At 33.3% G+C, this 117154-nt stretch overlaps 2 protein-coding genes and 1 long non-coding RNA gene across 3 annotated transcripts; 1 reads left to right on the forward strand and 2 right to left on the reverse strand.

Annotated features, from left to right (window-relative positions):
* Positions 1-7890: 7890 nt before the first annotated feature.
* LOC123653451 (adenosine receptor A3) lies at positions 7891-110559 on the reverse strand. The gene is made up of 3 exons (XM_045589448.1): positions 110136-110559; positions 25703-25914; positions 7891-8855 (listed from the first exon to the last, which is right to left on the reverse strand). Exons 1-3 carry the CDS (start codon positions 110557-110559, stop codon positions 8172-8174), a joined length of 1320 nt encoding a protein of 439 aa, XP_045445404.1. The 3' UTR covers positions 7891-8171.
* LOC123653453 lies at positions 12047-26015 on the forward strand. The gene is made up of 2 exons (XR_006743103.1): positions 12047-12080; positions 25725-26015. It is a non-coding gene; the product is annotated as an uncharacterized LOC123653453 (long non-coding RNA).
* On the reverse strand, positions 32057-33574 carry LOC123653452 (dermokine-like). Its single transcript, XM_045589449.1, has one exon. The coding sequence runs from the start codon at positions 33501-33503 to the stop codon at positions 32238-32240; it is 1266 nt and encodes a 421-aa protein (XP_045445405.1). The 5' UTR covers positions 33504-33574; the 3' UTR covers positions 32057-32237.
* Positions 110560-117154: the final 6595 nt, after the last annotated feature.

Consider the following 117154-nt stretch of genomic DNA (forward strand, 5'->3'; position numbering starts at 1 on the left):
TTATTTTATCTTAACCAACAATTAATTAAAGAGTTCAAATATGACAGACAGACGAACGGATATACTTATGATATGATTACTAATGATTGCGTTGACTCGTAAATGGAAAAAAAGTTCATCATAAAATAACTAATTAAATACGCAATATTAGGGAAAACTCAAAAAGTAACTTATCAGATTTTGATCAAAATTAAATGGGACAACATACCAGGACACGCAGTAAAAGTCATGAGGCAACTCACATTAAAAATCAGTCGAATTGAGAACCTCCTTCTTTTTTTGAAGTCGGTTTAAACGAAATTAGATTATCGTGAAATATCTTGAATTAGTAATCTCGTCTTAGGATCACTGCATAAGCTCTTTGAAAGTAATTAAGAATTTTAGCCATCAATTAAAAGTATATATATGATACATATAATATATTACTCGACATCGCCGAAATTTTTTTGCCCGTTGAGAACTTTTTTTAAATCACTTAATCAATGTTCATAATTACCAAACTAGGCCAACATAACCAAATAAATCGCATACAACGAGTATACCGTACTTTTGTATCTATGCACATCGATCTCGTCGAAGTTCTTCTATAATTTTTTTTACCGACTTCATAAAAGGAGGTGGATACTCAATTCGACCATATATGTTTTTTTTATGTATGTTCGGGGATAACTTCGTCGTTTATTAACCGATTTTGATAATTCTTTTTTTGTTGTAAAGGAGATATCCCAAAAATAGGACCATGATAAGGAAGCCAGGATCTGATGATGGAATCCCAGATAAATCTAAGGGAACCCTCGAAAATCATAGTGACGACACTAGTGCGTTTGTTAATATTTTTCGTCCACTTACGTTGTATTACTTGTCGATGTAATTGAAGTCGGTTTTTTTCGTTTGCTAGCAAACACAATTATTGTTTTAAAACTTACGCAATATCATTCATCATCATCATTACAGCCTATACAGTCCACTGCTGGACATAGGCCTCCACAAGTTTACACCAAAAATAACGTGAACTCGTGTGTTTTGCCCATAGTCACCACGCTGAGCAGGCGGGTTGGTGACCGCAGTACTTTACGCAGGCTTTGTCGCACTGAAGACGCTGCTGCCCGTCTTCGGCCTGTGTATTTCAAAGCCAGCAGTTGGATGGTTATCCCGCCATCGGTCGGCTTTTTAAGTTCCAAGGTGGTAGCGGAACTGTGTTATCCCTTAGTCGCCTCTTACGACACCCACGGGAAGAGAGGAGGTACGCAATACCTTAATGATAATATAGAATTTCGGTGATGATCTGATGATGAACTCTGAAGATATTCGACAGATTTCCTAAAAAGCAGTTATTAGAATGTGTTACAAAATGATGATGCTGGTTAGTGTTATTCATCATCACTGTAGCAAAATATACATTTTTATATAGTGACTTCAAAACCCCCTAAAAAGTCCAACTGATATTTTTGTTTACCTACATTCAAACACTACAAACACGATTCGTGAGTTACAAAAAGAGTTGTTATTTGTAGATAAATATTAAAGGGATGATGCTATCCCAAAAAAATTAGAGATTCGCGGTATTTATCATTCGCTTTCTATAATTATAACACACATGACACAAAAGAAAGACATTAAAAAGTGTTAATATTTCGCATCGACTTGTAATATTCAACTGCTGGGCGTAGATAGGCCTATTTGCCCAAGTAGGAGAAGGATCAGAGCTTAATCCACCACGCTGTTCAATGTGGGTTGGCGGATATATTCTCTACTAATGATTAACTGCTGTGCTGTGTGGCTACGGCACTAAAGAATTTAGCCACCCCCTCTCTTCCCGTGGGTGTCGTAAGAGGCGACTAAGGGATAACAAGGTTCCACAACCACCTTAGAACTTAAAAAGCCGACTGATGGCGGGATAACCATCCAACTGCTGGCTTTGAAATAAACAGGCCGAAGACGGGCAGCAGCGTCTTTGGTGCGACAAAGCCAGTACTGCGGTCACCAACCCGCCTGCCCAGCGTGGTGACTATGGGCAAAACACATGAGTTCACGTTATTTTTGACGTAAACTTGTGGATGCCTATGTCCAGCAGTGGACTGTATAGGCTGTAATGATGATGATAATGATTAACGATCACTATCAGGTGTACATGACAACAACCAGGACCGACGGCCTAACGTACTCTCCGAAGCACGGTGGGGTGGACCCACAAGGACTGCACAAACACCCATACCACGGAAAACATCTACGGCCAATAAAAATGTTTGTCATGTGCGGGGATCGGGTGGGTCTGAGAATCAGTCAACATGTATTTTTCAAACTCCTAAGTTAAAAGGGGGGGGTTAAGGGGGATAATAATATATATGGCAAAATAACATTTGTGGGGTCAGCTAGTATATATATATATATATATATATATATACAGGGTGTGGCGTAAATAGTGGTCCACCGTTAAGGGTTCGATAAACCAGGTAATTTACTATAACATATTATAATTTTATCCATTTTTACCCAAAGGTTCCGGAAATATTTTTATTTTTTATTTTTTTACGATATTTGTACCCCTTGTTACAAATTTGGTTGTAGTTTTAACAAATACCATTATTTTTTCATTTTGATTACTGGTAATTACTGCGGAACACTAGAGCTATCGTTAAATAACATGTTTTTAATGTAAATTTAAGGCTTTTGAAGAAAAAAATTGGTTTTACTCAACTTTAAACCCAAATTTTTAACATATCATGCTAATTCAAGAGCGATTTTTGTAAAAAAAATGTACTAAGCTGTCAGTGCCCATTCATTTAAAAACATGCCTACTAAATACCAATTTCAAAATGGTATCACAATAGCAGATCCTTTTGTTTAACAGAAAGATATCCAATTTTAATTGAAGAAAGGAAGATTTTCATTGAAATACATTTTAAAATTTAGTTGCATTAATACTTATAATTTTTGTAAAAAAAAGTAACCACACTGTCAGTGCATATTCATTTTAAAATATTCCTACTAAACACAGATTTTAAAACGATTTGCCATCCCATTAATAAAAAAAATATTGCAACTTTAATTGAAAAAGACTTAAAATTAAAATAAAAAATTACTACTGTTACAGAGTGATCTTGGCCTAACTTGTAAATTAGAACAAGGCATTAAAAAATAATTGTGTTTGCTCACAAACGAAAAAAAAAACCGACTTCAATTACATCGACGAGTAATACAACGTAGATCGACGAAAAAATAGTCAAGTAACTATGCGTTATCAAAGATTACTCAAAAAGTAGTTATCAGATCTCAATAAAATTTATATGTGACCACATGATAAACATTAGCTTTCGATTAAATTAAAAATTATCAAAATCGGTACATCCAGTAAAAAGTTATTGCGGATTTTCGGGAGTTTCCCTCGATTTCTCTAGGATCCCATCATCAGATCCTAGTTTTCTTATCATGGTACCAAACTAGGGATATGCCCTTTCCAACAAAAAAATAATTATCAAAATCGGTACATCCAATAGAAAGTTATGCGGTATAATACACCGTAGGTCGACGAAAAAAGCGTCAAATAAAAACGCATTATTAGATATAATTCGAAAAGTAGTTGTTAGATCTCAAATAAATTTAAATGGGACCAGTTGACACACACCACCTTTCGATTAAAACAAAAATTCTCGAAATCAGTCCACACGGTCAAAAGTTCTGATGTAACATACATTTAAAAAAATACAGTCGAATTGAGAACCTCCTCCTTTTTTGGAAGTCGGTTAAAAACAAGTCATACTGTCATCGTTTATTATTATTCTTTGACATGATTACAAACACTGTATATTCGACGTTGCAGAGCATGTATAGCTGCGAATGGGGGCCATTTCGAGCATTTGGTGTAATTTTTAGAGTGTTTGTAATCATGTCAAAGAATAATAATAAACGATGACAGTATGACTTGTTTTTTTTTTAATACCTTGTCCTAATTTACAGGTTAGGCCACTCACTCATGTGCATGGCCATGGCCAGATCACTCTGTAACAGTAGTAATTTTTTATTTTAATTTTAAGTCTTTTTCAATTAAAGTTGCAATAATTTTTTTTTTAATGAGATGGCAAATCGTTTTAAAATCTGTGTTTAGTAGGAATATTTTAAAATGAATATGCACTGACAGTGTGGTTACTTTTTTTTACAAAAATCATAAGTATTAATGCAACTAAATTTTAAAATGTATTTCAATGAAAATCTTCCTTTCTTCAATTAAAATTGGATATCTTTCTGTTAAACAAAAGGATCTGCTATTGTGATACCATTTTGAAATTGGTATTTAGTAGGCATGTTTTTAAATGAATGGGCACTGACAGCTTAGTACATTTTTTTTACAAAAATCGCTCTTGAATTAGCATGATATGTTAAAAATTTGGGTTTAAAGTTGAGTAAAACCAATTTTTTTCTTCAAAAGCCTTAAATTTACATTAAAAACATGTTATTTAACGATAGCTCTAGTGTTCCGCAGTAATTACCAGTAATCAAAATGAAAAAATAATGGTATTTGTTAAAACTACAACCAAATTTGTAACAAGGGGTACAAATATCGTAAAAAAATAAAAAATAAAAATATTTCCGGAACCTTTGGGTAAAAATGGATAAAATTATAATATGTTATAGTAAATTACCTGGTTTATCGAACCCTTAACGGTGGACCACTATTTACGCCACACCCTGTATATATATATATATATATATATATATATATATATGTTCTACAGATATTCTCAAAACGCCATCTGACTATTATGTTTCCAACTACATTCCTGTGCCTACTATAAATAGCATATAACGTACCTAATAGTAACAAGAGTTTGCGTTAGATGTCGCCAGCACTTAATGTAGAAAAAGAAAAAATGTTCACAGAGAAAAATAAAAAATGATAATGATTTAAAGCTAAATAGGTATATAACCTACTTGTATATTTTAATTATGTTACTTTATGCACAACTAATTGTCGCTTTCTAAAATCAAAAGCAATGCGCTACTACGTATTATACGGATATTTGATTTCTGATAAAGTAAATGTATTTAATTACTTACTAAATTTAAACACAAAATATTAATACAATTATAAAATATTATTAATTATTTTCAAGCTTAAAAACATATTTATTATATTTCTTATGATTTCGCATTTAACAAATAGTGACCATAGATTAAAATTCGCAGCAGCTCTGCATGCATAAAGAGAAAGTTGTTTTGTTATGGTATGGAAACAAAAACAAAAATGGTAGTCACTAAAGATTAGTTATGTTCGCAAAAAAATATTTTTATTTCTAAGAAATACTTTAACGTACTATATAAGTCTAATACGCATTAGACTTTAAGATTATATACCCTTACATGGAACGATACTCTACTCTAGAATAATAGTCTCAACATAAGACCCACGTCTCGCAAACTAAGTCTCCGTATTACTTGAGTCCTATTCGTGAGAGAGAAAGTTGGTAATAGAATTAAGTAATGTCATATTTAACAAGATTTATGCGTATCGGCCATAATAGGTAATTTAAAAATGAATAATTAATTATTTAAAAAAAAAAGTTTTTAGTCACTTTGGTGTCAACACGAACTAGGAGGGGAACTAATAGGATACCTATTTGTTAATATTAACAAATGTCGTGGCGGATAATAATTAAAATGTCTGTACCGGTTGTTGAAAGGCGCATTTTTGAAAGTTACCTTGTCATTCTTCTTTTTTATTTACATGTGATTTTCAACTTTCATCAATAAGATAATATAATCTCAGGATGTTTGTAACACATCGTTAAACCAATAATACTCTCGTTGATAGCAAAAATTCCAAACAATCGTTAAAAATAAATAATTTACATAAGCGAAACAAAGAACATCTATGTAAACTAACCATTATTTATATTTTAAAACAACTTTTGTTTACATTTTTAGATTTGTTCTAGAATAATTCTAGTACCTAGGTACATTGATTTCTTTCGAGTCACGTGATTATTGCTTTAGCTCAATGTCACGCGTCATGGAGCAGTAAATATAAAACTTGTAAATTATGTTTAAGTTATTTATTTTCATCGAGAATACTTATTTATTTTAAAATAAATCAAAATTTTAAAAGTAAATTACCTAACAGTGATTTATGTAATGAAAAATCGGTCAAGGTCAAAACACACGGGTACACTAAAGGTTTCCGCACCTCTGAATAATACCTATCTAAGTATACCTATATACCTGTAATAAAAATGTAACTGGTTTGTCTGATTATAGAAGATATTTGAAAAAAAAAATGTATAAATGAGTCATGTCTTCATGACGTCAATAGAAGTGAAAATGGGAACTATCATTTTTAGAATTTTTGTCTGCTGTAAAAACTACCAACTAATTAGATTTGATTGATCTAACTGTGCATGTTTCATCTTAATACGCCGTAAAACCTGATTTGCATATTTTACATTTTAATTAAAAAATAGCTAAGTTAAAACAAACACCAATAAAACATAATAAAACTTGAAATTTCATCCTAATTTTTTCTACGTACCTAATATAATAGTTTTTGACCAAAATAAAACCATGTATAATATTTTCCATAGAAAGTTTAACTGTTATTTTTGTTTTTGGTTTGGTATGGTTATATAATAAATAAGACAGAAAAGCATGATATTTTAATTTATGACAAACACGGGGACTAATGTTTGGCGGTTTTCTAGCAGGACTTCATATTTTCATAAAACACTTTACGAAATTAATTTTACAAAAGGTAGTTTCGAATATTCTACCGAACATTATTAATTTTATATACCCTATTTCAAATTGGAATTTGATAAAATTCTGTGATACACTGAATGATGAATAGTGGAACCCAAGCAAACATACCATTATTGGGCACATCAAAAATGTCAGTGACAGACTACTTCGTGCGTGAAAAATAAAACGGGTTTGTCATTAATCATCAGGCTTACCATATCCTGTGTATGTTATCTATAGGTACAATTTGGCGTTTTAACTACATGCTAGATACATTTCCCGCAAACTTTTTGTATTCAAAATAAAAAACCTACAAAACAGCAGATTTTAGAAATACAAGCATTAATACAAAAAAAAATTAACAAAAACGTTTTTAATAATAAGTGACTCATGACATTTTACGAATCAAATAGCTAAATATTTTGAGCCTATCTTTTCTACTAAAATCATTTCCTTTTACATTATCTTGAAATCCCACTAGTAAATCTTAGTTTTCTGACAATTCATTTTTCTGCGACATGCCAAATAACGACCTCGTTACGCCCGTGTCAGTACGCGGATCATATTTTGTGGAACACTGGTCTATATTGATCTCCAGGGTCGATTTAGAACTGACGAATTGATCTAGATTTATGTCAATATCAAATAAAATAGGGTGTGCATAGGATATAAATGAAAGTAAGTATATGAATGTTCGACCTTTTCAAAACACTTCGTACTCATGGGCGTATTAACCCTAAGGCTAAAACTGTACGAGGGATGTGGAAAAATAACAAATTTTTCAAGAATCGTTAATTATTTGCTATAATCGATGATTAGTACCTAAAAAAAGGTCACCCGAAATATAATGAATATTCTTGTTTTAGTTTTGTTTTTTTTTTTTCTATTTTAGTTTCATCGGTTATTTTATGAAAATTATATGGAATAGATAAACAAAAAAAAGAAGTCAGCCGAAAAAAAATCTGTCTTTATAATCTAATTTTTAATATTTTTATTTCCCAAAATGTTACATCTCAAATGTATACACGCTGCTTTTACCTTTATCCCTTAATTTATGGGGCAGCAAAATAAAAATGATCCGGGGCGCTGAATCTTAAAATACGCCACTGTATCTATATCTTATTAATAATCTACCAGGAAGGGCACGAAGATACAAATATATTTTAATTATTAAAGCATTTATTCACATTTAACAAGCGTGTCGACAATAATCTCAAAATATTTGGTTTCAATAGTCACAGTAAAATACCTTATCTAAAAATATTACCAATCATCTAACATATCTAACATCAGAAGTATAGGTACACTACGACAACAAGAATAAAATATTTACCTTATATAATTGATGATATTAATTGAAATAAATAAAGTCCTTTATTATTAAAATAAATTAAAGCTGATTATGCCACACTATAAGCCGAGGGCACACGGCTTGCTTCGTGTCAGCTATGTTCCGAACTAACACTTCGTACTCTCCTAATAAATTCTTCTACTTTCTTGTAAGGACTATGGCATCCTTGACTAGTCTGTATAAGATAGGGTCCGTTATTATCGTCGCGACCCTCAGGAGTATGCCTTCCACTGGAACCGTCAGTAACTACTTTATTCAAAAATGGCTCTAATTCTGGATTTACTAGTGCCTTGTTCCTTTCTTCGCTCGCTGCCACTTCTGCTTCTCTTTGTTTCAACCAAACTGGTGAATTTACGTATATCTTAGGACGTTCTCTTAAAGCGTTACATCTTTCTAAAACCGGCCTTCTCATAGGAACTGGTGGCCTATACGCAGCCGGTAGCGGTACCCCTCTTCCAAACATTGTACATATCAGACCTTTTAACGCCGCTCGAAAGTCTTTCAAATGATATGCATACAACAACGGATTAATCGCAGAGTTTACGTGGGAAAATATAATACAGAAATAGGTTAATGGATTAGGAATGTCTAGTTCTGGCATGAATGCCTTAATCGCATTAATTGTGTAAAGTGGTATCCAACAAACTATAAAGAAGAATACGATGATGGCCAGGTTTTGAGTCGCCTTGACTTCTCGTTTTTGAGCTGCTCCGAGAACTCGCAACATTGTCCCGCCTCGGCCTTGTCCACCTTCCACAGTTACAACAGCGCTCATCTGTAAATTGATTTAATGTATTTTTATATTTTATTTATTTTTATTTTATTTTATTAATATAGAAAACAGTAACAAAAAAATTATAGATACGAGAACGAATATAACAAATCACCAGAGTATAAACTCTCACATGTAAACATTAGGATTTAATATGAAAAAAATCCGTCCGATTGAAACGTATACTAACTAAAACCTTTTAAATAATTGTAATTGTATCGAATAGTTCTAAAACGTTTTAAATTTTTTATTATGTTACTCATATCGAAAGAAGGAAATAAATATATAAAATCAGTGTTCCTCATATGGTATTAAGTGATTACCGATTTTGATTGTTAAAATTATTTGAAATAAGGATAAGTATACAAAACCTATATTACGAGTATTAGTATTAAACTACATAAATATTAATGTATGTAACATATTTATGTTTATAATTAAATAACTTATACAACGTTCTAAAAAGGCTAATGAATAAAATAATAATTGAAACTTAGCAAAAGATCAAAAGTAATGAGTCGGTTGCTTTTTAGTTCAAAGTAGAAAACCGTAAATTACAATTATATACTAATTAATAGTGAATTTTATTTATATTGTTATATGTTGACCTAAAAGTAGTCAAAAACTGTTTAACACGAATTGGGCAGTAAGATCAGATAAGGGCTGAGTCATTTCTTTTACAACCTTATCAGTCATTCACTTCGTAACTTATTGTATCGTGTATACTTGTTATAGTCGTCGGAACTTTGTTCTTGGAATTTAAATTAAAACACAAGACTTTCAAGAATGAATTTCAAGTACTTTCTTTTGTTTTTTGCCTGTAAACTTTTAACACCTATCCTATTTTATTTTTTGCAATAGCCTAAGTTACTCAACGATGGTTCATTTTGTCAATTGATGGTTCGTTTTTCAAAGGATGCGTCATTTTGTGGTTTACAAGATTCTTGGTAGTAAAGGGCTTACAATCAGAAGTCGTCGAAAACGACACTCTGACGATAAAGTCAAGTTCTATAGAACGACGTATGCTTGGAGTCTTTCTTAATGATAAAATCAGAAATGAGACTCACACCTTACAGGAATCCCACTACTCAGCATACGCCTCTTTTCCCGTGTATGAGAAGGATCCTAGCTTAATCCACCACGTAGCTCTACTGCGGATTGGCAGATATAAATAAGATTATCCGGAAGAAAACGGAAGTAATCAAAATAGCCCCTACAATCCGCAAGTTGAAGTGACAGTGGACCGGTAGCGTATGGCGTACTACCGATAATCGCTGTAGCAGACGTATCCTGGATTAGAGACCAAGTGCTGGCTGTACAAAGGCAGTAAAAGGGATCCTGCCGCTCGCTGAAACGACTATCTGTGTAAGATTGCCGGCGGAGGCTAGGTGAGGAATGCAGACAACCGGAAAATTTAGATTGAACTTGGAGAAAAGCCTATATCCAGCTGTGGTCTATGATAAATGGAAGCGAAACGAAACGATTTAATAACTAATTGTCAGTGGTCGTCGATAAATCACAAATAAATATAACAATAAAAAATTCGAATACAAATCGAATGCGTAAAAGTGAACAAACGCTGCCGTTATCGCCAAAAGTATATCGAATAAATATTACGAAGTCTTTTAGGCATTTATAATTGTTTAGTACATTTTACCAAAGTTTAACGTACTCTATTTTTTCACTCAAATCAGTTTAGAATTTTGATTCGTCGAGCTGCGGGCTGCGCACAAAAACCACCTTTGACGACCAAAGGCCGCATTTGACAACCAAGGCTTTATATGCCACTAAAAGTTAGGCCAAAATTGGTCCCGATCCCCTTGAAAGCAACATTATTTACCTTTTATCTTCTGTAAGGTCGAGGTACTTCCCTAGTAACATATACGTATGTCGGATTTTATCCTTATGCCTTATCTATACAAATAAATAAAATTGAACTGTGTGTTTGTAATATTAAAATAACCTCTTTTTCTCGTCTTTCTCACGGTACATATACTAAAATAACATTTTTTACAATATATGACTAGCCAGTTGGCGCAATTTGTAGTGACAGTTGCTTTCTGCTCCGGGGGTTGTGAGTTTGATTCCCACCCCTAGTCTGGGTGTAATATGTATATGTATTTATATAATTAAATCTAAATAATAATAATCATAATAATCTCTCTAATTCCAAATTACATCTTTGTGCCGTTTGCAGTCGAAACACTTGGACCTTGGAGTAGCAGTGCTAAAATTTTTTTAAATGAGATAACACCTCGCCTTATTGCCTCCAATGGTGACAAGAGGGCTGGTGCATTTTTTGTCCAGAGAATCGGCATAGCGATTCAACGGGGAAATGCTGCCAGCATCCTTGGCACAATTCCACGCGGACATGATTTATATATATATACCAAAACTATCTGTAAATATTTAGTTCTTAAGTTGTGAATTGTAAATATGTATAATATTTTTTTTTATATATATATTATTAATATGTATGTTAATCGAAAAAAAATATATGTAAGTATACCAGTCGGCTGTTACCTATAACACAAGCATTAAGTTGCTTACTTTAGGGACAGATGACCGTGTGTGTGTTATAAATAATTATTTATTTATTTTTTACAATTTTTGTCTGTCTGTCCATCGTCTGTCCGTCGATTTTGATGGGAGTTTCACTGACAGATAACTGATGTAATACGAAGTAACTTATGCTACTTATATTTTAGAAATTTATTTATTTTGTAATTCTGTAAACTGGACAATAATTTTTTTTGAGTTCCACGCGGACGAAGTTGCGGCCGCAGCTGGTGTTTAAATATTATTATGTATACATTTCAATTAAAGTATTATTTTTATAAAATATACCTCTTTATTAAGAATAATTTTAGTAAGTACGTTTTAAATAATTATTAATTAAGTACAAAAAAAAAATTTAATTGGAACGAAAAGCTAATTAAATTTTATTTACACAATATTAGTGACCTAAATTTATTAAGGTTAATTATTTAGTTTAGAAAAGGTTTTTATATATTTTGATTGTAGTTACCTATATTTTATAAAACAAACGAAAATTTTACAAAAATGTAGAACGTATCTAAAAATGTCTCATCTCCAATAGAGATAAAAATACTGTGTACAAAGAGACATTCAAATACAGATTTTATCTTTGACTTTAACATAACATTTAATGACGACACACTTCCAAAACTGACATTAGTATCTAGCTGTCGATATTTTTAGACGTAAGTCATAACGACTTCAATATTATGAAATGTCTAAGTTACAAAATATTATAAAGCGGAAGAATAGATTTGCTTAAACACGCTCAGCACATCTACTTCTGAATTATTCGTATTTAATCGTGATTTTTAACATTATTTTATCATTGTACAATTTTTTTTTTTTATTAATTAGGGCTTTAGGCTATAATAGATTACGAATTTTGTCTGAACTGTACACGTAAGTACTTATCAAACACGACTAGTAATTAGTAAAATAAAAATATCATTCGACCTTTCTAAAAATTTCGCATTGCAATGACTGTTTGTTTAGACGAAATTCCAAGCGCGACTGCTCGACTGCTCGTTCAGACAATTTCCAAGCGTACTGTGACGTCACGCTCATCAACGATGAAACGAAACAGATGACGCACAAATTCTCCAGTTTGTAATATTTGTGTTTTACCCACTACAATTATTTTTTATTTATTTATTAAACTTTATTGCACACACAAAAAATAAGATACATTTTAGAACGATTAAATACAAAAACAAATAATGTATGCAAAGGCGGCCTTATCGCTTATAGCGATCTCTTCCAGGCAACCTTTAATAAAAGTAGTATAAGAAAAATATGTTGGTAATAGTGCGCAATCAACAACGCAAGTTTAGTACATATAATTAAATTAATTTACCTACATAAACATAAACACATGTTAATACATACAAAATATATTTATACAAACATACAAATAAAAACAATATATCAATAGAATACATATATACATATTTAAAACTATACAAGAGTTAAGTAGTATTTGTGCAAACGATTCTTAAAAATATTTATAGACTCTGCTTGGCGGATGTTATTGTTTGTTTAATTATATTATTTGAATTAACTAATGATTAAGATTCATTAAGAATCTCAATCTTTAGTAACCTAGTTTATTTTTATGAATTTTACAATTAGTAAATTAATTAATTTTATAGTAAATATAATTTAAGTGTGTAAATGAAAAACAAATATACATCTACTTATATGATAAATACGTCAATTTTTGGGGTTGGAAGTTTGGATGTTTAACATACTTTCTTTTTTCACGAATTAAACTACTGAACTGATTGTACTGAAACTTGGTACGCAGATAGCTTGGGATCCAGAATAACACAGGGTATTTCCTTGTTTATCCTCAACATTCCCACGGGAACAGAAATAACAGGAACAAAATCGCGAGCCGTAGCTAGGTATCTCAAAATAAAATATTATATTTTAGATGTATATTTAACAGTTCCTATTATAACATAACAAATCGATACCTCGGGGCTCAAAGGGCGTAAGCACTAAAACTCGATTTTACAGGAGAGCCAAAAAACTACTTAATTATTACCATTTATCGACTCAGATAACTAATTAATTATACAAATACCTAATTATTGATTTTATCTATACTTAATAGCCTAACCTATCTAAAACCTATTCCAAAACTCATTTATTATAAAAAAAATGATAACTAAAATTCACTTGTTATTGAAAATGTTGTTTATTAAACAAAGTAAGAAAAAGACTCTTATTTTTATATAATTTCAGTTGTAACGAAACATCTTATTAACGTAAAGCAGAATGAACGATTAAAACTAAATTGTACTGAAATGGCAAGTACTTAGGTATCGCTACAAAATTTTGCGCTAACGTCTAATCTTCTGTTTAAAATTTATAGAAAATACAAGGAACTCTTGAGATCAATTATATATTATTTATGAAGTCTTTTGGTAAAAGTTATTAGGTAATCTTAAGTATTCCTACCTACTAAAACAGCAGACTCATTAAAATTTGACCATCCTTGAATAACGAATGTTTGACAAACATATTGATTAAAAACAAATAATCTGTGAGGCTAATAAAACAACTGCTACTATTAAAAATCTATCTTACAATGAGAAAAATAAGTGCATAAACAAAATAAATTTCTGAATAGGATTCAGGGACAATGATAAATTCAATAATTTTTGCGTCACCTGCGTTACATATTATTTAAACAATTTTAGTCAATAATAGACTGTGGAACCATTAACATTACACATACATTTAATAAAATGACCAAAATTTAGGTACCTGCACTTACAAAACTAGAAATATTAAATTTGGTTAAAAATATTATCACACTATAACGTTTAACTTAAACATTAATGACCCTTAATCAAGAAATCACAATCACAAGCAAAGCTCTCGCAATCACATAATATATAGGTAGATATGGTTGACCAATTAAGGGATAATTGTTAGACGTATGTGTCATTTTATTTTAGAGTACATAAATGTTTAAGGGTCTATCTGGTAAGTTGATTCTTTAGAAATGGTTATGTTCGGGCTTAAGCACCACGTAAGAATATTCGTATCATCTACGGTGTCGTTTACTCCCATCACGTTTATGATTATTAACAATGATTGCTGTTACGACACAAAAACTGAAAAAATATGTTTTATTTTCTACAAAAAATAGGTCACTTTTTGGCAAATAGGAAGACTTTAAATATACAGATCGATAGAGGAGAAAAAAATAAGTAGGGCTGCATTAAAAAGTCAATTTCGCCAAAATGGCGATTACGCCCTTTGAGCCCCGAGGTATCGAAATATTATTTTTATGATGATGATATAACAGGTTCTCACTACGCCGTGGTTCAAATTGTTATGTGATATTCTACGTACCTAATGCGCGTTCTCAAAAACGGCAAAATAATGAGCCGCGCGTACCTACTGTCATGCTTCTTTTTAACCGACTTCCAAAAAAGGAGGAGGTTCTCAATTCGACTGTATTTTTTTTTTTTTTTTTTTTATGTATGTTACATCAGAACTTTTGACCGGGTAGACCGATTTCGACAAATTTTGTTTTAATCGAAAGGTGGTGTGTGCCAATTGGTCCCATTTAAATTTATTTGAGATCTAACAACTACTTTTCGAGTTATATCTAATAATGCGTTTTTACTTGACCCTTTTTTCGTCGATCTACGTTGTATTACTTGTCGATGTAATTGAAGTCGGTTTTTTTTTCGTTTGCGAGCAAACACAATTATGTTAAACTAGCTATCGTATATGATTTCTCTTACGATTACTCTTACGAAATTTTCAAAAAGGATGAAACATGATGATTTTTTTTTACTACTAATCAAAAAGTTAAAAAATAATATCTATTTTCAAAAATAACATATTTCTTATAACTGATACCTTTTTTCATAGAGAATGTTAAGGTTTTAAGCCGAGTTTTCTGTAAGAAGTTTACGTTAGTAGCTTCATTAATTTACGCCCGAAGATGACGAATAGGTGATTCTGTCTGATATTTTTTTGTTAATACTATTTCTTAAGACTATGTCGATACATACATACTACGTAATAAACGGAAGTGTAGTCGATAACGCGTGACGTATAGGTGTAACGTGCTACTCGTGCTAGTCTGTTTGTGCCTTAAAACTTTAAGGAAACTGAAGATCTCTCGAAGGTCAAGATATGACTTCACTATGTTTTATTCATAAACCGATATAATGCAGTTGGAAACTACCTTGTACATCGAACAATAAGCATTAAATTCTTATTTTGTTAAATTAATAAATTAAAAGATAAAAAAAAAAGTTGGAAGCAATCTTCATGAATAAAAATCAAAAATATACAAAGACTCAAACATAGCAATATACAATTATACATAAAACTATTAATAATAATAATAATAATATATAAGGCCCGTATGGCAATTATTACCTTCTCTTAACAAGAGAAGAGAAAAAGAAAAAAATAATAATAATATTCTTTATTGCACACCATTAAAAGATACAAGCAAAAGGAGTACAATTAGAGGAAGATGTACAAAGGCGGTCTTATCGCAAAAAGAGCGATTTCTACCAGACAACCTTTGGGTATAGGACAGGGCATAGAAAAGCGATATTGGCGTGTGCATTGTAATTATTGTTGTTATTGTTAATGATAATGAGATATTTAGTTAACTACTTACTTTCAAATTGAGTGAGTTAGTAATCTTGCCCAACTATTCCATTATGTTTGCAGCAAAAACTAAACAATCACTAATTAGGCAGCCACATACATTACTCTTACAGATTATCTGACCTTGTCTCTTATTTATTATTTGGAAGACGTTTAAACCAATTAAGTCTTCAGTCAGAAAAAGTCTAAGTTGAATTCAAAATTCAAATTGTTTTTCAAAATAAATTAGGTTTTTAAGCTTAGAAGTTTTTTAAGAGCTTTGATTCACCATCACTGTGTGCCAGACCTCTTTGCCCACAACCACATAAACGTTGTAGGACTAGTGGATATAACCATGGTGGCATAAAACCTTAACTAGTATTTTCTTTATATTTTTAACCGACTTCCAAAAAAGGAAAAGCTGCTCAATTCGATTCTATTTTTTTTCTAAGAATTATTACTAAAAGAAACCACGTAAATCGTCTAGATCGTGATTTATTTTAACATAATTATTACCAACAACTAAGAACCGGCATATACCTAGTCCAGCCGTAAGTTCTGTTACAAATGAAAATGCATTTTTTAAATGAAGTAATGTAATATTATTAAAATTTATAAATATATAATTTTATATTTAATATTTTATTAACGTCTCAGCAAAAAATAAAAAAAATATTCTATTCGAAATGGCCACCTTTAGCTTTTATATAGGCATTTAATCTGTTTGGCCACGAATCTATGGATTTACGCATTGTTTCTAAGGGAAATTTTGCCACTGCTTGCTCCATAGATTTTTTAAGAGACTCGATGTTGCCATGTCGTTTAGAGCAGGCCATGTCCTCTAAAACTGACCATAATTTGAAGTCTGGCTAGATGAAGATCTGGGCTAGATGAGGGCCAGTCTTCAACTCTTATAAAATCCGGAACGTTGGTTTCAAGCCAGGCTTGGGTAGTTCGTGCCTTGTGACCAGGTGCAGAGTCCTGCTGGAAAGTCCACTCTATATTTTTAAAAAGTGTATTGCTGAGAGGTTTCACAACATGATCCAAGACTTATCTTGATACACTTTAGCTGAAGTTTTCACTCCTTTTTCACAAAAATGTAGTTTTGTGACTCCTTGATAAGACACGCCCCACCAAACCATCACTGTCGCAGGATGATGACCACCAAGGTACAAACCTTTCCAACAACTTGAGCAGCTTCTTTAGAGCTGTGAGCGTACACTTTATCATTTTGCTTATTGTAGTGTTTTTCAATCGTTAAAATATTTTTATCGGTAAAGAGGATATTTTTGTGTCTTTCACCTGCGTATCGCGACAGAAGGTGTTTTGATCGATCCACTCTCTTTAATTGTAAGGATTGATTTAGGGCATGTCCTAGGCGATATGTCCTATCGGCGATAAGCACCAAGCTTCAGGTCTTGTTTTATTATACGCAACAGAGTCCTAGCGGGATTCTTTATTTCTCGCGATAAGATTTTTTCATTCCTAATGGGGTTTCGACGAATTCTGGCTTTAACAGTATTAACAGCCTCTGTAGTTCTAACAACACGCGGCCGCCCCGATCTTTTCTGGTCTTCGACAGACGAAGTGTTGCTGTATCTGTTGATAGTACGATATACGCACATACGGCTGATACCAAGCTTTTGAAGTGTCTGGAATATGGTAGACGGCTCCATACCCACTTTGTGCAAGGCGATCACTGCAATCCTATTTTCTTTAACACCCCATTCCATATTGTTATTTGATAATGAACATGAAAAAATATGTGAAATAGCGCAAAATCGAAATAAGTTTTTAAAATAATATACGTGTTAAAATTTAAAAATAATTAAAAAGTTAAAAAAAAGTTTTTATATAACAGTATTTATGGCCAGACTAGTTATATTTTTTTCAAACGTGTATAACGTCAATACTTCGCGTGAATTTTCTTATCAACGAGTAGGTATACAAACTGGTAACTGAGCAAATAAATACAACTTTTAGATTCACATGCTATGAATTAAAATATTTGATAGATAAATTGAAGAGTAATAGTAATATCATGCAGAACGATTCTATCAAAGTAGCTTGTCTGTCAATCCCATTTGAAGGAACGCAGTTAGGAGTTGAAAACACTGTATAATATAAATATATTAAAAAAAAAAAAAAAAAAAGGCGTCCTAACTAATAAACCTACTCAAATAATTCCCCGTGTGAGACCCTTAAAATTTCTATAAATAGATCAGTAACATATTGTATAGATTTTCGTCTAGTCATAGTTTAATAGAAAAAAATATATTTATAAGTAGTATCCAATGTTTATCGACTCGTGACAAAGTAATACATTTATTAAATTAAGACAACGCGTTCTTACTTCAAGATATATCTTATCTATTTCAATTTCCTTTGAAGCATTTCTATTTGATTTTACCAAGGACGTGTGAGCAGATGTGCATTAACCCGTGTCTCAGTAGTTTTATTACTTCTTTTCGTTTGCCATGTGCAAATAAAAATGGTAACGAACCGCGGTAATAAATAAGAATTTCCTTTATAGTTTTTTTTTCACTCATAGACCCCTAGGGGTCGATATAGACCGCTTTGGGAATCACTGCTCTAGAGCCTTAGAAAGGACATGGGCTATAATTTAAGCAAAGTCGCGGAAAAACAGTTAGTAAGTAATAAAAAAATTGCCATTCGGTATGCGGCCAAATGGTTAACCATATTCGGCCGAATACCGAATAGCGAAAAAAGAGGCCGAATAGTCGAATTCCGAATAATTGCCGAATATAAGAATATTCGGGATCTCTACTCTTTATCTCGCGATTTTTGTACTGACATTTATTTTAATTTTTAAATATATAAAATATAGAAGAATCTTTAAAGCGCATGATCGAGGTTTTGACAACGAAAATTTTTGACGTCTCAAAAACAGTCTCACTTAATTTGAGATACCGATAGCGCTTTGCTAAAAACGCCCAAACATTAATTGTACGCAATTAAGGATTATTTATAATAAAAAACAGATACCGATAACTGCTGATTTAACGATGATAAATCATACTTGATTTGAAGGGTTGGTCATCATTTTTATGGCTTTAGTTATCTGAAAAACTTTTTTACGTTATATTAAAAAAAAAAAAAACCTTTTCTTATAGATACATTTTCGAGCCTTCTTATCAAGATTGATTTTCCACTTTAGAAATAGATTTAATAAGAGGAAGTGTCTGCTATTATCAATTATTAATTGATTTAACGTCCCACTTCTGGACAAAAGCTTTTTTCTCCAGATAGGAGAAGAGTAAGAAATTAATCAACAATTATTATGACTACATTCGAATAATCTGCAACCAACTAGCAAAAAAAGCAACGAAAGAAAATCAACAAAAACACATCACATTCACGCTTTTTTTTGTAAATATATTGCGAAATCTTCACTGAATTTAAAGCTATTAAATGTTTCAGAAAACAACGACTTTATAAACACTACGTGTTCAGTGATGCATCAAAAACAACAATGTTTACAAAGAAAAAATTTCAATCAACATATAAATTGTTTTCACATCTTTTGATGTTTTATACTATAAACGGTAGACAAAATTTGTTGTTAATATGATAAGCAACGCAAACACGACTAGCGAGTAGGAAATATAACGTTTTAAACTCAGATTAATATTTTGTTTATTAATCTGAGGTTTTAAAGTTGTTATTTGCGTGTGTATCAGAGTAGTGTCAATTGGAATCGTTGATCTTTTAAGTGCGTCGGATGCGCTTGGAATACTTGCGTGGGAAAAATTACTAATTTTAAATGAGACGCCAAATTACATCCTTATAACAATAAAACGTAGCGGTGATAAACAGGGCCCTTCCTACATTTAGTTATCTGCAATATTTTATTATGATGATGAAAATGAAATAATTCTGGTCGTAATAGGTGTCAAAATTGGCTTTTGTGTTCGTTGAACTACAATTATAAGTCAGAACATAAATTAATGTTCTTGTAGTTAAATGGAATACTGAATGTTATACCGTGCTTTGAATTTTTCATGTGAATATTTTTATGTGCAAATAAGTCACGACCGTTTACTATTCTGGCTTCATTATATATTTGTCATAAATTTTTAGAGAAGTTAAAAAATGTTGTACAAGTTATAATCCTCCTCGGACAGTAGCTGACGCCGTATTGATTTACGTAATTATTGTAGCTATAAGAACTTATTGTCATGGACGAATTTTTACTAACAATATTAACACTATCGTGAAGACCACTTTTGACTGTCAAGCCATATAGAGAGGGACTTGTAGGAACGTTTGCGTTGCGGATACCTGACATAGTATTTTTTTTTTCTTGTGGTTAAACTCCTAAGTTTAGTTGCAAAAATTTCAAAGATCTTTAGCGCTATGTATTCAGGAGTGTATTTGTCTTGCTGTAACCCTCATGCTTATCTTCCCAGCTTTGATATGTAATGTGTTTTTAATAGTCATTTTCATTATTGTTATCTTTTAATAGGTGTTGACTATTTCATTTCCTTGCCTCGGAGTTTGTATACCCTGCTTAAAATTCCAAATAAAAAACGATTTGTATGGGAAATTATTGTAAACTATTGCGTGTTTGAAACAGGGATTCCAAAATTTTCATACATTTTTTATCTGTTTTTATCGGGGCTATCTGGATTCCAGATAGATCTATCTGGGCTATCTGGATCCAGATAAAAACATATAAAAATTATGTGAAAATTTTGGAATCCATGTTTCAAACACACAATAGCTTACAATAACTTCCTATACGAATCAGCATTTTTTATTTTTTATTTTCAAAGGGTAGAACAGTTAGGGATACGATGGACTAGGGAGTCGATTATACCTACGTAGGTACTATAACGTCTAGTAATAGAAACATTTGTTTTTGATAGTTGATATTAATTGACCGGTTAATTAGTTTGATGAAGTTTTATTATTCAACTAGCTTAATAGCTAACCACAGACATTTACGTTATTATGTTATAACGTCAGAATGGCTTCTTCGTAAAGTTGTATGTGATATTTAAATACATATTCCATTGGTTCGTATAATAATACAGAATATAATAAACGTAAAAAGATTGCATATTACGATTTATTGCGATTCTATTTGTTACGAGAATATTTTCTAAGATTGAATATAGATTTTTGCTACATGTGTGCGTCAGACTCGTTTTATAACGAAAATAACCTTGAAGCGTTATCATTATTCTTTTCAAATTTGTATTTAAAAATAACAATGCAATCTTATAATATACACGCACAGTCGTCTGTTCCTATGGGTTACGGCCGACTGTTATATGCAAAGTAAATGTTATATGTATTAAACAAATACTGTAATATGTCCAAATACACTAAACTCATATATTTATAGGTGGAGAAAAAACCTTCGCATTTTCTAGTAAAAAGTTGCAATAAAATCTTTTTTGGTTCTATTGTTTGTAATTAGCTGGTTTTGATACCATGAAAAGGTGACACTTTAAAAATGGAATCAAAAAGTAAAAAACAGTTTCGCGCCACTTTTCATTTATTTTTCTATCCGCCAAAATTGGTGAATCCAACGAAAAAATTTGCTACATTTTAAAGTATTACTTTAAAAATGAGAAAAATGCGACTGATGGCGCGAAAAAAAATTATAACGTTTATGGACCTAATGCAGTATCAGTAAGAGTAGCACACAATAGATTTAAGCGTTATCAGTCAGGAAATTTTGATGTCAAAGACGCGTTTCGCTCTAGTCGCCCAATTACGGATAAACATGACGACATTTTTGAAAAAATTGAGCTAAATCGACTTTTGAGTAGTTACGATATAACTGAAGATCTGAGAATTAACAATAAAACAGTTTTGACCCATTTGAAAAAGGCTGGCTATACAAAAACGCCCCATATACGTGTGCCACATGAACTCACTGAAATAAACCTGATGGACAGTCCATAAGAATTCTTTCAGTGAGTACTCATTTGCAATCCTCTCTTAAGACATAATGATATCGAACCATTTTTGGAGAGATCGCTCACTGGTGACAATAATTGTGTTTGCTCGCAAACGAAAAAAAAACCGACTTCAATTACATCGACGAGTAATACAACGCAGATCGCCGAAAAAATAGTCAAGTAACTACGCGTTATCAAAGATTACTCAAAAAGTAGTTATCAGATCTCGATAAAATTTATATGTGACCACATGATGAACATCAGCTTTCGATTTAATCAAAAATTATCAAAATCGGTATACCCAGTAAAAAGTTATTGCGGATTTTCGAGAGTTTCCCTCGATTTCTCTGGGATCCTATCATTAGATCCTGGTTTCCTTATTATGGTACCAAACTAGGGATATCCTCTTTCCAACAAAAAAAGAATTATCAAAATCGGTACATCTAGTAGAAAGTTATGCGGTATAATACAACGTAGGTCGACGAAAAAAGCGTCAAGTAAAAACGCATTATTAGATATAGCTCGAAAAGTAGTTGTTAGATCTCAAATAAATTTAAATGGGACCAATTGGCACACACCACCTTTCGATTAAAACAAAATTTGTCGGAATCGGTCTACCCGGTCAAAAGTTCTGATGTAACATACATAAAAAAAAAAAAAAAAAAAAAAATACAGTCGAATTGAGAACCTCCTCCTTTTTTGGAAGTCGGTTAAAAAATCACCAACGATAAGAATGTACGAAAGGGATCGTAGTCAAAGGTCGACTATCGCAAAACCCGAGTTGATGCGATGTTGAGTGTATTGTGGGATTGACAGAGCATCACTTATAGTGAGCTATAGCAGCCGGCATACTATTATACTTAATACACTGGGACATTACCGGCTGAAGCGTATAACAGTCGGGCAAAACCATCGATACGGATTTCTACTGTCAACAGAATTAGAGAATTAAGCAAGAAATTGGGAATAAGCGGCCAGAATTGATCAACAGAAAAAGTATGTTCTTTCATCACGACAACGCCCGACCACAAACCTCTTTAAACACTCAACAAAAATTGAGAGACTTTGACTGGGAAGTCTTATTCCATTCACCATACAATCCTAATGTTGCACCCTCAGATTTCTATCTGTTTCGGTCTTTCGGTATTTCTTTAGGTAGTGTAAAGTTAGCATGAAGAGAGGACTGTCAAATATACTTGTCGCGGTTTTTTAATGAGAAATTCCAAAATGACTACAGTAACGGAATCCTGTCACTACCTATACGAAATAGCGGCAAGTTATCGAACAAAATAGTGCATATATGTATATTATAAAAAAAATGTAAAATCTTGCCTAGAATATCTATATTAGATACTAAGAAGCTTTTCCTCGAACTAATATAATCATTATGCTAATTATTATAGATATTTACTCCGTCATATGTATTAGTATTTTAGCACAGCTGATAGACTTAGGTATAGTAGTTTGGTCAGAAATGTATTCAATTTTCATTATTTAATATTTATTATTATATTTTATGTGTGGCTACGGCACTAAAGAATTTAGCCACCCCCTCTCTTCCCGTGGGTGTCGTAAGAGGCGACCAAGGGATAACAAGGTTCCACTACCATCTTGGAACTTAAGAAGCCGACCGATGGCGGGATAACCATCCAACTGCTGGCTTTGAAATACACAGGCCGAAGACGGGCAGCAGCGTCTTCGGTGCGACAAAGCCAGTACTGCGGTCACCAACCCGCCTGCCCAGCGTGGTGACTATGGGCAAAACACATCAGTTTACGTTATTTTTGGCGTAAACTTGTGGAGGCCTATGTCCAGCAGTGGACTGTATAGGCTGTAATGATGATATTTATTCATTTTTGCTTTAATTCTTACCTAATGAAAAATGTTTATGACCAAATTTATGTGCAACATGTTGCTGTATAGCCCCAAATGAGTATACCCATCAGATCAGACTAAGCAACACACGCGACTTAAACTGCGATCTTACTCAGAAATTAAAAAATATATAAATTAGACAATTAAACGTTATCTTTATCAATAAGTCATAACAAATAAACCACAATTTATTGTTCTTCGTGAAACGATGTAAAAAAATGTCTATAGTTATATGAATCAACGTAACAAGGATAAAACTTAAGTGGGTAAGTTACCGCTATTAAATTACATATGAATAGCACATGGACTTTTTTATTAACTAATCTAAGTAACAGCAGGGCGCGGAGTATTGTTTTAACAAGGAAATTCTGAGATCATAAAAAGAACTAAATCATGAAACGTAATAAATACAATGGCTTTCTAATTATTGTAAGTGGTATAAATATTTATTAACTGCTATCACCAACTATTTCTTCTTACAAAATATAACATTTAAAAAAAACTTTATATTCCGAAAAAACTATTATATTTACTGACTGTTAGGGCCTGTGACACCGGTTGCGGATAACGCTGTTTGACAGATGACGGTATTCAACACAAAAAAAAATTATGATATATACCTAATTCTTTTTCACCATCGAGTTCTACTATATTTATCGTATATTACTATTCGCAATTATGAATTTGACGCCGCGTTGGCGCAACGGTCACAGCCATGGATTGTACCTGTTGCGCTGGCATTTGTATTGGCCATACAGGTGTTTGCCGTGGTCTGGGTGTTTGTGCAGTCCTTGTGTGGGTTTCCGCACAGTGCCTCGAAGAGCACGTTAAGCTGTCGGTCCCGGTTGTTATCATGTACACCTGATAGCGATCGTTACTCATAGTAGGGAATATATCCGCCAACCCGCATTGGAGCAGAGTGGTGGATTAAGCTCTGATCCTTCTCCTACATGGGGAAAGAGGCCTATGCCCAGCAGTGGGATATTACAGGCTGAAGCGTAATTATGAATTTAAAATTGTAGTTTCTTAATTGACGCGAAACACCTATTTCACCTCGTGCTATTAAAATCTATTCGTAACTTATTTGCAGGATAAAATTTATTTACAACCGTAGAAACAGTCCTTTGATGTGATGACCCAACATCTATTGTTTTACTTGTTTAAATTGCTTTAAACCGGTTTTCGGTCTTAGACTAAACAATTTCGACCAATGCTTCTGCCTGAAATAAGATTATCGATGAGGCACGCAATAGGCACGTTAAAGCCTGTAGGTATGAATAACAATACTACGGACTAAATATTTTTATTATTTATTTAATTTTTATAACGGTAACTGAATAATTGAATAAAATAAGTTAGGTAATATAATACAGTAAAGGGTAACTAAGTAAAGGGTACCTAATTGTTGATTTATCTTAAAATATGTTTCAAAAGCATGCAAAAATGTATTATCATTATTTGTCGGTCAGCGACTAAGCAAGTAGGTAACTGTCGTGTGTTCTTAATTCCATTTTTTATATTCATAATTTTTTAATTATAATTCTAAATTTTAGTAAAGCAAGCCCTATAGCTTATAACTTTGACAGATGGACAAACTTAATAAAGTCCTATCAACTGGATTGCAATAACACCTTAAGATACAAAATTCTAAATTTTTTTGACTTAGCATACCATATCCTTTAACAAGGACGGAAAACAATATGTTGAACGACCTTAATGAATGATGAAAGAAAATAATTTCCAATAAAGAATATAAATACACACATACATACTTCATCAAATATGTAAGCTGTATCGTTTTTATGTTTAGTTTACTTTTAGGAATACCTACCCACAATTTTCTAATACATATTAATTTTGAATTTCACAAACCTGTTTCACAACCACACGGTAGATGTGCGCGTAGAAGGCCGCTAGTAGAACGCTGGGGGTCACAATGGTTGCGAAGTACAGGAAAAGAAGGTAGTTGTAATCCATAACTTCGACGAAGTAGCAACCCGGTGAGCTGTCGACTGCTGCGTGCCAACCGAACAACGGAAGGAGTCCAACACCGGCGCCTGCTACCCAGCACGCAGAGATGATAACTAAAATAAAAATTTAAAAATAAGGAATCGCAATTGTCAAACAAATTTCACAATTAATAAATCATAATTATGTAGTGTGATGAATTGTCACAAACGAATTAGAAGGTTGTTTTATTTTATCACCTCTTAATTATAATAATTAAAGATCTTGGTGTTATCTTTGCTATTATGTATTTACAAGATCACTCGTATGCTATAATGAGATACTGAATATTGGCACGTCATATTACTGTATTGTGTGTTGTATTGTGCTACGCTCGTGGAACAACGACCGTCGGTCACTCTTTGTATCGTATTTCGTATTACAAGCTAGACAAATGTTTCTGTATTGTGTTTCCATTATCATCGCCCAATTTTTACCAAATATTTTACAATTGTGCAAATAAATATGGTTACATTATTGTTAATTTTTATAATTAATTTAATATTTCAGAACCTTTAGTAAAATTGGTAATTTTTAAGTTGATTAAATGTAATTTTTCTTAACATACGCGTATCAGTTGCAGCCGGATTTTTTTTTTATCATGCACGTCGTGCTATGCATGTAGATCACGAGATCTATCTAGGTATAAAAATTATAAAGCAACTAGCATTGGCTCGACGCGCCGTTTTTTTTTTTATAAATTCTCGTTATCTAGTGCATTTCGGGGCGAATAGGACCGTTTTATTTTCAATTTCAACACAATTGGTCCATCAAGAGTTTAGGCGTAAACGAGTTAAAAATCGTCTATCTGTCCGTATTCCTTGACAAATATTAAGTATTTGCAATACCTATTTATTATACGCAACAAAACCGGCTGTCGGAAAGAAGGAGGAGGTTTCAATTTGACTGTATTTTTATTGTATGTATGTTACTTCAAAACTTTTTACTGGGTAGTCCGATTTCGATTATTCTTTTTTAGGGTTCCGTACCTCAAAAGGAAAAAATGGAATGCTTCAAGGATCACTTTATTGTCAGTATGCCTGTTAAGACTCTTTCTCAGGAACACGTGGAGATATCAAGCTGAAATTCATATCAAACACTCAGGTCTACTGACCCTTGGAGCTGTGAAAAAATCAAACTTCTAAGCCAACACAATCAAAAGATATAGTCGTTTAAGCTGCAAATTTTCGACACTCGCACGGGAATAAAAACCTACAGAGTACTACTACTTCCCGTTAACTCAGAATCTTGAAATATGGTGCGAGGCAACGTCTTATTGCACAGATAAAGGAAAAATTGCGAAAATCAAAATTTTTGGAACGCAGTTCCTTACGGCAGGCTTGACATTTGGCTGGGCGACCGAACTGAAAAAAATGTGATACTAAAACCGTAAGAAAAATATATAACGGAAGTGACTTAATATCAGTCACACGACTGTATAATATGACGTTTGTAAAATATTACTAGTAAACTTTTTTAAATTATTTATGTAATTTTATACTGTCGACAAAAATAAATAAAAACATAATTTTTTTTATTTCACTTAATAGTTTGAATTATTATTATTATTATTGTTTTGTTTGATTTATTTTATTTGTTATTTTCTAAAATAATAAATTTCCTAAATACTTTAATGTACTTAATTATAAACCAATCAACAAAATTTAAAAAAAATCAAGAACTAGAAAATATATATAATATTCAACATTTTTTTTTCAAATTGTGTTCCTTCTATACTATCCGAAGGAACTTCGTTCCTACCTGGTGTCCCATGACACCAGATAATTTTTTTAATTACATCATATAATAAAAATATTTTTAATAATTTTTGTACGGAGCCACTCCGACTCGCACTTGGCCGATTTTTTTTTTAATGAAAGGTGGCTTCTCATGTGGTCCCATTTAAATTTAGTCGAGATCTGACAAGTATTTTCTGTGTTGTTTATTTAAATTACTAATAATGCGTATTTACTTAACAATTTTTTTGTCTAACTACATTTGTATTACTTGTCGATGTACCTGACGTTCACCGTTATTACGAATTTCGTCTCTAAAAGATGTCAGATAGATAATTTAAAAAAAGTAGGTATCCGTAGGTAGGAAGTCCGTCATTAATCTTTACGTAGAATCTAGGACTTTGTTATCTGAATCTAAAAAATAATCTCCAAGATATAGGCACAATGATTACTTCCGGACAGCAGCACAAAATTGGATTATCCTTTTTTGTGTTCATTATATTACAAGGTTTGTATAAAAGAAAATTGAAAAAAAAATCAATCTGTTCACGAAAACCTAAATAGCGGTACAATGATTGTCGGGCCTACTAACAGATAGGCAATAAAAACGTAGCAGCTAATTGCTAGCAGACTATTGCTAACTAGGATTATGCGGCCAGTATAAAATAATTTTCAATATAAGAATTTGTGAGTTATAAATGATACGAAAACAGAAAAATCTCATCTCTCTGCCGAAATGCCAGTTGGAATATTGCCAATATGTCCTTGTTATGAAAATGTATGCAACTTATACAAAACCGACCCACAAAATTGGTTTCACATAAAATTTGCGAAGCGTTTGTTTTTAAAAATATATAAAAGAAGACAGCTTTTATCCATTACATAAAAATTCTTCACGTAGTATATTATTGTATTTGTGAGATAGTTATGCCAATGAGTCTGGGTGTATTAAACAAATGTTACACCCAGACCTCATTCACCTATGTGTACCTATGTGTATCTATGGTTTTTGTTTTAAAACATTATAAATTATTATTTTTCACACATAATATATTAATTATTATGTAGCCGCTGGAACACTAACAAAGGAAGTATTATTTTTTTAATACCAAAATCTAAACATCGACTTCGTTATCCCCGGACCTCCAGACCAACTCCAAATCCAATTCGGCATATAACTCTTCTTACTACTGAAACATATTTTGGTAAAAATGCTGAGGTTACTGATCCATCATGTGACCAAAATTTACGATAAATATTTTAGTTTTGCATTACATGTGGTACTGTGTGGCTACGGTACTGTACTGTGTGGCTACGGTATTAAAGCATATAGCCACCCCCTCTCTTCCCGTGGGTGTCGTAAAAGGCGACTAAGGGATAACATAGTTCCGCTACCACCTCGGAACTTATAAAGCCGACCGGTGGCGGGATAACCATCCAACTGCTGGCTTTGAAATACACAGGCCGAAGACGGGCAGCAGCGTCTTCGGTGAGACAAAGCTAGCCCTGCGGTCACCAACCCGCCTGCCCAGCGTGGTGACTCTGGGCAAAAAACATGAGTTCACGCTATTTTTGGCGTAAGCTTGTGGAGGCCTATGTCCAGCAGTGGACTGTATAGGTTGTAATGATGATGATGATGATGATGATGATTACATATGACGTGAATGTGATTCACATTATTCTTTAACCGACTTAAAAAAAGGGGGAGGTTACTCAATTCGACCGTATATATATTTTTTGTATGTTCGGGGATAACTTCGTCGTTTATGAACCTATTTTAATAATTCTTTTTTTGTTGGAAAGGAGATATCATAGGTGTAGTACCATGATAAGGAAACCGGAATCCAACGATGGGATTCCAGAGAAATCGAGGGAAACCCTCGAAAATCCTCATAACTTTTTTTACTGAGTGTACTGATTTTGATGATTTTTAATTTAATTGAAAGCCGATGTTTATCATGTGGCCACATTTAAATTTCACCGAGATCTGATTACAACTTTTAGAGTAATTTTTGATAATGCGTATTTACTTGACTATTTTTTCGTCTACCTACGTTGTATTACTTGTCGATGTAATTGAAGTCGGTTTTTTTCGTTTGCCAGCAAACACAATTATACAATTTATTCGTTGTAGAGTTGAATCTTTATTAGTCATACCATAAACGTCATTATCGAATGGAGCAATAGGTAACTAAAATGAAAATATAGCGAAATTGATAAATCAGGCACATAACAGATTTTTGCTTTTTTTCAACAGTATTTAAATCAAGTTATAACTAATGTTTATTTTTGTAGTCGACTTGTTCATTTTGACGGCGATCGGCGGCAGATGAATGAAGTAGATTGAAATCAACTGTATCTTCACAAATTAGTAACATTAGTTTAATGCCGGCATTACTGTGAAAGAGAACATCTGCAACAGTCAATCTGAAAAAGATAAGTGTAACGTAGTTTGTAGTAAGTTGACGAATTGTTTGAATCTTTTTTTTTAATCTACCTTCATGTATCGAAAAATGTTATAGGTCACATGGCACAAGGCAGCGGAGCATTAAATAAGAGGACAAACCCTTGCCTTTTTGTATTGATTAAAACTGAGGTACTGTGCAATAATTTTATGCCACGCGTCCTTACTACAAGCAACACTTGTAAGACTTCTTGCACGACAGATTAACAGAAAAAAGGGCTTGTAATAAAATTACATGTAAACTGAAAATTTACTCACAACAAACAACAGCTTATATTTTAATGGAATATTTTTAATTACATATCAAAAACTCATCACCCAGCAATATGTGTCCATCAATTAAAGCACTTTTACATCAAATATACCTATTATTTCACAGCAAGTACCAAAGCAAAATCAATTGATAAATTATCAAAACTAACATTCCAAATATTCCAAGTTTCAAAGTTAGGATCGTAAAAAACGGGTAAATCTACAAAAACAAAATAAACAAGTATTAAATTAATGCAATATAATCTTCAAAAATAAAACGCATAATTTAGTTTTTAACAGTTTATTTAAGCAAAGTAAAGCAAGTAAAACTTCAATATAATAAACAAGTAACTATATAATATCACATTCAACACAATCTAGACAATACTTTTAACAGTAGTTTGAATTCATGAAAAAATTATACCAAATATAAAAAATATTGATCTGATATCACTATGTTATCACCACTGCTATGTTAGTAATAAGTTGAAAATAATGTTATATTTTCCTAACATTTTTACAAATATAAAATCCATCTTAAGAGTATGAATTATTTTATAAAGTGTAAAATTTAAAACATTATTTTACCTAGATCAGTCACATTGCAATTGACATAAATTTCGAACATGCATACTTTTATTTATATTTAAATCAGGGTTTATCAATTATGATAAACGTACAATACTGAATGCAGATCATGATTAGATTTATGAGAAATACATTTTTTTTAATTAAAATTAACCATAAAAAATAATTTTTTTACAATATTTCATACAGACATCTTTATATTAATAAAAAAAAAATAATAATCATAAACTTTAAAAATGTAAATCTGATGTAGGGATCCTGTTTGCCTGAACATTTGTCTTTCATAACTCTTTACTTATTAAGAAACTCATTTGTAAATTCGTACATAGATAGTTTGAAACTGTGAAATAATGTAGAGGTTGTCTAATTTTTCAGTTTGAAACATGGATTAGAAGAAACCATGTTTAATTTAGTGAAATTAAACTTCTTTAGAATCATTATGATTTGAAACTGAATGAAATCAAAATGCATTACGATAAAGAAACAAACACATAAATATATAAGATAAAGTTAGTATGAGAATGAGACATTACACAGTATTTATTTTTTTATTTATCTATAGATATTTTTTCATCACAAAAAATCTCTCTTAAGCTACTTATCAGAAGTTTCACTTCTGCCATGTGTGAATTGCACACACACTCTTTTATATTATGTATTGTTTTGCAAACAATTTCTTTTTTAATTATATACAATAAAAATCAGTGTTAACTATGGTCAAATTTTGTACAAAGACCGTATGTTAGGCTAATATAAAAAGATTAACAGGTAATCTTCATCAGCAATTATTGTTATTACTACCCATCATGTTCTTGTTTGTTTAATACATAGGCTGAAGGCAAATAATTAAATACCTTATTACATACACACAGTTATCTGTTCCTACGAAAAGCAACTCAATGCTTGTTATAGGTAACAGCCATCTTTTATAGCAAAAAATTTTTTTTATGATTAATTCACCCTGAATGAGACATATATAAATAAATACAAATATTACAGCCAGACTCAAGCCCGAGTAAGGAAAGCCCACGGCCCCCAGTGCAGAAAGCAGGGCCTCTACAAAATGCACCAACGGGTTAGTCATAGACAATAGCTAGTGATGATAAATTGTTTATATAGCAAGTAATTTAGCAATAAAATATTTTCTGAATACTCATTATTTACATTTAATACAAAGAGTGGAGGTATATAATTTTTTGTTACTATTCATATAAATATTACAAAGTCATTTTTTCAATTATAAAACTACACTTTCTCAAGCCCTGATTTGTAATAAGTACAATTGTCATATCAAGTGATTTACAAAAGCTTGAATGATCGGTATAATTATTACAATTAATTTAAAATTATAAACTTGTGTTCAGTTAACAAGCATTGCTACAATCACCCCAAATATTGAAATTATTGGTAAATTTCTCGTTGCAGAATTCTTTTTCAAAGATTGTTCAGCGTATGTTTGTAATAAGCCGCAAGGAATGGACCTCTTCATATTTCTCATCGGTGAGTGACTTATTACATAACAATGCATACCTGGGGTTACATCTACTGGTTTACCTTTTACATCCAAGGCATTTGTTAATGTAGTGGTATTTGTTGTTGTGACTATCACCGATGAGGTCACCGTACCGTTAGTGTTATTGTTCATATTGGCTGTTGTATTAACATTGGTGACATTAATGGGAACCAGTGTCCCATTCGGTAACATTTGATATAACGGGTTTGATAATGGTGGTGAATATGGAGCTGCCTCATTACCGTTCGTCATGTTAATTGTTGTTACATTTGTCACTGTTGTTACAACTGTTGTGTTTGTACCTCCAGTCTTAGTTTTGGCCTCCTCCTCATATATAAAGCTAGATATCAAGTTACAATCAATTCTTGTTTCCTCATAATCGCCATTGTCCTTCTTAATTGCGAACTTGCACACTTCGCCAGGCTTTGGTTGGTAATTAGAATGACTCTTACTAAGAGCATATGCACTTACACCAAGCGTCCCGAGGTTAAGAAGCGCTAGACCAGCCAATAATGTGCCATATTTACTTCCCGAATCCTTATACTGGTAGACGTACGTTGGAGGGGGTTGATGATAAACTGGATAAGTCCTAGCTGGTCCTCCATACGTAGGAGTGTAACGAATTTGTTGGGGAGGATTGTAGTTGTAGTGATAATGGACGTTGGTAGTATGCCCACCTCCCGTATTTGTATTGCCCGATAATCCCTTACCAGCTGGATATCCATGACTACCGGATTGAGAATTCGATGAAGGGTACGAATGACCACCGCCAGAAGACGGGTATCCGTGACTTCCTCCTCCTGATAAACCTCCATTTGATGGATAGGAATGACTTCCACCACCTCCAGACGACGGGTATCCGTGACTTCCTCCCCCTGACGAGGGATATTTATGTCCACCGCCCGAAAGACCCCCCGATGATGGATAGGAATGGCTACCACCGCCAGAAAGGCCCCCCGATGACGGATAGGAATGGCCACCACCGCCAGAAAGGCCACCGGATTTTGGATAAGAATGGCTACTTGAATAACGTTTCGAAGTTACTATATCATAATTGGAAAACACTAAAAGAAGGAGAACTAATATGGAAGAAAAGCGAAACATGATTATCATGGTATAGTCACTTTCACAAAATTAAACAAAACGGAAACGATCACAGCTCCTGCGCAATCCGTGACTTTTACAAAACTAAAGTTCGTTTCAACAATAGGGTAAACAGTGTTACCATATGAAAAAACACTGAGTAAAAATAGTATTCGATCATTCGATGTTTTACTCGATTCAAATATTTAAATATTATTGCTTGCGATGCAAAGAGCACCACGGAAGGGATTAGCCATTGCGTTTTTTACCTTGCACAATTTATCTAATTCCCACACAAAAATAATCGTCTGTCATTACGAAACTCACATATACTATATTATAAACACACTTACATTCTTCACACACACATAGATACATTCTGTGTCTTTATAGCATAAAGACATGCCGCAACTACACTGACAAGTTGCTTACAGCCGTGGTTGTAACAACTGTCGGTCAACAACGGTTAGGGAAATTGGGAGTTTAAAGTGATACAAAGGTAGGTGTTAGTATAGAGATGGACTTTATTTATTATGTACTACAATAATTATCATATCAAAAATAAACTAAATGCTTATTTCATTTTAAAAACCAGTGACAGTTGTATATATTACTGTTTTTTAAAATGGATTAGTTTTCTGTAAATATGACGAATACATTTTTTTGCGTTTTTTTTTTCATTAAGTAAGAAATGCTTGTGGCTGTATATTTTTCCGTTATTAATCTTGCCAGTTTCACACTTGATATTAAGAGGTATTGAAATGATTTGAGCAAATGACACTATTTCTTGTCCAGGTTGGGTTTGTCTGTTATTACAAAAAAAATCCGTATATGCCTTAAATTTGGATCTTTAGGGAACCTGTAAAAATTAATATAAAACATTATGGTCGAAGATCACACTATGTAATTCTAGTAAAATGTGTTAGTACTCGTAAGTATTGTACTATATTTAATTTAATGCAATTTTATTATAAAACTATGTATATTAAAATTAGGTTCGCAATACTATATTGTAAATAAATTAGAATCTCAAATATGTCTGTCTCCCCCTTTGCCTTTGCCGTTTTTATCGATAAATATCTACGAACAAATCGGTATCAACACTATGATTAAAAAATACTTATATATAAAAGGTAACGCCATCTTTTAGTAAGTTTGACGTGGCAGATCTCTTTCTGCAGCAAAAAACAGAACAATTCGGCAACTTTTGTAGGACGTTGATTCAATCGCACAACTAGATTTAGTCTAATGATCAGTATGGCTGCAAATAGTTTTGTTGTACGCGTAGGACCATTTGGACTTATACCTTGACAGAGGGGAACGCCTGTGCATGGCTACTCCTCTGATGTTCTATGTTGCGATTAGATAAAATAAATAAAATAATTTTGTCATTAATGTTTAAGAGAAGAAAAAGTTCTAAGAACACAAATTCACACAGCAAGAAATAAGTTTTTAATGGCGATTTTAAGCAATATTAAATTAAAATACCTATTTGTGGTAAAATATAGATTTTGTCACTACAATGTTGTGATTCTAACAAAAGTAATATTAATACCATCAGTATAAAATCCAAAATTATAATTTTAATTTTTAACCGATTTCAAAAAAAGGAGGAAGTTACTCAATCGACATATATTATGTATGTTCGGGGATAACTCCGTCACTTATGAACCGATTTTGATAATTCTTATTTCGTTGGAAAGGAGATATCCCTAGTTCGGTACCATGATAAGTAAACCAGGATCTGGTGATGGTATTCCAGAGAAATCGAGGGAAATTCGAAAATCCACATAACTTTTTACTGGGTGTACCGATTTTGATGATTTTTAATTTAATCGGATCTACCTACGTTGTATTACTTGTCGATATAATTGAAGGCGGTTTTTCTTCGTTTGCTGCAGGCAAAACACAATTATGGATTATAATTTTGGATTTTGTATTGATAATTGTTTATTCGGTAAATACTGGAACACTACAAAATATCGACACCATCTTCCGAATGGTTAATATTAATTTACGATTATTCAGTCGCCATCTTTATTATTTTCATCATCATCATTTCAGCCTATCGCAGTCCACTGCTGGACATGGCCTTCCACAAGTTCGCGCCAAAAATGGCGTGAACTTATGTGTGTTGCCCATAGTCACCACGCTGTACAGGTGGATTGGTGACCGCGACTGCTGCCCGTCTTCGACCTATGTATTTCAAAGCCAGCAGTTGGATAGTTATCCCGCTATCGATCGGCTTTTTAAGTTGCAAGGGGGTAGTGGAGCTGTGTAAGCTGTGTTACCCCTTAGACGCCTCTTAACGCCACGGGAAGAGAAGGGATGGCTATATTCTTTATTGCTGTAACCACACAGCTTAGTTTTACTTCACAAATATAATATTTTAATGCTGTTCATACTTCATAATTACTATTTTGTAATATATTTAGTAGTCAGTGGTTCATTCGTTCACTCTCACTCAAAACGTTTCATTAACAATTATATTATTAATGTTTACTGAGTCTAATTGGTTTTAATGAATAAAAAAATCGATTCTGGTTCAAACGAGCTAATTTTTGATATGGTAACATTTTATTACAGGTAGCAGTTTTCAAGGCACTTTTTTTGAAAAATTCTAAAGGCTTTATTAAGGCTAAGATAATTTGAAATGACTTAAAGACACGCAAATAACTCATTTATGTTACCAAGAATGGGCAAATTCCTTTTATGCGTAAAAACTATACCTAATAAAACTTGGGGTGTAGTGGGGCATGTCGTATCGTCTAAAACGCACACAGCCACGGGTTTGATTTCCAGTCGGGGGAGATATTTGTACGTAATTGTAGAATTATTTATTTCTGCTCTGCATGTATGTTCTTTTAGGCCTCACCCACCATGCCTCATAGAGCTAACGCGCCTATCATACAAATAAATGTCTTCGGTATAAATTTGTGTTTTCGACATTTAAAGTGTCAAAATATATTATATTTTTAAGCTGCCTATTTCCTATTATATATAGGAAACTATTTTAAGACTGGATTAATTCCCTAATCGACAACTATGTAGGAATATTCAACTTATTTTAGATTTATATCACTTGTAAAAAAAGAGTTGCTAAAATATTCTATTAGAACAATACTTATTACTTACATACCTACAATTTTTACGTTCTTTTTTAGCAGCTAATATCTAAGAATTGGTCATCGGCCTCAGCTATCGGGTATATATACCTATGTGTTCACTGTACCCACTAACCCTACTCTATTGTACACATTTTGTTCAACAATAAATAAGATAGGTATGATCTAACGTCCGTATCCATGCACATCCATTTGCCAAGCAAAAGAATGCACGAATCTTCTTAGAATATTTTTGACTATAGAGTATAATATACAATACATACAACAAACAAAAATAAGCTTTAGTATCGATATAAACTTATTATTTAGAACTGTAAAATAAATAACTAGAAACAGAGTCACGTGTTGAAATAGTTGTAAATCTATCTTCACACTTTGATATAATTAAATCTGTATATATATATAAAAAATTATGATCGTTATTGTCAGAAAAGAGTGACTTTAAAATAAAATAAACATACAAATATATATTCACAAAAAAAGAATATGGCGGTACAAAGTTCGCCGGGTCAGCTAGTTTTTTATACATTATTGTATAGGTACTCGTCACGTTTTATTAAAATTCTGAACTAGAATCTGTCATTCCCTACCTAAAAATTATATCATTGTGTGTCTTATAATTACGTGCACGTCCTTTCACCTTTCTGAATACTAAAATTTAATTCACTACTTCATTTTAAAATTTATATTTTATATAAATTTTGAATATTTTAAAGGCAAGAAGAATATATTGTATCTATATTTGTATAATCGTTTTGTTATAAGTTAAACTTTGACTTGTATCATATTCGATTCCCACTCGGGATGGAGTGTTGTATTATATGTATGGAAATATTTCTTGCCGGTTTGAATGTTTGCCCTTGTAGGTCTCCCAATCGTGCCTAGGAGAGCAAGTTAAGCAGTCGGGACCGTTTGTTATAATAAATTACTGATAACGATCGTTCCTCATAGTAGGGAATATATCCGCCAACCAGCAGTGGAACAGCGTAATGGATTAAGCTCCAATCTTTCTTCTAGACGGAAAAAAAGGCCTATGCCCAGCAGTGGGATGTTGCGAGATGAATCGAATTTCCTCTATCCGAGAAAGCCCAATGTGGACCTCATAATAAAACCGCAGCTTTGAATTCACAATAACTTGACTGCTCTTAAAATTTATAATACGTTCTATAGTTTAGGAAAACATCGTAAAAACATTAATGTTCGAGAGAAATTACTCAAATACCTTACTATATTCTAATAGACAAGATATGAAATGAGATGATTAAAGTAAATTCAGCCCAGGAGTGTGACATTTAAGTATATGCTGGTACATATTATATAGTACTCAGATTCATGGGCGTACCCAGGTTCTGGGCCAGGGGGGGGCAAATCAAATTTGACTCGTATAAGCACCTAGTCAAATAAATAAACATAAAGTAAAATAGGTAATTATTTATTTAAATTCTTTAATTATATGGCTATTTTAACAGTAACTTTCGAGGGTCTTCAGCAAATCGGTTTATGACGTCTTCCGTGAGAGAATCGCCCATAGCGTTAAAAAACTTTCTATGTAGGTACACTGAGCATACAAAGCCCATTTAATCTGTCTTCGATCATAGTCGATCTCAGCCACATTTTTACGTGTCTGAGTGTGCTGAATGACCTTTCAATTGTAGCAGTAGAATAAGGCATTTTGCCAGTAAAATTTCTAAGGCTGTCTTCACCTTCGGGTAAAAAGATTCTGCTACTTGTATTAACTCTGTTATTTAAATAGTTTGAAAGTCCTGCTTCTGCTTATTTATCCAAAAAGTGCGCCATAGTTCGGCTTCAGATGTGATCCCTTCTAATTCATGTAATTCGGATACTTCCTCCATACATTTTTGTAATTTTGGAGCTGCCATTTTAATTATATGAGCAGGGTGCAACAATGAAAGAGTAAACGCTGGTGAATGGTCTTTGCCAAACCTCGCCTCTAATGAAGATGATAACGAATCCAAACAAGGCACGTATAACGAGCGACGAAAGTATTCGCTAAGGGAAGCAGCTGGTTGATTTCCTCTATTTTGTTGACAGCTTGCTGTTTTAGGTAAACGCAGCTCAATGTTCAAAGCTGTAGCAATTTCTTCAGCTGATTTAATTAAATATTCACTCCCTTCTTCTGCGGAACGCCTGTGTTCTGCAACTGCAGTGGCTATGGTTTGTATATGTTCTGCATATCTTATTACGTCCAGCGTTTTAGACTGTAATATTTTTGCGACGGGTTGCAGCTGACAATTGTATTTATCTATAATACATAGAGCAAATATAAATGTGGTTTGGCTGATAGCGGATAATAACTGGAAAGCTACGGTTCTTGTCCCAGAATTACCTTCCCGAGAAAGCTTTTCTAAAGCTTCTGCAATTTCGACAAAATGCTTCTTAAACATCGAAATACTTTGGTATTTATGGGACCATCTTGTTACACACAGCAATGGTATTTTCGGTGCATAGTTTTGACGAAGAACCGATTCCCTGAAAAAAATTATCGTATCTTTTACGGTTCCAATACAGTTGCGGATCTCAGAAACATCATTTAAGTCATTTACAACAAGGTTTAATCTGTGGCAGGCGCAGTGAAAATATAAACCCTTTTTATAAGTTTCTCTCAATATTTTTGGACTCCGCCATCGTAGCACAACCGTCATAGCCCTGACTCACGCATTTATTTGCGTCAATATTTAGTGTATTGATAAATCCATTAATTTCAGCAGCTATCGTTTAGGCATCCATTTTTTGCAACTCCACAAAACCCATAAATTCCTCCTTAACATTTTTTTCCCTTTGGTCGTAATATCGAAGACCTATTGCTAGGTGTTCCTTATCAGATATATCTACTGATTCATCAGCTGAAATGCTGTAGGCACTTGCGGATCTAACGTTATCAACCAATTTTTCTCTTATTAAGACACCACATATGTTTAAAATCTCATTTTGTATTCTCGGGGATATATATTGAGCATTTTTTAGGTAGGGAGGTTAACGAAATCCAGGGGGGGGCAGTTGCCCCTCTTTGCCCCCCCCTGGGTACGTCCATGCTCAGATTATAGTAGATTCAGAACAATGCAAAGACAAAAACACTACCGAAAATTTTGTTATTGCAAAAAATCTTAGAAACACTAGGTATAATAAAGATTTGAAAACATCTGAGTAAACAACATTTCTAGAAATAAATATATTAAAACCGTCAGAAAATATTACGGAACATTTTACTAAATTCAAACACTGCGACCAAGAATCGTGAATTGTAACCTAGTCATCATTCCGTCCTATAATCACTGGCTGTGAAGGCGATTTACGACTGCTTCCACTTTTTGCCGCTACAGCACTCATGACAATCAGTCGTAATCATGACGTCGTGCTAAGCGAACATTTAAAATGTTATTCATACTATTACTCACAAGTATACCGTTTGTTATTGTCAGCTGTGTAGATTTGCCAAAGAACCACAAGCCTTACCTCATATTACCCTTTCCTTTGGAATTACCGAACCGCAACGATCGCGCAAACCAATGTTGGTTGAGAATCGAAGATGTCGAGTTAACGGAAACTGTCACAGTCTACTGTCACATAGCTCAAGCGTTTCTGTCGAATTTCATTCGTGACTACAATTCCAGGAAAATGACGGAGGATGACGTTGACGTAAGTCTCTGGAGCGAAGAACCGAGACCACCTGATGACAGTCCTATGCCCAGTGTCGTTGAAAATGGTGTTGTAGATTGGAAGCTGACCACAATTATGGACCCGACGACTCACCGACGTCTGTATGTAACGAAGAATGCTCTTTGCAAACTTATCATGTACAGCCGAGAAGGAATGACGAACTATGAAGTGAATTGTGAAAAAATTTTGTATTTTATTAATGTTCGTATTAACAGTTCTACGACTTGCGTCGGTAGTAAAATATCTGTGATAACGTTGATACTTATTCTACTTAACTTTTTATAAATATTTATTTTAGCGTCCATAAAAGATAAAATAATATTTAAATATACATATTTATTATACATAGCCATCAGCAGAATTTATAGTTTATCTATGAATTAACACAATGAAAAAATATAATCATTACTTAAGAAAAAATTTTTTTCATTCATTCAAATTCAGTCAATAAGAATTTTACTTTTTCCTCTTTGTATAAAAACCTTTATACTTATCTACTTATTTTTATTTTTTTATATATCATTATATACCTAACATAAAATGTTTTAGTGATAAAACTCCACATTTTAATGTCAAGTAAATACGCATTATTGTAGATGACTCATAAAGTATTTGTATACAGATATCGATTGAATTTAAAGTGGATCACAAGCACCCCCCTCGATTAAAAAAAGAATCATCGAAATCAGTCCACCCAGTAAAGAGTTATCGGGTAACACACGTTAAAAAAAGTCGAATTGAGAACCTCCTACTTTTTGAAGTCGGTTATAAAGGACATGAAAATACATTTGTGATACGTGATGTCTAGATACCTATAACTCAAAAAAAAAAATACAATCGAATTGAAACCCTCCTTTTTTGAAAGTTGCTTAAAAAATAATACGAATCAGACCAACTGAAATACTAAGAAACAATTTTCGTTCAAGACCTAATAAAAACATTGACAAGTTCTCTTTGTAGCATGTTAAGAAAGAATATTACAACCATGACAATTAAGAAAAAGACAAAGTATTTATAAGGACGTTGATAAATTTAAAACGTTTTAGCTTTGGCATTGAACTCGGTGAAGTGCGATAAATAAAAATTTAAACCATGAATTGTGAGTACAATTTGACTAGCCCGTGGCGCAGTTTGTAGTGACTCTGCTTTCTGTTCCACAGGTTGCGGGTTCTGAGTCTGGGTGTACTAATGTGTATTCGTATATTTATTATATATGTATTATTTCTATGTAATTTATAAAAAAAAATATTTGACTATAACAGTCGACTGTTACCTGTAACAAGAATTATTAACATAAGAACGAACGACCGTGTGTGCCTGTTATAAGATATTTATTATCTATTTATTGATTTACATATGTATTTGGAGAACGAAATTATATTTACGTAAAATGTATTCTTTTATTTTTAAATAACATGTAAAATACTGGTATAGGTTACATTTGTTACGGCTTTTCAAGTTTAAATTGATTTAAATAATAATAAATTTATTATTCTCGAGTTTTACTGACAGACTAAATCAAAGTGATTAAAATAAAATGAGCGTATTTATTACATTATTAATTTAATATCGCATTGCCTACTGAACGGACGTTACACGTGAAGGCCATTAACAACAATAGAATTAGTTTCCATTCATTCCTTCATAGCGTTTTGTTTATAAACAAATAAATTAACTTAGGTTTTTATGATCTTCTTTATAAATTGATTTAATTTTGCTGAAGATTTTATTTAAGCGCAATCATATAAATATCTATTATCTATTCTAGCTGTTCGATTAGAACATTTTTTGTTCATCGTGTAAGAAATCAGATACTCGCTTCAGCCTGTAGGAGTTAGCTGTTGGATATAGCCTTCCCCAAGTTAGTGCAAAATATTCAGATTGTCCTTAAACCTCAATCAGTCTCCCTTTCCACTGACAATCTTTCGCAGATCATCGGACCAGCGGTTTGGAAAGCTACCCCTATTGCTTTTCATTCTACTTAATAACAAAAATACTATACAAATATCTTTTTGTAACATTTAGCCGAAATTAGGCATTATTTTATTTATGTAAAAAAGTTCTATTTCTCATATGACCGGGATGAAACTGCTTCTATAGTCAAAGAAACTGAGAAATACCAAAATTGGGTTGCCTGGAAGAAATGGCTAATCTATAATCTATCTATAATATATATAAACGCGAAAGGTCATTCATCACGAAATCTCCGAACCTATAACACCTACAAACTTGAAATTTTGCAGGTAGGCTCCTTATAGGATGTAGACATCCGCTAAGAATGGATTTTACGAAACTCAACCCCTAAGGGGGTAAAATAGGGGTTGGAAGTTTGTATGAGAGTCCCATGTTTTTGAAGTAAGAGATTTGAAATTTAAAATGTATGCTCTATAGATGGTGAGGAGGCGTTCAAATAATGTATCGTTAGAAATCAACCCCCTTTTGGGGTTAAAACGGGGGATGGTAGGTTGACTTACTCATCACGAAATCTCCGAAACTATAACACCTACAAACTTAAAATTTGGCAGGTAGGTTCCTTATAGGACGTAGACATCCGTTAAGAACGGATGTTACGAAATTCGACCCCTAAGGGGATAAAACGGGGGTTGGAAGTTTGTATGAAAGTCCTATGTTTTTGAAGTAAGAGACTTGAAATTTAAAATGTATGCTCTATAGATGGTGAGAAGGTGTCTAAATTATGTGCCTTTAGAAATCAACCCCTTCTTGAGGTTAAAACGGGGGATGGTAGGTTGACTCGCTCATCACGAAATCTTCGAAACTGTAACAGATAAAACTTGAAATTTGACAGATAGTTTCTTTATAGGGTGTAGACATCTGTAAAGAACGGATTTTACGAAACTCGACCCCTGAGGGGGTAAAACGGGGGTTGGTAGTTTGTATGAAAGTCCTATGTTTTTGAAGTAAGATACTTGAAATTTAATATGTATGCTCTACAGATGGTGAGAAGGTGTCTAAATAATGTATCTTTAGAAACCAACTCCCTTTTGGGGTTAAAACGGGGGATGGTAGCTTGACTCACTCATCATGAAATCTCCGAAACTATAACAGTTACAAACTTGAAATTTGGCAGGTAGGTTCCTTATAGGGCGTAGACATCCGTTAATACCGAGTTTTATGAAACTCGGCCCCTAAGGGGGTAAAACGGGAGTTGGAAGTTTGTAGGAAAGTGCTATGTTTTTGAAGTAAGAGACTTTAAATTTAAAATGCATGCTCTATAGATAGCGAGAAGGTGTTCGAATAATGTATCTTTAAAAATGAACACCCTTTTGGGTTAAAACGGGGTTGGTAGGTTGAGTCACTCATCACGGAATCTCCGAAACTATAACAGCTATAAACTTGAAATTTGGCAGGTAGGTTCCTTATAGTGCTTAGACATTCGCTAAGAACGGATTTTACGAAACTCGACCCCTAAGGGGATAAAACGGGAGTTGGAAGTTTGTATGAAAGTCCTATATTTTTGAAGTAAGAGGCTTGAAATTTACAAGGTATGCTCTATAGATGGTGAGGAGTTGTCCAAATAATTCATCGTGATCTATATATATAAAAGAGAAAGGTCGCTAACTCACTCATCACGAGAACTCAAAAACCGCTGGATGGTCCCATCCACTCAGGATGGACAAAGATGAAATTTGGCAGGAGGGGTAGATTATAGTTAGTAGACTTCCGCTACGCTGCGCAGGCGCAGACGCCACGTTGGCACAACGGTCACAGCTATGGATTGTGCCGGTTGCGCTGGCGGTTGCGGGTTCGATCTCCGCACATGACATACATTTGTATTGGCCATACAGGTGTTTGCCATGGTCTGGGTGTTTGTGCAGTCCTTGTGGGTCTCCCCACCGTGCCTCGGAGAGCATGTTAAGCCGTCGGTCCCGGTTGTTATCATGTACACCTGATAGCGATCGTTAATCATAGTAGGGAATATATCCGCCAACCCGCATTGGAGCAGCGTGGTGGATTAAGCTCTGATCCTTCTCCTACACGGGGAAAGAGGCCCAACAGTGGGATATTACAGGCTGAAGCGAGACTTCCGCTAAGAACGGATTTTTTTGATATTCCACCGCTAAGGGGGTTTAATTGGGGATGATAGTTTGTATGAAACGTATACAGCAGCTATAAGTTCGCCTGATAGGTTATTTAAAAAAATAATTTGCATTAAAAATCTTAATAGTACATATCTCCATAACTATGCGAACGTAGTCGCGGGTAACAGTTGTAGTAACAGGTATTATAAAACAAAGTCCCCAAAAGTGTATGTGATCGATTCCCTCAAAATCTACTGAACGGATTTTTATGCGGTTTCACCAATGGAGAGAGGGCTTCAAGAGGAAGGCTTACGGAACGGCTAAGCCGATTTTGATGATAGTTTCACCGGCGGTTTACCGGGAAAACTTTGTGACACACTGATTTCAACGCGAGCGAAGCCGCGGGCACAGCTAGTAATATATATAAATGCGAAAGGTCATTCATCACGAAATCTCCAAAACTATAACACCTGAAAACTTGAAATTTTGCAGGTAGGCTCCTTATAAGACGTAGGCATCCGCTAAGAACGGATTTTATGAAAAACGACCCCTAAGGGGGTAAAACGGGGGTTGGAAATTTGTATGAAAGTCCTATGTTTTTGAAGTAAGAGAGTTGAAATTTAAAATGTAAGCTCTATAGATGGTGAAAAGGTGTCCAAATAATGTATCTTTAGAAATCAACCCCTTTTTGGGGTTAAAACGGGGGATAGTAGGTTGGCTCATTGATCACGAAATCTCCGAAACTATAACAGTTACAAACTTGAAATTTGGCAGAAAGGCTCCTTATAGGGCGTAAGACGTAGGCATCCGCTAAGAACGAATTTCACAAAATTCGACCCTTAAGGGGGTAAAACGGGGGTTGGAAGTTTGTGTGAAAGTCCCATGTTTTTGAAGTAAGAGACTTGAAATTTAAAACGTATACCTTATAGATGATGAGAAGATGTCCAAGTAATGTATCTTTAGAAACCAAATCCCTTTTGGGGTTAAAACGGGGGATGGTAGGTTGACTCACTCATCACGAAATCTCCGAAACTATAACACCTACATATTTGAAATTTGGCAAGTAGGTTTTGTATAGGATGTAAAAGATAAAACGGGTGTCAGAAGTTTGTATGAAAGGCCTATATTTTTAAAGTAAGAGACGAAATTTAAAATGTATGCTCTATAGATGGTGAAAAGGAGTCCAAATAATGCATCGTAATCTATATATATAGAAGAGAAAGGTCACTGACTCACTCATCACGAGAACTCAAAAACCGCTGGATGGTCCATCCATCCAGGGTGGACAAAGATGAAATTTAGCAGGGAGGTAGATTATAGTTAGTAAACGTCCGCTAAGAACGGATTTTTGATATTCCACTGCTAAGGGGGTTTGATTGGGGTTGATAGTTTGTATGAAACATATACAGCAGCTATAAGTTCGCCTGCTAGGTTATTTATACTGCAGCCTGAAAATAAAACTAAAAATGTGGTGTATAGAGAGGTTTTATAAAAATAACTAATAAATTATACTAAATTTTGCCTCTTAAAAAATTACTCATCGTGATAAGCATTTCAAGTGACTGAAATAAAAAAATAATTTGCTTAAACATCTTGATAGTAATGCATATCTTCATATCCACGCGAACGTAGTCGCGGGCAACAGTTAGTGTATTATAACGATAAGTCCCCAAAAGTGTATGTGATCGATTCCCTCAAAATTTACTGAACGGCTTTTCATGCAGGTGTACCAATGGAGAGAGGGCTTCAAGAGGAAGGTTTACGGAACGATTAAGCCGATTTTGATGAGATTTTGAGTTACACTGGAAGTTTGCCGGGAAAACTTTCTGACTCACTGATTTAAACGCGGGCGAAGCCGCGGGCACAGCTAGTAATATATATAAAAGCGAAAGGTCACTCACTCATCACGAAATCTCCGAAACTATAACACCTACAAACTTGAAATTTGGCAGGTAGGCTCCTTATAAGACGTAGGCATCCGCTAAGAACGGATTTTACGAAATTCGACCCCTAAGGGGGCAAAACGGGGGTTGGAAGTTTGTATGAAAGTCCTATGTTTTGAAGTAAGAGACTTGAAATTTAAAATTTAAGCTCTATAGATGGTGAAAAGGTGTCCAAATAATGTATCTTTAGAAATTAACTCCCTTTTGGGATTAAAACGGGGGATAGTAAGTTGACTCACTCATCACGAAATTTCCGAAACTATAACATCTATAAGCTTGAAATTTGGCAGGTAGACTCCTTATAAGGCGTCAACATCCGCTAAGAATGAATTTTACGAAACTTGATCCCTAAGGGGGTAAAACGGGGGTAGAAAGTTTGTATGAAAGTCCCATGTTTTTGAAGTAAGAGACTTGAAATTTAAAATGTATGCCTTATAGATGATGAGAAGGTGTCCAAATAATGTGTCTTTAGAAATCAACTCCCTTTTGGGGTTAAAACGGGGGATGGTAGGTTGACTCACTCATCACGAAATCTCCGAAACTATAACACCTACAAACTTGAAATTTGACAGATAGGCCCTTTTAGGGCGTAAACATTCACTAAGAACAGATTTTACGAAATTCGACCCCTAAGGGGGTAAAACGGGGGTTGGAAGTTTGTATGAAAGTCCTATGTTTTTGAAGTAGGAGACTTGAAATTTAAAATGTACGCTCTATAGATGATGAGGAGGTGTCCAAATAATGCATCGTAATCTATATATATAAAAGAGAAAGGTCACTGACTCACTCATCACGAGAACTCAGAAACCGCTGGATGGTCTATCCATCCAGGTTGGACAAAGATAAAGTTTGGCAGGGAGTAGATTATAGTTAGCAGACGTCCGCTAAGAACGGATTTTACGATATTCCATCGCTAAGGGGGTTTAATTGGGATTGGTAGTTTTTATGAAACATATACAGCCTGAAAATAAAACCAAAAATGTAGTGTATAGAGAGATTTTATAAAAATAACTATTAAATTATACTTAATTGTGCCTTCCGCAAAATTGATAAGCATTTCAAGTGACTGAAATAAAAAAATAATTTGCGTTAAATATCTTAATAGTAATGCATATCTTCATAACCACGAGGACGTAGTCGCGGGCAACAGTAAGTGTATTATAAACAAAGTCCCCAAAAGTGTATGTGATCGATTCGCTCAAAATTTACTGAACAGATTTTCATGCGGTTTCACCATTGGAGAGAGGGCTCCATCATTGGCAAGAGGAAGGTTTATGGAACGGCTAAGCCATTTTTGATGAGAGTTTCACTGGAAGTTTGCTGGGAAAATTTTGTGACACACTAATTTCAACGCGGGCGAAGCCGCGGGCGCAGCTAGTTAGCCATAAGTCCACCCATTGTACTTCACTGCCTGTAACTATATTTATGCTTTGTTTGTAATATATTTGTGGTGTACAATAAAGTATAAAATAAAAATAAATAAATAAAATTTAACATGAATGAAACCACGGGAGACGTCTAGTAACTTGGTAAGTAATAAAGAGTTATTATTTATTTTCATTTGTCATAAAACTTTTACATCACAATAGCTTGTAAATTTGAAATGCTTTGTCGATTTATTGGCATTATTCAGTTCTGGATGCTCCTATTACTTTCCTACTAAAAGGAACAATTATTTATATAATTGTGTTTGCTCGCAAACGAAAAAAAGCCGACTTCAATTACATCGACGAGTAATACAACGTAGATCGACGAAAAAATTGTTAAGTAACTACGCGTTATCAAAGATTACTCAAAAAGTAGTTATTAGATCTCAATAAAATTTATATGTGACCACACGACAAACATCAGCTTTCGAGTAAATTAAAAATTATTAAAATCAGTACACCCAGTAAAAAGTTATTGCGGATTTTCAGGAGTTTCCCTCGTTTTCTCTGGGATCCCATCATCAGATCCTGGTTTCCTTATCATGGTACTAAACTAGGGATATCTTCTTTCCAACAAAAGAATTATCAAAATCGGTACATCCAGTAGAAAGTTATGCGGTATAATACACCGTAGGTCGACGAAAAAAACGTCAAGTAAAAACGCATTATTAGATATAACTCGAAAAGTAGTTGTTAGATCTCAAATAAATTTAAATGGGACCAATTGACACGCACCACCTTTCGATTAAAAAAAATTGTCGAAATCGGTCCACACGGTCAAGAGTTCTGATGTAACATACATAAAAAAAATACAGTCGAATTGAGAACCTCCTCCTTTTTTGGAAGTCGGTTAAAAATATGATTTGATATTAATGTTTTAAAGATTGCAGTGAACAAAGTTTATCCATTTTATATCATTTAACAAGAAGTTAATTATATTTGAACAAGTATTGTAGTTAAAATGAGACTGATGCGAACAGACTGAAGAACTGTTAGGAAAATTTGTTTTTCTTGAATTGGCCTCGAGGCTGTAGCTCTGTAAAGTTTATAATCATTGATTATAAAGAACAGAAAACTGTTTGTAATCGAAAATCCTTAAAGTTTCTGCAGTTAACATAATTATTTTTACAACATTACAAAGTATTAATCAGAAAACAATACATAGTGTTAAAACAGCAGCCATAGATATATCAATACGGGGAAATATTATAATAGGTACGTTACTCATTCATTGGGTTAAACGGTTTTCAATAGTGCCGAGCGATCGTTGATCGATAGTGTCGCGTAAGGTGATGACAATGTGGAGATAAATTAGTGTAGTCAAGATAAAATAAATAATGGATAAAATAAAAATTTATGATGGTGGTTTAGTAACAAATCCTTTGCTTGCTTTTCTATTTTTATTATTTGCTAGCTGTGCCCACGACTTCGTCCGCGTGAAATTTAACAAAATGGTTGTTGTTCAGTTTGCAGAGTTAAAAAATAAAAATAAAATCTAAATTAAAATAGCCTAAGTTACTCCTTATAACGTCAGCAATCTGCCAGTGATAGTCCCGTTAAAATCAGTCCAGCCGTTTCAGAGATTAGCCAAAATAAGCCGACAAACAGACAGACAGACAAACAGACAGACAAAAATTATAAAAAAATGTTATCATTGTATATGAACCGTGTATCGATCCATATGAAAAGTAAAAAGCTAGTATGTTAATATTACAAACAGACACTCAAATTTTATTTATTTGTATAGATGTATAATAATGTAATATAATTACAATTTATTATTTTTGTACACTTTTAGTAGTTCTATTGTTTAAAATGTTTTTCAAAAAATAATAAAAAATCTCATAAAATTAAAGAATAATTATAATATAATTATATATATATGTATGAATATTTTAAAATATTTTCCTCAGCTATGTAATACGGCTTTGAGGTTTTGATATTTCTTTAAATTATTTGTATATTTTATCCTGTTCAAAACAAATTCTGCTTCTCGTGACTAATTTCGCCAAAATACAATAGTGACGTCATTATTTTCCTTAAGCCGACAGTAAACAGACTTTAGACAGATAATCTCAAATCCGAACTAAACATGATTTGTACCCAGCTGCTTAATGGATAAAAATTATTTTACATCTACTTTAGTATGTTAAAGATAAATCGCGAAAGGGTTGGCCTGGAAAATTCCTGGCCAGGCTATATTATATTCGCCAACCGCCATTCAAACCAGATTTTTAGCAGATAACCCATGACATATCATCGTAGTCGCAATAAAACAGCGCTCATTTCGATGTCATATTTATTTATAAAATATGTTGGTGAAAGTAACTAATGTAGTAGTTAAGCCAGGATAAAATTCAAACAACCCGACGTTTGCATTTTTTACAGGCTTTATACTTTCGGTAGGTATTAAATTTATATTTAAAGTCGTAGGTGCATTTACAAGGATTTTTTCAGCCAACCCTTCCGCGATTTTTTTTTCTAATAGAATGTTCGACTTCTATAACCTGTGTTCCTTCAAATGGGGGGCTCGTATGTGTATAGATCACGTTCGATCACACACACGATCACGAGCTACTTTGGCAGCGTACTTCTGCATCATCATCATCATCATCATCATCATCTTCATCATCACTTCAGTCTACCGCAATCCACTGTTGGACATAGGTCTACACAAGTTCGCGTCAAAATAGTTTGCTGCAACAAAGGGTATCCCGTAGTAGCGTAACATACAAGTATAAAAAGTGTAAATAATATAGTAGAAGACTAACTTTTATCAATAAGTAGGCTTTATAAAAGAAACCATACAAACAAAGAAAGAAACACTGCTTAACTTATTTTACCATGATTCTGTTCACTTGAATAATATAATGCTCAGATATATGTATATTTTGTGCAATTAACAAAAATAGATTGAAACATAATACGACGACGCGTTGAGCAGCGATCACAATACTGGCTTTTGAGCTGGCAGACGTGAATTCGATTCCCGTTCGTAGCTAACATTTGTATGGTCTATACGGGTGTGTGCCGTGGTCTGGGCGTTTTTGCTTTTTCAGACCCGCGACACAAGAGAATAATCCTTGTGGCGGCCGTTAGGTGTTAGGTTTTTATTTAATTAACTTATTATGTGTGTTATGTGTGTGACTTACAAAATGTGTACTCGCACCTCTCTCTCTTGCTCCGTTCACCTCACCCAGTCACACTTTTCGTAACGCCCTCGTCAGGCATTCACCAACTTACTCCCCAAGTCAAGCGTGCATAAAGAACTTTTACTTCAAATATATTAACTCTATTCCAGGTTCTAATAAATTAAAATAACGATCATAAATGTTTAACATAATCACCTATTATTTATAGTATCTTAAAACTCATGAACCTTTGTTTTTGGAAATAAAATGTATACAATTTAATACTTATGATAACTCGTATAATCCTTTGTGTTTCCAAAACATTTAACATAAACCGGTGATTAACATTATATCAACTCGACGTTTGGATTAATGGACGGCGCTCCTAAGAGCGTGACACAGTGGCGCTATCTTTGGTCAGTTGAAAATATATTAAATTATTAATATATACCTACTGGTCTACGATAAGAAGGGACATTTTGTTATAACTATGATGATTACTCATGAGTTTTTTTTTTTAAACTGGGGTGTATTTGATACGGAGCTAGTTAGAGATAATCTTATTTAAAAAATAAATCAGGTGCATTTTATTAGGCTCTCGTTCATTGAAATAGGCGTTTTACAAAAAATGGACATTGTGAAAGGTTCAAATATAAACAGCAAAGCCAAGCAAGCAAGCCAGCAAAGAATTATAAAATTAAGATATAAAATTGTTTTAAGAGAAATCACCAAGCAACCAATTATACCTTTAAGTGAATATCAGTCATCGTGAAGCTCAATTAGAGGTTAAAAATAACTCTAATCAGCTGCGAGAATTAAACGTCTGAGAATTGTAACCAACGTAATTGCAAGCAATGTTTTACCATTTTTTACAATAACCGCTTTGGAAGAATTTTCTAAAACCAGATCATATCAGCCCACTGACATCTAATTTCCGCCATATTATAGTTTTGCAAATTGGTCCACATAACGCCTTGTAAAAGTTTGTAGCAAATAACACTATTGAAACATTGCCCAACATTATTATCAGTCTTTTTTGAACTGCACATTGCACAATCTTGTCGAACTATTTCAAGATATCTTTAATGTACAGTAAAATCAAATATAAAATTATTGGTTCAATGCAATCCATAAATTGTCGATTTATTAATAAGCCCGGAGACAAGTTTCATTCACAAAATATAATTAGTGCCCTCTGCACCTTTGTTGCTCCTCAACCGCCAAACTTACAAAGTCCCTAATCCATATTACCATTATACTAAATACATAATTTTAAGTATGCAAGGATAAACAAACATATTTCTCTTATTAGAATAAAGTGTTTGCATGTACATGTAAAATAGGACATGTATCTCGTGTATTAGAACTATTACAACTGTTACTAGCTTTGCAATTTTAGATTTCACAGTAGATACTTTGGTTCACTAAATTTTCCACGCGAATATAAACAAACTAAATTCATAAAAATATATAAACATCCACTTAGCAAAATAATGTTAAGCAAAACAAAATCATAAATGCAAAACAAAATCATAAACGCAAAACAAAAATATAATGATAATAAACGACATTATAGCAAACTTCAAGTCACCAGAACACAAACAACTTGAAGAGATATCTTTTTAATACAGACAATTAATTACTATCACATGATGTGGGGCAATACTAATGAGTTATACGTTTTTCCATTTAAAACTTATTATATCTCAAACGATAGGGATATTTAAGTAATTGCGATGAATTAGATTATATGAGGTATTCATTTTGCTAGATACAGATTGGTAAAATAAATAAATTCTGTTAATGTTCATAGATGTAATATAATTCTTAATTGCTAATAAAATAATTATAATAATTGCTTATCATAAGTAGAAACACTGTTTAGTATTCTTTTTATTATAGAACAAAAAAGCACAGTTACAATCTAACATCAATTTCGTAAAATTTATAAAATGTAACATACATTTGTAAGTCATAATAATAATGATTTAAATCACTAAATTGTATAAAACAAAGTCGCTTCTCGCTGTCTGTTTTTCCCTATGTATGTAAGCATGCTTAGATTTTTAAAACTACGCAAAGGATTTTGATGCGGTTTTTAACCGACTTCCAAAAAAGGAGGAGGTTCTCAATTCGGCTGTATTTTTTTTTTTTTTTATGTATGTTACATCGGAACTTTTGACTGGTTGGAGCGATTTCGACAATTTTTTTTTTAATCGAAAGGTGATGTGTGCCAATTGGTCCCATTTAAATTTATTTGAGATCTAACAACTACTTTTCGAGCTATATCTAATAATGCGTTTTTACTTGACGCTTTTTTCGTCGACCTACGTTGTATTATACCACATAACTTTCTACTGGATGTACCGATTTTGATAATTCTTTTTTTGTTGGAAAGGAGATATCCCAAGTTTAGTACCATGATAAGGAAACCAGGATCTGATGATGGGATCCCAGAGAAATTGATGGAAATTCTTGAAAATCCGCAATAACTTATTACTGGGTGTACCGATTTTGATAATTCTTTTTTTGTTGGAAAGAGTATATCCCTAGTTTGGTACCATGATAAGTAAACTAGGTTCTGATGATGGGATCCCAGAGAAATCGAGGGAACTTCTTGAAAATCCGCAATAACTTTTTACTGGGTGTACCGATTTTAATAATTTTTAATTTAATCGAAAGCTGATGTTTGTCATGTGGTCACATAGAAATTTTATCGAGATCTGATAACTACTTTTTGAGTAATCTTTGATAACGCGTAGTTACTTGACTATTTTTTCGTCGATCTGCGTTGTATTACTCGTCGATGTAATTGAAGTCGGTTTTTTTTTCGTTTGCGAGCAAACACAATTATTTAATGTATGTTACATCAGAACTTTTGACCGGGTAGACCGATTTCGACAATTTTTTTTTAATCGCAAGGTGGTGTGCGTCAATTGGTCCCATTTAAATTTATTTGAGATCTAACAACTACTTTACGAGTTATATCTAATAATGCGTTTTTACTTGACGCTTTTTTCGTCGACCTACGTGGTATTATACCGCATAACTTTCTACTGGATGTACCGATTTTGATTATTCTTTTTTTGTTGATGGAATTTGATGATGGAATCCCAGAGAAATCGAGGGAAACTCTCGAAAATCGGCAATAACTTTTTACTGGGTGTACCGATTTTGATAATTTTTAATTTAATCGAAAGCCGATGTTTATCTTGTAGTTACATAAAAATATTATCGAGATCCGATAACTACTTTTTGAGTAATCTTTGATAACGCGTAGTTACTTGACTATTTTTTCGTCGTTGTATTACTCGTCGATGTAATTGAAGTCGGTTTTTTTTCGTTTGCGAGCAAACACAATTATCTTTAGTGAATAGAGTGATTCCAGAAGAAGGTTTAATGTATAATACATGCATAAAATAGTATAGGAACATTGATAGTTTTAGAGGTTTCTAATGAGATGTCGTAAATAAACACATTTTTTGCGCTTACATTGCAAATATTTATTTTATATTTTATATTGAGTATCAGCATTGCATCTGTGCGAAGCCGGAGCGGATCGCTAGTTTATACATACCTATATCTTTGTATTCAATTCTTGTCTGTAGTTAAAAAAGTAAACATTTACTTATCTTGATAAAGAAGAGACATTTTCAAGAATCTAATTAACTTTTATGTATACGTTCGAACACAATTTTTTTTTAATATATATACTCGAGTTATAAATTCTAAGCTTGAGCTAACATAATTATATACTATAGTAATAAAGATTAGCGAATAACTAAATATTTTTGTTTTCTTACATAGTTCAGAACATGTATAACTAAACAGTACTTGATACTACAGTACTATTGTATTATTTTCACGTGTAAAAAAATATAGCGTTTTATCGTCATAATCGTAATAGTTTACATTTTAGAAAATATACTACTTAGTACTACAGGAGTAAACAATAATGATATAGAAGCTTATAGCACCAAGTTTCTCGTTTGTTGTTAAAAAGACAAGTGGGCCTAATTAGCTTCTTGTGGAGTTTTATCACCGAAATGTGGTACCTAAACCCTAACTACTGTCATACTAAACTGAAAAAGTTACGATTATCTTCGTAAAACAAGGCCAAACAAAATATTTATCACGTGTGTGGTTCATTTATTTACACAATATTCAGTGTAGGTAAAAGATGCCCATCCATTGAATTATCGTTATTTTTTGTTATCGAAATTTAAAATAGATATGCATTAAAAATAATTGTACAGACAACATTATAGCAATGAACAAACAATATATAAATTTTGGACCTAAAATTAAGTGTTAATAATAGGTGAACAGAAAACGGTGTTTCGCTTAAATGCTACTGAACATGATGAAGAGCGTATAAAAACGTGGTAATTGTGAGGCCTAATCAAGCTTTAAAAATACGTCATGGGCAAATTCGATTATCATTATTATTTATAATGAGTTGGCACATTTAATAGTTACAATCTTAAGCTAATGTTTTTATTTGGTTACTAAGATTAAATTTAAGATTGTGATTTCTTCAGTTGTTGAATAATTAAGCATTATTTCTCTATTATTCATTTGATTTGTTTTTCTTTTTCACGAGAGGAACCAAATACTTGGATTTAAAATTAATTTACCAGTTTCGTACTTATTAATCAAGACTTAAACAGCTATAAATATTGACATCCACCACGGAGGATTAGAAAGCCACGACTTCAATTTACTTCTTGATGGTAAAATACTACTCTCCTTTTTAGGCGGTTCCGGCATTTTTGAGTACTCAGCTAAAACATTACAATCCACTTTCGTTCTATAGCGGGCTTCTCTAGTATTAATTTCAACCTCACACTCCATATTTGTCGGGTTCACTGGAGGACCTTTTACACTCAATGGATCTGTTGTTGTAACACATTTTGTCGAATTAGTTATAGTAACCTGGGATGGTACAGAATTCGATAAAGTAGCAACTGTAGTTTCATTTGCAGGTTTTATCGTCGAAGAAGATGTGACATCTTGTTGGGTTGTTTTCGGGGAAGGTGTAGTGGTAGACACGTTGCTATTTAATGTACTACTTGTTGTTGCTACGGAACTTACATTATTTGTCGTATTTAAAGGATTAACCGTTGAAGATGTAATGTTTAAAGGTATGACACTTGTTGTATTATTATAAGTTGTAGTATTCGTGGGAGATAATTCTGATACTGAAGTTTTATTACTTGAGGCTGCTGAAAACTCATTTATCAAAGTACCATTTGGCAGTAATATTGTATTAACAGTATTCGCAATTGGTTGAGTATTGTTTGACACTGGTTGAGTATTATTTACACTTAGTTGAGTATTATTTACTACTGTATAATTAGATACGCATACCGTTTGGGTTTCGGTTCCAGGTGACAATTTTTTGCTACCTTCTGTAAAGGTAGAAACAATCTCACAGGGAATTTTGAGCACCTCGAGTTTTTGATTTTCTTTAATTCTTAACGTACAGTGTGCTTCATCTTTTGGTCTTGCATTTGAGTAATAAGAGTTATCGTTTGAGTAATAAGAATTATCTCCTGAATAATATCTGCGTGCGTAATAATCATCGTTATAATAGTGGTGATCATAATGATTATGAGATCGACCTAAATTATACAATGTCAACCCAGTTAAGAGATCACTATATCGACTGTTGGAATTTCTGTATTCCGTTACGTACACATGTTGAGGTGCCGAAGCATAGTAGTTATGAGTGTTGTAATTATATCCTGATCCAAATCCACCGTGAGTGTTTGTATATGATGGACGATAGGAGGGGTTACTATTTCCATTATTTAATGGAGTATAATGTGAAGGCTTTTGAGATCCGGAAAAACTTGTTGAAAATGATCCGTAATTGTTGTTCCCGTAGACTCCAGGAGAAGGCGGATAGTAATGACTTCCAAATGATGTACCTGTACCAGAAAGTCCATTAGATGGAGGATATTTACTACTCCCTGATCCTGATCCTGATAGTCCAGTAGAAAATGGATATTTACTACTTGATCCCGAACCCGAAAATCCGTTTGAGGGAGGGTATAAACTACCTGATCCTGAACCTGATAGTCCAGTTGAAGGTGGATATTTGCTTCCTGATCCTGATCCTGATAGTCCAGTAGAAAATGGATATTTACTACTTGATCCCGAACCCGAAAATCCGTTTGAGGGAGGGTATAAACTACCTGATCCTGAACCTGATAGTCCAGATGAAGATGGATATTTGCTTCCTGATCCTGAGTTTGAGTAACTTGGTTTACTTCCAGTATTCCATGGCGACCAAGAATTACTAGAAGATCCTGATCCAGATAATCCAGATGACGATGATGGATAGTTGTGAGATCCTCTTGAGGACGAACCTGATAAACCGGAGAACGAGGAAGGGTAGTGATGTGACGAACTAGACGAGCTGTAACTTGAAGAAGGCTTGCTAGCAGAACTTGATCCCCAACTTGACCTCGAACTAGACCCTCCCCAACTTGACCGCGAACCTCCCGAACTTCTTGAACTCGAACTACTTCTACCTCCAGATCTTCCACATATTGTATAGTCTGTAACTAAACACAATATCACTAGACACAACAGTAATCTGTTGGTCATTTTTACGTTAGAACCGCTCCGTGTCTATACACAAACTGTTTTAAATTTTAATGAGACGAATATAACATCCCAATGATGTCACCGATTTATTCTGGGAACGTTATAACGTACTTTCCTGCTCAATTCTATGAAGTCCATCTTTCTTATCGATACAAAGGCCAAAGGTGACATAAATATAATGTTGTTTAAGTTAAACGGCAACGTTATCAGTAAAAAAATATGAATGCGTAATTCACAAGTAATTATATTCTCGCAAATTAATCTAACAGTAGCTATAGCTACGTAGTATAAAATATAAAATGTAAGAAATTACGTAACAAAGAAACAAGTATTTTTTACTTTGGTTCTTTATTATCAAATGAATGATACCGAAGTATACGAATAACAACCATAAATAATTAAATTCAATGTTAACTTATAAACAGGATATTATTTTTTTGTTTTATTTTTTGTTCTAGCTAAAGAATTTGTTAAAAAAATTAAATTAGTCTGGAGTCAAAATTAGACTTTTAATTAGTATTTATTATTGTGTAAAATCAACACAATTATATGCTTCAGCCTGTATTCCACTGCCATAGGCCTCTTTCCCCATGTAAGAGAAGGTACACTACGCTGCTGCAATGCGGGTTGGCGGATAATTATATTCTCTACTATGAGTAACGATCGTAATCAGGTGTACATGATAACAACCGGAACTGACGGCTTAACGTGCTCTCCGAGGCATGATGGGGAGACCCATAAGGACTGCATAAACATCCATACCACAGCAAACATCTGCATGGCCAATATATAAATGTTCGTCATGTGCGCTCTCATCACGCATTGAATATTCTGTGAATATTCAATTATCAGTTATTATTTTCCCCTAAAATTAATTATCGACTTTAGCTTAAAAGGTTTATCTTTTTCATTAACAAGACAAATGTTTGGAATTTATTATTTTATAATTCATCTTCAACATTTACCTACCCAAATGTTTAATTATGTTAAATGTAGGAAAGCTTGTTTATTTGAACGAATCTAAATTAAATCATAAGAATTCCTAGTAGGTCAGTTAAATAATTCTTTTATACTTGTAATAAAATCTTATCTACTAAGAAATATTGTAAGTTATAAATCACCATTTTACAACTAATAGAAGTGAACCAAGAATAAAAATAAAATTTGACCTTTTACCTCATTAAATTATATATCCATAATAGCTGACCCCGCAAACGTTGTTTTGCCATACATATAGGTACCTATATTATTATCCCCCTTAATACCCCACCCCCTTATAACTTAGGGGTATGAAAAATAGATGTTGGCCAATTCTCAGACCTACCCGATATGACACACACAAAATTTCATAAAATCTGTCCAGTCGTTTCGGAGGAGTATGTTAACTAGCATTATGACACGAGAATTTTATGTATAAGATTGAATTATTATTAAATATGATTATTATTATTAGAGGAAACCAAACAATGTTGTATCATTATCATTACATAGTATAAAACAAAGTCGATTTCCGCTTTCGCTTAAATCTTTAAAACTGCGCAACGGATTTTTGATACGTTTTTCTTTGGTAAATAAACTGATTCCAGAGAAAGGTTTAATTTATAACACATGCATAATATAGTAGAGGAACACTGATAATTTCAGAGGTTTCTAATGTGATGTCGTAAATAAACACATTTTTTGCGCTTACATTGCAAATATTTATTTTATACTTTATATTTACTATCAGCATTGCACTTCCTCGTTTATAAACCGATTTTGATAAACCAGGATCTGATGATGGGATCCCAGAGAAATCGAGGGAAACTCTCAAAAATCCGCATAACTTTTTACTGGGTGTACCGATTTTCATGATTTGATCATTTAATTTAATCGAAAGCCGATGTTTATCATATGGTCACATTTAAATTTCATCGAGATCTGATTACAACTTTTGGATTAATTTTTGATAATGCGTATTACTTGTCGATGTAATTGAAGTCGGTTTTTTTTTCAATTATTAATACTACTAGGGTGTAAAATAAACGTATTTACTGCAATATGGTAGCTCATCATCAAAAAAGTCGTTAAAAGCTTGGAATTTTTTATTAAACTAGGCAGTCGCTAGGTTTTATGAAAAAGAACCTAATAAAATATAATAAATAGATTCATAATCAGAGTAAAGCGAAAAATAAAAAGCTAACATATGTAAAGTTGATATTGAAAGCAGAAGTTCAAGGTCGAAAAGTAAGTAATTAATTCGCAACAGTGAAAGGAAAACAATACGCTTAGGTCGTTCTAATTAAGTGAAGATAACAGAACATTTTTCAAATGACTCCCATTGGTACTAAAATTTTTAAAGTAATTGCAACAACGCCATTTTGTATGCAGTTTAGTTATTTACTACATAAAAGTAAAGCCTCGGTCATACATGTGTACAACATTCTTTCCACAAGTCAAAAAGCCCTCGTGTTTTATTTTAAAACTAGCTGTGCCCGCGACTTTGTCCGCGTGGAATTTAACGAAAATAAGTTATTTTTCAGTTCGCAGAGTTATAAAATAAATAAATAACTAAAATGAAAGTAGTTAACTAGTACGTTACTCCTTATTACATCAGCTATCTTCCAGTGAGAGTCCCGTCAAAATCGGCCGAGTCGTTTTAGAGATTAGCCGGAATAAACATACAGACAGACAGACAAACAGACAAAAATTTTAAAAAATGTTATTTTGGTATATGCATAGTGTATTCATCCATATGCATTTAGTAAAAACCGGTTATTTTTATATTACAAACAGATATTCCAATTTTATTTATTTGTATAGATTAACTTGTAAATGTTAACACAAAACCAGACTATATACCTAAGTATGTTTATATCGTTATATGTTAAAACACGAGAGCGTAATAATTGTGTTTGCTCGCAAACGAAAAAAAACCGACTTCAATTACATCGACGAGTAATACAACGTAAATCGACGAAAAAGTAGTTATCAGATCTCAATGAAATTTATATGTGACCACATGACAAACATCAGCTTTCGATTGAATTAAAAATTATCAAAATCGGTATACCCAGTAAAAAGTTATTGCGGATTTTCAAGAAGTTCCCTCGATTTCTCTGGGATCCCATTATCAGATCCTGGTTTTCTTATCATGGTACTAAACTAAGGATATCTTCTTTCCAACAAAAAAAGAATTGTCAAAATCTGTACACCCAGTAAAAAGTTATTGCGGATTTTCAAGAATTTCCATCAATTTCTCTGGGATCCCATCATCAGATCCTGGTTTCCTTAACATGATACCAAACTAGAGATATCTCCTTTCCAACAAAAAAAGAATTATCAAAATCGGTACATCCAGTAGAAAGTAATGCGGTATAATACAACGTAGGTCGACGAAAAAAGCGTCAAGTAAAAACGCATTATTAGATATAGCTCGAAAAGTAGTTGTCAGATCTCAAATAAATTTAAATGGAACCAATTGGCATACACCACCTTTCGATTAAAAGAAAATTTGTCGAAATCGCTCCACCCAGTCAAAAGTTCTGATGTAACATATATAAAAAAAAATACAGTGGAATTGAGAACCTCCTCCTTTTTTGGAAGTCGGTTAAAAAGGAGGTTAAGGTTAAGGGTAAAAAAACAGTTTATATCAATTTCCGGCAATTCAAATTATAAGTCCTATGGAAAAAAGTTCAATGGCAAAGTTGTAGGTAATAAAAACATCTACAACTTTTGTGCTTATACTTTTTTTACATAGCCTCAAAATTTATGTGAAAAATTCAAAAAACCAAGTTTTAATTTTTTTTTTACGAAATTTGGTGAAAACTTATCTTTTTACGTCCTAAACACACTGTGATTTTTTTTATTATTTAAAGCCTTTATGTTTTCACCTAATTTAGACCGTAATCCAAAATTTTAACTGAGGTAGCACAGCAGGAATTTCCTACTCAAAATCTGGAGCTGCCCGACTGGGGTAGTACCTCGACCTTACAGAAGATCACAGCTAAATAATACTGTTTTCAAGCAGTGTTGTGTTCCTGTTGGTCAGTAAGGTGACCAGAGCTCCTGGGGGGGGTCGGGGATTGGGTCGGCAACGCGCTTGCGATGCTTCTGGTGTTGCAGGTGTCTATAAGCTACGGTAATCGCTTACCATCAGGTGAGCCGTACGCTTGTTTGCCGACCTAGTGACATAAAAAAAAAACACCCTAATTTTCAATCGAAAATTCTCACGTCAAAATATCAGTTTTTTTTTTTACACGTAGGTGGGGTTTTTGTTTTTTGAAAACTCCATTATCTGATGATGTGAAAAAATATTCACTACTATGGTTAATGTGTTTCGTTGATTAAGTGTGAATAGATAGGTACTGTTTATTTAGAAAAAATATCAGCTGTGATATGTCTCAATCACTTTCAATCAGCAAATAAAAGTAATAAATTATGATACATTTAATATGTACTAATGGTCGCCTGGTGGTTGAAATTCGACTATAATTAATTTAAATAATGAGTTTGAACAGTTATGTTTGACATTCAGTAAAGCCAAACAATGCTAATAAATAGTCTTTAATCTATTCTCAATTTGATTGACGCGCGTTTGTCAAATATATGGCAGTGTGTAATGTTTTTTTTTTAATGGATTTAATGTATTTTTTATGCATATTTAAAAAAATTGCATTCTGCACTCCTTCTCTATATAAACTATAAGTGTGCGAAGTTTCATACTCCTCCGTCCGCGCAGTTTTCGTAAAAAGCGGTAGAAAGTTTTTGATTCACGTATTAATACATATGTAGATCATTATTGTGCCTGAAGCTTTTGTAGGACAGTAGCCATCTTCTTATTTATTGCTAGTATTTTTATTTGAGGCGTTTTGTTTTGTGACAATAATATGTTAATATTAGTCTTCTCCGTTGTTTTCATGCTATGTCACATTGGCGAAATCATATGTGCTACTTTGAAACTGATAGAAACTATTAATCTGAAGAAATGAAATAACCTATAAGTTATTATCATTAAAATTATATTCTTTTATTTCTTCCGATAAAAGTGAGAAAATTTTCTATTATATTTCCTAGACTCATTTCTCTTTGGTTTAACATACTAACTTTTCACTTTCCAACTGTACATGACCTTGTAAGGTACACTAACTGACTTTTGTCAAGGAGTGTTCACAACACAATAATATTTACATTTGTTATACTTACGTTTTAGGTATACGATAATCCAATTCGCTTTGAGGAAAATAATCCGTTAAGTTTATCCAGAACTTGTTATTTAATAACGAAAATGTTTGTTGTTCTACCAATTTAATAAATGCTATACTTACAAAATGAATCGTAAAATACCGTAAATAAAGTAAAAACCCGTTAAATGTAACTTACATAATGTAATATTCTGATACAAAATCATAACACTTTTATTACTGTATAATACACTCTCCCCTATGATTTTTTGTTATCATTATTTAGCAACGCTAATATTATTATAATCATGACGTATACGTTAAACGAAATCAAAAACAGGTAAAAAAGGATTGAAAAGTACAGTTTTACATTTTTTATACGATGAGGCCGGAAAACAGCGTTACGGCCTACCCGGTGGTAGCTTATAGACCTTCAACATCAGAAACATTGCAAGCGCTTTGCTGACCCCGCCCCCTCCGGCCTACCCCAGGAGCTCTGGCCACCTTATTAGTAATTTTGTTGTAATTTTGTTACTGTAACAGTAATTTGTACTATTTGTTAAACTAGATAACCCGACACCATGTAGTCCAGTAAATTCTGAACAAAGACATTCTAACCACCTATTTGTTAAATATACTTTGTAACCTATTCTCATACCTATATGGAATCCTATATGTATTATAAAGCTACAAAGTTTTTTGTTGTTTGTTTGTTTGTTTAAAAAAGGTAATCCCAGGAACTACTGGTTTTTCAAGTTGCATCTATATTTACGCAAGTGTTATTGAAATGAATGTGTTTTTTTTTTCAATTTCTAGTAAGAATAAAAAAAATATTTTATTATTACTTTAAATTAACATCAAGTCCTTTTTACGGGCAAATAAAGAAAAATAAACAAACCTAATTCAAAATTCCAACAAACATTACTCATCTATATCTTCTATAATTATTATTATTAATATATATAAAAGCGAAAGGTCACTCACTCATCACGAAATCTCCGAAACTATAACACCTACAAACTTGAAATTTGGCAGATAGACTCCTTATAAGACGTAGACATCCGCTAAGAACGGATTTTACGAAACTCGACCCCTAAGGGGGTAAAACGGGGGTTGCAAGTTTGTATGAAAGTCCTATGTTTTTGAAGTAAGAGACTTGAAATTTAAAATGTATACTCTATAGATGGTGAAAAGGTGTCCAGATAATCTATTTTTAGAAATAAACTCCCTTTTGGGGTTAAAACGGGGGATGGTAAGTTAACTCACTCATCATGAAATCTCCGAAACTAGACCAACTACAAATTCGGAATTTGGCAGGTAGGTTTCTTATAGGGCGTAAACATCCGCTAAGAACGGATTTTACGAAACTCGACCCCTAAGGGGATGAAATGGGGGTTGCAAGTTTGTATGAAAGTCCTATATTTTTGAAGTAAGAGACTTGAAATTTAAAATGTATGCTCTATAGATGGTTAGGAGGTGTCCAAATAATGTATCTTTAGAAATCAACTCCCTTTTGGGGTTAAAACGGGGGATGGTAGGTTGACTCACCCATCATGAAATCTCCGAAAGTATAACAGTTACAAACTTGAAATTTGGCAGGTAGGTTCTTTATAGGACGTGGACATTTATTAAGAACTGATTTTACGAAACTCCACCCTCGAAGGGGTAAAACGGGGATTGGAAGGTTGTATGAAAGTCCTATGTTTTTTAAGTAAGAGACTTGAATTTAAAATGTATGAATGGATGTAAAAAAAGTTACTCAGTGTAATAAGCATTTCAAGTGATTCAAATAAAAAAAATGTGTTAAATATCTTAATAGTAATGCATATCTTCATAACCACGCGGATGTAGTCGCGGGCAACAGTTAGTGTATTATAAAACAATGCCCCCAAAAGTGTATGTGATAGATTTCCTCAAAATCTACTGAACGGATTTTCATGTGATTCAAGAGGAAGGTTTACGGAACGGCTAAGACGATTTTGATGAGAGTTTCACTGGAAGTTTGCCGGGAAAACTTTGTGACACACTGATTTCAACGCGGGCGAAGCCGCGGGCACAGCTAGTACATGCATATATGTACATAGACGCGGGTAAAAGCTGTGTTAGAACTATAAATATACTAGCTGTACCCGCGGCTTCGCCCGCATTTAAATCAGTGAGTCACAAAGTTTTCCCGGCAAACTTGCCACGATGTCCTTACATGGCGAAGTGGCTTCTTCCGGACCTGGACAGATATAATATCATAAATAACGGTTCGTTACTAAACAGGTTTGTTATTTTTGTTGGCGTCCTGTCGTGTTGGCACATTGGCGTGTTGGCGTGTTGGCGCATTGGCGTGTTGGCGTGTTGGCGTGTTGGCGCATTGGCGTATTGGCGTGTTGGCGTATTGGCGTGTTGGCGTATTGGCACATTGGGGTGTTGGCGCATTGGCGTATTGGCGTGTTGGCGTGTTGGCGTATTGGCGTGTTGGCGTATTGGCGTGTTGGCATGTTGGCGTGTTGGACTGTTGGCGTGTTGGCGTATTGGCACATTGACGTGTTGGCGCATTAGCGTATTGGCGTGTTGACCTGTTGGCTTGTTGGCGTGTTGGCGTATTGGCACATTGGCGTGTTGGCGTATTGGCACATTGGCGTGTTGGCGTATTGGCGTGTTGGCGTGTTGGCGTATTGGAGTGTTGGCGTGTTGGAGTGTTGACGTGTTGGCGCATTGGCGTGTTGGCGTGTTGGCTTTTGACATGTTGTCGTATTGGCACATTGGCGTGTTGGCATATTGGCACATTGGCATGTTGGCGCATTGGCGTATTGGCGTATTGGCGTGTTGGCGTGTTGGCGTGTTGGCATATTGGCGTGTTGGCGTGTTAGCGTGTTAGCATATTGGCGTGTTGGCATGTTGGCGTGTTGGACTGTTGGCGTGTTGGCGTTGGCACATTGGCGTGTTGGCGCATTGGTGTGTTGGAGTTTTGGCGTGTTGGCGTATTGGCGTGTTGGCGTGTTGGCGTATTGGTGTGTTGACACGTTGGCGTGTTGGACTGTTGGCGTGTTGGCGTATTGGCACAATGGCGTGTTGGCGCATTGGCGTATTGGCGTGTTGACGTATTGGCGTGTTGTTTTGACGTGTTGGTGTATTGACGTGTTGGCGTATTGGCGTGTTGGCGTATTAGCGTGTTGGTATGTTGGCGTGTTGGACTGTTAGCGTGTTGGCGCATTGGCGTGTTGGCGTGTTGGCATATTGGCGTGTTGGCATGTTGGCGTGTTGGACTGTTGGCGTGTTGGCGTGTTGGCATGTTAGGGTATTGGCACATTGGCGTATTGGCGTGTTGGCGCATTGGCGTGTTGGAGTGTTGGCGTGTTGGCGTATTGGCACATTGGCGTGTTGGCGTGTTGGCGCATTGGCGTATTGGCGTGTTGGCGTATTGGCGTGTTGGCGTATTGGCTTGTTGGCGTATTGGCGTGTTGGCATGTTGGCGTGTTGGACTGTTGGCGTGTTGGCGCATTAGCGTGGTGGCGTGTTGGCATATTGGCGTGTAGGCATGTTGGCGTGTTGGACTGTTGGCGTGTTGGCGTGTTGACGTATTGGCACATTGGCGTGTTGGCGTGTTGGCGCATTGGCGTATTGGAGTGTTGGTGTGTTGGAATTTTGGCATGTTGGCGTGTTGGCGTATTGGCGTGTTTAAGTTAAGTGGACAATAAAAAAAATATCGATGTTTCCGAATTTCAGTAATTTTCTAATATGCAATGAAACAAAACTAATGAATGAAAACTATTGCTAACGGGCGTCAGATGTAGCTCGGACGACGACCACTGACTACTGCGCTCAGTCAGGCGTTATACACATTATATAATTTATATGTAGAAAGCCTCTAGAGTTATCTCTATCGTCACCAATCCGCCTGCCCACCGTGGTGACTATGGCAAACACATATGAGGAGCTTGAACTTGCGGAGGCCTATGTCCAGCAGTAGACTATATCAAGCTAAAGTGAAGATGATGATGATGATGAACACGGAATCGACTATCTGTTTAAGCGTTATATCAAGTCAGTCAGTCAGTCCACTGCTGGACAAAGGCCTCACTGAGTTCGCGCAAGACATCCCGGTATTCCGCAATATAACAATATATTTATATATAATTACTAGCTGTGCCCGCGGCTTCGCCCGCGTTTAAATCAGTGAGTCACAAAGTTTTCCCGGCAAACTTCCAGTGTAACTCAAAATCTCATCAAAATCGGCTTAATCGTTCCGTAAACCTTCCTCTTGAAGCCCTCTCTGCATTGGTAAAACCGCATGAAAAGCCGTTCAGTAAATTTTGAGGGAATCGATCACATACACTTTTGGGGACTTATTGTTATAATACACTAACTGTTGCCCGCGACTACGTTCGCGTGGATATGAAGATATGCATTACTATCAAGATGTTTAAGCAAATTATTTTTTTATTTCAGTCACTTGAAATGCTTATCACGATGAGTAATTTTTTAAGAGGCAAAATTTAGTATAATTTATTAGTTATTTTTATAAAACCTCTCTATACACCACATTTTTAGTTTTATTTTCAGGCTGCAGTATAAATAACCTAGCAGGCGAACTTATAGCTGCTGTATATGTTTCATACAAACTATCAACCCCAATCAAACCCCCTTAGCAGTGGAATATCAAAAAATCCGTTCTTAGCGGACGTTTACTAACTATAACCTACCTCCCTGCTAAATTTCATCTTTGTCCATCCTGGATGGATGGACCATCCAGCGGTTTTTGAGTTCTCGTGATGAGTGAGTCAGTGACCTTTCTCTTTTATATATATATAGATTATGATGCATTATTTGGACTCCTTTTCACCATCTATAGAGCATACATTTTAAATTTCGTCTCTTACTTTAAAAACATAGGCCTTTCATACAAACTTCCGACCCCCGTTTTATCTTTTACGTCCTATACAAAACCTACTTGCCAAAGTACGAGTCAACCTACCATCCCTCGTTTTAACCCCAAAAGGGAGTTGGTTTCTAAAGATACATTATTTGGACATCTTCTCATCATCTATAAGGTATACGTTTTAAATTTCAAGTCTCTTACTTCAAAAACATGGGACTTTCACACAAACTTCCAACCCCCGTTTTACCCCCTTAAGGGTCGAATTTTGTGAAATTCTTAGCGGATGTCTACGCCCTATAATTTCCAACCCCCGTTTTACCCCCTTAGGGATCGTTTTTCATAAAATCCGTTCTTAGCGGATGCCTACGTCTTATAAAGAGCCTACCTGCAAAATTTCAAGTTTTCAGGTGTTATAGTTTTGGAGATTTCGTGATGAGTGACCTTTCGCATTTATATATATTATAGATATATCATAGATGAAGTAAAAAAAAGTAGATAATGCGCGCCCTTTGTTGTTAGTGAAGCCACAAAACTCGGCTCCTTCAAGTAAACACACGCGCTCACGCACACATATGCATCAAACTACGCTCATTTTCGTTAGTATCTCACGAGGCCTCGTACAGTAACTTTGCCTATAAAATGCCGTTCTTTTGTAATTAAATGGTGCAAAAACAATACCAAAGTGAACAAAAAGTCTGAAGAAATATCGTTTCACACGTAAATACATACAAAACTTTATATTTTTTGTTATTCCAAAATAATATTGAGGTTATTCGGAACTTATAATTTCTATGCCCCGAAATGACGTACTGAGGGAGTGTTACCAGTAATTTTTATTTCCATTACCCCAAAATGCGGGTAAGTAAATTGTAGGCAATCATAGAAAAATAATTAAGTAGAAAGTGGACATCATTATTGTGTTTTTTTTATTTTTATCGTGTGATTTTATGTTTTACCTAAATTGAAGTCAATATGAATTTTCAACTCGTTTTTGTCTGTTTAAATTTGTGAATTAACTACTCATATTTTACTATTAAATATCATGATTTTAGGTTTCCAACGAATATTTTAATAGGAGATAGATAGAATAGGTAGCTGCTGTGCGACTGAGCTGAAATGAACTACAACGACAGCCATCCTCATCTAGTGTGGTTTGTTCAAACCATTTTGATAAAGCTGACATGTACGGTACAAAACGTGGACTTCGCAGAGTACCATCACGTATATACTACTACTTACTACTAGGTATTTTAATGTTGAATTTTTTGTTCTAGGACCTACCGGATGAGTCTTAAATTAGTCGTTAACCAAGATTCAATCTTTGATACACCTAGAAAACATAAACTAAGAGAAAAGTTAAAAAAACAGGAACTTTATTTAAAAAAAAATGTAAAAAAATTAAATCATTACAGCAAAGAGTTAGACGTCTTTAAAACAGGAACTTGCCCTTCAGAGAAATCATCAATTACTTAAAAACGCAATTTTCATTGACACAGATTTATATAATTCATTAAATCAAAACATGGCTGCAATAGATTTATTTAACAATTTGAAGCAAAAAAGGAGTAAATATATTTTAAACTATAAACAGATTTTTATTTTCGCATACCCATTTTACCTATATTAAATTAATTGTGTTTAATCCCATTTAATAAAATTTTCAGGGACTTTTTTTAAAAAGTGTCAACACTTCACTCACTCACACATATTTAAAAAAGTGGATTCACTTTTTTGTTCTAAGTGCGTTATCTATTCTTTTTACTTGATCTATGAGATATATATAGAATATAGATTAGGTATATCAAAAGTAAATCCATTCCACTTGTCCAATGCTACTCGCAGACATAAAATCTATTTTATATGAAATTGAATAAAAACATTTGTAACTGGTTGTTTGAATCCAGAAAATAAATTATAAAAAAAGAATTATAATTATATATATTAACTAGCTGTGCCCGCGACTTCGTCGCGTTCGTCCGCGTGTAATTTGACAAAACAGTTATTGTTCAGTTCGCAGAGTTAAATAAATAAATTTCTATAATAAAAGTAGCCTAATTTACTCCTTACTACATCAGCTATCTTCCAGTGAAAGTCCCGTCAAAATCAGTCCAGCCGTTTCAGAGATTAGCCGGAACAAACAGAAAGACAGACTGACAAAAATCTTAAAAAATGTTATTTTGGTATATGTACCGTGTACACATCCATAAGCATTTAGTAAAAAGCGGTTATTTTAATATTACAAACAGACACTCCAATTTTAGATAGATAGATAGATAGAATATGCTTTATTACATGTTATCATCACAGACCTTAAGATAACCTATACCTGTACTTAAAATATTATTATCCTTTGGTGGACTGTCAGGATCACTTTTGAATTGTCAAAGCAATAGCTATGCTTGCTACCAACAATTTGGAACGGGGTTTCTGAATCCACAACCGACAAAATACTCAGTATGTCTATTTTCACAATTTTCGTCACTAATACTTATATTTATTTATTGCTTAAAATTATTTTGTCTAAATGTTAACATGTGCCAAGTCGACGAATTTTTGTCAGCTACATATACCTACACATATATATTTTTTTGTTAATTATATTAACAACATCCACGGTCTCTTAGTTGTCCACGCCATTTGTACTACATAAAATATATGTTTTATTATAGACGTGTGTTTTTTTTACAATAGTTTAACTCCTACACATATTTTATGACCTATAATATCTTTTTCGTAAGAATGTAAGAAATTTAAACGTATTTCGAAATATGAAAATGCAGAGAGTACTTACTACTTTTCTGAAATTCCTAAGTGATTGTAAAATACATAGTATAGCAAGGCGCAACTAGTACAGACAACAGCTTCAGCTAAATTTTATGTTCTAATTTTTAAATATATATTCTATAGCACAAAAAAGAAACTTCGGAGTTAAAACCTATTTTGATATAAATTACTTATTCGAACCTTAATTTCTGTCTAAATAAAAAATATTAAGTCCTGCAAAACATTGGTATATAAATAGAGAAAGACAAGTATTCTCATTCTAAGTGGTAACATACAATAAGATATTGTAATATTGTTGTGTATTGGAAAAAAGATATAGGATAACTAATTCTTACTTAATTTGAATACAGTTTTTCAATTCTTTGTGATTCGTAAGACCTTACACCATATTTCTACTCATTGTAAACCATTTTTATGACGTGTGTTGCCGTCAGAACTAATAGCATCAAGACCAAAATATGGTAAAAACACAACTGAAAAATGGAAATGCCCAACGTATCAGCCGTCATCGTTGACCGTTTAAAGATGACTAGATGTTTTCACCTGGCTGCCGTATAGCCCATAGCCTTCCTTAATAAATAGGTTTTTTCAAATCAGTATTATTTCATATTTTACCAGTGGGTGTATCGAGAATAGTGCGTTCCAATAAAATAGCGAACTAACTTTTGGTTATTATATCATAGTTTATATTGACGATTTAATAAAGTAGTTATATTTAGAAAGGTAAAACTACGTTTCGAAAGAACTTTATATTCGTTTCGGAAGACAGACGTCCTCGTATCGTTGTAAACACGTCAACAATGTTTGATCTCCGACGACATTTGACTAGTTATTCTTTCTTAATTTACGTTCTGAAAAAATATTTATTTCGAGAATACATGTCATCAATTAATTTACACTTCCCTCGTTTTAGTTTATGACAAATATTTCAACGACGTCAATTTATATTTAAAAAAAATATATTTTGCTTTTAAAATCCTACGACAACTCATTAAACTTCGTGAAAAATGTGTTGATATTTTTGTCCCTTTATACGAGCAATTTTTTATTATAGAATTCCTACTCTTATATAATATGTATATTGATAACATAGTTTCTCAGTAGTGGTAGCTTTACATGCCGATTCAGTTCAATTCTTAGAAGAATTGAGTAAAGTTTTATTAATTATCTTTGCTTGTGAACGAAAAAAAACCAACTCCAATTAAATGGGCCAGTAATACAACGTAGGTAGATGAAACAATAGTCAAGTAAATACACTTTATCAAGAATTACACAAAAAATTGTTCTCAGTTATCGATCAATTTAAATAGGACTACAAAACAAACATCAGCCTTCGATTAAAACAAGAATCATCGAAATCGGGCCACCAAGTCAAAAACTCTGAGGAAACATGTAAAAAAAATCTATAGTCGAATTGAGAAACTCCTCTTTTTTAAATCAGTTAAAAATCGAAATTTATTGCGGCTCAAACCGTGAATAACTGAGTCAAACCAAAGATTTCCTTACCGCTAAACTGTCAAGGATTACTAGTCAGATGGGATCTGTTGTCCGACTTCATTAGCTCCTATTGTATGATCAGTGTTTTACATCCCTATTCCCCTAATGTCACTAACGGCTGAATACTGGGAGTATAAGGATTTTAGTTATAAACAGTGGAAAATACATTTTTAATCAGTAAATGTATCTCGTCAAGTAGATAAGTATTAATAGACGCCTTATATAACATCGCTTTAAGACAAATAGACATTGTATAAAAGACCGCAACCATCGCGAATAAAGTCGCAGCAGCAGTCAGTCTGAAATAACATGTTAATCGATGTCATAAATATATCTAATACCGTTTTATTTACATTAATTTAGTTGAATCAGAGTCACAGATAAAACAGACACAGCATCGACGCGCTTTTAATTTAGGTCAGAATCGACATGTACTTTTAGAAATCTCGTCTATTTAATAAAGTAAATACATACTTGCAAATGCCCACGGCTTCGCTGGCATAAAAATTGATAGTCTTTTTTTTTAATAGTTGAAATAGCCTACAATCGTAGTATAACAATTTACAAACTGTTCGTATATGACATTTGACATTTATTATTATTTACCTTTTGGACTTGCTTTCAACTACGCTTTATGCAAAAGTCTTGACCCTAAGGTGTTCTCAAACTATTTTTAAGTAATTTCACTATTTCAGTAAAACGAAGTAATCTCTTATTTTTACCATTCAAAATTTTCGCAAACATGTGGGTCTCATTTTTAATCAGTAGTCCACAATTAAAAATTTTAAGATTTCAAGCTTCAAAAATGACGAACTTTCAATTTAAACTTTCAACTTTTATTTTTCCCCTTTAAGGGTGAATTATTCACGAAAGCTGAAATACGTATTTATTCATTTTTAATCTGTACTACAAAAATTAAATCACATGATTCTCAATTTGATAAAATGATAGACTTGTCATACCAAACTTAAACCCATATAACTGCTTAGAGGTGTATTTTTCAAACTCTATTCATAGTAAACATCTATTAACTAACTTGTAGTGTTTGTAGCACAAAAATTTAAAGAATTTTATAAAAACTGAAGGGCGTTCTTACAAATTTGCGACAGTCTTTAGACCACCTTAATCCGGTCCTGTCGCATTTAGTAGACATCTACTCGTACTAACTATAAACTACTTTTTGAGAAATGTCAACTTCTTAGCAATAAAAACTTAATGATTTGTATAAAATCTATACTTATCTGTTCTTGTGGGTCTCCCACCGTTCCTTAGAGAGCACGTTGAACTGTTGGTCCCGTTTGTTATCATAAAAATCTGATAGCGATCGTTACTCATAGTAGGGAATAGAACCCGCAGTGGAGTAGAGTGGTGGATCAAGCTCAAATACTTCTCCTACATGGAGAAATAGGCCTATGCCCAGCTATGAGGTGTGGGATCTTAGTAGACGTCTACTAATTTATTAACTGTCATTTTGTCAAATTTGAAGCTCTACAAAGTATTAGAATTCTTAAACGAAAAGCAGCTAGAATTGGTTCAGCAATGAGCAATATTTTTAAAATTTTCGACATTTTATTGTACAACATTAATTCATAACAGGAAACTGTATGTCTTCATTATAAATTTTAGTTAGAATTAATTTTGCAGTGATAAATGGTTACAAAGTATCACATAAATAAAATATAATCATAATGAATGAATGGTCTCAAATCACTCAAACAAAACAAAATATATAATAATTTATCAGACGCAACTATATATACGTTCGACTCCTAACTACGTTCACGATCTAGATTACGTTTCTCGTGAAAAAAGTCATAGCCCATTTTTTTAATTTGACTTTGTTTAAATAACTGAGCTACTTTGATAGACTAGTTCACCATGATACATTCCGTGTAGTTAGGAACCAAACACTATATGTGACATTGAAAAAATTTAATGTACTTTACATAGTCAGTTCTACACGACGTTATTAGGTTATCTACCTACATATATATATGGACACTCATAATCAAAAAAAGTTTTATATGCAGGAACAAAAAAGCTCGTACAAAAGCTATTTAGATTCCGTGTTGTTTTATATTTTTAAACGACTTCAATAATTGTGTTTGCTCGCAAACGAAAAAAAAAACCGACTTCAATTACATCGACAAGTAATACAACGTAGATCGACGAAAAAAATAGTCAAGTAACTACGCGTTATCAAAGATTACTCAAAAAGCAGTTATCAGATCTCGATAAAATTTATATGTGACCACATGATAAACATCAGCTTTCGATTAAATTAAAAATTATCAAAATCGGTACACCCAGTAAAAAGTTATTACGGATTTTCGAGAGTTTCCCTCGATTTCTCTGGTATCCCATCATCAGATCCTGGTTTCCTTATCACGGTACCAAACTAAGGATATCCCCTTTCCAACAAAAAAAGAATTATCAAAATCGGTACATCCAGTAGAAAGTTATGCGGTATAATACAACGTAGATCGACAAAAAAAGCGTCAAGTAAAAACGCATTATTAGATATAACTCGAAAAGTAGTTGTTAGATCTCAAATAAATTTAAATGGGACCAATGCACACACCACCTTTCGATTGAAACAAAATTTGTCGAAATCGGTCTACCCGGTCAAATGTTCTGATGTAACATACATAAAAAAAAAATACAGTCGAATTGAGAACCTCCTCCTTTTTTGGAAGTCGGTTAAAAAAACGAGGAAGTTACTCAATTATCATCAATCAAACGTACATATTTTTTTTAATGTATGTTCGGGGATAACGCCGTCGTTTATGAACCGATTTTAATAATTCTCTTTTTGTTGGAAAGGAAATATCCCTAGTTTGGTATCATGATAAGGAAACCAGGATCTGATGATGGGATCCCAAAGAAATCGAGGGAAACTCTCTAAAATCCGCATAACTTTTTACTGGGTGTACCGATTTTGATGATTTTTAATTTAATCGAAAGCCGATGTTTATCACGTGGTCACATTTAAATTTCTCGAGATCTGATTACAACTTTTGGAGTAATCTTTGATAATGCGTATTTACTTCAATATTTTTTCGTCTACCTACGTTGTATTACTTGACGATATAATTGAAGTCGGTTTTTCTTCGTTTGCCTGCAAACACAATTATTATTTTTATTTTTTTATTGTTCTCGTTATTTATCATTTATTGTGCCTAAATTTCTGCCGGTGTCATACTTTGGGTCTAATTATACAATATTACTTATTAAATTGGGGCAGGTCATAAGCTTTATGCTGAGGCGAGGTGGCGAATTCTAGCGCGACCCCTCTCGCCCCACCCAGTCAGATGACTGCTAACACGTGGTGGTTTTTAGTCAGTAGGAGTCTGACATAACCCTCTGGCGCCCCGCGCTGGAGGGTATCCATGATGGATTTTCCCCACGTAAAAAAAAAGGTCATACGCTTTATAACGCCTATTCGACAACGTTGGTATTCTTATAATTCAATTTCTTACCTTCATAACATTTTTTTGTAAAGCACTTTTCATATTGAACTATAATTTATTTATATCATTTATACTTAATTATTTATTTAAGTATTAATCACATTAATAAACCTTTCTACTCCTTTTAACGCCATTCTTTTTTTTTTTTAATTTTTTAAAATATTTCTTAGTCGCTTCTACGTAATCAAAGAAATCACTAAAAAAAATAAACAAAAAACCCGCCTGCGTGAAGAATAACTAATAGAAAATCAACTGAAAAAGCTGGAACAAGATAAAAATTCAATATGCACACAAAGTCAGCGAAATAAATAGAAACAATATCAAACATTTTGTGCTGTACATTTAAAATATATTAATACGGTAGTCCTTCGAAACTTTATGCAACGTCGTACATAAAAAAAATGCTGTCGGAGACATGCACAAAGAGAGAATGATTTGACATATCCTTCAATTTCATGCCTCCGACTGCATATTATCTACGACGTTGCATAAAGTTTCGAAGGACTACCGTATTAATATATTTTAAATGTACAGTACAAAATGTTTGATATTGTTTCTGTTTATTTCGCTGACTTTGTGTGCATATTGAATTTTTATCTTGTTCCAGCTTTTTCAGTTGATTTTCTATTAGTTATTCTTCACGCAGGCGGGTTTTTTGTTTATTTTTAATTATTATTTTATTTATGTCTTTTTAGTCAGACAAATTACGTTATCGGTTCAATTCATTAAAACAGTTTACATCATGTGGTTGATTAAGTAATTTTTTAGGGTCAAAAGAACTGATAGCAAGCCCGGAGAAAGATCTCACTCTGCTCAAAGCAACGTAAGCCTGACCTTTAGCAAATAGGTGACTGCTTAAGTCAACAACTATTAGTTTTAATATAATGAAATTATTATTAAAATTATATGTTTGTATTTGGTATTATGTATTTGTTATTGATTTTATTAATGTAATTGTAAATTGGTGTGACATTTATTAATTTTTATTTGTAATTTTAATTGTTTTTTTTTAACCATTGTATTTTATTAGAAAGGCTACAACCCCGAAGTTGATCGTCGCCTAGGAGGCGAGTTTGGCATGGCATAGGCGTGGAAAGAGCAAAGTCCACATTTTTTAAACTTTAATATTGTATTTCTTTATTAGTATTACGGTAATAATAATCATGATATACCTTTTTAAAATCCTTGTATTGTGCCCTTCAATTTGATACCCATATTGTAGTATTCGAGAAAAAAATTTTTTTTTCATTAACTACAATGGCTTCGCGCAGCCGCCTTGTTTGATTTTTTTTTAATGTCACCTATCTAAGAACACTTGGGCAGCTAAGACGAACCTAACGATACCTCAATTATGTAAATCCGTTCAGTGGTTCTGGAAATATGAGGTAGTAAAGAATATTACATACAAATATACATACATACATACAAGATACGCGCGAAAAACATAACCCTTCCTTGGCAGTCGGGTAATAAGAGTTAATTCTTCTAGAACCAGGTAGCTTAAGATGCGCATTGTTTGTCAGACGTTCTGAAAGTTTTATAGTTTTACTAAGAACATTCTGTACATTATTTTATTTCCTTTAGTAAGTCCTTCTGCTAATACATTAACCAAATACATTCGTTTCCCCCCCCCCGTGCCTCGGAGAGTACGTTAAGCCATCGGTACCGGAGCAGCGTGGTGGATTAAGCTCTGATCCTTCTCCTACATGTGGAAAGAGGCCTATGCCCAATAGTGGGATATTACCGGCTGAAGCGTATATATTTTTTAAACTTTTACCCTCATTATGTCAATTTTCAAGCGTTTAATTTATTAAAAAATATTATTACGATTTACAATGACATTTTGTTGTGTACCTTTACTTTGGTCGTATTCACATTACCGTTAAGATATGTTCATTTCGAATGCTATAAAATTGTGGTACCATTAACCATTCACCGATTTCAGACAATCACAGAAACTTTATAGACGGAAATTCTCGAAGCAAACACATAACACTGTACGATATATAATAGACCATAGAATATAAACATTAATTATATAGTTTCACCTTTATTTATTTCTTCAAGTACCGTTTATATGTCAACATTGGTAATACTTATTTATTTTCAGTGAAAATTATGTACTCGTATCAGTTCTATTTTCATAGACATCAAATTATCTTCACCTAAAACAATTTGGCACGTTTAAACATAGGAAGCAACTTTCCCGATTTGCTATTAAACAAAACTCTGGCTCATTTTTTACTTTTCTTTATTGGACCGAATTTAAAAAGGAGGTTCTCATTTCTTCTGAAATTTTCTTCTGGATTTACGGATTTTAACGATTTTTTTTTATTCGAGCGAGATCTTGTCGAGATATTTGTCAGTGTGAATTGTTTTTGTTTTTTTTTTAGTTTGAGAATAAGCGCGATTATTTGTACTCCTGTTTCTTTAATTTTATTGTATCCTGCAGTAAGTAGTTCTTATTATTAAATTTTCGTTTCCACATGAATATATCTTAAATTACTGTTGTAAAGTTTAAAAAATTACACTTTTCAAAAATGGCAGATTAGTAAAATAGGACGAATGTATTACAAAAATAATAAAGAAATTATCTTATTTTTATGTATATATTTTATTTATATAAAAAAGTACGCAACCAAACGCTTCGATTTGGGTCACTGTTTGTATGCAAGAAATGTATGCGTTTCATAACACAAGTTCAAACTGTACTTTGGAAAACTAATAAAAGAACATCCGGCGCATCGGAATCGAAACTTTCGTGGTCCATTTTGGATACAACCAAAAATTTATCTATCTACAAAATATTCAACAATACTAGACTAGCCCGTTGGCGCTGTTTGTAGTGACCCTATTTTCTGTGTTGGGTTCCCATACCGAGACTGAGTGTAATACATATGTGTACCTATATAGTTACATCAGACGACTGTCACCTTTACAGAGTAAGTTTTAAGTACAGACATTAAGTGGCGTACCTTAGAAACAGAGTATATTAAACGTATTTATTTATTTATTTGTAAAAAAAATAGAAAATAGTAAAATATGAATAATACATAATTTCTAGTTATCTATATGTATATATCGCCTATGACTTTGTTAACGCAGAAATTCCGAATAGTCCAAGAACAAGTTCATTTTCAAGACAACTCATGATTATAGAAAATATTTTATTAAGCATGTCTCAGCTGTCACATTTAACGGGAGAGAGCGGAACAATAAAAATCATGTAGAACAATTAAGAGAAGTTGCAGCAGAAAGCTAGCGTATGATAAAAATTCTAAAGTTTATCAGTATAAATAATGTATATTTTACTAGGTGGTACCCGCGACTTCGTCTGCGCAAGATTAGTAAGTACTTCGAGTAGCTTATTATCCACTCAATATCTATCTTTATACCAAAATTCATCAAAATTGGTTCTGCGATATAGAAACCAATTTGTTACTACCAAACGTGCATTAGAAATATACTATAATTTTTTATTGTATTTATGGTTCACTGTTTTGGCGATTATGGCTTACTCATAAAAGATAGACATATGCTGTCGAAGACTTTTATATAGGACTAATTAAGATAAACATTTCTTTTACACATTATATATCTGTAAACTCTACAGTATTTGCAGCGTACGCCAGGATAGGTAGTAGATGACAGATTTTATTCCGACTTACTTGACAATTATCGTTATATTTTAGACAGTTCAAACACTATCTTTAAAAACTATAGCCCATGTGTTATTCTAATGTATAAGCTATATTATTGTTAGCTTTCATTAAAATCCATTCGGTTGTTTTTGCATGAAAGAGGAACAAACATCCATACATCTATACACCCATACATACAAACTTTCGCGTTTATAATATTAGTAAGATAGACTTGAAAAATCTAATAAATAACGGTCGCTTAGTAACAACACAAACACGTTTTTAATAAGTACTCTTACATTTTTGTCGAACATCTAAATTTCATCTATTTTGTAAATTAGTTTCTGAACGGAAATCTGTACCTATAGAAATAGTAGGTACATTTCATTATTTGTTGTTTCGTTACAATTTATAAAATTGTGGAACATAGCCAAAATATTTCGAATAGAATGTAGTAATGACTAATAACTATATTTTTAACCGACTTCCAAAAAAGGAGAAGGTTCTCAATTCGACTGTATTTTTTTTATGTATGTTACATCAAAACTTTTGACCGTGTGGACCGATTTCGACATTTTTTTTTTAATCGAAAGGTGGTGTGTGTCAATTGGTCCCATTTAAATTTATTTGAGATCTAACAACTACTTTTCGAGTTATATCTAATAATGCGTTTTTACTTGACGCTTTGTTCGTCGACCTACGTTGTATACCGCATAACTTTCTACTGGATAGACCAATTTTGATAATTCTTTTTTAGTTGGAAAGGAGATATTTCTAATTTAGTACCATGATAAGGAAACCAGAATCTGATGATGGAATCCCAGAGAAATCGAAGGAAACTCTTGAAAATTCTCAATAACTTTTTACTGGGTGTACCGATTTTAATAATTTTTAATTTAATCGAAAGCTTATGTTTTCATGTGGTCACATATAAATTTTATTGAGATCTGAGAACTACTTTTTGAGTAATCTTTGATAACGCGTAGTTACTTGACTATTTTTTCGTCGATCTACGTTGTGTTACTCATCGATGTAATTGAAGTCGGTTTTTTTTCGTTTGCGAGCAAACACAATTATTTTTTATTATATAGAATTTTCTTTACAAATTGATACATATTCTAATTACACATTCTTTAGAGACTAGACGGCCCAATTGAATATAATACTTGGTTGTAAAGTGTAAACAGAAAGTTCACAAGTGGATTGTAACTAAAACTACAACTGACGATGAGTTTAAGAACGATTTACGAGTTATTCCAATCTTTAAGAGTAAAAAAAAAAAAAAAAATTAAGATTTTCAAGAAATCTTTAAATTCTATTTATCCGCCTAACGACATTGAACCTGATTAAAATAAATTATCAGCTACGGTATACTTATCTTTCTCGACAAGAGAAAAGCTATTCACAAGATAACATTTTACATAGATGTTTTATTCTTTCTTTTTTAACCGACTTCCAAAAAAGGAGGAGGTTCTTAATTCGATTGTATTTGTTTTATGTATACTACTTCAGAATTTTGACTGGGTGGACCGATTTCGACAAAACAAATTAATCGAAAAGTGGTGCGTGTCATTTGGTCCAACTTAAATTGATTTGAGATCTAACAACTTTTCGAGTTATATCTAATAATGCATATATGCGTAACTCGACTATTTTTTCGTCGACCTACGTTGTATTATACTGCATAACTTTTACTGGGTATACCGATTTTGATGATTTTTAATTTGATCGAAAGGTGATATTTTTCATGTGGTCACGTTTAAATTTTATCGAGACCTGATGACAACCTTTTGAGTAATCTTTGATAACGCGTATTTTTACTTGACTATTTTTTTGTCTACCTACGTTGTATTACTTGTCGATGTAATTGAAGTCGCTTTTTTTGCGTTTGCGAATAAATACAATTATTTACAATTCAAGTTGAGTTTATTTGTAAATAACAATATTGCTGTTTAATAAAATCAAACTAAAAGTCAGTAACCCCAATTATATAAATTAAAATATACGTACGTATAACAACACCGCTATAAACCCGAAATAAAACAAAGAGCACTTTCTTGTTTCTTGGTTTAGCTATTCACTTAAATCCATTACAGTTTATGAATGTGTATTATTGGAACACTGAAAGAATTGCGATCTTAGTAGATACTAGATGTTCCTTCCAGTTTTACTCACGATTATTCTTATGAGCACGAAACCGTTGATAAAAGCTTAAGTATGGTATTTTATATGTAAGACAATTCCTGGATTACTTCTAAATTATTTATATTATAATCCTCCTAATCTAAGAGCTTAAATAGTAAGCTCTTATATTGGGTGGGACTAAGCATCAATGTCAACAGCGAATACATGTATTAACTTCCTTTCGCCGAGGACATCGTCATCTTTGTGGAGACGTTGAAGGAGGTGAGCGAAATGCTTGGTGGCCTAAATAAGTCCTACCGACGAGTCAGTCTTGGTATGAACTTGGATAAATGAAAGTAATGCTTAATAAACAAGTCATACCGAGACCGGTATCAGACGATGGCAAACTTCTCGAAGTTTGTTCAGGATTATGTCTACCTAGGCCATACAATTCAACTAGGCTGAAACAACTTTGAGTAGGAACCCGATAGGAGGATTCGGTTGGGCTAGGCGGCATTTGGCAGGCTTCATCGAGTCTCCACTTCGAAGATTCCGTAAGCTTGAAGACAAAAGTCTTCGAGCAATGCGTCCTGTCTGTTTTGACATACAGTGCCAAAACGTGGACACTGACGAAGGGACTAGTCCACAGGCACAAAGTCGCTCCATGTGCAATAATACGGGTTATACTCGGGGTCTCTACCAAAGATATGATCAGAAATTAGACTCCGCGTGAGAGCAAAAATAACCAACACAGCTTGTAGAACAAGCAAGTAGAAATGGCAGTGGGATGGTCACCTCTGTCGCAGGACTGATGGCCGTTGGAGCTGACATGTCCTAAAGTGTTGCGCGATGCGGCGCGTGTTGGCAAACGCAGTGTGGGACGCCTTCCGGTCCACCGGACCGATAATCTACATAAGATCACCGGTGGAGGCTGGATGAGAACTGCGGTGAACCGGAGAATTTGACGAGAACTTGGGGCGGCCTACGTCCCGTAGTGGACTACAGTAGACTGAAGGGAGCGAGCGATACATGTTCAGAAACAACGAGCGATACGGAGTCAAAAGTAATATAAAATATATTTATCTCAAAGAGGAATTGAGGGCTATATATTGAGGGCATATTGTATCCGTTAGCACATAAAAGTGGAAACCCCTCACGAACGATAATGTTTAATACAACTGAATACAAATTTACAATTTATGTATAATAAGTAACTAAAATCCATGTGAAAAGAATCTCATTAATATTGAGAGTACAACTTTCAAGGCTTCCACCTAATTGCTACAGGACCTCGGTTTCAGTCACGTGCCAGGCGTCATAATGACCGGGCAATTGTTATATTTTGTTAAAAAATAAAGTCTTTTCAATTTTGTTTCAAATTCAATTAAACTAACTCGAAATTATGTTGAAAATATTTTGCTGCTTTGTGGTAAGATCGTGGTTAAAGATGTTTTGTACTGTCAATGACGACGGACGACGGTGTAGGTTTCTTAGGTTGCTTCGGATTATTAGGACCTGTGACATTGTATATTATATTTGTATACTATATTTATGAGATATTTCTATTCGCATACATTAATCTTAAAGTTGTCGTTGACTAATTGAGGAGAAACAGATCCTACTGGCGTATTTTATCTCCCGCTGTCGAAGTATATTTGTATCGTTATCCGTCAAATAGCGTTATCCACAAATGGTGAAACAGGCCCTTTGTGTTTGTTTGTGTTGTGTTATTCTTATATTTATTAGTTTGTCTTCTTCAGTAGTCACATTTGTTAATTGAAAATAATTTGTCTAAATTAAAAAAAAAAATACGCCGCCGCGTTAGCGTAACAGTCACAGCCGTGGATTGTGCCGGTTGCGCTGGTGGTTGCGGGTTCGATCCCCGCACATGACAAACATTTGTATTGGCCATACAGGTGTTTACTGTGGTCTGGATGTTTGTGCAGTCCTTGTGGGTCTCCCCACCGTGCCTCGGAGAGCACGTTAAGCCATCGGTCCCGGTTGTTATCATCTACGCCTGATAGCGATCGTTACTCATAGTAGGGAATATATCCACCAACCCGCATTGGAGCAACGTGGTGGATTAAGCTCTGATCCTTCCCTAACATAGGGAAAGAGGCCTATGCCCAGTAGTGGAATATTACAGGCTGAAGCGAAGCGAAAAAAAATATATAATAAAATGATATATTTCTTTGAGCAGAAAAATATCTATTTTCATTATTTTATGAATAATATTATATTAACCTGACTTCGGAAATTCTCCAGGTTATATGTATAGCTGTTGAATATAGAAATTAAATGGATTTTCAGACAATATTAATAATAATATGTCTATTAATCTGAAGTTTTAACCATATATACCTTATAAAAAACTAGCCCATATCACAGCCAGTATTGATTTTCTCAAAATAATTTTGTGTATAAGATATTTATACAAAGAATCGTGTCACGAAGTAAATATCAATAGAATGTGGCCAAGATAAGTAGTATAACTCAAGCTATATAAACTCCACCGAGATAGGAGGAAATAAGAAACTTTCGTGATTTAGGTTGACCTTTACTTATGTAAACGAAAATAGCTTCTGGTTATTGGTATCGCTTTGTCAATATAATTGTTTGCTTGCAAACCTAATATATAAAATCATATTCAATTACAGCGACAAGTAAGACAACGTATATAGACCAAACAGGCAAATAAATACTCATTATTAGAACTAACTCAAAAAAATCTAAATGGGATCACATGACAAGTTCCACTTTGTATTTAAAAAAAAAAACATCTAAATTGGTGCACCTAGTAATAATTTATGAGGTAGCACTAGTGATGTTCCGAATACCCGTACCCGCGGATATCCGCGGAAGAAATGTGGTCCGTATCAGTATCCGTATCCGTCACTTTTCACGTGGATCTTTTATTAATTTTCAAATAAAAATTGACAGGATAAAATGCTTATAACTTAGATTGTGTGTGTTAAGTAGTATAATTTAAAAAAAATAGACTCAGAGTATTTTTTTATTTCTTAAAATCAAATAATTGGCAACCTTTAATTGCAAACGTATTCTAGTAAATTAATATACATACTAATAGTATATAAATCAAAGATCCTAAATCAACTATCTTATGAGATCACTATTACACAAAGAAAGTTATGACTTTATTTTATACATATAAGAAAATGAAAAAACAAACAATTTTTTTATGGAAACAACTTTTTCAGATTTTATGGCGGTTTATTAAGTTTTTTAGAGGTCCGACGTTTCCTGGACCAGCAGGCTTAGCATGTGCACCACGACAAAATTTTGTCTACCCCTTTTCTCGTATTATCTCTTTATGTCTACAGTAGCTAACATGCGTGCACGTGATACTCTTCTCGTTACGTCATTAGAAGAGTTATTATGAAATTTTAGTTGCCTGTGGTGTTTATCTCTACGGGAGCTAACATGACATCGTAATTTTGTCGAATTTTGACGTGATTTTGACGTTTAAAGAAGAGAAACTTCTCGTTGTCAATATTATCGTCGAGAAAGACGACGATAAAGTAACTTAAATATTTTAAAGTTATAAATAATAATTGTGTTTGCTTGCAAACGAAAAAAAAACCGACTAATACATCGACAAGTAATACAACGTAGATCGACGAAAAAATTGTCAAGCAACTACGCGTTATCAAAGATTACTCAAAAAGTAGTCATCAGATCTCGATAAAATTTATATGTGACCACATGATAAACATCAGCTTTCGATTAAATTAAAAATTATCAAAATCGGTACACCTAGTAAAAAGTTATTACGGATTTTCGAGAGTTTCCCTCGATTTCTCTGGGATCCCATCATCAGATCCTGGTTTCCTTATCACGGTACTAAACTAGGGATATCCTCTCTCCAACAAAAAAAGAATTATCAAAATCAGTACATCCAATAGAAAGTTATGCGGTATAATACAACGTAGGTCGACGAAAAAAGCGTCAAGTAAAAACGCATTATTAGATATAACTCGAAAAGTAGTTGTTAGATTTCAAATAAATTTAAATGGGACCAATTAGCACACACCACCTTTCGATTAAAACAAAATTTGTCGAAATCGGTCTACCCGGTCAAAAGTTCTGATGTAACATACATAAAAAAAAAAAAAAAATACAGTCGAATTGAGAACCTCCTCCTTTTTTGGAAGTCGGTTAAAAAATAAAATAAACCGGGTGCCTATTTTTTGTATACCATGGCGTTTACCTATTACAATTATAAAATTTCGGTATACGAAGAGCGGGAAGCGCGAAAAGTCGAGCGCAGACGCATAAGGGACATTAGTGATCCGTTTGATTTAAGCAATGGAGAATTTGAGTGAAATTGAGTGTCAATCAATATCAATGTCTCAATGTAGATTAAACGTAGTGTAAATTTAGAAAGATACCAGTGTTGCATTGTAAAAATATTGTATTTTTTTTTGTAAGGGCAGCACGAGTTTTTCTATTCGACAAGGTGAAGTCTTCAGAAGAGAATTTTATCTCTCGTAGTGCGCATGTTAGGGTAATCGAGAAAAAACTTGATGTAGGTATTATCTCTCTCTCTTGTCAAGATATATCTCGTTGTACGCATGCTAGCCCGGCTGGTTGCTAAACAAAAGTAATACGCGCGCAATGCAAGTCGTAACCTGTACTGCCCGTCGGATTGCGAGCAGGACGTCACTATCATTCAAAGTCACATGCCGACGCCTATTGGGTGAGTAGATAAAGATCCATATCGGCGGATCTTGACACTAAATGTCCATAGCCGGATCCATGTCCGCGGATATACATTTCTTACGATCCGGCACATCACTAGGTAGCACACCTAAAAAAAATACAGTCGGATTAAAACCTACTAATTCTTTTTTGAAGTCGGTTAAAAATTAAAGAGAACGTTCATAACAGTTATTTATAGGGAATTTTACACAGAAGCATAGGAACTTTAACATCAGAGGTAGCTTAACATTTATGAAGCTATCCACATGTATAAACATCCGATAATCTTGCGATATGAAGATACTTTAATCAACATATTACTATTTACATTCTTAGCACATTCGTATTATTAATAATTTAAAAACGAATGGCCTAAACGTAACTTACATTAGTACTACATAGTGTAACATTAAATGGAAGCCGCGGGAGATAATGAGTGATTCAGACTATAATACATTTGAATAGGCTATAAAGTTTACGGTCGTAACGAGCATCTATGCTTTTGAAGCCTTTTATTATCATTGATTTATTTATATTATTCATTTATTTATTCATTTTTATATTTGAAAGAAAACAAATCATTCTTGCTATTGAAAAGATAAAATTGATCTGTAACAAGTTACCAAGTTTGAATTGTTGCTTTTAATTTAAGCACTTATTTAATATGATCTTCCTTTTCTATATTTCCAAACAATCTTTTGTAATTAAATTATCGTTTCAAATTTTTTTATTTTTAACCGACTTTAAAAAAGGAGGTTTCTTAATCCGACCGTATATATATGTTGCAGTCAAAACTCTTAACCAGTCAAAAGCACTATTGACTAGCAAAATCAGTCAGAAGTACTTTTGACCGTTTGCTTTAGTCAATAATACTTTTGACTAAAATAACAGTTAAAAGTACTTTTGCCCAATGGAGCTGGTTAAAAGTACTTTTGACTAAATGAGTCCGTCAAAAGTGGTTTTGACTGGTTGTATCAGTCAAAACTCTTCTCAAAAGTTAAGGTGTGGTCGATAAAAATAACGACAAACGCACATATAAACTTTTATATTACTCATTATTAGTGGAGAACGTGCTGATATTAGAACAAAAATGAGTGACTACGAAAAGAAAGAAGGCTTTAGCAAAGAAAAATTTGAAAAGTTTGCAATGGATGTGGAAGACGCGAAATTTAATGAAAAGGAAACAACATTACAGTACAGTAGACTACAACGCTTTAACACATTGAAGTTTGTGGTATAAAAAAATTAGTTACAAACACAGAACCTGTCAAATATTTTTGCCGGCTGAGGAAATCTACGACATTATTTATGCTGCTCATATTTCTATAGGGCATGGTGGTCGCGATAGACTTAAGAATGAAACGATAAAAAAGTACGCTAATATTACAAAAGAAATGATTAATATATATTTATCAATGTGCGAAGTATGCCAAAGGAAGAAAAGCAAGAAAAGGATGGGCCAGGTTTAGAAACCGATCCTGCACACTGAAATGAACAGCCGCTGCCAAGTCGATCTGATTGACATGCAGTCGCAAGAAGATCGCGGGCATAAATTTATTATGGTTTATCAGGATCATTTGACTAAATTTATTCACATCTAACGAGTTAATAGTGCTTTTGACTGACGCTTTTTTGCAGTTAAAACTACTTTTGACGGAGAGCGTCAGTCAAAAGTATTTTTAACCGCGAATTTGCAGTCAAAAGTACTAATAACCAATAATTTTCAGTCAAAACCACTTTTGACCAACTTGTCCAGTCAAAAGTACTTTTGACTGATTTCGCTAGTCAATAGTACTTTTGACTGGTTAAGAGTTCTGACTGCAACATATATATTTTTTGTGTCTTCGCGGACTACTTCGTCATTTTTGAACCGATTTTGATGATTCTTTTTTTTATTGGAAAGGAGATAGCCCAAGGGTGGTACTACGATAAGAAGACCAGGATCTGATGATGTCATTCCAGAGAAATCGAGGTTATTCTTCGAAAACCGAAGTACAATGCAACAACTTTTTCGGATTTGATCGCAGTTTATTATGTTTTTTAGACGCCCGACGTGTCGGATACTTTAAATAACCATGGTCACGGGAGAAAAGTTTTTTTTTGTTCGTCGCATCACTTCATCACTTCAGCCTAATACAATCCACTGCGGGACACAGGCCTCCACAAGCTCGCGCCAAAAATGGCGTGAACTCATGTGTGTTGCCCATAGTCACCAGTCACGCTGGGCAGGCGGGTTGGTGACCGCAGGGCTGGCTTTGTCGCACCGAAAATGCTGCTGCCCGTCTTCGACCTGTGTATTTCAAAACCAGCAGTTGTATCCCGCTATCGGTCAGCCTTTTAAGTTACAAGGTGGTAGTGGAACTGTATTATCCCTTAGTCGCCTCTTACGAAACCCACGGGAAGAGAGGGAGTGGCTATATTCTTACTGTCGCAACCACACAGCACGTTTTGTTTTGTTCGTCTACTTACGTTGTATTACTTGTCGATGTAATTTAAGTCGATTTTTCGTTTGCTAGTAAACACAATTATTAAACTGGAAATTGATGTAATAGTCTAATTAACACAAACTTCGCTTACACTTGGCACTGCAATTACCGTAAGCTGGATGTTTGCCAAATATCACTGTTAATAAAACTCTATGATAAACTTATAGCCACCGTAATCTTTCTCTACATTGATTATTTTTAGACAAAAAAATTTAACCTATATTTTAAGCTAGACCAGCGCAGAGTGACGTATGTGATATCTGTTCACCATTCCAATTGTATGCGTCACACCGTAATTTTTATAGACATTTCTGTAAAGGAGCGAATATTTTTTTAATGTCAGATTTTATTCATTAATTTTAACACAATTATATATTGATAATTATTATATTATTGATAGTTACTAGCTGCACCCGCGACTTCATCCGCGTGGAATTTTACAAAATAAGTTATTTTCAGTTCGCTGAAACAGACGGACAGATAGACAGACGTAAATTTTAAAAAAATGTTATTTTGGTATATGTATCATGTATACATCCATTTACATTTAGTAAAAAACGGTTATTTTGATATTACAAACAGACACTCCAATTTTATTTATTTGTATAGATGTAATCCTTAAATTTGTCTAACTATTCAAGCATTAACTAGAGGTCAACTTAACAAGCACCACTTTTATCTGATGCCAGTGGCCTGATCGCGCATTTTTAAGAAGACGTTGTTGTTTTAAAATATTTAAATAAATGTATAAATTTATCAATGACCTATGCCCGCAGAAAATATAATAAACGCTAGCTAACACTACTAATTAACACAGTTAAATTATGTGCAGCCATCTTGATCTACGCGGACATCGAAACCTCCTAGAGATTTTTTTTTATGATTTAGTAGTGTTACAAACAAAGATAGACTTTCCCACTTTCAAATAACACCCACAAGAACGTTCGCAATCACACCTATTTTGAATGAAATTTAGTACTGTAAATGGGCTATCTTTTTTTAGTAAAATCAGTAAATTATTTTACTAACACAAGTTTATTTTAATGATATACGTAGACCCCAAAGTTGTTGTTAGCTAACAAACGTTTAAAAAACACTTTTTTAAATATTAAAAGGGAATAAATAAAAGGGATTAAATTAGTAGATAAGTGGTTGGTTTATAGATTTCAATAACGAAAGTAGCGATAAAATATTGAAAAAGTTTTTTTTAAGTAATATTTTCTGTACTAGAGTGCAATAGAAAGTAAAAAAAAAATAGTTTAAAGTGAGCAAGAATTGAACGGAGTGTAATTTTTATACACTTTCTAGTACAACGCAATAACAATAAATTTTCCTTGCATCTTCTTTACGACAGTGGCAAATTATTATTTAAGAACTAGTGCCGGAAAGCCACAACTTCGTACGCGTAGGTATATATTAAGTACGTAAAAATCTTCGTTTCCAAAAAAATGAGCATTTTGCACTTCTTTTCTATAAAAACTATAAGTATGCGAAATTCCATACTCCTCCGTCCGCGTAATTTTCGTAAAAAGGGGTACAAAGTTTTTGCTTCAACTATTAATATATAGATTACATAGTATCCCACAAATTAATTTACCACTTATTCACTATTGTCACTTGCGTAATGCTACGATGTTCTCATCTGAAGGTAACACTTATTAGCATTGCTATATTATGGAACCATTAGAGAAAATATCCAAATATAAATGGTATCAACTATAATATGCTAAATAATTGGCCCAATATGAATGTCGTAGGTACGTACGTAAGTAGAAAACTTTGAAAAGAAACTTGTTACTGTCATTAAACCTTTTTTATCTATATGTATAATTTGAACATTTTTAAGAAACAAATGTATAAAAATACTAAAACTTTAGAGTTACTTAATTAAATCCTATAGTGAAGAAAGTATCACGGATTCTCGACCTTGTAACAGTGACACCTCATTTTCTTGTAAAGTTATGATAATTAGATGAAGCTAATTAAGAAATACGAAGGACACTACGTACCATAAACATCAGTTAACGAACCCTTTTTTCTTTACCGTCTATTTAAATGTAAAAAAAGTAATAAAAAAATTGGACATAATTTGAGTGTTGTGAATTTGAGTGTTGTGAAGTTGAGTATAAACACACACATACACACACACATGCAATTATTCTTTCGATATTTGACAAAAATCATAAGCTTACTAATTAGTACTTATCATTAGTTCTCTCATAGTTCTTACTCAATCTTAAATTTTTTTTTATTACACTCATTTGCATCCATTTTTCAAAGACTACTACGGACTTCCTTATCATACTAACATAAAGCTTTTAATTTCTTCGAATTTCCTATTTCTATATTATCTATAAAAACAAAGCCAAACTCTTTGCGTTTATTACTAACACAAACGAAATGTTTGCCATTGATTTACCGTAATTAAATTCTCTCCAATATCAATACTCTCTTAATATACCATAGGAAATACCTTAAGACCAATTTATTTATCAAAAATGTATACATCCAAACAAATGAAATACTAACGCTTTTCTACTACATCAAACGTTTTTTCTACGTCCTTCTACAAAAGCAACTAGATGTTTGAATTTGTCAATACATATTTTTTAACTTTTTGATTATGCACATATGACAGAAGATCAGTGTCAGTAATTATAGTTTGAGTGTATTTTACAATTTTTTACTGCAATATGCAAACATCACATCACTTCTTCTTTCTCCACAATTGCGAAGATGTATCAGTTGATTTTATATTGTTTTGTTATATGAGAGACAACAATTTTAAATTAAAAAATATCAATAATATTGTATAAACTATGCTAATCTCCAGTTAATATTTTCAAATAACGTATTTGTTTTTATTTTTCTAATTTTAGATGGATTTGTAAGAAATTTTTATAACGATATTTACAAATATACGGTCATTGAATGTAGCTTGCTCTGTATTTTAAACTATTGTACAAAGTTCCTCTGAAAGTAGTAAAAAATATATCATATCTTTATAATGAAACAACTTTTTCGGATTTTATCGCGGTTTATTAAATATTGTAGAAGCCTCCCGGGAGTCCTCCAGTGACCAGGATCGCTGTAATGTATCCGAAACGTCGGGCATCTAAAAAACTTAATAAGCCGCGATATAATCCGGAAAGTTGTTTCATTATAATGAGTGAAATTCGCGTAAACATTAGTAAAATATATCATATCTTTTTGTATTGAATCACAATTATAATGTCAATTGAGAACATGGATACTAAATTATAAAAAAACAATTTGACTTTAGATTTATATGCGGTCTAGACAGAAACTAGAAAACCATAAAAATGCAATTGATTGCGAGCAATATATAACACAAGATTGTTGATTGATTTGTAAAACGAAAAAAAAGCCGATTTAGGTATTTGCTACCGAATTTAAATATAAAATTACAATTGAAAAATCAAATCAAAGTATTGATAAAACACAAATAAACACTATTTACATTAAATTTTATAACCACGGCTAATAATAAAATAACAAGGTATTAAAATTTTGTAACCAGAGCAAATAAAAAATTAATAAGGTTTTAAAAATGAGTATAATTGTTATTACAAAAAGTATAAATATTTTGTATAGTAGTAATAAAAGAATTAATAGTCAATATATTTATAGAGTCATGTAATACTTGTAAATACGTAGTTACATAATTTATTACTTTAATACATCAAAATATTAACTACAGTTCTTAAGTAATGTATAATTTTATTTAGAGATGAAGATGAGACCAGTAAGCACTGTAATGAAAATAAAATGGATATTAATAATATGTATGTCACGATAATCCCGGCGAGGTTAACACTCGTTCAATACATCAAGGAAGCTTAGAAGAGTACTAAATGTCACAAAAAAAAATTAAAAGTACATTTTGAATTTAAATATTTTGCGTCACTAAAATACACAATTACATAACGCCCACGCGTTAATATTAGCTCCTAAATAATATAGTTATTATTTTTATGAATAAAAATCAATTTCTATAGAACGTCGAATCATTGAACGTGTCTTATCCGACTTACTCGTAATTGATCTTTTTGGTGTATTAAATATCTACGCGTAAATAGCTCAAATTTATGTAATATTGCTTAATTATCTTTAGAAACAAAAATGTAATGCTGTAGTGTGAAAGATTATTACTCTAACTACTAAGGCGTTTTCTACGTAAACTAAAAAACTAAAGTAAATTTTTGTTGTTTTTGTAGGATAAGTGATAAAGATTCTTTATTTCTTTATAAATAGTTATAGTTTTTTAATTAATTCTATAGAATACACTATAATCACTATTTTACTTTCCTCCGTATTGACATTCTAAGAAGGTGTGATAAAAGAAAGAAAAACAAAGAAAATGTTTACAAAAATTGAAAACCCGGCAGTCTATAAATATTAATTAAATGCATTAAAATTCTTATATAAACACATACTCTTATTACAAAACTCACAACATTCACATACTAATAAGACAATAAATACAACAGATATCTATATTTATCCTAAAAAATGAATCTGATTCGTTGATAAGAAAATCTTTATGTAACATTTCAAATCGCTTATAAAAAGATTCTTAGATATCGATCATAGTTGCAGTAAATTATACACCATAAGAGATATAAAATACAAATTTTTAACATTCATTGGGCTAGTAAATTTTTGAAAAATAAAAGTTGTTTTTCAAATATTCAAAAAAAAACACGTAATTTTTAAAAACCTTGTAATATTGAATGAACTTTGAACTAGCTGTATGAACAAATTTTGTGCTAAAATTCAAATTTACTATGTAGTCTTATGTTAACGACTAGTCGATTAGTTTCAGAACACACAGATATTACTTTTTTAAAAGCCGGAAATTAGTGCAAACAATTAATACTGAGTACTATAATAACCAATTATAGTTCCATTGTTGACAGGTTCTTGTTCCTTTCGAATTTTCCTCTTGCAAATACAGTAACAGAACACGTAGATAGTTATAACCAACGCTAGAGTAGACGGCAACCATACATAAACCGGTATACCAGAAGGTTTCATGGTTTCCGAGTATTCTTTCAATAAAGTACAGGGTATAATATTCCTTTCCTTGTTTAATGTAGTATTATGCCATAGTACACATTCTTGCTCTCGAGTTATCTTCAACGTCGACCCGTTATGCTGTAGAAACGGTTTCATATCAATTTGAGGTGAAGTTATATCCAAGGCATTTGGACCCGGCAAAAAACTTTCCGGTGAACGCGCCACAAAGGAAGACATTACAAAGCAGGGCAATTTCGTTTCTTCGAAATGTTTTGAATCAATAACTTGCATGGAACATTTTTCATCAGAACGAACCGGGTAGTAATGCGTATACTGCCAATGCTCTGCTGAGGCTCTTCCCAAATTGTACAAAGCCAGTCCGGCTAATAGATCACCGAATCTTCCACCTGATTCTCGGTACTTGTACACGTAGGTCGGTGGTAGACCATGAAACACTGGATATGTGACGAAATGGGAACAATGACGACACATGTAGTAAATAACACTGGGTGGATGGTACGAGAAATGTGCATGGTGAGCACTGACATAATGATGGTTCGGCTTTCTATGAATATTATTGTCAAAACGCCCCCGTGGGCCTCCACTTATCTTAGCAACTGCAAACTTAGCTAATACAGTTACAAACAACAGATAGAAAAAGTTCATTGTGCATCAGGGGCGGGTCCTGGCACGCTACTGCCGTCGTTCAGGACAAGGCGGCTTGGCGCCGGGGGTGATGGCGCCAACCTGGCGCGCCAATTGTATATACATGGAAGATTTCGTATGTTCGAAAAATTATATTGACCACGTGTTGCCTAATTATTTTCTAAAAATTTTAATGGTAGTTGTTTATTACATTTTTATAACATTGTTAATATTTAAAAATGATTTTGACACCTGAACGCTATGAATATATATTAAAAAATATTTTAAGGTCATCGACTAAGTGCCACCTCCAGGAAATATAATCTAGCAGTAACAATATTAGAATAAGTCATCAGTTTTTGCAAATTAGTTTGGTATATTGTATAAAGCTTGAAAGTAGATTTTAAAATTAGGTATACGAACTGTAAATTAGTCTTGCACCTAGTATCAAAATTTTAAGTATTGTTACCGGTAAGATGTATAAAAATAAACAAATTATAGTAATATATAAACATATAAAAAATTGTTAAATAGATTAATATAAATTTAAGTCCCTTAGTGTGTAAGATAGAATAAAACTGTATTAATAAAAACGTAGTAAAATTTAAAAAAGTTTGTAGTGGAGATGATGAACATCACCAAGACAAAATTCATATTGTACTAAAACAAAAAGCAAAAATTAACAGCCCTGTAAAACTAAAATCACTTAAAAACTAAACTGTGTACAATTATTTACCCGAGTTTAATGAAATTAAATAGTAAGTAGCCAAGCAAAAGTAGGCAAACAGTAGTGGGGAACCCACCCCGAGTGAGAAAGAGATGAATGAAAGAAAGAACAAGTATGCGGCATGAAACTACGAGAGGCATGAAAGCGAGAACTGGAATGAAAGAGTAAATAGCAGAAAACGCGCTCCGACCACTATATCGGAGGTATAGATTAAAAAAAAAAAAAAAAGCAGTAACAATATTAACATTAAATACTTCGTTTCTAAAGCACAGAACAGTATTACAATGTCATTAATCGTCATCATCAATAGACATATAATATAAATGTAACGGATCGCTGTCTGTATATGGAAGATATATGAGAAAAAATATTATTAGGATCTTTATCATCGCAAATAGCACCCTAAACAATAATTTTTAGAATTTTTTCTGTTTGTCTGTTTGTCTGTGCGTTTCTGGCGTAGATGTGGTTTACACTAATATAGTGGTAAGCTTCATTGAATTGAACTACATTGTTTGTTTCATGTCAATCTGTTCATAAATAAAAATTTATGCCAATTCAAAGAATCACGTTGAACATGTAAATACCCAAAACGTGGACGAAGTCGCAAGCACGGCTAGTTAAAAATATAAATAAACTAGCGACCTCTGTCCATCCATATTATTTACACGATAAGTAATCACCAACATATCATAATATCCTAAAACCTCCAAAACACGCTGCATCTTATGGTATACGTATTCTGATTGGTTCAGTAATTTTCGCAGAATACCTAAGCGAACAAAAAAATCGGCTCTCCATTTATTTGTATAGATTAGTCTACAGCCTTACATCATTTTCTCCAGTTTCTAGATAAACAATGTATTTGCATTAACAGCTTTACACACTAATAACAAATACAATATAAGAATTTAAGAGCGAAAAATTCTGTTTATTTCCAAATTTCCGTTATTTGTTGTAGTAACTATAATGAAAAAAACACATAAAATACAAACGGGCGACAAACGCGTTAAAGTAGGTGAATACCTCCAGTGGTAGATTACATTCGTAAATGTTTAAATCCGTTGCTATCAAAAGGGGATCAGTCCCCGCATACCGGACTTAAATGGAGGAATCCAAACTAATTACGTGTTGCATCAGTACAAATATTTTATTTAGCATCGAGAACATAATTGTTATTAATTTTTCTATATAAAAATATGTATTTTACGAGATTTATTTAACTTGTAATATTTTATACTACTCGTATATTAAAACACACCCATCTGAATCGTGTGTATAAAAATGGATATTAGAGCAAACTGTTTAATTGAGACTTAATTTTAATGTTTTGAATTTGTTTTAAAGAATATTTCTTAAATTGTAAAACTAATAATTGTGTTTGCTAACAAACGAAAAAAAAACGACTTCAATTACATCGACAAGTAATACGACGTAGGTAGACGAAAAACTAGTTAAATAAATACGCATTATCAAAGATTACTCCAAAAGTTGTAATCAGATCTCGATAAAATTTAAATGAGACTACAAGATAAACATCGGCTTTCGATTAAATAAAAAATCATCAAAATCGGTACAGGCAGTAAAAAGTTATGCGTATTTTCGAAGGTTTCTCTCGATTTCTCATGGATCCCATCATCGGATCCTGGTTTCCTTATCATGGCACCACACTTAGTATATCTCCTTTCAAACAAAAAAAGAATTATCAAAATCGGTTCATAAGCGACGAAGTTATTCCGGAACGTACATAAAAAAAATATATATACGATCGAATTGGGTAACCTCCTCCTTTTTTGAAGTTGGTTAAAAATATAAAATACACGTTTTTTGCGAAAATGTAAAACATAATATCTACAGACAATTAATAGTGATTAAAATGTAATACTTACATTAAACTTCTTAAGAGAAAAAGGTTTTATTGAGATGCCTATAGGACTATAGGCTGTAACAGTACAATTATTATATTATAAAATGTCAAAAAAAAAAAGATTCTTTGCTTATAAGATCAGAAAAAGTGTTTGTTCTTCTGAATACGGACATATCTAGTATTCTTGACACAGAAGAACAATCAATATCTTGAGCCCAATTTCAAAGTCTCAAGTCGCAAGCCATGACAATGGTCACCTCCACAAACGCAAACTTCCTGCGAGCTATCGAGATGAACTATTTCCTGAGCATTGTGGTCAGACGAGACGCGATCCTTGAGTGTTGAATCATGATTACACGTAGGCAAGATGACGTTTTACTATGACAATTGATAAATCTATTTATTTCTTGCTGTACAGTACACTACTGTAAACTTCTATTATCTGAGCAGAAGCTCTTCTATTACGGAAAATTACCATTATCTTATATTTTTTAGTAAGTTGCGTAGTGTGTGGCTATATTGATCCTAGACGTATATTTATAATTAAAAAAATGTAGCTATACCAGTCGGCTGTAGCCTATAACACAAGCATTATTTTGCCTACTTTAGTAACAGACGACCGTGTGTGTATTGTGTAGATATTTATATTTATATTGATATTTGTTTGTGCCGAAAATGTTTCATCTTAACCTAAAATAATTACAGCGAATTTCCACATTTGATTTTTTTTTTATTATAAAGGGGTAAACAAGCGAATAAAGCCATCTGATGTTAAATGACTACCGTCGGCATTGCCCATAAAAATGTTACGAAGATTAAAAAATATATATCTATAAAATCGAAAAAAAAATATTCTAACAATATTAATTATATTTAGGTAGGAATTCAAACTGTACTATTTATTATTACCATTTATTATTTAAGAGTTGAGTGTTCAATAGTACTGCCACTTTCTATTGAAACCTCCATTATTTAACTTAATTGAATCGATTTCGGCAGTTTAATTGAAACAATCAACCAACTACTTTTACTAGTGATCACCTATATATAGTTATCGAAAAAAGGCCATAATTAATTTAAATTATTATTAATTTGAACATTGTTAAGGTTATGTTGTCAAAGACTATAATCTATACAAATAAATAAAATTGGAGTGTCTGTTTGTAATATTAAAATAACCGCTTTTTAGTAAATGCATATCGTTGTATACTTGGTACATATAACAAAATAACATTTTTTTAAATTTTTATCTCTCTGTTTGTTCCGGCCAATCTCTGAAACGGCTGGACCGATTTTGATGGGACTTTCACTGGCAGATAGCTGGTGTAGAAAGGAGTAACTGAGGCTACTTTTATTTTAGAAATTTATTTATTTTATAACTCTGCGAACTGTACACTAACTTTTTTGTTAAATTCCTCGCGGACGAAGTCGCGTGCACAGCTAGTTCTAAAATAAGAAACAAAAGAGTATATATATGTAGGTATGCGTGTGTGTGTAAAGTATATGGTAGTGTGTATAATACTTTTTTTATTGATTTAATGTATTTTTTATGTATAACTTTAAAGAAATATTAGCATTCTGCACTTCTTCTCTATTTAAACTATAAGTGTGCGAAATTTCATACTCCTCTGTCCGCGTTAATTCCGTAAAAATGGGTACAAAATTTTTACTTCAAGTAATATATAGAATTTTCTTTTTGATTAAAAAGAATTTACACACAAAATTTACTTGAAATCATTTTTTTCTATGAAATAAGCCATAATTAATAGACTCGTTTATTCTATATATACCAACATAAGTTAGTATATATAAGTGCGTTACAAAATTATTTATTTTTAGCCACTCACTTCAGCCTATCGCAGTCCACTGCTGGACATAGGCCTCCCCAAGTTCGCGCCACACATCCCGGTCTTCCGCAATCCTCATCCAGCCTACACCGGCAATCTTACGTAGATCGTCGGTCCAACGGGCCGGAGGACGTCCCACACTGCGTTTGCCAAGTCGCGGTCTCCACTCTAGGACTCGTCTACTCCAACGGCCATCGGTCCTGCGACACAGATGACCAGCCCACTGCCACTACAACTTGCTAATTCTGTGGGCTATGTCGGTTACTTTCGTTCTCTCGCGGATAGTCTCATTTCTAATCCTGTCCTTGAGAGAGACCCCAAGCATAGCCCGTTCCATTGCACGTTGAGCGACTTTAAACTTGTGGACCAGTCCCTTCGTCAGTGTCCACGTCTCGGCTCCGTATGTTAACACAGGCAGGACGCATTGCTCGAAAACTTTTGTCTTCAAGCATTGCGGAATCTTCGAAGTGAAGACTCGACGGAGTCCGCCAAACGCCGCCCAGCCCAACCGAATCCTCCTATCGGCCTCCTTCTCGAAGTTGTTGCGGCCTAGTTGGATAGTATGGCCTAGGTAAATATAATCCTGAACAACTTCGAGAAGGGTACCATCGACCGATACCGGTATCGGTATGACTTGGTTGTTAAACATAACTTTCGTCTTATCCAAGTTCATACAGAGACCGACACGTCGGGAGGACTGGTTTAGGCCGGCCAGCATTTGGCCTAACTCATCCAGCGTCTCCGCAAAGATGACAATATCGTCGGCGAAACGAAGGTGAGAGATGAATTCGCCGTTGACGTTGATGCCTCGTTCCCCCCAATCCAAGGTCTTAAAAACATCCTCTAGCGCAGTGGTAAACAGTTTCGGTGATATTACATCCCCCTGTCTTACCCCACGCCGGATTGAAATAGGTCTTGTTCTTTGGACATTGACATGAACGGTCATCGTCGCCGCGTCGTACATAGATTTCAGTACCTCGATATATCGCCAGTCGATATGACATCTCTGCAGAAAGTCTAGGACAGCCCAGGTCTCGACAGAGTCGAAGGCTTTCTCGTAGTCCACAAATACCATACACAGCGGTTGATTATATTCTTCCGTCTTTTGGATAATCTGCCGAACAGTATGGATGTGGTCCACGGTGCTGAAGCCATTTCGAAACCCAGCCTGCTCTGGTGGTTGGAATTCGTCGAGTCTTCTGGCGAGACGATTCGTAACAACCCTCGAAAACAGCTTATAGACGTGGCTCAGAAGTGAGATCGGTGTAGGAATATTAGGTTTTTGAGTGGACTGTATGTTTGACGCTCTTGCTGGTAGATAGTGGGCGGTTGACTTGATGGCTTTTTATGAATGCAAAACGACGGTTTTCACACTTAACTATTTATTACTCTTTTAAGCACAAGAAACACGTCTGCCTTGCCGGCGATCCAAAATCCGAGAGAGAGACAACAATGTATAAAAAGGATAACGAGCCAGACATGACGGATTGGAGTTACCATTTAAAAAATTTAAATAGCTACCTTATTAAATGCTAATTACAATATTGTCTTTTGTTGGTGTTTCCAACAATCGGTCTGTAATTCTTTCACAGAGACTTATCGCCTCTCTTAAAGAACAGCACCACCACACTCCTGGACCACGCCTCCGGCGTGGTACCTCGGTGGATGACGGCGTTAAATAGTCTTGCCAAGGCTTTCAGGACAGGTCGCCCTGCGGCTTTAAGAAGTTCACTGGTAACTCCGTCGTCCCCCGGGGCCCTCCCGTTTTTAAGCTGCGCGAGCACAGCACCAATCTCATCCTCTTCGAAGTCCGGGATACACTCCGAATAATGGCGCAACAATGGTGCCCGTGGATCTTCGGTGTCCCAAGTCGCAGGCTTGCGTGCGCTCAACGAGTACATTTATTTATTATATTATTTCATTATTTTATTATTTTTAGCCAACCGATAACTCAAAAAATACTTTCTCAACATTTTTGAAATCCCTTCTTGAATTACTTTTGCAGTATAGAATTAATGTACTCTTTATTAAAGTTCCATCATTAGAGTTTAGACTGGGCATTTATATGTCTACCGGATCAGTGCCTTTTATGTACCTATATATATTTATAATTGTATATAAGTATACTATTATACAGACATTTCTATTTATGGGTATGAGAAAAAAAAACACGAAGAAATATGAATATATAAGCAATATAGATGAATAAAGATGCATTAGAACTTTGATATTTAAATTATATCGTTAATCCTTTCTGACCTGACGAATTACGATCAATTCTGTAAATTGTTAAACAAGTCATGAAATTTTCAATCCTACAAATCCTATTTTCCCAGTTTCTATAATCTTTACAGTTTTAAACACTTGCGTAATATCCATTTAGGTCTTAGGAAGATTTATATTGAAAGTCTAGTCATAACAACGACAGCTGCACCACGTTTTCGGATAATAATAAAAAATAATCAATACTTGAGCATTATACGTCTGTCAAAACATATACCTAATAATAATTGAGTTTGCAAGCAAATGAAATAAAACCGACTTCAATTTTATCGACAAGTAAATACAACGTAGGTAGACGACAAATTAGACAAGTAAATACGCATTATCAAAGATTACTCCAAAAGTTGTAATCAGATCTCGATGAAATTTAAATGTGACCACATGATAAACATCGGCTTTCGATTAAATTAAAAATCATCAAAATCGGTACACCCAGTAAAAAGTTATGCGGATTTTCGAGTTTCCCTCGATTTCTCTGGGGTCCCATCATCAGCTCCTGGTTTCCTTATCTTATCTCCTGGTTTCCTTAGCTTTCCAACAAAAAAGAATTATATCGGTTCATAAACGACGAAGTTATCTCCGAACATACATTTAAATATACGATCGAATTGAGGAACCTCCTCCTTTTTTGAATTCGGTTAAAAAAGCTTAAAGATTCAAATACAAGATTCCATAATATAAAATTACGGACAAAGTTTTGATAGCAATGTTACATTGAATAAAAGATAATAATAAGGCTTATTTAACAAAAACAGAACAAATATTTCCCATAGCGAAATCGGGCTTCTGGATATTTGGGCACGTTTTCTATTACTTTATCTCTTCCACCGCAACAAAAATATGTTACAAGGTATCAATAAGTATTTGCAAAGTAATTAATAGTTATATTGGTTTGATTGTTGGTATTGTATGAAACATCAATAAGCATTCCTGCATAGTCCAAACTGATATATAGGCAAGGCTGGCGTTTTCGATATCGATTCGACGATCGATCGATTCGATCTGTTCGACGTCGTAGATTAAATTAGGTAATGATTTATTCAAGATGTTAGATTTTTTTTATGAAACTGAATAAATTACCTTCCTTAGAAGGGAGAGCACGTTACCTTTGGTGTCTTTAGATATCTCAAACATCGAATAATGATTATTGCTTAGGCACGTTTGCTATTAGGAAAATTAATTTCATTTTCAAAAATCCAAGTGAAAATATATAACCAATCACTAAGAAATAAACTGAAATATTCCCAAGAACTAAAAAAATATATAAATATCAAATAATCGAGTAAAAACTAATAATAGAAATATTATTTTAGACTTAGTTTCAATTTTTTCCTATTACATATAAATATTAAAAGTCGAAATATTCCGAAATCTTGTGTTTTAAGATCATTAAACTTGTACTTTATGCATATCTTCTCATTCTCTTAAAGTTCAAAATGTACTCATACTATTGAATTATTCTAGCGGACACACTTTTGCACTTATAATATTAATATGAATATTTTAAATTTGACCGCAACACTTTTATAAAAAACCTATTTGTTATAATGTCCAAATAAAAATATTTATTATTTATATATTTTATTGCATATTTGTTTATAAATATCGCAAAAGAAAATTACAATATCCAAATTTTAGGACAAAGGTAGTCTTATCATAAACAATATAAAATATCTAACGCATAAACCGCTAAAAAGGTAATAAAAACAACTATAAAAAAGATAACAAAAATTAATATCATATGGAGTTATGGACAACACAATAGCGCCACACTTTCATATGGACAATCAATCTATCACAACAATTTAATGAACTTTGATGAAGGCCGTCAATCACTCATAATAGAAAAACAAATCCTACATTTTGTTTATCAAAATCTATAAAGAAAAATGAATTGCCGAAATGTAAGTAGCGCATATCTTCCGAACGACTGCATCAAATTGTATATTATTATATACTATTATATATTATATATTTTTTGACTTCGTTATTGCTAGGACAGGTTTGTGTTAAATCCGGGGCGAGGTGGCGAATGCTAACGCGACCCCATCTCGCCCTACCTAGGCGGACGACTGCTCACACGTGGTGGTTTTTAGTCAGTAGGAGTCTGACATAACCCTCTGGTGCCCCGCGCTGGAGGGTATCCATGATGGATTTTCCCCACGTAAAAAAAATGGTTTGTGTTAAATATAATAAAAAAAATATGACAATTATACGGCAATGAAATATGGTTGTAAGAAATTCGCCGGGTCAACTAGTATTAGATAATAAGTATATTGCTACTAGCTAGCTTACTAAAAGCTTAATATTGATACATATGTTTGAAGCATGTAAAAAATGCTTATAAAAATACAATTTTATTAACAAAGCTCATGTGATATTCCCTAGAGTTTTCAGCTCAATTTATATACGTTGAAAACGACAATAGATCAAAGTATCACGTATTGCGTTGTAAGAGAATCGACTCTAAGCTCTGATTACTATTATTTATTGAGAATTCAAGATGGGAAACACCATCGGTTTGTTATATTTATCTCTAGCCGTGGTCGTGCGAGACATTTTTATCAGATATGATTTTTATTCGTAATTTCCAAGCCTTACTCTTTTTAATACCTACAATAAAAATTCCAATCATAGTAATCTAAATTTATTCTTTTATTTTGATTTAGAATACTAAGTTTTTATTGAAAAACCGTTTATATCTTAACTTGGCCAAAGAACAGAAGACATGAATATTTTTGAAACAGGTCGCACGTGCAATCCTGGTTAGAAATTTAACTACTGAATTATAAGTCTGCGGTGTTAGCAAATATCTTGAGAAATCCTCTTGCTAAAATGCTAAAATAAATCGACTGTGAAACTATGGGGCGATTCTAGAAGCCAAGTAGGTATATAGGTACTATAAATATGGTTTTTGCGATTCTTTCATAAATAGATTATCCTTTCATAAAAAGCTTTTTTTAAATATATCTTATATATAAAATTCTCGCGTCACTATGTTAGTTAAAATACTCCTCCGAAACGGCTGGACCGATTTTTATGAAATATTGTGTGCATATTGGGTAGGTCTGAGAATCTGCCAACAACTATTTTTTATAAAACTAAATTATAGGGGGGGGGGGGGGTTAAGGGGGTTAATAACATATTGGGCTTCTAGTACGAGTGCGACTAATTATTATGTTATTGTGTCCTTTTAATAAAATCTTTCCGGGATGAAACAATTTTAAGGATAATTAACTATTATCAATATATACAGAAGTTATCGTATTCAAAAAAAATCAACATACTCTTCAACTTCACATATACAATATTAATGCGATGTTTAAATTTTAATATTTTTCAATTTTTTACATGTTTATATCCTAAGTATACGTGTATACCTTTACATGGCGTAGTAATCTATTCATTTATATATCTCACATACATTTTAGTCGTGATCTAATCATAAGCAAGGTGTGTGCGTCCGACTGTCCGACGGAATAATAGACAATTTCCCTATTAAGTAATCAGTCGTTATCAGTGCTTACGATCACCGGGAATGACGGCTTTACGTGTTCTTTGAGCCAAGGCGAGACTTACGTGAACAAACAGCCAAACAGAATTTGTGTAAAAGTAAATGTTCATTCTGGGTAGTAAATCTGCGGCTAAAAATAACACAGTCGCCAGTCAAAAAATTAAACTCCTAAAAATCAGGTAATGTTTGGAAATTGAAACACGAACACTCAGACACGACAAAAATCTGTTTTGCATAAGCAAACATTTACCACAGGTAAAGTCAAGCCTGTGGCCACTAGCACACTAGCCTGTCGTCACGACCACTCTATATACTTACTCTATCTTGGGTTTCCTGAAAGAGAATGATATATTAGTAATAACGCTTTGTTTTAACATCTATTGCTTTATTCCCAATAGAAAACTCACTTTGAAGTTCGTCAAAGTATTTGTATTGTATTGTATTGTATTGTATTGTATTGTATTGTATTGTATTGTATTGTATTGTATTGTATTGTATTGTATTGTATTGTATTGTATTGTATTGTATTGTATTGTATTGTATTGTATTGTATTGCATTTTTATAATTTTTCCTTTAATTAAATAAAAATATATTCATTTAATTTACAAGTTAATAAACTTTATGTTCAAATAAATCACTCTAAGATAATTTTAGTGTCATAAATTTTTTCATCCATAAATCTCTCGATATTTTTGTGAAATAGATATCGTAACGATATTTATAGCCAGATCACGTAACATGACATTTAACCATGAAAATTAATTTCGCTGATGTTGAAAATTGAGTAGGCTCAACAATTTTTAAGCTGCATGAAACTTTTATAAGTCTCAAACAATAACTGCTACTACGCCCTGTACCTATACATCCTAAAAGATGGCTAGGATTCACTAAATAGTTAACACGTTTTACAAACATATTGTTATTAAAACACCTGTAGAATCTATTTACTAATACTGTACCTACACAAATCGTACAAAATATCGAAATAACTGTAGAAGTAACACACTATAGAAGAAAATTTGCCTACTTATACATTTAGTAATTTTAGTAAAGACTACTAGAACCTTTTAAAGAAATTATAACTTTATTAAACGAAATTACACCCCATTTTAGTCATCGAGTTTCTTCAATTCAATCTGGCTTTAATAAAAAAATTAAATAAATAATAATTATTTTTTATCATTAAATAGGTACATACAATTTACTTTGCCATACATGAAAATAAATATTAAATATACGCTCTTGTGAGTTCGATTTTAATTTTCAATGGCTTTACGCTATTTTCAAAGATGCAGGTGAAGTGAATTTGACGCAGTTTCAATTATCGCATTAATTGTTTGCTTCAGTGTCCTTGTAGCTCACATTATATAATTGTTTGTTCGCTAACGAAAAAAAAACTGACTTCGATTACATCGACAGGTAATACAGGTAGTACCTACAGGTAGACGAAAAAAATGTTAATTAAATTCGCATTATTAGAAATAGCTCAAAATTTACTCTTCAGATCTCAATCTAAATTGAACATTTCGACGACAAAAAAAAACATCGAAATCGGTCCAAAAAGTTATGAGGTAAATATGAGGGAACACACTAAAAACAGTCAAATCGAGAATTCTCCTTTTTGAAGTCGGTTAAAAAGGAGCTGAATCTACGTTTGTCGGTATGTTATCTTTATTTACTATTACCTTCGTTAATTGTGAACCGATTTTAATTTAATTTTTTTTTCTTTTTGTTTGAAAAGACAATCTCGAAATTTACTTACATAATAATTTTTTGCGTTTCCCATGGCGCTGACGGCCTTACGACCTTTTTCACGATACCGTGAACATCATCGATAGCACAAATCGCAACGACCTACCTTCCTACGACTTTTTTCACTTTCACTTCTGCTATGTGTGGATTGCACACACACATACACACACACACACACACACAAACTTGTTATTTATATTTTCAATTTAGGATCCTGGTTTTAATCGTCTTTTACCTTTTATTCATTTTGAATTGAGATCACACATATAACATGGGATATTAAAACGATATCCCTACTAATATTATAAATGTGAATGTAAGTTTGTTTGTTACGCTTTCACGCGAAAACTACCTAACCGATCATCATGTAACTTTGTACACATATTTTTAAAGATATTAGAAGTAACATAGGATACTTTTTTATTGAAAAAAATTCAATGCGAGCGAAGCCGCGGGTAAAGGCTAGTACACCTATAAATAGAGAAAAAGTTATTGTACAGCGACAAGATTATGACATTCTTTTGTTAATCAAATATATGGGTGCCTTATAAACCCAGCGGTTATGACACTACAACGGACGTGACGTGAATCAACGTAATGGCGATGTATCATGGTCCAATTACATCTTGCAAGGTTGCTTTCATACCAACTAAATTAAAATTTAAATTGTAACATACCTACTTTTTAATGTATATTTTTAATTTGACAAACTTTATTTATTTATTTATACTTTATTGTACATCACAAATACCTTATAAAACATAATTTTATGATTAGAAGTTACAGATTGTCTAATAGTTACTATAGGCGGACTTATGGCTAACTAGCCATTTCTTGCAACAAAACCAAATTTAATTGTACAAATTTAAACTGTATTTCTATATATCGTTTATAATTATGTAGTTATCACTGTTTAATTTAAGCTCTTCAGCAAAAAATCTATAATTTATTAATACTATAAACTAACAAAAAAAAATTTTTTCATATAAAATTAATAAGAATCGATGTCTTGGCATACAACAACATAAACAGAACCATAAAAGGGAAACTAAATGTTTCTACCGAATGTCTTCAAATGGGCAGTCGTAAAATCCCGAATTTCAGATACTAGTAACAAATAAGTCATTATAATTCTCAGATGTAATATTTCAACAATAAACGAAAGTTTAAGGACGAGATATGTAAATTTTATTGTTTCTAAGCAATTCTAAAATAAAATTAACTTTACGTCTAAGATGCGTACTGAATAAGCCAAGACTTGTAAAAGAGTTACATAATGCTATCAAAGTGTGTAAATATAATAATAATAACAATATTTTCACGTATTTTATTAAAGTAATAATTACATGCTCATTACTTGCCTTTATGATTCAAAAACTTAATTTTTAGCTTCGTTTGATGAAAAAGATCAAGAGAAATTATAAGTATACAAAATTGAAAAGTTTTTAGTTAAATTTCGTGTAAAAAAAAACGATATTTAAAAATATCACGTGAACTTCTAAAGAACGAATATTATTACAATTAAGGTAAATTGAAACAAACAATAAATATGAGAAGCACAAATTCGCCGAGAGGAATGAATGATATGAACAAATCTCGCCAAATTATAATACTTTACGTATTACTTCAACATTGTGTATAGACAATACAAAATGATTTGGTATGTTTTCTACGAAGTATTTGCTAGCACGGATAAAAGTTTGATTGTTTTTAATTATTTTTTATTATTATTTAAAAACAACTTCCAAGTTCCTTTAAAAAGGTATAAATTAGTCACCTCTTTTGATTCTTCTGCACTTGTAATAAAGTGCAAGATATTTTTTATAAAAAGAAACTATTTTGTAACGCGATCGCTAGCTGTGATATAGAAGCGAATGTCAAGAATAAGCATAAAATATTTGAAACTGTGAATACTTTTGCTCAGTATACTTTTATATAGATAATTATTATTGATGATAATCTTCTGAATTAGCGAAATAAAATTATACCTAAAGACGATAAATCACTTGCCATTAAACCACCGATGGATAGATATCTAGTTTCGACAATTCAAGACAACCTGATTGTTCCGTTTTTTATATAATTTTAAGTTTAATATACTATAAAAGTGTGTTATTTTCCAAAGTATATACAAAACTGCGTCATGTCATTGCTTTCAAAACCTTATTATTTGAAATTATGCAAAAAATACACGTTGTAGTAACACGACGAAAAACAAACAAGTTTACACCTCGACGTCTATGGTAACCTTTAGTACTTAGTCAAAATTATAATGTCCAAATATAAAAAATCATCTGTGCATAAACAGAATTTTAAATTACGGCATTATGATTGTGATCTACTGGACCATCTCGATTCTACGATTTTTACGACGTTCACACTCGTGACTACTGCTCTGGTAAATGAAAGTCATGACGCGTAATGATTTCAGACCATCCACACCATCCACCATAAAAAGATATTCTAATGGAAACATTATTTAATAGGGCTGGTGGTTCTAGATATAAACGCATATTGTGAACTTCTTAGCTTAATAATATTAAAATATATTTTAAGTGTGTAGAGTATATACTTTCAAAAATATTTAATCCTTACAGACTAAGAAAACACAAAAAGAGAGATTAAACTATAAGTACGTATATTAAAATTATATTTGAAATCATCATTTTGTTTAAAATCGTTAAAAAAAATTAAAAATTTTACTTGGCATGTAAATGTCAGCTGAAAATTTTCCGCAGAAATTGTTAATAAACATTTGAACTTGTCTGATACTTATTATATAAACTGAAACTACATTGGTTTTGACTAATAACATGTCACTAGTGATGGAGGTCTATAGATTAAAGATCGTAATAGAAAATGCTTTCACGAGTAAAATGTCAAGAATAATTGATTAAAATAAAACACATTTACTAAAAGTGACAAATATTGAATAATAGTTTTTAACCGACTTGTAATAAAGGAGGGTTTCTCAATTCGACTGTATTTTTTGTGTGAATATATATACATATATATAAATAAATAGGTGACCAACAAGGGTAAGGCTAGTAATCTGTAACACCAGAAGCATCGCAAGTGCGTTGCCAATACTATCCCTTTACTACCCCAGTCGGTCTTCTCCATATTTTGAGCAGGAAAATCTCCGCTGTACTCTACCTCAGTTAATCAAATAATTATTAAAATGTGCAATAATAATTGACAAGCCTTTGACCACCTTTTGATTCAAACAAGAATTATCGAAATCAGTACACCCATTAAAAAGTTATAAGGTTATAATACAACATAGGTCGTCGAAAAAATAATCAAGTAAATACGCATTATTAGCGATAACTGTAAAAGTACAGGTCATATCTAAATTAAATTTAAATGAGACCACATAACACGCACCAATTTTTGATTAAAAAAATCATAGAAATCGGTCCACCCAGTCAAAAGTTCTAGGGTAACACATGTAAAAAAATACAATCGAATCGAAAACCTCCTTTTTTTGGATTTGGTTAAAAAATCAACTCAACACATGTAAAAAAATGCAATCGAATCGAAAACCTCCTTTTTAAGATTGGGTTAAAAAATCAACTCCAACACTTTCGTGGCGAACCCTGGCAAAACGGTACAATGACCTTGTGCAGAGATTTACAGATCTTAAATAAAAAAATAATACTACGAGACATCTAGCTTTTATTTGATACAGTACAATAAAAAATGGAAGACTGCTTGACACTCAAAAAATATACGTACATCAACTGAATTTTTCCAGGTTTTACCAAGTCACTTTCAAATTAGAAACAAAGTTATCTAACAGTTAAAATTATTTTTTGTCATAATACAACATAACGAGACAAATGATAAGCATTATATTATATTGATTATAGCTTCTCATACTAATACTTGGCTTGAACGGAATATGTAAATAGTTTTTGTTACAATAGGTTACTTATTTACAAAGTATGCACTTTTAATACGACTTTGTAAAAATTTAACCACATAAAATTTAGTAGATATGTAGATTTCACGATTGATATCCACGATTTTTTTAACATAGCCAGTACGAGTACAATCTTGTAGTAATGAATTTAAAAATGAATGGACTGTAAGTTCATAAATTCTGAAAGTATTAATATTATTACATCGACAACCAAACGCCTATGGAGTTAATGTCTGTTGTGTGCGCGTAACAATAGCTATAAACGATAAGTACTATTTGAACTCCAATAAAAAATATTCGAAGCCAATCAAGGTATATTTATATTTAAAAAAAGGTTTAAAATACTTACGAATAGCAGTTTTTGTTCGAACATTCCGTGAGTAGCACATGGGATGAAGGATTGCCCAATAGCGGTCCACAGACACCGCTACGAGGCAGAAGATGCTTATCGTACAAAGCATCACCAACAGCGACGTTGTGAAAAGACAAGCGTAGAGGTTTCTCGGTAGACCCACTGAAGCGAGTATCGCAAATGGGATACCCAGTAGACCAACAAGCAAATCAGCAATAGCTAATGACACTATGTAGTAATTTGTCCGACGCCGTAATCTTCTATCGCGACGGAACACATGTATCACCATAGCATTGCCTACAACGGCCACCAATGCCACTAAAATTTCCAGAGACGTGTAGGTTGCGTGTAATTCAGGAGTAGGAGACCGATGCGGACCTGGGTCCACGGCGGCCGTCGTTGTTACTATTTCCTCGTCCATCCCGAAAGTATTTATATCATTAAGACAAGATCGAAGTAACACTTATAGTATTTCTGACATGTTTCAAAATAATTTGTCACGACTAAAATTGACCACATCAACATTATTAACAACGAATTTACTTGTTAAGTAATAAATGAAAAAAAAAATCTTAACAGCATTTTATTTAAAATATTTAAATGGTTAGTGAACATTCATCCGAATAAAAGGTACATCACATTTTTTTTAAAGTAACACGGTGATTGTCAGTTATCGTAAGATTGCAAGATCGCGAAGGTCCGGCCTGTACCGCCCGCGCGGCGCGTTTCCCACCACTGCGGGCGCGAATTGGCGCGAAACCGCATCGCTAGGACACACGCCCTACGCCGACGCACACTTGTTGCGGTTATGAACTACGTTTACCCTTGACAACGAATCAAGACATCTATAAGCTGAGTAATACAGTATCTACAAAGTAACTACAAGTAATTTAATGGTGTTACTATTTTAGCAACTTTTGGATAATCGAAATATTGGCACGCCTTGTAAATTAAAATGGCACATGAAATCTAACTTGTCTCGGTACCTAGGTATAGGTATATACAATTATTGTTGAGACGATTTTAACAGAACTAAATGTGAATTCATAGATATCTTTTACTTTCTTGCTCGAGACATGAAACCCGATTTAAGGAAACGGTTTGAGCTTAATCTACTAGGCTGCTCCACTGTGGATTGGTGGATAATTTTCACTTCCACGAGTAGCAATCGCTATCCAGGTGTCTTTGATGGCAACAAGAACCGAAAACGTAACATGCTCGGCTAGACAAAACGAGGAGGATCACAAATACAAATATCTGCCCAACGTGGGAATCAAACCCGTGATGGCCAAAGATTCGATGATTAGGCTCTCTCTACTACACCAGAATGGTGGTCGAACTTACTAAAATATATACAATAGATAATAAATGAGTTAATCTCTAACCTTTCCGATAAAGAAAAGACTACGATCGAAGTAATACACGAATAAATAGTTAAGTAAATACGCGATATCTAAGAATACTCAAAAAGTAGTCATCAGGTGTTGATAAAATTTAAATGGGACAACATGACACCCACCACCTTTCGATTAAAAAAAAGAATAATCGAAATCGGTCCACCCAGTAAAAAGTTCTGATGTTTTTTTTGGACAATGAAGTCTAATTCTGCGCCTCCTGTGACAAGTGATACAAGTCAAAAATAATAGTTTTACAGGAAACCAAAAAAAAATTAAAAATTATTGTTCGTGAACATATGGACTAGATTCAACTGGAATATTTTCTTTTGAAAAGTAAAACATTATCTTTAATTTAATATGCATTTTAGTTTTTTTTTTTTTTCGTAAATATTTAACTTTAAAAGTATTTTAAGAAAAATAATTTTAGGTTCCACTTTTTTCACGTTTCTTAAGTGCTATTTTAAGCTATATTAAAGGGATATAACTCTAGATACATCAGTATTCATAAAAAAATGTAATGAAAAATAAAATCGCATTTAAATCACAAAGCACCAAAAATAGTGTTGAATACTTGATAGGTACAACTTGACGAAAATTAATATTCACGATTGATTTTTAACATAGGTAGTTATATCACTGTACAAAAATTATCTCCATAACTATAGCAGATAGAAAAACGTGAATAAGACCAAAAAATCGTTATTTTTTTCTAATAATATGATTTTTTCTGATAATATGAATTTGATAATAATGCATGATCAGTTCACATAATATTTGTGTTTGCAGGTAGACGAAAAAAAACCGACTTCAATTATATTGACAAGTAATACAACGTAGGTAATAGACGAAAAAATAGTCAAGTAAATACGCATTATCAAAGATTACTCCAAAAGTTGTAATTACATCTCGATGAAATTAAAATGTGGTCACATGATAAACATCAGCTTACGATTAGCTTAAAAATCATCAAAATCGGTACACCCACTAAAAAGCTATGCGGATTTTCGAGAGTTTCCCTCGATTTCTTTGGGATCCCATCATCAGATCCTGGTTTCCTTATCATGGTACCACATCAGGTATATCCCCTTTCCAATAAAAAAGAATTATCAAAATCGGTTCATAAACGACTAAGTTATCCCCGAACATAAATAAATATATATATACCGCTACTCATCGAGTACAAATAGGTACTGATTAACTGATATATTCATGGATTTGTGAATTGGTCATCTAGAAATGTTTACTAACACAAATAAAATAATTGTACTGATGGGAGACATAAATATCATCATTAGACCTAAGCACACTTTAACATCACGCGATTTTAAATTAGAGTAAATTACCTAAGTCTGTTATCGGCTTCATATTAAGAATGCGTTCGAGGATATCTAAAGCCCCTATTGCAATATTTTCCACAATTATTACAGATCAATATACAATATTATTGTGCTTGTCTAAATTAAAACACTCAAGAGGTTGCAGATAGAACTGCAGAAAAGATCTTGACCGGTCCCACTTATTTTTTATCCCACTTAGATACTACTTTAAAATGACCCCAATCTGCTCACTAACTAATTATACAGAAGCTGATGGAAGCTATAAAAGTACACAAGAGAGTATACGATTATTTTTAAATTTCCAAACAGTAGACCCATTATAAAATTATGGATAACACAGAGTATTTTGCGCGGCATAAACCTTCGGAATAAATTACAAAAAACATTCAGTCACCTCATGACGAAATTTTAAAAGTAACGTATATCCGTTACAGGAACTTTTGTCTTAGCAAAACATTAAAAAGAAAATATGAAAGACAATAATTGAAGAAATCTATACACGATAATAAATTACTCTGGAAAATTATTAAAACTATAAACTTACTTAATTAAATAATTTAATTAAATATCTACACAATACACACACGGTCATCTGTTCCTAAAGTAAGCAACTTAATGCTTGTATTATAGGTAACAGCCGACTGGTATATAGCTACATTTTTTTTTTTCGATAAACATACTCGGGGCAGGAATCGAACCCACAACCCTCGGAGCAGAAAGTAGGGTACTACAAACTGTGCCAACGGGCTAGTCAATTAAATAAAAAATAGTCTTGAACTACTAAATGCGAAATCTTCTCCTATTCCATCAATTAATTTTTATAAATTATTACTTTGCTGATATTGTAAAATAACTAGCTCTTCAAATACAACCCGTCGGACACAACTTCTAACAGCTTTAGTGGGATGATAGCCCACAAAATTAGCAAGTTGAAAGGTCAGTGGGCTGGTCACCTGCGTCGCAGGACCAAAGTCCGTTGGAGTAGACGTGTCCTGGAGTGGAGACCGCGTCTTAGCAAACGCAGTATGCGACATCTTCTGGCCCGCTGGACCGACGATCTTTGTAAGATTGCCGTGTAGCCTGGATGAGGATTGAGGAAATGATCTGGCGCAAACTTGGAGAGGCCTATATCCATCAATAGACTGCAATAGGCTAAACTGACTGAGTTTTTTATTAATTATTTATTACCATACAAACATATATAAACTATTCATTGGAGCTAGGTGATTCATTAATACATAATGCTTTTTTACTCTTTCTTTTGCTTTTGTTTTAAAGAAGATATAATAAAATTTGACCAGATAAACATTTTAAGGTCTTTGGTTTTTTAGGAGGTCCTAGCTAACTATAGAATTGCTCATCATCATTATCACTTCAACCTATCGCAGTTCACTGCTGGACATAGGCCTCCACAAGTACGCGCCTAAAAATGACGTGAACTCATGTGTGTTGCCCATCCCATAGTCACCACGCTGGGCAAGCGGGTTGGTGACCGCAAGGCTAACTTTGTCGCACCGAAGACACTTCGCCATCTTCGACCTGTGTATTTCAAAGCCAGCAGTTGGATGGCTATCCCGCCATCGGTCGGCTTTTTAATGGGCATAGGCCTCGTTTCCCATGTAGGAGAAGGATCAGAGCTTAATCCACCACACCGCTCCATTGTGGGTTGGCGGATATATTTCCTACTATGAGTAACAATATAAGTGCACATAATAACAATCGGGACCGACGGCTAAACGTGGTCTATGAGGCACGGTGGGGAGACCCACAAGGACTGAACAAACACCCGGACCACGGCAAACATTTATTTATTTATTAATTAAAACCTTATTGCACCCAAAAAAAAGTAGATACAATTTAGAACCATTAGAATATACAAAAACAAATAAGTGCAAAGGCGGCCTTATCGCTTATAGCGATCTCTTCCAGGCAACCTTTACTAAAACCTTTAAAAAATTACTACTATTACTATTACCAATAGTGCGTAATCAACAACGTAAGTTTATTACACATAATGACATCAATTTATAACACTAAACATTGTTATCTATACAAATAAATAAAATTGGAGTGTCTGTTTGTAATTATTGGTTTTTTTTTTTTTAATTTACATCCACGGGCTCAAAATGTCCATGCCTTTTGTTAACATGCATGCATTATTACTGCCACAGGCGATTCTTGATTACAGCTACAAATCGACAGTCCTGTGACTGCCTAGTAAAACTAGGACGTGGTCCGACGCTGACGGTATTTCATTTATTTTTTCTTTCTTTCTTTGCAATTGCTGTTTGATGAAAAAGTATACACATCATTCATTCATTCGTAATTTCTGAACATATTATTATTTTTCTTATGTATGTCTATATTTACACTTATTTGCTAGTTATCATATTTGTACACTTATTTCCTAGTTACCATATATTTACATTTATGTTCTACTTACAATATACACTTAACCTATGTTATTGTTAGTAAGGGTTTTTTTTATATATTTATTTATATATACCTATTTATTTTATTTATTTATTTCTGTTATTTACTTACATTTCAGTACATTACATACTTACATTAATACACCTAAATAATTATATATCTATATCTACTTTATTTGTATATTAAACACCGCAATGTGTCACAGATTCATAGATCCGGACCCCACGCCTGCCCCCAGCATCTTTAGCAAAGCCCTTATCTCCCAAGCGAAGCTCTCTCAGCGATATATCACGTTTGTAGATGGCTCCTGTTTGTGATATTAAAATAACCGCTTTTTACTAAATGCATATGGACGTATACACGGTACCAAACACCAAAATAACATTTTTTACGATTTTTGTCTGTCTGTCTATCTGTCTGTTTGTTTCGGCAAATCTCTGAAACGGCTGGACCGATATTGACGGGATTTTCACTGGCAGATAGGTGATGTAATAAAGCGTAACTTAGGCTACTTTTATTTTAGAAAATTTACTTTGTAACTCTGCAAACTAAACAATGCCTTTTTTGTAAACATTTCACGCGGGTGAATTCGCGAGCACAGCTAGTTAAAAATAATTGATTAATTCAAGAAAATGTTTAGTAGAAATTTAAAGTTCCACGCACCTTGAAAGTGACATGACACCAACAGTAATATGACATACTGTATTTTTTTTATACTGTTTTTTTTTTCGCCGACAAAAATTTGTTCAGTAAATTTTTTTGGGTGTCGATTAGCTCAATGGTGTCGACCACACGGCCAAAATTTTCTAGGAGCACTGGTTCCTTTGAGGTATTCAGTCTCGTGGTTATCTACAGTGAACAGAAGCCTACGTACGTTTGTTTCTTATAGTGCGGAGCTCTTATTGGCGAACTAAACATGCCGCGTAGAAGTGGTAGTGATTAGGAACATTCTTTAATTTTATCTGAAAGTGGTGGCAAAAAACATGTTACTTGCAATCACTGTAACGTGCAATATAAATCGGCCCAGGGCAATTAGGCTTAAATAACATGTATTAAAATGTAATAAATGTCCAATTGAAGTGAAAAAAACGTTTAGTTCTGAAAAAAGAAATAAACGCGCCAATATTATGTCAATTCTGGCTTTATCATCTGCATCAAGATCATCTACCTTGAGAACGGCATACATCATCAGCAAGCACATCAAATGCAACCACCATATACACAGTAAAAAAATACATCGACACTATTCGATTCAGACTCCTCAACACGCGAAGTCTTTTCTGTTAGCCATGGAGACGTTGTAACTATTGTAGCGAGAGTGCCGTGCTAGTGAGGTTCCGTTGTCGCTGTTAAGCTGGCCATTGACGATCAGTTTTTCGCGTGTTTAACTGATCAGTTCTTCGCGTCAGTTAAACTGATCAGTTTTTCGCGTCAGTTGAAATATTGCCCCACTCACTGGCGTCACTCCGGCTCTTCAGTTCTCGACCGACCGGGCTGTTTAATGGACGTGTAGGTACTACCCATTTTTGTTAAGAAAAAAAAAAATGGATTCTGATTCCGAAGAAGAAACATTAATTCTTAAAGCGGCTACTGCTTGTTTCCATATACTGGTCTACAATGCTTTATAATTCTATAGGAACAGTTTTTATTATTAGATGTACCTCATCTGTAATAAGTAGGTATGTCAATGGTCAATCGATCATGCACGGTGTCGTTAATGCCATTAATTATAAATGTATTTATTTATTTCTAAGTGTTATCTATCTATAATCTATAATCTATATCTATATTTATATATATAAACGCGAAAGGTCACTCATCACGAAATCTCCAAAACTATAACACCTAA

This window comes from Melitaea cinxia, chromosome 5 (genome assembly GCF_905220565.1).
Source record: "Melitaea cinxia chromosome 5, ilMelCinx1.1, whole genome shotgun sequence".
Lineage (NCBI taxonomy): Eukaryota > Metazoa > Arthropoda > Insecta > Lepidoptera > Nymphalidae > Melitaea > Melitaea cinxia.

Coding starts and splice junctions, on each gene's coding strand:
- LOC123653452 (XM_045589449.1), bottom strand. CDS start 33,503: ATGATAATCATGTTTCGCTTTTCTTCCATATTAGTTCTCCTTCTTTTA.
- LOC123653451 (XM_045589448.1), bottom strand. CDS start 110,559: ATGGACGAGGAAATAGTAACAACGACGGCCGCCGTGGACCCAGGTCCG. Junction 25,915..110,135: donor TCGAACAAAAACTGCTATTC/GTAAGTATTTTA, acceptor TTTTTATTTTAG/TTATCATCTCTGCGTGCTGG. Junction 8,856..25,702: donor ACCGTGTGGTTGTGAAACAG/GTTTGTGAAATT, acceptor ATCAATTTACAG/ATGAGCGCTGTTGTAACTGT.